The 144,179-nt window shown below is 37.0% G+C and overlaps 3 protein-coding genes and 1 long non-coding RNA gene across 4 annotated transcripts in view; 3 read left to right on the forward strand and 1 right to left on the reverse strand.

Moving 5' to 3' along the window:
• The first annotated feature begins 20,586 nt into the window (after positions 1-20,586).
• On the forward strand, positions 20,587-82,798 carry LOC113069720 (fibronectin type III domain-containing protein 3B-like). Its single transcript, XM_026242841.1, is given in 25 exon segments — positions 20,587-20,683; positions 33,807-33,883; positions 38,319-38,501; positions 38,504-38,549; positions 38,884-39,159; positions 49,753-49,811; positions 52,828-52,985; positions 53,920-53,979; positions 54,971-55,109; positions 56,312-56,365; positions 56,667-56,791; positions 57,998-58,172; positions 58,719-58,805; positions 60,713-60,851; positions 61,905-61,976; positions 62,184-62,302; positions 63,165-63,270; positions 64,497-64,669; positions 65,456-65,569; positions 65,718-65,867; positions 66,858-67,138; positions 70,969-71,184; positions 73,650-73,816; positions 73,920-74,047; positions 79,223-82,798. Coding segments are annotated over 25 exon segments (3,513 nt in total). The 3' UTR covers positions 79,535-82,798.
• A 1,799-nt stretch (positions 82,799-84,597) lies between these two features.
• On the reverse strand, positions 84,598-87,917 carry LOC113069722 (growth hormone secretagogue receptor type 1). Its single transcript, XM_026242842.1, has 2 exons — positions 86,275-87,917; positions 84,598-85,635 (listed from the first exon to the last, which is right to left on the reverse strand). The coding sequence occupies exons 1-2, from the start codon at positions 87,050-87,052 to the stop codon at positions 85,331-85,333; spliced, it is 1,083 nt and encodes a 360-aa protein (XP_026098627.1). The 5' UTR covers positions 87,053-87,917; the 3' UTR covers positions 84,598-85,330.
• Positions 87,918-105,789: 17,872 nt separating this feature from the next.
• On the forward strand, positions 105,790-131,020 carry LOC113069723 (phospholipase D1-like). Its single transcript, XM_026242843.1, has 26 exons — positions 105,790-106,100; positions 113,184-113,363; positions 113,985-114,154; positions 114,230-114,372; positions 115,226-115,337; positions 116,334-116,399; positions 116,742-116,800; positions 117,244-117,336; positions 117,698-117,850; positions 118,661-118,810; positions 118,905-118,988; positions 120,137-120,218; positions 120,406-120,516; positions 120,595-120,786; positions 120,909-121,104; positions 122,773-122,901; positions 123,060-123,178; positions 123,340-123,453; positions 123,581-123,691; positions 124,086-124,174; positions 124,890-125,003; positions 127,167-127,216; positions 128,404-128,538; positions 129,516-129,669; positions 129,754-129,871; positions 130,494-131,020. Exons 2-26 carry the CDS (start codon positions 113,267-113,269, stop codon positions 130,716-130,718), a joined length of 3,066 nt encoding a protein of 1,021 aa, XP_026098628.1. The 5' UTR covers positions 105,790-106,100; positions 113,184-113,266; the 3' UTR covers positions 130,719-131,020.
• A 12,263-nt stretch (positions 131,021-143,283) lies between these two features.
• The window catches only part of LOC113069724 (uncharacterized), a 2,170-nt gene continuing 1,274 nt past the window's right edge, over positions 143,284-144,179 (forward strand). Inside the window, exons 1-2 of the long non-coding RNA XR_003279811.1 lie at positions 143,284-143,354; positions 143,537-143,599. This is a non-coding gene — a long non-coding RNA (uncharacterized LOC113069724). The remainder of the gene's footprint in view (positions 143,355-143,536; positions 143,600-144,179) is intronic.

The following is a 144,179-nucleotide window of genomic DNA, read 5'->3' on the forward strand; positions in this document are numbered from 1 at the left end:
TCAGACAACTGTAAATGTATTGACTACTGTGGTTTAATTATAAACGCTATAATAAACTCATATTTACCATAGTAAAATAATTTTCTTTGCCTCTTTATTATTTTATACTGTAAAAACGTCAACCACATTGGTTGAAAATGAATAAAGGTTGAGATATTATATTAGAAGTTGTATTTTTTTGTAAAGTTATCCAAAGGATTCATTAGCTAATCAAAAAAAGAACATTAGATTAATTATTTATTGTAATAAAAATAATCGTTAGATTAGTCGACAGAAAAAATAATCGTTAGTTGCAGCTCTACCAGTAATTAATTACAAAATGATTTATCTAGAAACAAAAGATTGAAAAGTGTATGTCAGATTGAAAGTATATGTCCCGCACATCCATGAACTTGGCACGGAGGAGGGCTGTTACAGGAGAGTATGGAGGGCTATTTCTTTTATTCTTTTATTCCAAGGTTGTGTTCTTATAAACCTGGGTTACTCTGGCTCATAAAGCTAATTATATAATTAATTCTAAGCTTGAATAATTATTTGTAGTAATATTTGACAACAATTCATGAGCTCACCTGTGCATCCAAAGCTTCCATCCATAGATGACTTTAAGTTAGTTTCACCTTCCTGCAAGCACAAGTGTGACAGTCAGTCAAACATCACGATCTAACATCACATTACACTGTATTTCAAGCTCCAATAGTATAATTTTAATTTAACTTCAATAATCAATACATTAAAGTATTTAACTTTGTGAAATAAGGCTAGATATTTTCATAATTTGACAGAAAAGGCCATTTCTAGTCTAGAAAACTGCATTACATTAGTTGAAAAATCTCTTGTATATTTTAAACATCATATTCATGTTTTTTGTGGGATAAAGTGATGAATCGCGCCTGTATCAGACAGACCCCCCACATGGCTCTGCACGTGCAGGCCGCTAATCAGCTGCCACACCTGAACATACATTAATGTTACCGAACATCAACTACACATATTGATAAAGATAATATTTTCACAATTGTGGTGAAATTATGTCCTTCAGAAATAGCATTAAGACAACATCATTTTAAAGTAAATGAATATTATACGCGGATTAACGCTAAAACGCACGTTAATCATGCGATTCTAAGTGGCCTTAAAACATGATCTTAAGACTTATAAGAGTCTACAGCACTAATTAATATATTATTGGTAAGATATCTTTGTTCCAATTTTGGTACATTAATGATCTAATCTACACTCTGGCAAGCTGCATTAAGTTTATGCTGATTGTGAAAGCCGTAAAGAAATGTAAAATAATGTAAAGAAATAAAAGGACGTGACTTTGTTACTAAATGTCTAAATAATAAGTAAGTTACACAAAATATCACATTATTACATCGAGCCATAAACTTACCTTCCGCTCGTCCATGTCGTTGTGGTCCTCGCCGTGTCTCGAGCTTGCGCATCTCGTCTTCGCTTCAGGTTGATGATGATCGGTAGAGTGGGGGAGGGGAGGGGATAGTCGCGTGGGGACGTCACATCTCCGCTTCTGTGCGACGCGCCGCTCATTACGACTACTGCTAATTATAATGCGCGGGACATATATGTTTGACCCTGACTTTCCTTTTGTTGTTCTTAGATTTCTGTTTTCTTTGCAAATCGGTAAATTATCATATTTGCTATCACAAAATAAATGCAATTTCTGCTCAAAGTTAGATTTAATGAGATTTTTTTTCCAAGTAAAAAAATGACAGAACGTTATATAAAAATACATTTAAAGCCAATTAAATTTTACATTTAAAAAATACACATGAATGAATGGATCCAATTTAGAACTCACTTTTTTATGATATTCATAAAAAGTAACTATTACTAGCCCTTTCAGAACTGATATTATTTACCCTCTGAGACTAGATAAAATAAATAAAATGGGGTTGAAAACAGGTGAAGCTTGTTCTTGAGACAAAACGGGATGAGGCCTTGTTCTCAGATGGTGCCTTGCATTTGAACTAAGTGACTTAGAGCAGTTCTAGACTGAGTTGTGATAGATCCATGAACCTGCTTGTTCTGCTTGTTCCAAACCATTTCAACACAACACTAGAAGCAGCTTGAGTTGTAGCTAAAGTTAATTACTTTCACGAATATCTTATCAAAAAAAGATTCTTAGAAGGGACTGAAGGGTCGCTACAAATCGCTAGGACACATTTCTCAATACTTAGGTCACTTTTTCAAAACTCTTCACACAGCGAGTCTATGTGGGCTATCATTTGTATCATTTGGCACAAAATGCATTTATTGACCACATCTGTCAAATTACATGAATTCCTTTATCACTTCGAGGTGAGCGTGATTTCACCAAGTACAACTCTTCTGGGTCAACATCGTTGTTGATCCAGGAACAGCATTCAACTCAACCAATCAGAATTGAGAAAATAACTTTTCAGGAAATGTCAGTTTTAGGTTTAACAATCAGGGTTGGGTGCTTCTACTCCTTGTTAATCAGCTATCATTTCCCTCTGATTTTAGGAATAAATTATGGGTAGGGGTGGGGATTGGGTTAAGTCTGTATTTTTGGACAGGGATGTTGATCCAGGAACATGTCTTTCTTGGCAAAATCACGGCAACCATCGTTTTGACACAAACACCACCAAAACTTTTGTGTACTATACAAGCCAATTCGCTCATGTTTTACATAATGTTTTCAAATCCTAGTACAAAAATGAATAAGACAGAAATGTGCAACATGATTCTACAGTAATATCATGGAGAAAATGTTGTGAATGTAAAACATCAAATATTATTAAAGCAGTTGCATGTAGCTGAAGATCTTCACAAGTGTTAGCCTTCACTTCATTACCATCTGTTCAGAAGGAGAAAACTTAGGAATAATTGTGTACTGTAATGTAAACATGGAGCATGTAACATACAACTGCAGTGAATTATAAACAGTAGAGAGTATCATTCTTGTTTTGTAAAAACATTTTACAAAAGAAAACGTTGTATAATGCTCCCTTGTGTTTAGTGTTTTTAGGTTGCTTGTTATCAGTGATAAAGTGTTTTAGGGGCATTCTGAAAGTGAAATGAACTGCTGTGTCAAGCTGAAAGATGGTTAGGAGAACGGTGTGAAGAGTTTTGAAGAAGTGACTTAAGTATTAAGAAATGTGTCCCACCGATTCGTAAGAAACTGTAATCTGAAGTGCTTTAACAGCATCTTCCTAAATATTTTACTATAAAAGCAAAATCTCTCTCTCTTTCACATCTCTTCCTCTCCTTGCTTGTAATGTTCTAGACAATGATTGAAACCATGTATTGCTAGCACTTCTCTGAAGTTGAATCGCTTGTTTTTCTCATTTGCAAGTCAAATTGGATGAAAAGTCTGCTAAATCAATAAATTAAAATAATAATACACTATGTATGGTAGAGGAGAATGAAAAAATAGACTATCTTTGCAAATTACATCAGATAATTGTCAATTCAGTTTACAAATACTATAACAAGATTTAATAAATGGTAAAACTATAATACAACGAATTATGGTACTGTTTTTCCACACTGGGAAACCCTTCTGGCTTAGCCACTGGTTATATCCTCCCACTTAGACAACTTAGAAATAAAACAGAGGTAAGAGTTTTGTGTACACTTACGTTTGTATATGAACTGTACTTATTAGACCACATTGATTATGAACTATTGTTGATCTAGATTTGGCCCCTGTGGTCACTCAGCAGTCGGAATCACAGAAGTCATTGTGCAGCTAGATTCAGAGCAGAAGCCCGTCATGTCCCTGGTATCTGCTGAGAGATACTGATGCTGTCTCTATGAACTGTTCTGCTAACAGGACTATTAGTGTTAAAGCCTCCCTCCTGTGATGACCAGTCCTCCACTATGGCCTTTAGCTGCTCCTTGTGTGACTGTGAACTGGAGGACATACGCTATCACATGCTTGCATGAGCAATGACGGGGCATTAGCAACCAATCATCAGCCCTCTACTTCACTAGGAGCACTAACACCTTGATACTGGACCAGCAGATGTTTATCTGTTTATCTCTCACTCTGTACTGTTCACATCATTTAGCATCATAAAGAGAGATGTAGTGTGTATGTACAATCAGCATTCTCCATTAGGTCATGCTAAAGCAGTATCACTCAGTCTCTGTTATCTGGTGGCATCACTACTAGCCCATGGAGTATTGGAAGACACTGATAAACTCTGAGATGTGGGGCTGAGAGTATAATGTGCAGCTCTGTTAGCTTAGCAGTTAGCATTTACAAAAGAATAAATTTCTGAAACATTTACATTAAAAGTAGTGTGTTAGCAGTTCACTTTTAATGCTCTGAGAGAGCACAGAGCTTTGTAGAATGTCTGTAGTTATCTAATACAACTTTTTTTTGTACAAGGAATTTAAAAAACAGATTACCACAATCTGGTGAATCCCAGCTGTGTGTAGTGAAATATCAAAAACATAATCCAGAAGACTTTAAATAACAGCAGCTGCCAATTTCAGGTACAGAGATTGTATATTATCAGAGACTGATTATTTTTAACATATATATATTGTTTTTCAAGTTTGTTCGCAATCGGTTGAAAGTAAACTCTTTGAATTCTGTTTAATGTATGCCGAAAGGCTCAGCCACAAGGGTATACCAGAGGGGAAAAAACGGTATTATCATTTACTGATCATGATTTAATACTATAATTAAATAATAATAATAGAATAGTAATAATAATAACAATAATAATATATTACCATTCAGAAAATCAGATTAAAGTATTTTTAACCTAAATGGAGAATTAATTGATGTAGATTCTCCTCCCAAACAACAGTCCATGCTTAAGAGAGACTGAATGACCTGGAGTTGGCCAAACTTTTTTTTATTTCTTTCCTACTGTCATCAGTAATCATTATTTGAACATAGATAGATACAAAATAAATTACATAAAGGGCATCAATGTTATTTGATTAATTATATTCTAATACTTTGATGCCTTTGATGTAATACTTTGAATACTTTGATGTAAAACAACAAAAAATTTGCTTAATCAAAATCATTTTTCTGTTTGTGGCTCAGGGGATCCAGAATTTTCATCCAGGTGCATCAACAGTACATTTACTAATTTCTGTTTATTTTATAAAGAAATAAAACATTATAAGTAAATATTCAAATAATATATTGAATACATATATAATTAAATTGTAGTTTTATTATTGACCAATAGTTGGCGCTAGAGAGTGTGGAAAAAGTGACGCACTTTTCCAGAACAATGTCACTCGTGGGGACTGCAATATTCAGTGTGACCACCAGGGTCGCATTAACACACAGTCACACAAATTGTTGTCTTGAAAACCGTCCTCATGAGGACTTTGAAAAAAACTCATGGGGCGTGTCCAAACACTGTTTAGGAGGGGCCTGTGGGGCTTTGCCCGTGGGGACCTCATTTTAGGTCCCCACGGTGACACGAGTCCCCATGAGTCTGTGTGTATTCAGGTCGAAGTCCTCACCAGGATAGAAAAACAAGAACACACACACACACACACACACACACACACACACACACACACACACACACACACACTCACTCTCTCTCTCTCTCTCTCTCTCTCTCTCTCTCTCTCTCTTATGTACAGTATATACTCCACCCTTTTCTTCTGTTTTCTCAAAGAAGCTTGAATACATTTTTTAGGTGCTCGAGAATGGCTGGATGGAGCTCCTGACCTGATTCTTGCTGTTTGCTCACAAATGTCTGGGATCGTAGTGCTGTGGTGGGGATTTGATGATGTATGAGACTGAATGAGATGAATGTGCTCTAGGGAACAGATCTGGATGCATGACTCTCTGAGATTTGAATGATAAGGAGCTTGTGTGAGTTTCCACAACAGCCCTTCGTCAGACGTGCATCCCTGGGGCTGAACCGCCTTACATGTGGTGAGAATAGGGTGAAGGAGGGATGATAAAAGAAACAATAGCTTCAGAGCACATGGTGTGCATTTACTCCAGCAAGAAAGCAGCATTCTGATGCAAGGGGTTCAGTTTTCTTAAACACTGCAATCTCTCAGCTGAGTTGAAGATATCTGTCCATAACAATGTTACAATAGACGGTATCTGCAGTTTAAGATTCTATAGTGATATTTCTATAAAAGTTCCTGTGGTGAGGTGTGGTGTATTAGATGTTCTGCTGTTGGCAGCTCCAATGGCAGTCAGCTTGTGAGAATATAAGTGCTTTATTAGGGAATAAATTAAAGAAGTAATTGCAGCAAATGCTGTTCTTTTGAACTTTGTTCATCAAAAATCCATTTTTTGCCTTCACAGGAATAATAACATATTAAATATATATTAAAATAGAAAATATTTATTATAAATATATAACATTTGGTGTTTTGCTTCATTTTTTTGTGAGGATTGAATCGAGAATTGAATGCAAGCTGTATTCAAATCCACAACTATCACAATAGCAACACTGATCAACTAATCGTTAGGCCATATGTCTGAAAATTTGAGGTACAATGCACTGAAAGCAGAAATCCACTGGTCTGCGGCCATTCTGGCCTTACTTCAGCATTAGACACAGAGTTTTCTGGCTGCAACGGCACATGAGCTTGTTTTCAATATTGGCTACATTTTTAAGGCCAGTCCTCAAGGCCAAAATTGACAAGAACCTTCCTGGACAATGTAGTTCTGTGTTGTTTACAGGATATTGGAGGAGGAACAGTATCCAGGGGAACTAATGAGGAGAAGTGTGAGAGCGGACTATTTTCAGAGAGCTTATCTGAAGGGCAGAGCAGGATAGAGTTTATTCTCAACCCCTGCATTCCTCTCACATGATTTCAGGCCACATCCCCTTCCTCTTAACACCTGGCCTTACTGAACACACTTACAGGAGACACCGAGAGGATGCAGCTTGTGCGTGTGTGATATTTACACGTCATCGCTGGCTCCAGGTGTGGAACTGGGGCGATGAATGTGTAAAGAGTGAGATGGCTACGGTAAACACAGCTGTTGAAACACAGCGCTAACTGCCCTTCCCGAAGTCCAATTCTCGCCATTCTGATGTGGACCTTTATAAGATAATCTTACAGTGCTTCCCTTGACCCATTTGCACACACACTAGGATTGGGAATCGATGATTCCAGTTCCTTGGCGATTCCTTTGACGCTTCTTTTATTGGTTATTTGGGAGAGAATAGACAATGATTTGAAAGTAATTCCGATAGCATTTATGGATCTTTAGCACAAGTGGTGTCGTTAATCAAGATTACAGCTTGAGGTGACACTCAGTCCCACCTGGGCTTCATCTGCAACCAGCAATATATCAAATGTACGTGATCACAATACATCCTTTAGCTTGATGCTAATTTTGCAGGCATTACACTTTCTCTTTTCGTTCATTGCAGTAGCAATTTCACAAGATTGACTGTATCTGTAAAGTTCGATATCAAATATTTCTCTATTTTTCATAATGTTGTGGTGATTTCACATGTAACTTAGCTTTTGTTGTTATTTGTTAGCTCGGGTTTGATTAGCTGGTTAAACGGCTACATTCCTAGAACAAATACTTTTGGCTAGCATGTCTATTAATGCCGTTCAACACTAGTGGAAAAGAATGTTGAAGACGTTGAAGGTGCTTAAGAATTTTACAGCCTTTCGGGGTCTAAATTGCCTTAAATAGCATTAGGAATAGAAGGTCATTGAGTTTGCCACACTGTAGTGTGTGGTGTTAATGGAGAGCAGAACAGCTTGCAGACTGCCAGTGGAGTAGTACAGTGCTGGCCAGTGGAGCTGGCTGCATGCTCTAGTCATCTGTAGACCATCTGACCCACACAAACTCACACCTGTGGGGCAGGTAATGTTTACAGATGTGCAAATGAGGGTGAGGTCATGTTCTCGTGAGTCGCTTTTCTTTGAAGCACATCAGAGATGCCAAACACACACTCTTATGCGTGCTGTATCCTCCTCCCTCTCATCACCCCAGTCCTCCTCCTCCTCCTCCTCGGAGCTATGAGCTTATAAAAACATTACACTTGCTAAAATTACTCCCAAAGGAGGCTTTGAAAGATATTTTTAAACAAGTGCTCCCTCTTCAACTTTGACGTGTGTTCTGCTCTGAACTTGACTTGTAAAAACACACTTTGGCTTTTAAAGTGGAGCTGCGGTGATCTGATCAGATGATGACCCAGTACAGGTGGTGAGTCACCATGGCGTGCTCCAGTACAGGCTCAACAGTTTGGATTTATTTTGGCCTGCCAACATATTACTCATGGCTCCATCACAAAACAGTGTTATTTATTTATTTATCATACATGAATTTAACGAAAAACTCTTTGTAATCCTTTTCATTTGTAATATTAGCTAATAATAACAACACTAGCTATGTTTCCACCGAAAAATGTGAATTTAACTTATGCACAAAACTTAAATATTGCATAAAACATTTGCGAATAAAGGACCGTTTCTATCCAAAAAGTCAAAGAGAAGAAAAACGTCACTTCCTGATAAACTGGCACTAAATATGTCTAAGAAAACTAGGAGAAGCCACTAAATATAATAATTTTTATATGTAATACATTACTTGCGCTTTAAAGAATAAATGTGGTCATTGCTTTTAGAGGTGGATGCCTGCTGTTTGGGAACACAGTCATGTACTGTACAGAAATACTTTGATGACAGACTTTTCTCAGGCATTTCAGAACGAGATCGGTCCTCTGGTCAGTCAAGTTTTGCCGTGTCATAGTGCAAGTAACGTGACTTTTTCAATGCGCATTGTGGAATTTATTCGGTAAATGTGTTTCCATCATAGTTTATGCACATTTTTTCTTATCGGATAAAAAGTTTATCCTACTCAGTTGTGCGCGTAAGTTTTTTAGTGGCATTTTTAGAATTAATGCTTATCTTTGCGTTTTCATCCAGTGTCTTTTTTTATGCGGTAATCCAAAATGCACATAAAAATAGGTGGATGAAAACATAGCTACTGTCACATTAAATATCATTTTATTTTTAAGGAATGTTTTTATTCCACAGGAAATTATTATAATTTACAATATTAAAAATGCATATTTATTTAAGTTTTGCTAAAATTCACTTTTCACAGTGTTATTCAATAATTAGTGTTCTCAAAGCAAAGGTAATCTAAATGTAAAAATGAAGTAAAAAATTTTATATGTGGAAAAAATATTTATATTTTCAATTAAATGTTACGTTTTTCCAAGTTTTTTTTATTTATTTTTTTACTAAAAATACTAAAACTAGGTTTTGAATTTGGAAAAAATAGTCATTCTGGCTCACAAACAAGTTTATTTTAAAACTAACTCACAAACTAGATTATTTAAATCAAATAAAAAAAAAAAAACGTTTAGCAAGGTACAGTAAATGCTCTTAATATTAGGTTTTCACAGGTTTACAACAGCTTACTACAGGACTTCCCAATGTTTAAACAGACTGCTTTTTCCTTTTCCACCTCCCTTTGATTGTAGGAGAGATGAAAGGCTGCATTGAGGAAGGAAGGAAGGAAGGAAAGAGGTAGGGAAAGAGGGAAAAACATTTATTTGAACTCAACTTATCAAAAAATAGACAATGGTGATGGTTGACACAAACAGTTGAAGAACAGTTCATTGGCTCAAAACAGACACACACACACACACACATATTGAGGAGAGTTTAAATTGTCTCTACTGTAGTGTTAATTTTGTCACCTATTTTTAATTTAGTCTTAGTCTTGTGCCAAATGTCCTTGTTAGTTTTGTCATATTTAGTCATTCACATTTGTTTTTTTGTTAGTCAAGTTTTAGTCAACTAAAAGTCTTTTAATTTTAGTCTAGTTTTAGTCAGAAAATGTTAGTACTTTTTTTTAAATAACACATTATTACTGAGATTATTACAGATAAACATTTCAGTAAAAAAAAAAAAAAGTGTTTCACATATCTCAGACATTGGCTAAATGGCATAATTACCTGAGAAAATAAACTTGTTGAATGATTTTGTTGAATGTTAAACGTGTCTGGTTTTCAATTTCTGATTTAGAAAACACATCCACAAATGATTAACCTGATCAAATGTTTACTTTATTGATACTGCTTTTAATCATAATGCAAAGACCAGTCACCTGGATATAAGCTGTCATGTACAATACATTTTTTTTTTTTTGAGCAGCGTGTGGATGAATTCTTTCTACGCACTTATTATTTTATTTCTTGATAACAGACTGCAGCTAACTATAACACACAAATATCGAGCCTCTTCCTTCGACCTAGAATGTCGTCATCGCTTGTCACTCGTGTTCGCTTTGAGTGTTGTGTATTCAGCAGTTTCGCGTAAAAAAAAGGTAGTTGACCGACATATTTCGTCTCGTCTGACGAAATGAATACTACTCTACTGGTGGGCACGATGTGGCAGCCGTCCTCCCTGTCTCATAGTGTGTTGGTAAAACAGAGACATTTTATGCTGGAAACCTTCCTCAGGTTGGCCTATATTGAAGTGGATCGCTTTCTGTCTGCCATGTTTAGGTCTGTTAGACTCAGGAATTTGTTGTCTGCCTGAGAGATGTGGTGTGAAGCTGTTTTCTTTGTTTCCTTTGACCCATGAAGAGTTGTGTGTAAGACTTTGTGGTATCGTGAGCTAACTTTATTAACTGTTATCTGCTCACCCTGTCCTGATCTTGTTTTCTGGTATGTTAAATATTTGCCGCAGTGAATGAGGGTTTGAAGGTGCTGCCAATATTTTACAGGAAGTCAGCTCACAGATAAAGGTGAAAGCGAGGTTTTGTGTATTGCAATGAGGTGCGAGATGCTAATCGTCGGAGGCTGTGTTTACACACACTGTCTGTTCTTCTTCCTTAATTCTTGTGTGTGTTTTGTCTCTCCCTTTCTTTCTCTTTCTATGTCAATTGAACAAATGTGTTTGGTTTTGTTTTGCTTTTGTGTTTTTTTTTTGTTGTTTTTTTTCTAGTTGCAGTTGTTTTGTGTTCAGACAATGAATGAAATAGTGAAGTTGAGAACAGTGGTTGATTCCTGATGGTGTGGAGTTCAAATATAGATTTCCCTGTGACAGATGCATTACTGCCCCAACCAGTAACACCTTGATCTCTTTTACAGAGTTCTCTCTTCACCAGTGCTTTCTCTTTCCCTCTTTCATTTCTCTCAGAGTATCCGAATCAGCAAAGCATTCTTGACATGACTGTAAAGGATGGCTATATTAACAAAAAGCTTTCAGGTGCTTACAAAGTCCAGGTGTTGTGCATAAAGGAAATAAAGCACCATAAATAGAATAACACGGCATGTTGACAAAGTATTTAAAATCACAGTGGGGACATGGAACTGTAATATTCTTACAAAGTGGCAAGGAAGAAAGGAGAATGTCAGTAATAGCATTTTGAGAAGGGAAATGTCAACCCCCATTATTTTGTTTGGAAAATTGTAGGAAAGTGAAATTGGGCATCGAAACAGTTTAGTACTAATTAAAAACTGCCATTAGAAGAAAAAGACTATATTGTTCTAATCTGAAATAGAACTTCTTATATTAGTCTAGCTAGATGCAGGGTTGATTTGAAAACAAATAAATAAAGATCTGCATCCCTGCTGTGTGCACGTGTACACTTGCACAATTACTTCTAGCTCTAGGCCAACTCGCTCTCTTTCTTTTCTATAAGGAAACCTTTTTTTGGACGAGACTATAGCCAATAACAACAATGCATTTCAATCATAACAACTCTCGGAACATTTTAGCATGGTGATGAATATGACTTTCGTTTGGTTTTGGCGGAACAGATCTGTTGCACTGCTGCTGAATTGCTGCTGCTGTTGGTTATTGCTGTAGTTGTAGATTATTGCTGCTGCTGCTGCAAACAAGTACAGGAACTTGCTACTGCCTATGCATATGGCGATACGGTGCCATGAGTATTTAAGACATGCTGCTGCACAAATAGCATATAAAATAAACCCTTAGCAGATCTATACAGGTGGAGCTAGGGAAGGTGGAGGGTTTCGGAGAGCTCTAAAAGTGAATACTAGCCAGCCATTTAAATGCAAAGCAGTAAGCTCATTGGCTGCATATCTGAAATCTGCTTATGTCAAGTCGTTTAACTCTCTGAATATCATCAGTTAAGATAACACCCCGTCAGCCAGCGCCATCTAGAGTTTCATGACTGAGCTATATATTTAAACAAAGAAAGAAGAAGAAGAATTATTAGATATGTAAACTCTAAATGATGAAAGGCAAAGTCCTCAATACGTAGATGAAGAGAATTATGAGAGAAACTGAGAGAAACTCTTTCCATCTTTTTGTCACTTGATGATAGAGGCGTAGAGTTTGTTTCTTAAAGGGTCTGCCAAATGGAAGGAGAGAGAAGAGTATTACGTTTGTTTACACCTGGAATTATGATCCATCTCTGGTAATGTGATCACAAATGCTCACTCGAGACGTGTTGTTTACATCTGGTATTAATGTGTGTCTCAAATGTGTCTTTGGTGACATATTTTTTCACTCTTCACATGTCAGTGTGTTACTGCATGTTGCACCCCATTTAACCTGTATTTAATGTTGACCATTTGTGACTGGATTAATACCAGGTGTAAAAAGGTTCTCAGCTGGTCTCCAGCACACTCTTCACATCTGAGATCCTGAGCCTTGTTCATGTGCTGTTTTTGACAATGGGTGAGTTAATCCAGGTGTTTGTGGAGGCATCATATGAAACATTTGTGTGTGTGTGTGTGCGTGGTTCAGCCTAAGCAATAAACCCCAGAACGCAGACTGGCCTCACTTTCACTTTGAAACAGGAAGTCGTCTGCTGTCAGCCCTATTTTTCATTTCCATGGGCCTGTTTACACACTTCCAGCTGTGACACCTCTCTATGAGAAAGAAATGTGTGTGTGTGTGTGTGTGCGGGGCCGCTGGGAACAATGAGTCACCAGGATCAGGGTTAATAGAATGCAACAAAATGCCTTGCCATAATTAAAACCAATCATGCTACACTTAACTCTCCTTGTCTATCTTCCCAAAGGTGTGTGTTTGTGTTCATCTGTTCACATACATCAGAGAAATGTCATAGTCTGTCTGGGGCCAGTAAGGATTTTTTTTTTTTTTAAGTAATTAATGCAAGGACGCGTTCAATTGATAAAAAAGCTAGAAACAGGATTCCTAATTCCAAAACATGCAGTTTTTTATGCTTTCTATTCACCAAAGAATCCTAAAAATAATTATCATGGCATCCACAAAAACATTAAGCAGCACAAGTGTTTTCTTATATTTTTGATCTGTGCTAGATTTAAATCCTGCAGGAAAGAAAAAATGTGATCTTGAATGTTTCTCATGAATAGCAATATGCTACTTTTTAAAACATAGTGGCTAGTCAGCCAAGTAATGACCAGCTTGGACCTGCTAGAATCCAGCTGCCATATTTCAAAAACACGGATGCCAATTTAAACAGGATTTTCTAGCAGGGTTGCATTTCTATTTTTCTCTCAAGAAATTGTAGGAGGAGCATCTGAAGCAGTGATACTTCAATAAAACTGAGACCTCCATTTAGTCTCCAGATGTGTTGGGTTCCTTCATAGCCCAGATACTGAATACACACACCTCACACACTCATCTTGCTGATTTTCTTTTAGTTGCTGCTTGTTTTGTATGTCTTCCTCTTTCCACTCTCCACCCTTCAACATGGAGAGCATGAAACAAAGGCAGGTCTGCCAGCCTAGGAGACGTGACGTTAGCCCTGGCTCTCTGGAACTCCTCTGGACTCAGAAATAGGTCAGGTTAGTAAAAATGGTCCCTAACAAAGGAGGGTCTGCTCTCCCTTCTCCATACTTTTTGTCCAGTGGCCCTAAAAAAATCCTCTAAGTGTACACATTCCTGTATGGAAATGGAGGTGGTTACTATGGAGGTACCTCTAGAGCGCTTGCTAAGCATTGTTATTTTGTTCTTGGAAGGAAAGTGTCTGTTAAGAGGCCCACAACTTTCCTCTCGGAAGTTTATGTATTGTTTACTGTGGCCATAAAGACCATTTCCCTCTGATAACGACAGTATTCACATAGTCAATGTTTATTGTTTATCCTGCACCCCACCCCCATCAAGTGAGAAAATAAATCTTGACTTAGCATTGTTTTCCGCTCCAGTCCTTTCATTACTCCCAGAGGAAATGATCATTGCTCAGATGACTTCATGTAGTTCTCCCTTTCATTGAAGTGTACAAGTTTGCTATAGATGTTTCCCCAAAGTTCCTTAGTAATAAAAATAGATATTACTATTGCAGACTGAGTGGGAATGGATGACATGTTATTGTTGCATTATGCACTTTGCACTGTAATGTTTTCTCATTGGTTAAGGAGATATGAGGTAATCTGACAGTGTTGCATTCAACCCTCCAACAACACCATCTGTCATCGTGTCGCTGGTTTGTCTCTGGTCTGCCTGTTCATGTGTTTTGGAGAAGGCCTGGCTTTGGAGAGTGATTTGCAGGGAGGATGGGATCCTGCTTTCAAAGCTAGCTTGCTATCTCTAGCCTCTCTGAAATCTACCCTGGTCAAAATAGTAAATCAGAAATGTAACGGTTGGTTTCCTATAGTGTGTGGAGTACTGCATTGTAAAAAAAAAAAAAAAAAAAACAGCACACCACACACAAACTGATTTCATTCACAAACTACTGAGTCCCATTCGAACAGGGGAAACTTGGTGGATGACGGGCAAGATATAATAGTGTTCGGACTCCTTTTAACAGAAAATTTGATGTTCATCCGAGCAGATTCAGTCACTCTTAACACACCCCACACCACAGGAAAATCTGATAAGATAATCTGTAGAACCATCAAGATAACCTGCACTTTAACTTGTTAGAAGAGGGTAATTCTTTTAGAACTCTTGTAAATTCGTAATTTAATGTAAGGTATTCGTTGTAGTATATATGTGTAGGTATTGAGTAGGGTGATCTACATTATTTTCAGAATAAGGCATCAACATGCGCTTTTTAAGTACTAATAAACATCCAATATGCTAGTAATATGCATGCTAATAAGCAGCTAGCTAATTGTGAGTAGTTTTCCATAATCTACAGTTTTACCTAAAAATGTAATCGAATGAGATCATTGTTTCCTACAGTGAGAATATAGAGCAATTATTTGAGCTTAACTTGATCTTGGAATAATTTTTATGTGAAATGTTTAAGAAACCTCTGGCTTTTGATTGCACACTTTGGTATGTTAATATGTTGACATATCTCAACACATTGCATGATTTTAATATCTCATCTAAAAAAATGTGTAAGAATTCTCGGTAACACTTCAGTATAGGGTCCAATTCACACTAATAAGTAGTTGCTTATTAGCATGTCTATTATTAACATATCGGCTTTTTTATTAGTGCTTATAAAGTACATATAATGCATGACATCTATAATCCTACCCAATACCCTAAACTTTACAACTACCTTATAAACTATTAATAAGCAGCAAATAAGGAGTTAATTGAGGCAAAAGTCATAGTTAATGGTTAGTTAATAGCGAGAATTGGACCCTAAAATAAAGTGTGACCGAATTCTAATTTATGATTTAATTAAAAAAACTTTTTACCTCCTATATTTGCTTTTCATCTACCATCATTGCTGTCTAAAAGAAATACAAATATTAAAAAGTTCTGTTTGTTTATTTAACCTCCTTTCATAAGGAAGTCTCTGTTTACTCATTTTACCATCATTAATGCCTAGAAACAATTTTGATATTAAAGAAAAAAAGGTTATTTATCTACTCCCTCAACACCCCCACCCCTTTAAGTCTTTATTTAATAATAATTTTTATTTATAATTAATTAGTTTATTACCATAATTTCTGCAAACAACCGAGAAAATATAATTTGTGTGTGTATATATATATATATATATATATATATATATATATATATATATATATATATATATATATATATATATATATCATGGTTATGCAACTGCATTCTGTTCTTTTGTCTTTTAACAGACAACAGGTCTGTTTCTAGATACAGATCCATCCTGTTGCATGGGTTTCTCAGCACTGTGAAACTGCTGTCTTTCTATTACAAAACACCTCCATCCACCTCACTAACTTATCAGACTCAGGCAGAACAAGATAAGAGCAGGAACTGTTGCTAAGTAACTGTGGTTATGATAAAAAAGACAACGTTTAGCAGCAACGACTCCTGACACACTGAAAAGCTTCTTTCACAGACTTTCACATCCGTTTAGTCTGCTGGAGAAGAGATGACCAAAAAAAAAAAAAACACAAACCAAACAAACAAACACTGTTGATTTGCTCGGAATTATCTGTTACAAGTTTGAAGGAAGATGTCTTTATTGCTGTACATAATAAAATGACCTCACTTATATCAAAATTTTGTAAAATAATAATTGCCCATTGGTTCTTTAATAGCTCTGGAGGTAATTTCATTTAATTTCATTATTTTATTTTAATTAGGCACCAGATGGATCATTGTGAATTGTTTGGATACAGGCTAATGCGATCATGAACAGCCAGGCCAGGCAGAACAGAAAGGCTATGAGCAAATGTCCCAGAGGTCTGAGCGCAGGACCAGAACAGGATGACTGGGAGTTAGATCAGTGGTAAAGGAAGGTGAGGGTGAGCTTTAGGAGTGTCTGGCACTGGGACAGATGCAGAACCACAGAGCCACAGTATAGCACATCTTCTGAATAGTGACTGACCTAAAGTCATAAACTCCACTAAAGCCTGCACAGTGATGCAGAACTCCGCTCAGAGCCTGTCTGTTTTCATCTTGAATTTCAAATGTTTCTCAGCTCTTTCTCTTAAAACCTCTTGCTGAAGAAATTTGCTCAGTTGTTACTTAAGAAAAAATATTTTGTAATCATGTGTCTTCTCTTGGAGTATAAGAAGAGATCTTGATAATAATTCAAGCTTGCCAAGATACAGAAGTCTGCAATTAAAAGTCTGAGCTTTCATGAACTCAAACATTTCATATCAAATTATTCTAAGGCTGAATTTTTATTTTGCTCTATGTCCAAAGTCTATTTTATTTCTCCTCAAGTATTGTAGAAGAAGATTACTTACAGTATATTTAACATAACTGAGAACTAAGGAGTCTGTGATATTATTGTTTTTTGCTGTATCCAGTTCTATACTATTTTGTCTAATTGATTTAGTCATAAAAAATTTAAATCAGTCATTTAAAATGCTGCAAGTAAATTTAGGCATCCAAGATTATAATATACAGTGTGAAAAATGGAAAATGGATTTCAACAATTTACATTTCTAAAAATTACTTTTAAAGTATACGTGTTTCAGTATATGTTAATATATAGTAGGTTAACTTTAAGAGCGTGTTAGATTATGGCAAATGTAATCTAAATATAAAAACAGAAGAAATGAACATGCACAAATAAAAAATCCAGTATGGTCAAATACCAGTAAATGAAATATTTATATTATTTTCTGATACCCAGCTATATTGTATATCCCTACTTGGAACTCCTGAACTAAAGTGCTTAAGCTCTTACAATGTCAACGTTCCTCTGGGCTAGTAAATAACAGTTGTCTGCCGATTCTTGTTATTTGCTCCTCTCTTTCTTTGAGGAAACATTGATAGATCACCCGTGTCTGCATTGCCTGGAAACATTCAAGAAACCCAAATGAGGTTGGCAGTTGATATTGTGCATTTTGTGTCAGTATGTCTGTGTGTTGTTGTATGCAGCAGTAAATCTGGCCCAGGCTTTACTCTGTCTGCCTCGCTGCTATTTCAGTGGTGTGTCCTGTCTCGGTTAGTTCCTGCTGTCTCCCTCTCTCATTTTCAGTGTTTTTAAGTAGAATTATGCTGGGCATGCAATAGCAACAACAACAGAATAACAACAATAACGGACCCGAGTACACATCTGCATCATCATTCAACACACTTTTGATGTGCACTTCCTTCCTTCTCTCTCTTGGTCTAAAGCTCCTCAAGCCCCTTTTTCACCAATAGGGTGCATAAAGATGCTCAATCAAATTACTTTAAATGTCAAAATAAATTCTCAAAACTTATAACACTTGTAAACAAAAACCACAGTGTGTTGCGTTTATTTGTCTTCATTTTGCAACACAGTTATGTCGTAATTTGACTTTTAAGACCAGAAACAAGCTCCAGTTGTGATGCAATAATTTTGATTTGGGTTAAAAAAAAGGGGTGTATGATTGGCTGAGCACCAGTTTCAACCCAACATCAACCCTTTCCCTCTCTCCTAATGGTGACTAGGGTGTTTTATCCAGTACGCCCTTGTATGTAGGTCAGCTCCCACAACAAAGTGCCAGTGATGTGATCTAGCTCCGCTGCACTAGAGCTTTGCCGTTTCCTCTCAATGTGGTCACCACATGTGTGGCTTTTCTTGAGAATCAAAGGAGAGGGAGTGAGAGTGGCACAAAGCAAGTGCTAAATCCACATGCGGTTCTCAGGCTGTTGTTTTCTTATTGTAATTAGGTTTGTCTGTTCTTTCCTATTCGTCTTTATCTCCACCCTAAAAGAATGACAACAAAAAGAGGTGGGTTTCCAAAGCACTCGTTCAGGTTTCAGCAAAGAACATGACACAGCTCAGCATGTCATAATCTTGTGTTGTGATGTGCATGCGTTGAGGAGAGGCTCTGAGATATGGTTATTGTGAGGAAGGGGACTGCAGGCATGGAGAGGAGATGGAACTGTAACTCTAGAGGTGGATTAGACATCTGATCTCTACATATTGCCCCACTGAGAGATGGTCACATGGAAGTTTTTAGGAAGAAGAAGATGCACTTGGCATGATATTGTTGAGAGAAGTGTCTATCAGCCCCTGCTTATAAGATCATCAGCTGGTCACCAGTAGTGAATAGACCATTATATCAGCCAATATTTAGTATTTTTCAGTATAGTATCGCATACTGTAACCAATTGTGCAATAAGTCATTAGGCCTTCAGTCATCATACCAATTATTTCCAGATGTACAAGTGATTTGTTCAAATTAAGGTACATTTTCTGTCATTAGCTTTTGTAATAATGATTATTGATGATGATGATAATTTATAATAATAAGAAATATTATTGACGTGCTCTGGAAACCCATCTTTGTTTGTTTATTTACTTTCACTTCTTTTTCTTTTCTTTTTTTTATATAAACCTATTTCATTTTATCTTTTGTTTTGTTTTATTTATACTACTTTTATTTGATTTGATTTTATTTTTTTTATGTGTGTGCTCTTAGTTTTTTCTTGTTATTGTGTTTTTCGTTTTTGGTTTAGTATTTTTTGTTTTGTTTTTCTTGTTAGTTTTGTTTTGTTGGTTGCACTTTATTTTACAGTACGTGTACTAACATGTACTTATAGTGTACTTACAGTGTATTTATCTAAGAAAGTTCTGGTAATACAAGGTAACTACAATGGGGTAGGGTTAGGTTTAGGTTCAGGGTTAGTACCTAGTTATTACATTTACATTTACATGTTATTGTAATTACCTTAATAAGTACATAGTATGTACATGAGGAACAGGACTGTAAAATAAAGTGCTACCGTTTTGTTTTATTTTGAGCTGGTAGTTGCTGGTGAACAACATGATCATCCTTCAGCACGTTTGACCAGAACTCACCAGCATTAACAAGTCTGGATCAGCATGGAAATTCAACCTGGTGTACGCTGGTCTCTTCAGCAGGGAGCTGCCACCGAGCATCGTTTTAAGAGACAGATATTAAGGCTTCTCGAGATTAATGCTTCTCCCCTCTAAGTGCCTGTTTTTTCCTGGCGGCCGATATAAATCTCTAAATTGCTCTTGATTTGGTTGTCTGCCTCAGCTGGGCTGCCTGCTGCCTCTGCAGTGTTTACAGGACATGAAGTGTGTGTCTCCGTGGCCCTGCTGAGGTTCATATATCACCCCCGAACACTCTGTTGGAGATCTTGCGCTTTTGGTGTGGAGCATGTACCAGGCTGATGGATGGAGGATGAGCATGGCCCTGGAGGTCCTGTCGGTTTACGTTGTGTTGGAGGAGAAGCACTAGAAGGGTGAAGGACCACCCATGTGCAGGCCTCTCTCTTTTGGTCCTCCCTGCTCATCCGCACATAGACAGGAATATACACAGACTTCTGCTCAAACACACTCACTGACACAGGCATCCCAGAGAGATCCTGGGTCTCTGTGCTCAGAACCCTTTATACGCACATACAACAAATAAAAAGCACTGACCTTTGAGTATACACACATGCAATTTATGATTAGAAGACAGATCATCCAAGATGAAGGCAGTGTGGTTGTTGGCCTTTGTTGTTTTTCTGTACATGTCGTGCTATCAATGTGTATGTGTGCTCAAGTAATCAGTTCTTTGCTTTCCTATGATCGTCAAACCCTTCTTGATATACACAAATGTCCAGTGTCACAAATTTGTGTGCTCGAAATTCTTCTACACCTGGTTTTCCCCACCATTTCCAGAGGACGCTTGCCACGTTAATATGTTTGCTTCCCTTCCAATCCATTGGTTAGGGACTTTGTTCAGCTCATTGATTCTTTTAATCTTACACAACATATTTCTGGTGTTACTTGTGAACACATTTGATCTTGTCCTATCCTTTGGCATTCCTATATACAAATGAGATTTTTTTGTATTTGACCGTAAGCCTGTTCTTTTTAATGTCACGATGTCTGGTGTAGTGCAGAAACCATATTCCACAGGATCTGTTTCTTGTGTTGCTACTCAAGATACAGCCAGCAAGGTTTTTTCTACACTGACTGAAAGTGTGCTAAAATTACCTATCTCAGAATTGGTAATAGGAGAGATGATTACTCTTTTTAATAATGCCTTATCCTGTGTTTTAGATTCTGATGCTCCACTTAAAGTTTTAAAACCTATACGCAGGTCTGAAACTTGGATGAATATTAATATACGAGCTTTCAGACATGAATGCAGGAAAGCTGAGTGGAAATGGAGGAAAGACAAATTGCAAATGTTCTGATTACCAGCATTCAGTAAAAGATGCAAACCCCAAATATCTTTCTGAAGTAATATGTGAACCTGGACCAGAAAACCATTCTTAAGTCACTGGGGTATACTGTATTTTTAGCCATAGCCAAAAAGCATTGAATTGATCCCATTATCGTAAGGATATTCAGTAAAGATATGAAGATATTTTTTCCATGAACCGAGCACAAGGTTCTTTGCTAATCCCATTCCCCTATCTCTGTCCCATGCTTTCTTGTCTAAACTGCACAGTCCAATCCAATAAAGTAGTTATGTTTTGTAACATTTCATCTCTACGTTGACACTTTTGATCAGTTTAATACATCCTTGCTAATTGAAAAGTACTCATTATAAATAACTGACCCCAAATTTTTGTATGTAGACTGTATTATATTAATGCAATTATCATGCAACTTCTTAGTATTATTCATTAAGAAAAAAAACTTTGATCAGATATGTGTAATTCAGTTAAATTACTGTCACCTAAACCTGTCCATAGTCTAAACCTGCTCAGAAACAAATGTCCAGGACTGAGCTGTTTGAAGCAGTCATCATTTCATGATCTAACTTCACATCAATTCATGAAAAACATTTAGATGAATGGCCCATGACAGAATGGTGTACAGCAGGAAAACACTAAGCTGTAATGTTTAGCTGTGATTGCCTGCTATTGTGTTTTCAAGTCCTATAAACGAATGCCTGTCATAAACAGATGTTTCTATAATAGAGGCCAAGTCATTTCAAACATTTCGATTGATCCAGTTTCCTATCCATAACTTTCCAATCTGTCAGTTTGGGTATTTACATTCCATTTACACTTGGCCACGTATCAGTAAAAAAAACACATGAAGCACATGACCTATTTTAAATACCCCTTAAATTAATCACTGTTTTGTCCATGTGCATATGCTTTACAATTTTTTTCCATGGAGCATTTTTTTTGGGGGGGATAAAGCATGAGCTGTCTGTGTAAATATAGAGAAAGTCTGAGTAAGTCGGGAGGGGTGTGTATTCTCAGGGGGGAATCAATTTCGGTTCAGGGGTTTTCCTTTCCCACACAGGCCTACTATACAGGGGAGCGATCCCAGGGGAAGGGTAATAGAAAACTGAGCTGCCAGGGACCCGGAGCTTGGCCTCGCTGAGAGAACAAGTCCTCCTCAGGGCACATGCTCTCAAAGGTTTACATGCTCCCAAGGTTTCAGTTTATGAGGCCTAATACTACATGATTTATCATTTCTCAATGAAGTATAGCATTATTTACAAACCAGTTATTTAGGAGTTGCCAGTGATTCATAAGATCACAAGAAATGTAGTAAATTCAGGTAGTTTAGTAAAAAATATAATTTAGTAGTGGTCAGTTAACTATTTATGTGAGGACTAGTTATGCCTTGTAAAGCATTTATAAAGGATATTTAAAGGCTCAGTTATCTTCTAAACAAAAAACAGAAACTAACACAACACAGTAATACAGAACATAGAAATATTAACAGCCTTTAAATCTCATTTGTAAAAGCTTTACAAGGCATAAATAGTCCTCACTTTAGATGAGCTCACAAAAATAGTTAACTAACAACTACACATGTTTTATAACTACCTGAATTAACCCTGAATTACAGTAGAATTACATGTTAATAAACCATTTATTAACACTATAAGTAACTATTACTATATGTCTGAATAATAAGATGTATGAATGCACATTTAAATAGTTTATTAATCATTTGCTTACAATTTCTAAGTGATCTTATGAACCATTGACTACTCCTTAATAACTGGTGTGTAAATAATGCTATACTTAATTTAGAAATGATAAGTTGATCATTAATAAAGTATGAAAAAACAATTATTAAATACATTAAAGATATGCTTTTAAATCAGGTATAAAGCATTTATATCTGTATTTATAAACTGCTTATGTCTATTAATGATTTATAAATTATTAATTAACTGTTTCCTAATGCTTAACTAATGATTAATAGCATGCAGTTATTATAAAGTGTTACCGATGATTGTTACAAAAGATTTATATTTTCTGTTTATCAGAGGATCCTGAAAAAAACTGTATCAGTTTAAACAAAATCATTGAGCAGCACAACTATTTTCAACACTGATAATGAGAAGAAATGTTTCTTGAGCACTAAATCAGCTTTTTAGATTGATTCCTAAAAGATCATTGTGACACTTAAGTAATGCCTGTTGAAAATTCAGCTTTGCCATCACAAGAATAACTTGCATTTTAAAATATATTACAATAGAAAATAGTTTTATTAAAAGAGTTAATACTATTTAACATTATTACAGTTTTTTCTGTGTTGAGCAAATAAATGCAGCCTTTGTAAGCATAAAGGTCTCTTTTAAAAACAAATTAAATGACGTTTTTCAGCTGCACCGTTTGAGGTATTAATTTATATAGCATAAATGTTGTTGTAATTCCTAACCCGGAATATGACCAATAATAATGATGCTTGCTTTAGTTAAAGTAAAGCTTTATCAGACATGTGAGATAGAATAATAAGTGTCCTTATTATGGTATAAGGGACTTGGCTACCAAGAAGGGTGGAGTTTAAAAGGACAGAGGTGTAGAAGCACACACAGCACACGGCCCAAGCTGCACACACTCTGCATGACTGGGAGCCATGTTTGACAGAGCTTTAAGGAAACATAGCGTTTTCTTGTTTCTATGGTGGGAGCACGCAGCTGCACAGCGTTTGCTCCTGCAGGGCATGTGTGCATTTGAGATAGACTGAGAGAAGAAAAAAATTTGGCAAATGAAAACTCCATACGAAGGGGGCGGAGGTTACGTCATCTCAGTATGGCCCCTTAAATGTACTGGAGTAAACATGTTTATGTTGACTTAAGTTTGCTGTGATCCTGTCATACAATCTTTTTTTCTCTATTAATGTGTCATTGTGCTGTAGGTTACTAGTAGGCCTCCACGATTTGGTTGGGGAGTTAATTGTGATTTATTTATTTATTTATTTGTTTGCATGTTTGTTTGTGTGTGTGTGTGTTTGGATTTTTTTTTTTACTTCAGGTTTGAGTGATCAATATGACTATTATTATTATTATTATTATTATTATCATTATTATTATTTAATAAACATTTCATATAAATGCATTTACTCATATTTTAAATAATTTAAAGCCATCTTGTGGTTCCCTTCTAACTATGGTTAGGCATCCTAAAGGCCCCGGACCCCTGGTTGAGAATTTAAGGACTAAGCATGCTAAAACCCTGTCTAATGTTGAATCTCTAAATTCATCCCTTTGAAGGACCACTGCTAAACAAAGAAATCTAGATAAACTGGTCAGTCAGTCGTCATCCAACAACCAATTATCTGACCATCCTTTCATATCCCTAATTCTAGTGCCGTCTCTGTTTCTCAGGCTCACTCAGGTGGTTGAGTGATATCAAACTATGACCTCTAGGCCGAAGGTCAAACCCTTTTGTCTTTGGTAGATTGATATAACTGTTCTGTATTTGGGACTGTTTGATGTGTTAAGCGTTTGCAAGTAGAGAAGTGTCTCAAGCAAGCTTAGACATGCACAGTCAGATGTGATGGATACCATGCAGTCTGTCTCGACCCTGCCCTGCCTTGTAGCGGTGTGCACGTCTGCCATTCATTAAACGGATATATGTGTGCAGTATGACCGAGTAGCTTTCATCTCTGTTTCAACCACTTTGCTACTTTAGCTTTTATAATAAAGCCTCCGGACCACCAAAAATGCATTATTATAAATCATCTGATGTGTTCTGTTCTTGCACTTTATTCCACGTTTTCAGAAAGTAGCTTGGTAGATAAGGCCTTAAATCCAACTGAATCTGCAAAAGAAACTGGGATAGTGAGCTCTGATTGGTTTTAGAAATCTGACAGCACCTAATCCCAAATCATGCTTGGTTTAGTTTAATTAGGACCAGATACTCATCAATTGGTCTAATAATGCACTTGATGAGACTCTAATGGAGCTGGTGATGAATTGAGCCTGAGATCCTGCCAGGAAGAGATGATGAGCGTAGCTCTTTACTGGATTTCTAAATCATACTCTTTTATGGGCCCATTTCTCTCTTTAAAGAGTCTGACTACAGTTGTTCTCCTCTAATGTGACAGATGAGCGTCTTTTAAAGCACCATGTGGTATGCAAATGGAGTTTTCTAATGATGGTGTAAGTAAAAGAGTGTGTTTATATGTCTGTGTGTGTGAAGATATTCCCTACAGACTGCAGCTGTTCTGAAGCGTGACTTCAGCTCCCTTTACCGTCAACCACAGCTGTAAACACGACACTTTGAGTGTGTCTGAAACTCTCCATCTGCATTGTGCAACAGCAAATACATGTCATCAAGCTTTTGATTAAAGCAGCATCATGCTAACACATCCAGTTTGATCCACACTCTGGATTAGTGCATGGAATATAACAATTCAAGAAAAGCATCTGCTGTGTGCAAACATCTAATAGACATCTTTTAGACGTCAGTTTTACGTACATTTTAAATCATAAAGACATTTTCTAAATGTCTATTTGACATCTGATAGGAAACGTCCTATAGACGTATTGCAGATGAGCAAACACTGATGTAAGTGCAGATGTCAGATAGACGTCTCCATGATGCACATGTGCTATCAGAGTTTACAAACAAGCTAACGTAGCTTAGAAGTCTGTTTTCAATTAAAAGTGCATACTTTCAGATTGACTGAAATTGTGTTTTTGACTTTGATGAAGATATTACATTTTTTTTAGGTTGGAAACTCCGAGCTCTAAGTTGTAGCTCAAAGCATAAGATAACTGCATTTTAGCGGTAATTAGGTACATCAACACTTATTTCTGTCTGAACAAAAAAGGTGCATTAATGTGATTTAGAACTGTATTTTGCTGCCATGAACAACAAAGCCACACATGGATCCATTTTGGTGTTATGAATGCTGCCATAGAAACAAATAATTTCAGAGCGTCAGAGTGTGAGCGGGTCCGGTAAAATCTTCGAGTTGACATCTGGTAATTGCGATAATCCTGACATGAGGCGAACACGGCATTAAACTCTGACATTCATCTATCTGTCAAAATAAACATGCCTCAGAAAAACCAAAGCTCTATTCGCACACGCATGTCGCAGATTCATCTGAAAGTTATCAGAGAGTGTTTTTTGTCCGATATTTTGTCAGATTTGAAAACAATACATATAGTGATTGTACGTGAATTCACTGAAAATGATTGTTATTGTTTGTGCAGCCCAATGGTTTCTTTCATAGACGTCTCACCTACATGTTTTTACAAACAGTGATTATTACACAAGACTGGTTCTCACTTACACTCATTATATGTGTAAATTTTATGTGCAGACTGGAATACAAACTCTATTGTCTCTGCTGTATAAAAACCTGTCAATGACTGCCGGCCAATTGTAGTTGGTCAGACTCATTAAACTCTTATCCAGTCACAACAAAGAGCATCAGACTGCACAAACATTATTTGTAGTTATTGGCACGGATCAAATTTATCTTCCAAATTTAGATTAGGTTATTTGGCTTTTTAGGCCCTTTTTAGCAAGTCAGATTCCAAGATTAAAATATCAAGGTTTTTTGGATTATGTTAAGCCATCTCATCATCATAAAGCCCTTTGAGTCGTCATAATACTGTCGTCTGACTAACAAACTATAAATATAACACTGATGACTCATTGAATGACTGAATATGTCACTGACCAATTAACTGACTGACTTACTCAATATAATACTGAATGACTGACTGAATTTAGCAGTGACCCATCGACTGATTAACTGAAATATTGTTGCCTGATGGGATACATTTCTGGCTAATTTGAGCCTGCTGAGTGACAAACTGCATAATTTTGGCGCCAAATTCAATCCAGGGATGGATGGTTAAGGATAGGATCTGCTCCCGCATGGATTTCTACAGCCTCTCGTCTAGGCTGGGAGTCCGTGGCAGGAATTTCAGTTTTTGTATGCCAGATCAAATATGATTTTATAGATTCTATCTCCAACATGGGCTCATTGAAATGTCATAAAAATGACATCAGCCTCCTCAGGGCTGCTGTGAAAGTAAACAAATATCCACCAAATCTCTTTATTGTTGGAAAATTGATGCATTCGCTCAGTTAATAACAAATGTTTCAATTTTATTGGCTGGGTGAAAGTTTTGGATGGAAACTATTCTCATTCCATATATAAGGAAGAAAGTTGACAGTGTTCCCATTTTCTAGAGCTGCCTCTCTCTCTCTTTCTCTCTCTCACTCTAATTATAGTCTGGTTTGACTGAATTAATTGAATATATCGCAAGACCCAGTAACAAGGTTGATACGTTCCATTCTCTAAAACAAGCATACACATTTTAATATTTATAATCAAAGGCTTGATTTCAGTGGAAGGATTGGTAGAATGAAAGGGACGCCTTTTTACATATGACACATTTCAGGGTTTAATTTAGGAAAAACTCGTTGTGCAGTACAGTACAGTTTTTCTGGTCATTCTTATGTGTACAATACCATTAAAATAATAATAATACCCCATTTATACCACCATTTTTAGAATGTTTTTTTGGTTTTCAAAGCTTGGCAGCCTTAAGTCACTAAGAACTGTTGTTGGCAATGTGACAGTTCTTCAAAAATGTCTTTAAGAGTCGGAATCACATAGACGTTATTAGAATGTTGTACATTATACCAAGCATGCACAAGGATATATATTGATAAGGCTTGTTGTTTGAGAATTCATGTCACAACAGGCCCAGGTGCTTTCATGAAGGTCAGGCTGAGGGACGTGGTCTCATTGGATTCTTGTTGTGCCGTGAGGGTTTGTACAGTACGTGTGTCCATTGGCTGAAGAGCTGCAGGAATGCTGGTGTTTGCTAAGCGGAGAGAACTACAGAGACTGTCCAAACACACGTCTGTTTGCCAACTGGGAGCATATTACTGTCTCTATGCTGGGAGCCTCAGTGGCTGGCCTCTGAATGGAGCCTCTTGTGTGGAGAGAGAGGAGAACTGGCCACTAAGATTGAAAAGACAACAGAGCTTAGTGCCACTGCCCTCTCTAGTACTCCGGAAGCACTACAAGAAGACCCTGTTACCCCGTTTGAAAACCTAGAAACCTGTTATCAGTGCTGCAGCCTTCCAATGCTGCTCAGATTCATGTAGATTTGTCATTTGGGTTACAGCTGTCTGTTTTAGAATGAGGATACGCTGATTTCCCATTTCTAACAGACCTGATAAACTGGATGGTGTGATATATTGGCTTATGTTTAAAGACGTTCCTTTCCAGATGACCCCACCTGACATCCGTGAATTTCTAATCAGATCGCCTGCTTTTCGTGTACCCATAACCTTGCCTCATGCGGACTGTAACTTACCATTCCATCCTGATGTACATGTACTTTTCTACCCGTCATTCATTCATTCGTTTGTTTGTTCTCTCTGTCTATCAATCACTGTTTGTCCTATAACTCATTCCATCATTCATTCTATAATTCGGCCTATCGCTTGTTCTAAAATCTTGTTCCGTAGTTAATTTGTTTCCTAATGCATTATATAATTTGTTTTATAACCATCTATTTATTGTTCATTCATTCTGCATAATGTTTGTTCTACCTGTCATTCGTTAGTTTCTGTCTTTCTGTCATTATAATTTGTTTATTCTTTAGTTCTATCTATTGTTCACTTGGTCTATCTTATCTCTTTTTGTAAGGGATTCTGTCAGATGAAAACAGGTGATTTATAGTTATTGTATAGTTTTTAGATAATTTGATCTGTGTTTATGTGGCAAAAAACTGTGAGATTAGAGTGACTGCATAAACATAAACATATATAAACTTGACCAAATAAAAAATTATAAGAATTGTCTGAACAAATCAATTTTCTATTAATGTATTGGACTTCCCAATCACTTCACATTGTTACTATATTATTACTTTTAAGAGATTTGTTAGAGTAGCTTCACCACATTGGTGTAAGGCCTAGATTAAGCACAGAAAGCCCTATACTTTGATGGACCCTTATGCCCTCTTGAAGATCCCATATGAAAACTTAATGTGACATCTATCATTCAGTGTACTTCGACATGGAACATACTTCAAAGGCACTGAATGCTTTAGATATGATAATACATAAATGGAGAATATGGTTCAGTTGTTTGGCATGCTTCAGGACACTCATGCTGGAGAGGAGATGAGTTTGGTTGCATTGCTGTGGAGTGGCTGAAAGAAAGCTACCAGTGTGGGCTCAGCGTAGACTTCACATGAGTGCACTCTGTGTATGTACAGTACGCCACCAGGGAGAGCAGGGCTGAAAAGGGTCCTCTTTGTGCTCGGCACGCACACGGGCTCACACTCCACCAGGCCTGACCGTGGCTCCAGGAAGCTCTCTGCCTCAAACTGAACGCTTCATTAAAGCATATCAACTCCACTAGGCCCACATGTGTCTGTATGTAAGTGCTTCACTGTGGAAGAAAGAAGGGATGAATAATGTATTTCACATTGAAGGACAGAGGCTTTCTATTCCTTCTGCATAGTGATGTGCTGGACACTCATACACTTCAGAGCACATGTACTTACTATTATACACTGTTACAAAAAAACAAAACAAAAAATCAGTAAAATGTATGGTAAAAAACTGCCTGTTTTTATGGTAATATGTTAGCAACATTTTAGGTTTTACGGATTTATCTTAAATTTACATTTAAAACTGGTTAGTACCTTTGTAATACACTGATATCCAACAACAGTAGGTGGTGATGAGAAAATCACATAATGAACCAAAGCTCATCACAAGCAGCTTTTCCACAAGCTGAGAATTAATATGCTAATATATCAAAGGTGCACAGTGTCATTCACATAAATACTAAACAACTTCTTGACACAAGACACTAACATAATGACAATAAACATTTATTTAACAACATTAAATGTAACATACAACCCCAATGAGCATAACTGATGAGAAAAAAACTAAGAAGAAAGTTATTTCAGCAAAAAGCATCAAATGTGTAATTTCAATTGACGTTTTTTTGTTTTTGTTTATTTTTTTTTTACCGTAAATTATGTTCTTTTTCACTTAAAAAAACAAACAAAAACACTGTATTTTGCCATAAATTTACATTGAATTTCAATTACAATTAACCAATTAATAGTTATTTTTCTGTAGCATTTTTACTGTCTTTTACCATTAAAATCACAATCATTTTTTACAGTGTACATACTTCCTGTTTCCAGTATTAGGGATGCACGGATACCATTTTTTCAGAACTGATCCGATTCAATAACTAATTTAATCTTCCCTTTTTGTGACTTGAACATATAACTTCATTATAAAGAAAAATAAAAAATGAAAAAAAAAAGACAAAAATACTGTTATAAAAAACTTGATTAATGGATAATTCAGCAAAAAGAAATTTACTTAAGAAAACAACAGCAACATATGATAGGACAGAACAAGAAATGCTTTCATTGCACCAAAGTATTATAATATTATAGTTATATATTGTTTTTTAATTAATTTTAGTTTTTATTATACTTATTTATTTATTGTAATAGAATAGTATGGGATTAGCAGCATATTCATATATTTTTGTGTTCCGAAGTACTTCAAAGAATGCCATGATAATTTTTAGTTAGAATAATTTTCTGTGGTGATACCGCAGCACATACAACTCTCATGTCAAATGTCCACTGTCTTTTGACAGTTTTGACATTACCGCTTTGGGTATGGTTTATTGCCAAGCATGGAGAAATATAACCTCATCAGCATTTTTTGATTTTTTTCCACCACTAGGTGCCTAATTTTCCTTTGCCTTGTCTTACAAATAGAGAAAATTACATAATATATTACAACTTTCACAGACATCATTTATTTATTGGTTCAAGATGTTCAAGATCCCCACATGGGGGAAGTCGTGGCCTAATGGTTAGAGGGTTGGACTCCCAATCGAAGGGTTGTGGGTTCTAGTCTCGGGCCGGACGGAATTGTGGGTGGGGGGAGTGCATGTACAGTTCTCTCTCCACCTTCAATACCATGACTTAGGTGCCCTTGAGCAAGGCATCGAACCCCCAACTGCTCCCCGGGCGCCGCAGCATAAATGGCTGCCCACTGCTCCGGGTGTGTGCTCACAGTGTGTGTGTTTGTGTTCACTGCTCTGTGTGTGTGCATTTCGGATGGGTTAAATGCAGAGCACAAATTCTGAGTATGGGTCACCATACTTGGCTGAATGTCACTTCACATGGTTGGATTGAGCATAAAATCAGTCTCCTTTACATCAACAGGAATAATCTTAAGAAGCCACAGTTCTTCCTGTCCGTCTGCTCTTTCTCTGAGTCAATTACTTCACATATTATGATTATCCTAGTACATTTGGGTGAGCTGTGTTTGTGTAAATAATTCTATGTGGGTGGATGTACACAGAACAGACCTTGATTTATTGTACTAGTTTAGTAAAGATGTATAAACACACAACTTTCATCTACTGCAAATCCACTCATGTGCACACTTTCATATACTTGCCTACACACTGAGAACCAGCAAACACCCACTCATTCGACTTTGCTCTTACTGACAGGCCGTTCGTGTTTATCATCAAAGACTAATTTGTTCTACAAGGATTTGTTCTACTTGCAAGGTCACAGTCTAGGGCCACACACCCAGGGCCCCTGGTGTGTAGCACTTGTACACGTACACACACACTTTCAGTAAGGACTCCTCCTCTGTTCTCACCAGTTAACCAAAAAGGGCCCTTTGAAGTTAGCTGGAGTCTAGCTGCTCCTGGAAAAACAGCTCCTGAAAAACACTTTTTACCCTCTTGATATGATGTTGCCCTGTGAATATTTGTCTTTTTTATTTTTTTTTACCTTAAAACTTTGCCTCGCCAAGTCTCCTAATAGCATTAAGTGTCTCGCTACAGTCAGACTACTACATTATATGTATGTATACTACATGTATATACTATCATTTGTGTTTATTTCAAAATATGCATATATTTGCAAATGTTTAAGTAGTTTGAGAGCATGGGAAATTGACTGAACTTTATTCACAGTGCTTTATGTGAGTTGGCGGGCACTTAAGAAATCATTTGGTGTCATTTTGGTAAAGATGTTTTTCAGAATCATCGATAACGTAGCATTTGCTGTTAAATACAATTATTTAAAAATAAGTTGAAATAATGTAGGCTGATGGCTTTAGCGAAGCATTCGGAAAACCATTGATTAACAGCCTGGTGGCTCACAGTGGATCCTTCAATAAGTAATTCTTAATAATCAACTACAATATAAACTATAATTAATGATAATATTAATAGACTTAAATAGTTAGCTGCAAGTTAAGAGCAGTACATAGCTAGTAATTTATTTGTATATATAATCTATTTAACTGATCTTTTTTATTTTATTTTTTTTTAGAACTAAAACATCCAAACAAACTGATCCACTGACTTTTGATGGTAATTTTTGATGTGAAACTTGGTCAAAGAATGATTCATCCATCTTTTCACTTTTATTCTAGCGCTTATTCAAGTGGTTCTGGAATGTTCCTTCAGGATATAACATAGTAGTGACTAGCAATGTTGTTGTGAACAGGCTTTGACAGCTATGAAGAATAAACTGTAGAGTCCATCCTGTGATTTAGACTGGCCAAAGCCTTGCAGAGCTGACTGCTGCTGTCTCAGGAGGGGACGATGTCTTTACCAGATTTAGTCAGACCTCCACAACTGTAAGCAGAGCCAGACCACATTGGAAAAGTCAACAGCACTACTTGGATTTGCCTTGCATTTGAATATATTTGTTCCAGTCAATCTAAAAATGGCTGATGGGGGATTAGTATCTGGTTTACTTTAGACTAACTAGTGGATGATTTTATCCTAGGTGGTTTAAGCTCAAGCTGCTGACTCCGTGTTCCAAAACCTCTGTGCAGTGTATTTGGAAGCAACTTTATTTTTGTAATTCCATTATGCTTTTAAAATGATACACTTCCTATTTTATACATCCATTTCTTAATTTCAAATTGAATGTTTCTGCAATATATATATGAGAAATGATACTGCTAGCAAACAGTTTAACCAAGGAAAACGAGGTGAATATTTATTTAGAGAAAAGTCTCATGGGTATTGAGTTTGATGCAAGTTTTCAGACAGGTGCGTGACTTGTCATGAACGGTGATCCCATCAGTCATAGTCAAAGCGAGTGAGGGATCTGGAGAATGGATGTGCAATAAATCAGGCCTGATGAGAGGCACTCAGAGCGACAGGAGAGTTTCCATGCTGCTTGAGTCCTTTCCAGTCCTGCATAACGGTCTGTCTGGACTGCTCCAGTTCCATTACCCACAACCCTCTGTGTCGTGCCAAGTGGGGCGGCATTAACTGTCCAGTTTGCTTTGTTTGTTTGTATGCTTTATTCATTTCTGGTTAGGATCCAGCAGTCAGGCCACTTTCCAATGAGGACGGAATGATATCTATTTCTAATAATTTTCACCAATGCATAGTTGGGTGCTTATCAGCAGGCCCAGACAGAATCTGCAGATATTTGTATTTAAACAGAGAGGAATGTGTTAAATGGAATTAAGAATGCTGCACTCTTAAAACATAATCGGCCAAACTATTTCATAACTGCACACACATGGGGAAGTTCTGTGGAAATGTCTGCAGTTTTCTGCAGAAGTCTTGGCCTGCTTACCAGATGCCAAACGTCTTCTTGCGATAAATCAGAATCAATGTAGCAGACAAAAACTATAATACAGTAATTCACAAATGAATTGTGGTAACCATGTTAACTCATTATGAGTGTACATTACTTGTTTACACAGATTCTACCTGTTTGTTCTTAATTGATTTTAATGCATGGATGTTTATCATAGATTATAAGATACTGAGGTGAATATGAATATTTGACTGTATGTTTCTTTTCTTGTATTCACAGGGCCCGCAGAAGTTCCGATGATGTCACCCAATGGATCCATCCCACCCATCCATGTGCCTCCCGGCTACATCTCCCAGGTTAGTGCAAAATGTCAATATCATAATTTTAGGATAGTATCATTAATAAATATTACTTATAAATTCAGCTTGAACATGACCTGGAGAAAAAAAAAAAGTATTTATATATATATAGAGAACTAGAATATAACATAAGGTAGAATATTTTCTGCTTCATTTAAATGACATTGCACATTATAAATGAGAGTTGCCTGTGCCAAAACCTTATTTGAAAATGTGTTTCCAATTGTGCATGTCAGCTTTCATCTTTAAAAAATAAAATTAAATTAAAAAATAATGTCCTCAGGACTGACTACCTCTCATCATGTCACCTCTGTAAGTGAGACTTGTGGTCTGTCCAGGGCTCTTACATCTCTATAATGATCCATTAGGCATTATATAAGAATCTGTCATCGTTCTAAATCACATCGTGATTCCTATCTAACAGATGGAATAAGTAATCAATATGTAGCAAGTACTCATTTGGAATGAGCTCTCCAAACCATAGTCTTTATCTCGCTTATGATCAGCCAGACATGAAAGCAGACCCCTGACTAGTAGCTGTTGGAGAGATACAATCAGCAGGCAACAGCTCTGGGCCTGGAGCCTAGTGGTTACATTACATATTCATTTAGAGTTCAACAGACCTCACCTCAGCTTCTACCCACAAGCTGACAAAAACCATTTTTGACTCTATGCTGAAAAGGACTTTTAAGAATATTAGTATTTTGTGATTCAAGAAAAGTTGATTTTCTGATTCACTAGGGTATTTTTTATACCTGTGGATCTTAACTAGTAGTTTCAGACACAAAAATGGGTTGCAGTGGTTTTTTTTTTTTTTTTTTTGTGACTTTCATGCAATGTTGCTATTGATTTCGCCATGAACTTTTTACTGGGACTTTCTTCCTCAAGGACACAGTGGTGATGGTTCATGGCACCACGGCCTTAACCACTTATGTAAAAGATGCAAATACCTGCTAGAATGTCATGGAGGACCAAGCAGAGAGTAAATACAGCGGAGACAGAAAGTTGGGGTGACATATGACCCTGTGACCAATGTTGAGTAAAGGTTTTTATCTGGTGATGCTTTTTCCAAGAAAGGTAGATTAGAAAAACAAACAGATTAGACTTCTGTTTACTTCTAGTGGGTTTCTGTACCCTTTATTCTCAATAGGAAAACAGAAAGACGTTGTGCACCTATTTTCTTTTTGAGAGGTTGCCAGTGGCAGTCCTAGGTCATTTGATGGGCTAGGTAAGATAAGACACGATAAAAAAAAAAAATATATATATATATATATATATATTGTAGCAGAAATGAGTCAAATCAGACAAATCAAAGAGTCTATCAGAGCTGTGTGCATTGAAACATGAGCTGAATTCCTCAGGAAGTCATAAATCAGTTCTAGTGCCACAGGAACCAAGCAAGATAACCAACCAACCAACTTGTTCACACAACAGCTTTCAACATTAACACCAATAGAACAATTATTGACAATTTTAATTCAAAGAAGAGATTGTCAAATTTATTGTTCGTGATTGGAATGCAACGCTGGACATCACATGTAAACCCAGGAGATCAAGTTAAATACTTGCATTGACTTCCCCCCCCCAGCCAGTGAAACCAGACTGAAATTCCTAAGGGGGAAGGGCTTTAAACCTTTGTCTTCACAGAAAAGTCCTTTGCCAGAGAATGGCAAAGAAACCCTTTTTATACATTATATATGGACCAGAATGAACTCAAAAAAGACTTATGAATGAATCATTCTATTGCTTAACTCCATATTCATTTACGTGTAACCCACACATTTGACTATCATGTATAATCACTTATTGTGTATGTCTTTTGATAACTATAGGATACCTAGTCATGTCTAGTATTCAAATAATCGCATTTTCTTGCTTGATATTGTCCTGACAATCATTTATTTGTAAAATATATCATAATCATGTTATAGGAATCATGTCCAAAATTAGACCCTGTGAGGCAAGAACCACATGCTTGGTAAGATAAACAATGATTTATGATACCCCAGACCCCAGGACCATATCTGATTGGTCAAGGCAACATTTGAGGGGTGGCCAACAAGGAAGTTTAAAAACTTTGGACACGATTAAATCTGGCTTTTTTTAGTCATGCCTTGCTTTTAGTCGGCTTTTAGTTCTAGTCTGCCTGCTGCTATTAGCCATGTCGGCTTTTAGTCTGCTTTTAGTTCCAGCCTTGCTCGTGCTATCAGTCATGCCTGCTCTTAGCTTGTAGCTTTGCTACCTAGCTTTAGCTTGTAGCATCTAGCCATGTGGTTAGTCATCATGGTTCTTCGAGCGCGGTTCCAGCGTGCCTGCCTGCTGCTACTTATGCCACAATGAGAAGGAATACAACCTAGTCTCGTCAAACTTTATTTCTTTTCTTTTCCGTTTGAGAGTTTCGTGTTCTGAGTTAAGTTTTGTAACGTCCATTCAACTTCAACCAGCGAACACGACTCTGCACTTTCAGCCAACGCCCAACAACCACGGGCTTCCCAAGACGTCACTTCAGAGACTGAACTTCCAACCAATCAACGACCTCGGGATAGCCCTTTCACCGAGGCTCCTTCACAGGAGATGCAAGTAACTTTACCTCCAGACTGTGACCTTTACTGGTGTATCTAATATAATTTTAACCTCATTGAGGAACTCGATGCGAGCGCTAATTACGTGATTGATGGTTGTTCATGTTTATGCAATTTAACGTATTGCTGTTAACTTGGGATTCCATATTTCCATTCTCTTAAACTCATCTTTCCCTAACTTTCGACCTTCCTGCAACTTGTGTGAATGTGTGTGTGCGTGCGTTTATGTGTTAGATTAGTTTATATGTCTTAGATTTATCTAATAAAGCCTTATTCATATTGAAAAGAGAAGTATCTTGTGTTTTGTGCTTACAAGTTAATGTCTTAAACTGCCGATCTTGTTACTGTGCTAATTGATAGTGTTTTCACTATAGTTTGGATATTAGTATCCAGCGCAGATTTTATGTTAAACGGCTCGTTCACTGAATCGCAGGCGCGTCTCCGTGAACAGCCGTGAAACAGTGATTCTGTTCAAATTCCCTTTAAAATCTTAAATGATTCCCTTTGAGCTAAATTGACCTGTTTCCCTTACAATATATATATATATTTTTTTTTTATACTTAAAATAACTTAAGTGTATATTACATTATAATACTATCAATATTCAAACTATGACCAGGACATTTTTTTTTAGTCAAGTGGATTTAAATGCAACAAATATTCATTTATAGTACAAATATCAAATATTCATTCATTTGTTTTAAAAGCATTTAAATCCTCTTAATTTAAATGGGCATGACTCTTCACCCCTCCTGTGGCTGTTGAAGGAATCTGCTAATTGTCAGAAGTCAGAAAGAGCTTTATTGCCAAGTGTGTTTGCACTTACAGGGAATTTGTGTGAAAATGTGTCTGGATACTGGTCTCCTGTAGTTAAATGCCCACAGTTCTGACTGTGCTTCCCGCTACTAGCTGGCACTGACCTAAATTAAACAAAAATACAATGACCTTTGGATGTTGGTGTAAAGGGAGAAGAACAGTGGGGAGAGGACGCAACCCTGAGGGGCGCAAGTGCTGGTGGTGCGGCTGTTGGATGTGAATTTACCAATTCTAACTAGATGTTGCTAGTTATCCAAAGGTCATTGTATTTGTGTTTAATTTAGGTCAGTGCCACCTAAGAGCGGGAAGCAGATTCAGAACTGTTTGCATTTAACTACAGGAGACAAATGTCCAGACACTTTTAGTAGCAGCTTTTTCTTTTCAGTCTAATTCAAGCTTATTGTACAGTACAACTGAGATAACCTCAGTTAACTATTATGAAATCAAACATAACAAAATGTAATTTAAAACAAAAATAAAAATAATAAAAAATGCATGAAACTGTAATAGATAATAAAATAGCACTTAGCCAGAGACCCATCTCCACTCTTAGTTCATATTCCTCATTCTCAGTCAGTCTGATGTCTCTCATAGACATGCATAATGAAACAATGTTTCTCAGTGTGCTCAACATCTGAATGCATAGCAAGTCTGAACCTGATCTATGCTTCGCTGATCACTCTTAACACCTTATTTCACACTGCTGTCTGCTTATTGATAGGCCTGTCAAACATGCTGTCATGTACACACACACACATGTAAACACACTCTAAGGGTCAGCAGGTCAGACACGTGGAGTAGTGCTCAGCTACTGAAGAGGATTTCACAATATTATGCAGTGTTGTCCCGAGACTTAGTTTTATGAAATAATAATACTTGTTGCATTGATATTTCAGGGCCTTGCATCAATATTGGCAACATTTGTGTTTTTATTTGTACATTCATTGGATTTTAAGCTGGAAATGTTAGGGAATTTCAAGTCTTTAATTCTGAAAATTCATTCAAATGAGTTATATCTTATGTTCTCACTATAGGTGCTGGAGGATAACACAGGGGTCCGGAGAGTGGTGGTCACCCCTCAGTCACCAGAATGTTATCCTCCCAGCTATTCCCCAGCCATCTCTCCAACTCATCACTTGCCTCCGTACATGGCCCCACCACCCTTTATTCCCAACTCACACACGGCCTTCTACCCACCCGTCAGCCCTGGAGACATCCCCCCCACCAGTACTACCAGCATCATATCCCACCCATGTACAATGAAGGTAAGAGTGTGTATGATCACTGACTTATTCTTCTTTCTACTTACCTCTTACCACGTCAAGTGAAATCTCATGATTCACCATCCCTTTTTTAATACCACAGCCAAAACTGTTACAATATTGTACATACTAATATAAGAAAATATGAATATAGAAATGAACATGTTCTGTATAATCCTACTTAAGTGTTGATACAAGTAGTAGTACATTTGTAAGAGAACCAAAATCACAAAATTATGTGCTCCATACCTTTTCAATGGTTTTGAAAGCATACTTTTTTTACTATTTTCAACTTAAATAGCAGTTTCATAGTTCAGTGATTGTTTTGTTGTCACAGAGATAATTCCTTTGTATGGGATGAACTACATTGGGCGAGATGAGCAGTACAAACCACCACCAAAGAAGATGAAGGACAGACTGGAGCGTCAGAATCGGCTCAACAGCCCGCCCTCCATCTATAAGAGCAACATGGGATGCAACAACATGTACAATGGCTATGGCAAGGTCCATGGAAATCTTGGTGGTGGCGGAGGAGGAGGAAGTAGTCCTGGAGCTAAAAAAAACACCCGTGGAGCTCGGAGTAGCCCCAGGTCCAGTGAACCAGACTTACAAGGTAAGAACTTTTAAAGGTCTTGTATTCTTGTAAACTTGTTTTCTAAGTTTTCTAAGTTTCTACTTTTGCAGGCTTTTCTTTCTCAGTTTGAAAAGTATCATTTAAAAGTTTGGGGTCAGTAGGAACCCTTTTTTTTTTTAAGAACAAATTGACACTTTGAATCAACAAGGATGTATTCAGTTGATCAGAAGTGACAATGAAGATATTTGTAATGTTACAATATATATATTTTTTTAATTCTGTTCTTATGCATCAAAGAATCCTGAATAAAATGTAACACTTCCACTAAAATGTTAAATAACACAGCGGTTTTCAACATTGATAATAAAAAAAATTTGAGCACTAAATCAGAATGATTTCAGAAGAATAATGTGACACTAAATAGTGGAGTAATGACTGCCTTGCCATCATCGCGAAAAACTCATATTTTAAAATGTATAGAAAAGGAAAAAATATATATTTTTAATTCTAAATATTTAATAAATTCAACATTTTAAATATTTCAAAATATAACTGTTTTTTGTCTCTATTTTTAATCAAATAACTTCTTCAGCCTTAAGAGACTTTTTAAAAGCATAGAAAAAATCGTACTGACTTTGAACGGTAGTGTATAAGTGTATACAATAAATATAAAAATACTGTTATATTAAATTATATTTTTAGTTTTAATATAATTTTAAAAAAATGTTGTAATATTATTTGTTTAATAAAAATAAATCAGTGTGAAGTCCTGTTCATAGTGAGATTTATGCCAAAAATTCTCTGCAACGTTTACACAAGGCATAGATGTTATTGTGGTTGCATTAATCAACTTGTACATCACTAGAATATTTAGCCTCTGATGTTTCATGGCTTCCATTAGACATCTGTAATGTGTTTTTCCCTCAGTTTTCTCCTCTAAAAAAAAAGATAAGTACATTGATGGAGGTAAAGGGGGGTCATCATACCGCGGAAACTGCATAGCTGGGAATTGCCAAGGTGCTATCGTTTTTCCAGCACCCACAATGTGGCCCTTGTGTCTCAGATTGAGCCTCTGCTGAAAGGCAGCCCACATACCTGTGGAGTCACATTCTCTCAATGAAGGAGTCCTTTGAGCTTGGGCACCGATCCTCACCAATTCCACATGTGCTTTATCAGGCCCCCTGCAGTGTCGTCTGGAGAAGAGCTCCATTTAAGATGCTGTTCACATGCTGTTTTCCGCTCTCAAGAACATTTTCTTAACATAATCTTATTCTAGAGTATACATCCAAAACTGCGCTAAATTGTTTAAGTACACGCCTGTACTCCAGAAGGTCATTTTTCCTGCACTTCTGCCAATGCCAAATCTTTTCTTTTTTTCTTTTTTGTCCTCTCAGCCTTTGATGTCCTTGAAGTTTTAGCTTTAAATGATGTAAGTGCCACTGATCCCAGGTGTTCCATCAATGCATGCACATTTGCAGGTGCTGACAAATGCTGCAAAGGGAAGGACCCCTTCGTTTATTTAGCAGATTTAGCCCTCAAAAAAAAAAAAAAAGCATCCACGTTCAATGATGTATGATGTACTATGCATGTTTTATGTTAAAGTCAGAACATTTATATGCAGGTGTTGTAAGATTTGACACAGTGACTGACATTGTGTAAACATGATTTGTCTGTTGCAAGCACAAGTCTAACAAGCAAAACAAGGATTGATCATACAGTACATCCATATGGTGTTTCTATCAGAGGATCTTCAGGATCAAAGGCAAATACTGGCTGTGGCAGAGTTCCCAGGAGATAAGACTGTCTTTGAAGCTATTACTCAATATTCTTGGCTGTTGTACACTTTATACATGCTTGTTAAATTATTTTCTGTTGATGGTTTTTTTTGTCTTGCATATTGAATAACTCATAAAAACATCTTTATGTCTTATTTTAAACCCATCTTTTTTATTCAGTTTTGATGTCAACATTTGAGTATTATGAGTCTATAAATTTTAAATTATAGTTCACCCAAAAATGATCATTTAAGTCATCCCCGTGTTGTTCCAAACCTGTATGAAATTACTTCTGATCTTAAGTCACTGGTATCCAATTTAGTTTTGGACCCCGTAGATGTTCACTGTACGAACAAAAAGGTTTCACATTCTTCAGAATATCTTCCTTTCCCTCCACAGAAAAACATAAGTCATACTGGTTTGGAATTACAAGAGTGTCAGTTAATGATGACTTTTTTCATTTTCTGGTGAGCTGTCACTTTAAAGCTGAGGGCAAGACACCGCATATGGCTCTCCTCTTGTGGAATTGAGTGAATGGTTGATGAAGGATAGAAAACAAACTTGAGGCTTATCAGTCCCTCCAGAAAAACGCGGATTATTTTTGTGATTGTTGCGGGCAAAAATCCTTGATTTTGCGGCAGGTTTTCTTAAAAAATGCGATGGAATATGCGGGATATTTTTGCAATCTTATGCGATGAAATTGTGGGAACTTGCAAAAACTGCGGTTTGATGAAAAAGATAAAAAAAGGTGACACCCCCCCCCCAACACCCTGTTCTCACTAGGCTACTACCTTACTGTAAAGAGTCATTTCTTATGACTTCATATGATAAGCATACTAAATCACATAATATTTAAGTTCTCATTCTGTTTTATTTCAGACCTTAATTAACACATAGCTCAAACTTACAAAACATTGAGTCAAACAAGTTCTCCAGCTTTACAAAAGGAATATTCAACAACTTCTGTAAAAGTGCAAATTTCTTACTGCAACATAAATTATTTTACATACTACTAATATACTTACAACTGTAAGGTTTTGGTACTATTCTGTAACAAAAAAGGTGCATCAACTTCTGAATGAAACTACAACAGTCCACTGTGAAAATGAAAGCTAACTGCGTAGCCTTTAACACTGGCCTATCATTCGCCGTCTTCATCCTCATCCTCATCCCTCTCTCAAAATAATTTGCCCCCACTGTCATGTAACACACCGGGTAACTGCTTCGCGCTGTCTTTTGCTCTTATTTTTGTTGGCAGATGAGAATGATTTGCGTCCTTCACCCTGGTTTCACCGCGGGGTTCGCAGATGATGTTCACGTCGCGCAATTACGTCACTTCATAAGGTTCCCATTGGGAAATAATGGCGATTTACTTGTGTGAAGTAAACGCAACATTTTTCAACTTTCTGCTAAGATATATGTGACTTTTTTGCAACGAAAATTATTATTATTATGAAATCATGCTACCTCCGCATATTTTGCTTCCTGAAATCACCAATTTATGCGGCGAAAGTGCGGCGTATTTGAAAAAATGCGACCCCCGCATAAATATGCGGCCCTTGGCTGATTATGCATTAAATCACGCGATCGCATAATCGCGTTTTTCTGGAGGGACTGGATTATTGCTTGCATTACTTACTGAGGGCTACAGCCATTTGGGCCTCATTGCAGCCTTGCTTCTAGGCATAAATCATCACAAACCACATATGCAGAATACTTGGTTCCCTAGGTCACACTGGAGATCAGGTTAAGATTTTTTTTCTTTCTGAGAGGAAGATGCAATAATGTGATCAAACTTATGACTGTAGAACAAAAAAAAAAAAAAAAAAAATAGAGGGAATGAGAAACAAAAGGGTAGAGATTCCAGCTGTCGAAAATACTTTGTTGTTGGCATAGCAGCTTGAAGATCCAGGCCTGGCTACCAGTCAAAACTAGAGCTGTGAAAACAACTCGACTTGTCTGCTTTCAGCACTTTGGCTGGATGGTCTTTGCTCAGATCACCCCATGGGCACAAACACGCTCACCTCAGCTCAAGAAGCTCAGTTAACATCCATCTTCATTAACTAGATTAGGCTGGGGCTAAGCCTGTGTGCAGAGCAAGACTGGCCACTAGATTAACCTTCTCATGGTCTCAGGCTTGCAGCACTTCAACCTTAACTCCTTTCTATCTCCAGCTTGCCTTGTGTGTTTGCATGGACTCAAGCTGAAACAGATGTTCACTTCTGCTCCTCTTTGGCGCTGTGCATTTCCTCCAGCCACGTGCTTTCACTCCGTCATTGCCATCCAGAAGCAGCAGATGTTCCTTAATCTTGACTTTGTGTCTTTGCCACAGTGGTAATAGTTTCCCACATTCACTCTCTCACAACATATGAGTAACTGAGAAAGGTTGTGCCCCGAGGCTACTTTGATAACAACATGCGATGGAACAATAATGGGTGACGCAACTTGGGGAAACCTAATCATATGAGAAGGTCAAGGGCAGATAAGACCTGGTAACCAGATGCTAGCTTTCCACTTAGTTAAACATGACCTTTCAATTATCTGCTGGTGCTTATTTGGTCTTTTATAGTCGGCACGCCAGAACTCTCACCTACCTTAAGAGTCTAGGTTTTTTATGAAGGTGCTGTAGAAACTAGGCCACGATGTGTGTGTTTATCTGGGAAGTCCCTCTTACAGCTCTTACAGTAAAACAATGCACAAACTGCATCTGTTTCAGTGGAAGTGTTTGTCTGGGCCAGGATTATCAATGGTGGTTTCTGCTAAATGTGCTTGTGAAGACAAGCCTCTAGATAGCTGAAGTTCTATTAAATCGAATCATGTACATGGATAAAATTATATGCAAATATAAACAGTAATGCAAAGATGTGAATATCAAAGTCATCTAATTTTCACTGCCCTCCCCCCAAATAATATCTGTAATAACTGTATGTGCTAGAAATATTTGTAATTTCATTGCTTCCTTGCTTTTTTTCCTTCACAATATACTTTTTTTTTCACTTATAGAAAAATTATATACTGTATATTTTTCTATATAAAGCAGAGTAATTATTCAAATATAAATCATACAGATGTAATTTAAAATATTAATTTAGCTGGAAACAGTGGCATGTAAGGCAAAAAAAAAGCAAGTTTTGTCAACTAACCTAAAACTTTCTCACATGTTCCAAGATCATATGGTCATTCTTGTTAAACATGATGCACATTTAACAGCAGAAGTATTTGAGACATTTATATTACATTGTAATATAAAATGTGTGTAAGCTACTGACTAAATAAAAATAAGAGCATTTATAGGAATTATGATTCAGTATTCAATAAAATTAGGAGACAAAAAGTAAACACAGAAATAGAGTGGAACCTGTGGAGATTGTGCCTCTGAGCATCTAGTCCAGCCTCTGCAAACTTTTTCCATTCTTTCCAGTTCCCTTCCAGGATGCACTGGCATATTCCTGTGTCCCTTGGCAGTAGTGAGGCCATGCATCTCTGCTGTGAGCGAATGCCACTGAGTGTCCCTCTGGAGATAGTAAGAAGCATGGTGCTAGCACACTAAAGGCGAGAGACTGATGCTTGGCAGTTGTGGAGAAACAAGAATCCGTTCTGCTGAGAGGGCTGGCAGTCTCTGATGCTAAAACGAAAGCAATCAATTGTTTATCACACACCTCAAACTGTCTATCCTACCACATGTGTTGAACATCAATTTGATCACATGGCTACTTTAAACAGCTCCATTAAACCTATTAGCCCAAAAGAGTGCACATTTAGAAAGATAATGATAAATTCTCATATGTGCATGACTCATGTCTGTAGCGAGGATGATTCTATATTATATTAATGCTCCACTAAATTATGCCATCTGAAGAGTTTTGGGTTTTGAGTTTTGTCTCCCTGCCATCCCATACGAAAAGAAAATATATTTACCAATATATTTCTTAAAATATATTGTCATATGTGGTAATATATTATTTTCCCTTTTTATTTTCTAATATATTATATATTTGAATACATTTAATAATATATTAATGATACATATATTATATAATATATTGCAAAATTTACAAATGATTGCCACTTTCAATATATTGCAATATATTGGAAAAAAATAAATATAAGAATATATGCCTACTATATTACATGATATTTTCCAATATACTGCAATATATTTTTGTTTCATAAGGGATTACACATAGTGGGGCAGGAATGACATCAAAATGATTTAAAAAAAGAAAATGGCCATTTAATACATTTCTATTTCTATAAAATATGCCTATGATATAAGAATTAGCCTATCACACAAACAACATTCTTGTTTGTTCTTTTCTTGTTTTGAATATCTGCAGGATGCGCAAATGTACAAGAAGTTAATGAGTAACTTTCAGACAAAAAATTCAGTTTTGCTCCTTCAAAAAGAAAATAGAGCATACAGCAGAACCACTGCGTCTCCGAGCAATACACCGTTTTGTTCCTCAGCGTTACAGTATGGTTACATGGCCCAGTAAATGATTCATTCAGGATGTAAGTAAACTTTTTAAATGACTCTGCTGATTTAAGGATTCATTAAGACCTAATTTCTCACCTGTTGCAGTTTCATAATTAAAAACAAAGTAGCTTATTGTTTTTATTTCTGCAATAATTTTATATTTCTAGAATTAAATTATTAGATTTAAACATCATAATTGATGCAAAATCCATCTATGGCGCCCAAAGTCCTGCCCTGGTTGGATGCTTGTGTGAGTGTGAGTGTGAGAGCGAGTGTCCTGGGGCAGTGGTTCTCAGGGAGGCACAGGTTTGTGTGAGAGAGGGATTAGACAGCCAGCTGTTGAGCAGATGGAATTTGTGCTATGCAGAGATGAGAACGATTGGGATCCTGCAAGTCTTTCTCTCTCTTACTCTCACACACCCTCCCTCTCTCACTAACCCGTTAATAGAGATATTTTCTGCAAAAATGCGTAATTTTTCTTTTTTTTTGGATCACCTGGCAATTTACTCTTTCCTGCAGTGCCTTAAAAATCAATATCGGTTTTAAAATAATGCCTTGTGTACTGAAAAGTATTTGTGTAATAAAACTAAAATCCCAAATATAATTTGATTTCCAGGCAGACTAGTCATCCTGAACATGTTCTGTTAGTATAGCCACAACCTCAGTTTGTCTTTCCTAATGATCGTCTGGTTGCGCAGTCATTTTTCACAGTTTTGTATGGACTCACAGCACCTTTCCAGTCCTGTAGTCTGTTTGTGTGTGTGTGTGTGTGTGTGTGTGTGTGTGTGTGTGTGTGTGTGTGTGTGTGTGTGTGTGTGTGTGTGTGTGTTTGTGTAAAAGGACCGTCACTAATCAAGAATGTGCTGTTTCGTCTCGTTTCACAAGGGGGCATACATGAGCAGAGTGTGCATGCCTCTATGCAAACATGAATGAGTCTACAAAAGAACTCTTTATTTTCGGGGTGAAGTGCATGAAAAATTCCAGGAGGCTTTCTTCTAAAAGCAAACAAACAAATTGGTCTCCCTAACAGAATCAGGGACTGTGAAACATGTTTATGTCTGACTGATCGTCCCTTCTGATAGCGGCGGCCTAATTTAAATCTGCAACCCCTTTTCAGGATCCCAGCTAGAGGATGTGAGCTGTTTTTAAGCACTTGTAGCAGTTCTATGGTGCTCCAGCGCTCAAACGCATTTATAAGCGCACACAGACACGTGGGTGTAGTTACTGGCCTGACTGTTTGGCGTCTGCTGCTCTGTGGGTGTTCTTGGAGACGTTTTTTTCTGATAGTCTGCAAATTCAGTTTGGGATGTTTACCTAGCACCTCCTTATATATGCATGCACGCTCTCATTCACATAGTGCTCAACATCCAAACACTTCACACAAATCTGACGTCCAAAGAGAGATTTCCATGTTGGCTTAAGAGTGTTGTAGGGTTAAGTGTGAGCTCTCTCTCATGACTCATTTATAGCAAGACTTTTATAACCTTTGACTTTTAGGTTATTAACTATGCAAGCTGTCTAAGGGCTTTTGCTATACAGTTGCAAAGGTGTTCAGAGTGTTTTAGGATGTTGCTATGTGGTTGCTAGGGTATTAGGATTGATTGTTAGCAAGGGTTCAAGGTTTCGCTGGATAGCATGGTCTAATCAGCACCTGCTGGTAGATCCTGTTACTACACCCTATGGGGACAGTTAGATTATGTTCTTCATTGACAGCTGTTTTATATATATATATATATATTCAACCCCCCCCCCCCTTCTGTTTCACTTTCCTCCCTTTCTGTCATTTATTCACTTTAGTCTTAGTCCCTTTTTCACAGTCCTTATTTCCCCCACCCTTTTCCCTCTCTCCTGTCTTTGACCTTAACCTATAATTGAAGGCAGAAATTCCCTTCCACCCTAGATATCCAGTGAGAAACAGGAAAGAAGGAAATTCGATTGGAATTAGACCGCTCTATTTTTAAAAAGAGATGTTTGCTTCTTTCTTCCTCTTCTGTCGTATTCTGTTCCTGTATTTATTTTCATTTATACATTGTGAAGCAGCAGTTATTCAGAACGTGGCAGGAGGGCGAGACAGAGAGTAAGCAGCTCGCCTCGACTGTACAGCTCCCTGTAGAGACTGCATGCATGAAAAACAGACGTGAAGCTTTGGAAAGTCAAGTGCTGTGCTTGGAAGCAGCGAAACTTAAAGAGGTTCCCTCTGAGGGCAGGAACAGAAGGAGAGGAGGCGATGGACACACAGGAAGTGAACCTAATGACTAGTTTGAGTGTGGAGGTGAAGAACAGGTAGTGATTCCCCTGATCACTTACAGACCCTATGAAAACTACATAATGAGAATGTTCTTTCCTGTTTTTTTTTTAAAATAGGAAGTTTTAGAAGGACATAAAATCCTCGTCTTTTTTTTAAATGTATATATAAATGGAATGTAGTTATGTTACAGCCATGCACTATGATTTGCTACTTGCTAGTTAGTGGCAGGTTGTATTGGGGGAGAGACATTGTCATTCAGGAGACATTTGATTAGAGAAAAAACAGTGTAGTGAAGGATAAATTTGCTGTGAGAACATATAGATGATCTCAAAGCTAACGCAAATGGACTAAAAGCTAAACAACTCCAATTTTGCATATATACTGTGACTCTACAAAGATGACTCCATCTTTCATGTTGGGGTGGATTTAAATGAGTGCTCTGTTAATGGCAAGTGTAAGGCGACCTCATATTCATCCACATCTGCAGTTACTCATCATTTCTGAGTAATAACTTAATTTGTCATCCCTAACCTACATACAGTAAGCCCCCCCCCCCAACACACACACACACACACACACACACACACACACATATAGACACAGCATTAGTAAGGTTTCTGTCTCGAAGAAGAAAGCTTTCCCTGTGCCTACCTCCCAGGGTCATGTTAAGGTCACCGTGTATGACATCACTGTTGCCATGACTCTTGAAGGCCCAGAGGCGCTGTGAACTCCCAGTGTGCTCTCTACTCTAGAAATAAATACACACATTAATCATACACATGTAGTCTATTTGGTCGGATGAAAATTTTTTTTTCCCAGTTTGTTTATGACTGTGTATATGGATTATATTATCATTGCTTTGACTGGATAAATTTCCACCATTATTTCAGTAGTTCCTACAGTTAATATGAAGACTAAAAATTCTGAAATGTAAAAAAAAATCTGTAAAAAAAATAAAAATAAAATAAAAAAGATTGTTATTTTTTATCCAGTACCAGTAATGACCAAAGCTCAACACCCCTGATCCAGAAGTGTGGGAACCCTAAAGGATAAAAGATTCAGTAAAATGCTCTTTAAAAATAGTTTTAGATGAAAACTGCAGGGGTCTGTTGGTGTCAACTGCCCATTTACACACATACTGTATACACTTTTCTTTATGATTTAACTACTTATGCTGACACTCTGGAAAAAGATACTTGTCAGTACTTTCTCACCAGGTCAATTACATCAACTCTAAGTGCTTTATAATCCACTCTCACTTCAGTAAGCCTTTTATCAAAAGAAGATAATTTTTATGGATTCCAAGGGGAGGCCACACACACAAACTCCTCCGTATGCACTGATTTACAGCACTAACATCCAGAAACCGAAATCAAGCAAGAGTTTACTTCCCAGAGGAGAAAAGTCTTCTCTTATGGAGGTTTATGTGTGTTTGGGCCCACTGTGGAAATTATAAATCAGGGGTTAGTGGTCATTTGTGCTTGTGTGTGTGTGTGTATAACCACAGGAGGCAGTAAAGATTTAAAGGTATTCTGTCAGACTGTCTGTCGCTGATGATCTGGTAGCTTAAGTGAGTTAATCAGGCCTTGGGAACATGAGGTAATTGAGCATTTTTTCCAAGTTCAGATTTCAATTTGGAATGGGAGTTGCATACAAGTTATGGACATTATTCAGTATTGAGCCGGCTGCTCATGTGCCAGCATTTTGCTAGCACTCTTTCAGTGGGATCTGCAGGATCCTCTGCAGTTCTGGAAAGTTTTCCAATGCCTTGTGCAAAAAGTATTGACGCAATGCAAAAAAGCCTTCTGTTTCGTCTCAAATCCATAATGTTTTCAAACACATTACTGTTTTCTCATCAAATGTGTCTAATTCTTCTTCAGAGAAATGGTTAGTAGTGGTTACAGGAATACAGTAGTTCACCCTAAAAAGAAAAAAAAAGTTGTCATTTGGGTTGGGAGCAACATAATGACAGAATATTCTTTATTTTTGGGTAAACTATCGCTTTAAGACTTTATACTTTAATCTCCTGTTCAGTTTCTGACGAAAACATGACCTCTGTTGATTCAAAATGGAATAACACCCTTTTGTTTTTCTGTTTTTCCTCTCTATTCTCCACTATCTCTTGCCTGCAGATCATGATTCAGAAGCAAAGAGAGTTCAGGATGTTCTCTCGGGAATGGAAAAACCACAGGTGGGTCAGAAATATGAATAAGAAGTGGAAAATACTAATGGTTTAATGTTATCAGATAAACATGATGTCCTTCATTGGCCAAAGGAAAGTGCAGGCTGTAAATGTAAGCATACAAAAAAACAACATGACATGATTAATTGTTTTAATATGTCATAAGGAGGACATTTGGTAAAAGTCACAGAAATCATTCCAGATTTGTTTACAATTCCAAACTATTCCCATTGCTGCCACAGAGAGGCAGCATTTTATTTTGTTTTTTTATGGTCCACTGTCAAGCAGTGGTTGACTGGATGAACATTTCCATCAAAACAATGTTTTCTGAACAATATGTTTTCCTCCATTCTTTTTTCATCTGTTCACTAAGGCTTCTGTTCTTCCTGTTGTTCAGTTCAGGATTATCTAAGGACACTTCCGTCACTTCAAGTGATATTCCATAAGTGAAACTAACCCAAGTAGTCTAGATTGACAGAGTTTATATTTTTATTATATTTAATAATGAAAAAAAATTAATTCAGGCATCTCTTACCCTGTCTGCCTGTCTGTTTCTGAAAACTACACCATTGTCTGTCTGTCAGTATATTACATTTTAGGAATACTTGACATCTGACATTGAGTAGTAGCAGTACTTTCTACAACATATTGCCTCTCCTACTATATGTTGTTTAAATTAGATGGAAATGTCATTATATGCACTACAGTTCCAAAAATTTTGAATAGTAAGATTTTTTTCTGAATGATATTCATACTTGTATTCAGCAAGTAAAATTTTAATTGATAAAAAAAATTACAGTAAAGAATTTTGCATTGTTACAAAACAAAACAAAATAATAAATGTTGTTTTTTTTGTGTGTTTTTTTTTTTCTTCTAAATCCCAGTTTAAGCAGTGCAGCTGTTTTAAGAATTGTTTCTTGAGCAGCAGATCAGCATATTAGAATGATTTCTGAAAGATCATGTGACACTGAAGACTGGAGTAATGATGCTGAAAAAATTAAATAGCTTTGCCATCACAGGAATAAATTACATTTTACAATTTATTAAGACAGTAAACAGTTATTTTAAATGGCTATTTCTTTTTTTTTTATCAAATCAATGATACCTTTGTGAGCAAAAGATGCATTTTCCTTACATTTAACAATCATACTGACCCCATACTTTTGAAAGGTAATGTACTAACTACATGCAAAATAAATAAATAAATAAAAAATACAAGTCGTTCCATTAATGGGAGAAAATGTGGGGTAAAATGCAGGAGCAGGATGCTGAAAAACATCTGGGGCTTAATGTGTCTCGAGTTGAGGCATTCTTGTGGGCTGTGTGGGATTTGTAATGGTCTTCAGTTTGCCCTTTTTCTCATCTCTGGTTCAGTTTCTTTAGGAACTTGAATTTATCTGGTGTAGCTCTCCCAGCAAATCACAAATCAGAAATTTGGGCCAATTCCTTTGTATGTCTGATGTTCACTGGCAGGTGTTGTTTGTTGTCATGCATTCCACTTCTCATTATAGTTGATGCAATTCAGGATTGATTCAAGATCCAAAAAAATAAAGCAAGATTGTATTTATGAAAATTATAAGCAGATGCAATCATAATTTAAAACTTGTGAACTTAACAGCAGGAGGGGTTACTGTCACTAAACATGTTAACCTAGGGAAATGTTGAGGGCCACTGTCCTGCAGAGTTTAGCTCCAACCTTAATCAAACACTCCTGAACAAGCTATCAGTGTCTTAAAGATCACTAGAAAGGTAGGTAGGCGTGTTTTATTAGTGTTGGAGCTAGACTCTGCAGGACAGTGGCCCTCTAGAACCGCAGTTGCCCAGCCCTGCCCTAAGGGCTTCTAAGGTCATATACTAAATTTAATTTCAATTTGTCAAACAAACAATGTGTCAATGTGTTTCCACAAAATATTAAACTATTATATCATTATTATATAATTATATTGTTGCATTTAAAGTATATTTGATCAAATAAATGCAGCTTTGGTGTGCATCAGTGACATCTTTCGAAAACATCAAAAAATCTTTCCAACCTCAAACTTCTCTGAGCTTTTCACTTTGGTGAAAGTGTTAAAGTGTCTCTGTGAGAAAGCTGGATCTGTGACAGCCGGTTTATTGGGAACATATTACTGTAGCTTCAGAAGTGCCCGTGGAAATGCTAACTGTGCGCATCCGAGAGGCAGCAATCATAGCTTATCCACAGACATTCGTTCACCTGCAGTTACTCTTGCCTCAGGACAGATAGTGTTTGAGAGCTGTTTGGTTTTAGCCTTTGATTGCTTCTGCCCGACTGAAGCTAGTGTGAGACGTTTGCAGCTCATTCATGCCAGTGTTATACCCTCGTACACCATGTTACGTTGAATTACCTTTTAACAGAGTTAAAGCTGTTCTGTCTCTTTTCATTTAGATCTTCAGTTCTGTGTTTAACACATAAAAAGCTGGCCTTGTAGAGGTATAAAGCTGTGCAGATTGCAGGCCTAAAACTAGTTAGCGTCAGCCTGTGGTAAAAAGACTGTGGTTAAAAGTTGAGGAATGTTCATGTTTTGTTTAATGCTTGTGCAACATAAATTGCATACAGTCACCCTAAACCTTTTTAAAAGCATAGACATTTGAGTAATTTCTTGCATGACTCAGTGGAGGTTTTATTTATTTATTTTTTTATACTTGTTTATTGATCCATATTTATTTGTAGCCTGCTCCTTTTTATCTGCAGGTCTATAATCCTGGTAGATTTTGCAAATGAATGGTTTTACAGCTGGGTTAGCTGTGTGTTAACCTCATAATGAAATTACAAACTCTTCAAAATGGCTTGCTCCTTGCAATTTTTGTCTTGTTTAATGGAGCTCTTTGCAGCAACCATCTGAAAGCTCAATTTGAGAAAATCACTGCGTTTCTGGATTGTTTTTAAAATGTCATTCCCTATTGTTGAATTCAGAGTCTTGGATTATAACAGTGATTTGTTTGTTGTTTGCTTAGTAATAGTGTTTCAGGCTCTTGATGCTGTTTCTTCTGTGTTTATCAATAGGTTGTTAATATCCAGGCCAGGACAGCGCGACTGACCTGGGCTCCACCAGCAGGCCTCCAGAACAGAGACAGGCACAGTAACGGACACCCGTTAACCTGCAGCTACGAGCTCACTCTCTCAGACAAGGGTCGTAACGGCCAGTATCGCGTAATCTATAGGTAAGATATACGTGTCGTCTGCTCGGGATCCTTGAGAAATATTTATGTTCTCATAAATTAAAAGGATCACCACAAGGAAGAAAGTTAGACATGAATATATCATCCATCGAGCAGAAAGAATCATTGGATGCAGCTTGTTCTCCCATCAGGACGTGTATGATTCAATATCCAGAGAGGAGACAGGAAAGATACGTAATCAGACCCGTAAAACCCTGTCATCACTGCTTTGAAGCATGAGTCTCAAAGCATGACTCAAAGCTTAAGACTTCAAATTTGTAACAGTCGTGCTGGTGAAATTTGATTTGGTTTCCACAAAAATATCATGGCAAATGATAAAGTGATATTACAAAACATCTTATTTACCCCAAGCATTTTATATAAATATGGAACATTGCTGCAAAAATACCCTTGTTAATACTGTTTCTAATTTGTATTTGGGCATAAATACTTTTTAATAATTAATAAATACTTTTAAATAATTTTAAATTTGTAACTGTTCTCTTCACTGCTGTTTATAACATTGTGGATGTTTAATATGGTTTTAACTTGCATATTAAAATAATTTGCTGACTACTTACACACTACTCATGTTACGTTTAAAACTGATTTGTGCATTGCCTTTCAATTTGGTCTCACAGTTTTCCTTTTTTGTTTGCCACACTCGAAAAGAAAATGACTGGCGATAATTTAAAAGAATGGGGTAATTTTGGAGTTGCACAAATTCATCCTCTAACAAAATATAGTCACACCGCAAGGAAAAATGGTTGCTGGAAACCCTAAAATCTCTTAAGGCAAAAACAATCACAGTTTTTCCCTTAAGCAGTTGTGCTCAATAACTGAACAACATCTCTTACGAATGTCAATTCTGTGCTTTGAACACCACAGCTGTATTGCTGGCATCCATTAGGATCATGTATGTGTGCTTTTTTTTCAGTGGGGAGGAGTTGGAATGCAATTTAAAAGATCTCAGACCAGCAACAGACTACCATGTAAGGTAAGTGTAGTTGTCAACTTTATTTCTTGCAATCTGTCATGTTCAAGATTGTGTGCTTGAAGTAGCTTAACTCTTACTGTGATCAGAGCCCATTGTCACCAAAATGTTTTGCTTCCACATTTCTTTAATGACTTCAGCTCTCTCTAATGGTCTGCCTGTTACTTGTGATTAATTGAGCCGAGAATGCCGTGCATCAAAGCACTGGAAAGGTCAAGATTAAATTTGATGCATGTACTGTATCTCAAAGAACCTTTCAAGCCCACATTTGATATAATCTTTGCAGCTGCAAATAGGCGCTGTTAGTCTATTTTATCATTGGGAGCTCTTGTTAGTGGAGAATCCAGTGCTGGAGGTGGGTTTGCTTGGATCCTCATTAAAACACATTGAAATTGTCGGCTGAATTTTCTGTCAACCTTTGATACCTGGCAACAGTTGAACTAGTAACTAAATATATGTTCTGATTAAGGGATGGTGGGAGACACTGTGTCTCTGCAGTTAGATGTGACATTGACTGCACTTCTTGTCCCAAAGAGTTATTATTTTTTGCTCTTTATAAATCCGAGCAACCTGTTGGGAAATGTCATGCGGGTCTAGATGATTTTTGTCCCACCTTTTTCTAGCACCAGAATAAGGAATGAGTGTAGTGTAGTTTTAGCTCAACTTTTTTTAAAGCAATTTCCCAGCATTGTAAAAGCAATGTGCACTTAATCAGAAAATACATTGACCTTCTGATCATAGTGTATTAAAGTATTAAACAAGCCACAGCTGTGCTTTTGTTCCTGTAACTCAAATGGCACTAGAAGTGCCAAAGTCATGAGTTCAGTTAGTGTTAAAATGCACCTTGAATGCACTATTAGTTTTCTCCTTAAAGCAATCTTCTGTGGAACACACAAAAGTGTTTTCCCTCCCTCACTGTTTCTGCTATAAATGCAGTATAATTGACTTTGAATGAACTATGCCTTCTAAATTTATGTGTGTTTGTCTTTCTCAGAGTGAACGCAGTGTGCAATTCTGTGAAGGGTTCGTGCTCTGAGGTGGGGGCTTTCACCACCCACAGCAGTACCCCAGACTGCCCGCTGCCCCCTAAACTATCCCATCGCACTAAGAGCACGCTCACCCTGCAGTGGAAGGTGAGATCACTGTTTATCACATACTAGTATGGAAGTTACAGCCATAGCCAGATAGTTTCCTAGGCATCAGAGATCAGGTATCAGTTCTTCACTGAAAGGACATTTTAGCTATAAGTGTCACGATGCGTACTGTGTTGGAGTGAGGAGCGCAGAGACATAGGAGTCACAAGAATAACCAAAGGTAACACAGGGTAGGCAGAAGACACACAGAGTCAGAGTCCAGGGATGAGACGACGGAGGGAGGATCAAGGAAGGAGACAGCAAGAGCCAAGGTGGACCAGATGGAGGGAGGAGACAGGAGGGACTTGGAGTAGGTGGAGCCAGGCGGGACCTAGACCACAGACATGAAGTCGACCCATGGTGGAGCCAACGGAGGGAGGAGCCATGGTGGAGGAAGGGCTGATGATTCCAGGGGTCCGACCGACAGCTCTGGAGGAGGTGGAGGAAGCCAAAGGAAGCCAAGGGAGAGAGCTGATAAGCCAGGGCATACAAGGAACACAGAGATGTAGGAGTCGCAGAAATAATTGTTGTTAATAGACGAACCAAAAGGTAACACAGGGTAGGCAGGAGACACACATAACATCATCAGGAGAAGAAAAATACCAGACAGGGAACATAGGGCAAACAACACTTTAAATACAGGCTGAAACAAGGGTGTTTGGTTCCAAGATTTTTGTAGTCGACTCTGACTCTCGCTGTAGGAGTCAACAGAATCGACTCCTTGACTCCATTTACTTTAAATCCAAACAGGTCAGGAAGAGAATAGAAGATTATTATCTTATTATTATTATTTTTTTTTTTCTCTTGACACAAAGCCTTAAATTTCCATTATGAAAACAAGACACTTTTGGAATGACTGTCCAAATTGGGTAATGGCATTACCCTGAAATTAGTAGCCTGTTAACACTGTTGCTTAACATAAATATGTCAGTGTCTGAATTCATTGCTTTTGTTCTGTCCTTGCTGATAAAGTGCTCTCAACTGCCATGCACTAGGGACTGGAGAAAGTGAGTGATATATCGGACTCAACAACATAGTTGACTCCCTATCACTGCTATAAGATTTTCATGGTTCAGTTCACAGACAGTACTTCCTGTTACTTAACTCATTTTTATCAGGAAATAAGATTTTCATTCAGTTTTCCTTCTTTTTTTTTTTGTACAGTTCTAATTAGTTTTGTGTTTTTATATCTCTCCTCTCAGGCACCAGTCGATAATGGATCAAAAATCACCAGTTACCTTTTAGAGTGGGATGAGGTATTGCTATATATGTATATGATTTGTATTTATTTTTTGATTCTCAAGAAAGATTTTATAAAGTTCTTTTTACATTTTTAGAAAAAGGCCTTCTGGATGAAATGCATTTCAACATTTCGAACACTAATGACATCTTTTTGACATCAGTCCTCTCACATTCACTCTATTTAAAGTTTCATATCTGAGTGATGTCTCTGCACTGTTGCTACTCATACATTTCTCACCCAGCTGTATGGCTTCAGTGATGTTATGCAATGTAGTGACTAAAATCTATGTGTTAATCATCTACTTCATCTATTAGGGCAAAAAGAATAACATTTTCAGAGAATGTTACTTCGGAAGCCAAAGGCACTACAAACTCACTCACCTGTGTCCAGCCATGGCCTACACGTTTCGAGTGGCGGCACGCAACGATATAGGAATGAGGTATGCCTGCCGAATCAAATGCATAACCTTTTTCTATACTTACACAATGTATTTACATGCTTCTGCTACATGCTAAAACACATTAATCTTAATGTTACTTCCTGTTTAGTATGGATTGTGTGCAAGTTGGGATACAGCCAAATATTTAAACATTGTTTAATAATATGTAATATGAGGATAATAAGACTCTTTCTTTGGGTTGCTGTACAGGATGCATATAATTAAACCCTGTGTGTGAAAACAATCCCATTATCTCTCTGTAATCTGATCATATCACCAATCACCATCCCTCAAGTCTTAATGGAGATGGAGAGCCATAAAGTCACCTTGATTCAGGGGAACAGACGGCTGCATTTCACCTGCTATATATATTTTTTTCACAAGTCAAAATATAATTATGGCAAAATAAAAAAAGGTAAATAATTTATAGTGATATAATAAAATATTATAATTTATTCCATTATATAATTTTAGTTAAAAAAGACAAATTGATTAAGAAGAAAAGCTGGTTGACCCTCACACAAATCTACAGAATAGATCTATAAAATATGTAATGTTGGGTCCAGTGGGTGGAAATGTAGTTGTTGAGGGAAGATGGTCATCACTCTGAATGCAGCTCCATCCCTCTTCTCCTCCATCTCCTGACATTAATACCAGAGACACATTCAGAGAGTTAAGCAATATGCTGAAATATGAGACTCCACCTCCAGCAAACCACCCATTTGCCCAGTCTGAAGAGGACATATTTTATTACTTCCTTAACTGAGAGAAGCTCATTTAACATCTCCTGTTTCCCAGTGGCAGTTATAGACACACTCCTACACACAGTAAATTCTAAGGGCTCTAGTAAACTTGTCCGTGAACCAGTTAATTGGAAGAAACCAGATTTAAAGCCACCATCACGAGGAGAGGAAAACTATTCAAATTCCTCATATCAGCCTGGAAGTTATTCATATTGGAGCTGCGTTTAAAAATAAACTCAGTTAAAGTGTCCAACCTGAGAGGGATGCACAAGCCTTGCAATGAGATGTTGAAACTGTTTCAAACTTTATGCAAAACACATTCATACATTCTTCCTTACGGATAACCGAAAAACTGAAAACACTATTCCTGGCTGTTTTATGGATTCTTGTATGTGTCTATATGTTTGTGTGTGCATGTTTTTATGTAATTCTGAATATTTTCTTTCTCCTTTTTGTTTGTCAGTGGCTTTAGTCCTGAGGTGGTGGTCTACACGACTGGAAGTCTGCCCCACCTGCCCCACGCCCCTCGGCTGGTGCGTGCGGGCATCACATGGATCACGCTGGAGTGGAGCCGACCAGATGGCTGCACCGCGGAGGAACCCGTCACATACACGCTGGAGATCCAGGAGGAGAACATTGTATGTCATTTAGATGACAGTGTCATCAGTTATAACATGAAAACAACCTACTGCAATACTGCAACAACATACTTGAACCCAATGGCATGTGCTTGCTTTTGGAATTTAGAAACTGGTCATTAATTAGGATGGGAATCTTTTTTTTTTTTTAGAAAATACTTGAATCAATTCATTTTCAAAACATTCTACTCCAGTTCGTGTTTGGACATCTGCATTGTTCCACCAAGACAACAAATGGTCAAATGTCTTTCTTTTGCATTCATACTGCTCATTAGAATTACTGTATATCAGTGTCATTTAAAAAAACGACAACACAAAAAAAATATTCAGATGTTACTGAAAAGTAGTAATATTTTGGTTTATTATATAGTTACTGTGGACCAGTTATTGATGGGTTACTCTCAGATCATATAAATTGTGACGTGGAACCATAATTCGAATAATAATAAATAAGGAAATTCCTTACTATTCCCAATGCTACTTGGCATAGTGTTAATGATAACATAAGGTCACATAATATGCTGTTTTATGATCATTTCTTTGCAGGGAACAGAGTTTTACCCAAAGTACACTGGAGAAAACTTGACATGTACTGTAGAGGGCCTGAAAAGAAGCACGCAGTATAAATTCAGGGTGAGTGAATCCAATTTTTCTTTCTTATAGCTTAGAATATCCCAAAATGTGTGCGAAATGTCATTATTGTGTGATTAGCGGAGCTCATAAGATTGTACACCACTAGTTATAATCACAATGCATATCATTTAAATAAAGAGTACCTTGTTTATCCTGTGGGGCAAATATAGATCACAACGTGATTTGGGAATTTTGAGAGTAACACAAATGTGCAGAGCATGCTGGGAACTGTGGGCTACTTCACTGCTAAGGACAAGCCAAGGACAAGATACAGAAGTATCACAAAAAGTTACAAACAGGCCTACAGTGAATTCACACTGGTTCAAACTTTATGGATATACATCAGACATCAGATATTCAATGTTAGCGTTGACAGACACATGTTGTATCAAACCTGTTTTTTTAACTCATGTTTACTACATGTTGATTTGTTTTGATCTGTGAGGTAGTACAGTAGATGGTTTGACACAAAAGAAAAAGTACACATTAAAGACACTTAAAGCGATTTGAAAGCGCACATTTTACACATATGCAAATTAATTGCAATTGACATGCTCAGAAATACCAAAGAGGTGCATTTGTCTGTTTTGAAGAAAATAATTTTGTATATTCTCTAAAGTGCTGGTCAAATATTAATTGCAAAGTTGTAGTGACCTCATGTTTTGGTCAAGCGTAGTGTAATAATTATTATCCAGAAGTGTGCAGCTTTTAACACCTGCTCTTTAAAGGCACAAAGTGTTTTGTTTACCTGTGTCAGTGAGTAACTGTATGTGCAAGAAGTGTGCGAGTGTTACAGGGACATCTGAAAAATTAAGCCTAGAGTCGTACATTGTTAATTACAGTGTTAACCAACTGCTTTAACCTCTCTGTGTGCTCCACTGACTCATACCACAGTTGTTTTTTATTCTCATCACATATATTTTCTTCTGTCACATTCATATAGTGTACTCTCCTATCCAATTATGAGTGAACCGCAGCCCACGTCAAGTGCTGCTGTAATGCAGTGAGTGGGTCTGGCTTAAGTGCTTTCATAATTAACTGTAATTCCTTTGAATGGTGCACACACCTCTTGGGTTTTTGGCATTTTATTTTTTTAGTGGAGATGCCCATTACAGTTGCAGGTGCAAATAATAGGAGTGTGTAAATGTGTTATGTCTCTACATTTGTGGTGGTTTGTTTGCGTACAGAAGCTCTTTATTAGGCTGTGTGTAAAGGTTTCTATTTTTGTTATAATCTTACGTTTTATATGCATGAAGATGAGTCTCAAAAAGCGGTCAGATTTGTGTTTCACACGTGTCAATTTTTTCCCGCTTTGACATTTGTAAATATATTTTTCAGCAATATGTCAAATATTGCTATGGCTCATAGTTAGACATAGGGTATGGAAGCTATTTGGCCTCTTTTTCCTGGATTTGTCCCTGGCCGGGATTTCTAAATGACCTAAAACATACAGGTTTTATTTTCCATAAAGTCATCATACATTATATGTGTATTTGCATTACTTTCACTGTTCTCTTTCTCGCACCTGACAATTCCTCGATTATGTATGATACCTGCATGCTATTGTTCAAACTACTTTTCATTCATTACCTTAAGCAACTATGAAAACAACAGGGGAGAAAGGCAAAACTTTGAAATTTAGGCAATTTAGAAATCCCAGCCAGGACAAATCTGGGATCAAGAGAACTTATAGTCACCATAACATAGGGATTTAAACAAAACCCATATGAATGAATGATATCTCAAAGCATGCAATTCAACAAGATTTGCGCTAGTGGTGCTTTTCTAAGCAGACTTGCAAAGTTCACTCTGGTGGCAAAACAAAGGCACACACACACACACAAAAATATTTATGTACATAATTAAGCCTGTTCTGAGTTTAAACAATCATGTTTTGTGTCTTGCAGCTCATAGCCTCGAACTTGGAGGGCAGGAGCAGTCCCAGTGAGGTACTGGTGTGTAAAACCAGTCCAGACAAACCTGGACCCCCCTCCAGACCCTGCATCAAGGGCCCTATCAGACCGTACAGCTTCAGTGTCAAATGGGGTATGGCTTTTTGTGCAGCTGAAATGTTCATTTTGAGTTGCTGTATTTGTTGAATTGGTTTCTGACTGAGGGAAATTGTAAATCTCATTTATGTTTGGGAAAAGATGCAATCTGTTTTGCATTGGAGCTTGACCTTTTGAATCTTGGAAATCGAGAAGAAATATCTGCAAATGTAATATTAATATTAAAAATAAAGTTGTAAAGTTTGTATTTACAAACTTGCAAGAAATGTAATGTAGTATAGTGCTGGTATTGCTCTCTCTCTGTCTGACGTGTGCGTCATCCATCCGCACACCATCTCACCTTGACATCTTCTTTTGTGATGCACTGCTTGGCTCCTGCCACTTTCCAGTTCAGTTCCTTGTTTGCAAACACAAGTAGGACGAGGTCTGCAATTGTATTGTGTCCTCAGTGTGATAATTCCCTCTTTATTTCCCCACAGTAATAAACCAAACACTTGATTTCATACAGCTGCAATAAACTTCAAGGGCAAATGTCTGAAATGCAGTTTAGGCTGAGAGTTTTTGCACAGTCAATGCAAAGGGAAACAACAGTTGTCAGGTCTAAATAGCTAAAGGGTGAAATCAAATGTCCCTCAATCTTTTAAAATTAGTTCATTAATACAATAAAAACATACTGTAGATTTCAGTGCTTACAGTAGCAAATAAAATACTTAATTCCGTCTTAATGAATGCATATTAAACTGTAAATGACCAAATTACAATGTTTTTGGAAAAACAACATAACTATATTCTATCTTGTTTTTTATTTTATTTTTATTGTCCCCGTTTGTAATTTTATTTGGATAAAACTGTCTGCTAAATGAATAAATGTAACTAACAATAGAAGCGGACCTAAGGGAAGAAATTACATGAAAAATATGTGCTCTGACCCATTTAATTTTATACAGCTTTATTTCTTTTGTACCCTTAAATAAAAACTAGTTAAGCTGTTGTTTAAATAATTTTCTAAGGAACTGTATGTATTTTATGCTAAACATATCGGTGTGTGTGTGTATATTTCTAATATCCTGTCTGTATTGTCATGCAACAGATCCTCCACAAGACAATGGAGGTTCAGAAATCTTGAAATACCTCTTAGAGATTTCCGAAGGAAATTCTGATGGTATGTATTAATGCATGCAACACCGATATATCACGTTGACATGCTTTGTGATGATCTGTCTGCATGTTAAAGTATATTTTTGTCCTTGGTTAATTACATCTCAATTTTATTTGGGAACAGTTGCATGAATAACTGACTCCCTGGTATCCAGCGTGGCCAGCTGTTTGTCCTGCGAATGCTTAACTCTTTGATTTCTGTATTCTGTAGCCAATCAGTGGGACATTGCGTATAGTGGGCCTGCCACAGAGTGTGAGTGTGAGGACTTGAAACCTTGCACGTTGTACAGACTGCGCACCTGCAGCATCAGCACGGGCGGCCACAGCCAGGTAACAGCTTACGTCACCTCTGTTCAAACGGGATCCCAAAAGAAATGCATTCAGAAAGAATAGAGAATTGTTTTCATACAAAAATGGCTCTATATTTGCAGGAATGAGTATGTGTATTGCAATTCACAACAACAAAACACACCATATAAATATTTATTTAAAGAGTTCAGGAAGTTTTTTTTTTTCAGTTCAGCAATATTTTTGAGGTGTCTGGTGTTGGCAATAAAAAAGAAGAAGAAAAATCAAAACATCACTTCTGTTATTTTCAGAATACTGTATAAAGAATGGGATTCAGTTTTATGATCTTTTTATAGAAACCCAGTCCAATATGCATCATACTGTATGCTGTACATTACCACTCAAATGTTTGGTTAGTAATATATTTTTTTTAATTTTGAAAGAAGCCACGTATGATCACCAAGGCTGCATTTATTTTATGAAGCATAATATACAGTATAAAACAACTATTTTAATTTAGTCTCTAATATATATTTGAATGTACTTTATTCCTGTTATGGTGAAGCTGAATTTTCAGCAGCCATTCAGCGTCCACTCTTCAATGTCATATGATCCTTCAGAAATCATTCTAATACGCTGATTTGCTGCACAAAAAACTTTTCCTATTATTACCAATGTTAGAAGCAGATGTGCTGCTTAATATTTCCGTGGACCATAACCTTAACTGCATTTATTTGACATGGACGTCCTTTGAATGTTGTTACCATCACTTTTGATTACTTTCATGTTTCCTTACAAAAAAAATAAAATAATAATAGCCTTTTGAACAGTAGTGTAAATCACATACCTATTTGTACAGTTATATAGATATAAAAACATAATTGTTATGCTTGTGTCCCTGCAGTGCTCTGAGAGTCTGCCTGTGCGTACGCTATCTGTTGCTCCAGGACGTTGCCAGCCTCCAAGAATCGTGGGTAAAGCGAAACACAAAGAAGTGAACTTACAGTGGGGTAAGATTCTCTGCATACAGTACAAAAACCCACAACATAATTTGTTTCTCTTTTTCTCTATCCTTCTTTGTCCTTCCTGTACAGTACATCACACTTCTGAGAGTTTTTCATTCCTTAGCCTCTTTTATTTCATGTTTAGTATTATATAAGTAACATGTAAGTGTCATTGCATTTTAATGCTTTTGTTAGCCTGTCCAGTTGAACCTACTAGATGCGGCACTGCTACATTGTTCATTCAATATATTGCGGAAAACATGAGTATCAGTGTGGAGAAGACGTTGTTTATGTCAAGACTGAAACCAAGCCATTCACACAGAACACATATTTATCACATTTTCTAGAGGGACATCTATCAGCATTGCACTTGCTTCTTGCACAAGTTTTTCACCAACCCTCTCTAGCTCATCTTTTTAAATGAAGAAAGTAGTCTGCTCTTTGTTATTGGTTTTCGGTCCTTTGTATTAAACTATTCATAAATGCATGGTGCATGGTGCATGTTTTTTTTCCCTAATATTTAAGCAACTTTATTCATTATATAGGGTTTGTAAACATTATGCACTTTTTTTTTTCAAAGATAGTCGTGTTATTTTATTGCGCTTTGAAGAAACGTGCATAATATTTTGCGCCATACGCCCTCTTGTGGCCGAAAGCTTTTTCCCCCAACTGAAATTATGCCTTTTAAATTCAAATTTAGTTTTTCAGTCATTTTGACAGCCCTACTCTGCAGTTTCGGATTCATTTCTGATAATGTGAAAGACTCTCTGTAGCATTTACCCAATGCCACAAAACCCCTTTGTCATGTCCAGGAATAGCTTAATATCAATATTTCCACCATTTTTGCTACATTTCCTCAACGTAACATTATCAGCTTGCACATATTTTCCAGTACTAGACTAGAATGATGCTCTTGTAGTGCACTTGACTCGCTGACTCCCTGTGCCAGAGCTATCGGTTTGGAGTTAATAGCCAAACCCCCTCACCGGGGAGTGAATTCTGGGTCTAATGGGAGCACTATTGTTGAGCTGCTGATTCCAGACTTTTTAAGTAAACACTTTGGATTCAGGATTTGGACAAGAAACTTTGATGATCTGAAGTTGTAAAGCTGTAGTTCGCTCTTCCTTAAAATAACCACTTACTTTTAATATCAAATATTAAATGAACCTGTAATTCCTACCATTTTAATTCTTTGTTGTACTTAAGTGCTTTGTCTCTGTCCTTCTTTTCAGACTGTCCCTCCTCTGAGGGGGCATGTGAGGTGAGTGAGTACAGTTTGGAAATGAGGGAGGGAGAGTCTGAGCCTGCCGAGGTCTATCACGGCTCTGATCTTGAGTGCACTGTGGGCAGTCTGCTCCCCGGCGCCACCTACAGCTTCCGCCTACGTGCTGCCAATGAGGCAGGGGTGAGTGACAAATCAAGAATCTAATATCAAGAGATTCACTGACATCCAGTGCTTAGCAATGATGGGTTGTTATAACTAGTTGACTAGACTGTCCAAAGGACTACTGCCAGGTTAGCATATCAGGCTAACAGCATGCTAAAACTTTCTCAGAGCTTATGTGATTCTGTATCTTCAGTGATTATGCACTGTATTTTATGCATGTCTTAAATTCATTTTAAATCAATTTTAAATCATTTTCAAAGTTTTTTTATTCCTTGTTTTATTTTTTTATGATTATTTTACTTTCTTTTAATGTGGCAGAAATGGGCTTCCATAGATATCTCTCCATATATCTCTTTTCCAAGGATTTCTCTTTCTCTATAATCCATCACTGTTCAGGAAGACAGAGATCAGCTCTGGCTGTCTAACTTTATCTTTTTTGAAGTACTGTTCCCTGTCTTATTTCCAGGAGTGTTAATACTGCATTCAGTGTGAACACTAGAACCTGAGGAGTGAATTCTATCCTCTTCTCTGTTTACTTTACATTGTTTGTATGAGACAAATTCCCACAAGTGAAGCTTCGATGTGTCTCGCATCAGATTGCAGTACTTGAGACATGCTTTGCTTTCAAAAGGATGTAATGCAGGATTTGGGGTCTTACTTGTTTTTTTGGTCTTTTTTTTTTTTTTTTTACATTTTATCCAGATATAAATAAACATATTTACATATAAAATGTTTTATATGATGTATTAGTTAATCATTTGCACTTCTATTTTTCTTTTTCTGTCTCTTTTCATTTGCTCATAGTATGGGCAATATTCTGAACCAACAGAAATAACAACCGCAGCTGGTCCTCCTAGCCAGTGTGCAGCACCAGCCCTCACCTTACTGTCCAATACCTGTGTGCGGGTCAGCTGGGAGGTAATTTATAATATTTAGCGCAGACCCATCATTAATAGGACATGGGTTTTTACTTTAACACACTCAACAGTACTGTCAGTATTGAGGTTCAGATGAGCTGAAGTACTTGTTAGATTCAAAAAACTATTTTATGCCCTGCCTCTCTCAGAGTCCAGAGAGCTCAGGGGCCGACATCTCTGAGTACCGTCTGGAGTGGGGCCGCGGGGGGGAGCCCATGGAGCTGATCTACTGTGGCCCTGACACGCAGTGTGAGATCTCAGACCTGACACCTGCTATTCATTACTACTGCAGACTACAGGTATTAATATTTCACCCTCCTTTCACTTTCATAATGCCTTTTAATTATATTAGAAATGCCCTGTGTTTTATTTGTAATTAATAATATATAGCTATAGTCTTTTGTTACTTTATTTTATAAGGTAAAGTTGCCCTTGGGAGTAGGAAAGTGTACTGTAAATAACTGATTAGTGCATGATGTGGTTTTATTCTATTTTACAATTTACAGTGAGTCGTTCTATCTTTGGATAGATTTTTGTGCCATATTTATCATATTTAGCTAAAATGAGCAGAGTAGTAAAACTATGACAGGAAAAGTTGAAAAGAAAAAAAAGTGAAAGTTGCCGCTTCATTAACTGCATCATCTTGCACAGTGAGGCTGTAAAAATGTTTGATTCATTATGCTTTAAATAAATGAGCAGGTCACAGTCATGTCCAGATGATGTCATATGGTAACTACAATTCAATAAGAGGATTAATTATTTAATTAATTAACCTAATTATTTATTAGGAAATGTAGTCATGCAGCTCAAAATGTTTTACAGAATCGGATTAAGATTGTAAAGTATGTATTTATAAATATATATTTTTAAAAATGTAAGCTGATGAGCTAAAACAGATTAAGTTTCTGTTAACAAATATGTCAGTTTGATCAGGAATATTTTTTTAGGTGACATTTATCATTGTTGCACAACACATTAGGGTTGTCAGTGAATTAAAGTATTGAATTGTGATTAATACAATCGTTTTTCATGGTGCATTAACACATTTAGTTCATTTTAAGAGAAAGGACACTAAACAACTGGTGGATGTGTAATTACTAATTTTGGCAATTCGTGCAGATGCCACTATATAGTTTAATTTGTCATTTACTGACATTTTTTTAGAAATCCCACAGAACTGATTGAACCAGTCATAACTATGGATTAAATGAATGTGAAAAACCTTTTAACAGCTAACTTTTAAAATGTTACATTTTTGACCTTTATTGAACTTTGCCCCCTCTATCAAGGCGGCGAATCAGGCAGGTGCAGGACCATACAGTGATCATGTGTGCTGTCAGACCCCCGCCACCGCACCTGACCCGGTCTCAGTGATGTGTGTACTTGAGCACGACCCCACAGAAAGTGGCGTCTACACACCTTCCACTTGCCTGGCTTTGAAATGGGACGAGCCCTGCAACAATGGAGCGGAGATCACATCCTACACACTTAAACTGGGAGAGCAGCTCATCAGCCTGGGCACCTGCACCTGCTATGTGCTACAGAACCTACAGCCTGACAGTGAATACAGGTATGTATATATATATGCACATTGTGACACCACCATTCTGTCCACCAGATCACATTCATCTGGTGATTTACATAAGCACTTCTGCGATATGAGAAAACAGTCTTAACTAATAACTGCTTAGCTTTCCCATTCCCTCTGAGCCCAAACTGTGTCCTGCGGGGAGCGGTTGCACTCCATCTCAGGTCTCATCTGCATTCTGCAAAGTTGTCCATTTCAGCGAAGCGTGACGCCACGGCCGCGTTACCCCTGCTGTCTGTTTCCTCCCCCTGCCCAGGATAGCAGTGGGTAAACAGCAGCGTGGTAATGACGCTAATCGGACGCTAATGAAAAGAGAAGGCCAGAGGGCAGAGTTTGTGTGTGTATCTATGAAGTGGCATCCATAACAGGACATCTATCCCTGCATGGGGCCTCCACAGTGCACATATAAGTGCCTCCATCAGCCAGCTTATGCAACCCATGTTTTTGTCTGAGAGCTTTGATTATGGGCTTTATATTAGAGATCTAAGTGGGACTGATTTTTCCAGGTTCATCCCACTTTCCTCTGGCTCATACAGATTTATACTCGCCATCCACCTGCTCCCCTCTTGACGATTTTTTTTCTGTCTACTCCCATTCATTTATACTACCGTTTAAAAATATGGGGTCAGTAAGATGTTTTTTTTTTTTTTACTAAAAGAAAATAATACTTTTATTCAGCAAGGATTAATTAAATTGAGGGAAAGACTTTTATTTTACAGAGTATTTCTATTTGAAATAAATGTTGATCTTTTGAACTTTATTTCCATTAAAGAATCAATGCAGCTGTTTTTAACACTGATAATAATAAGAAGTGTTCTTGAGCACCATACCAGGATCGTTTGAGACTGGAAACTGGAGCATGAAGAAGGAATTACATTTGAATGTTTATTAACATAGAAAATTGCAGTATAGACTGAAATTGTAATAATATTTCACAATATTATAGTTTATACTGTAATTTAGATTTTAAAAAAGCTGTCATGAGCATAAGAGACTTTCAAAAACATTAAAACAATAAAAAAAATCTTACCGACCCTAAACTTTTTAGCTGTAGTGTAGGTCTTTTCACTATATTTTCCCCTGGTGTCACAAATTCTCAATATTCTCATTAAAACCATGGATGCATTTACACTGTTTAAGCACAATTAATTGAACTACTTCTTATATTTACATTAAATGCCAAATTTTACATTTTTTTTTTCACTTCTTTTCCAATCTAAAATTTTAAATATAAATTTGAACTGCTACTACTCTGTATATGGTGGAATATTAAAGTGTTTAATAACTGACTATTAAATAATCCTACTCTGGAAATCTGGGTTGTAAATAATCTTTCAGAAAGAGATTGAAAAAAAAATTAATGTGTGTTATATATTTTTTAGTTATGGTATACCTCTCCATTTCCATCAGTTTTTTTTTTTTTTTTGTTCTGTTGGACTTTTGGTTAACATTCTCAGCCACACATCATTCCCCACAGGGTCTAGTTTTTCAGATTTTCTGTATTTACCATGCTCATACAAGGAAGCTGGGTTTCTGTATGTTTAGTATATTTATTAAATTTTATTCAGACAAAATATCCTGAAATATAAATAAAAAAACCGCTGCAAATCCTTCACAACACATATAAATTAAGAAACGCTGCAAATCCTCACAGCACATACACATTAAAAAACAATTAATGAAGCATTGCTAATTTCTTTTCATTAACCTTGAAATTATATATATATTTAGAATATTAAAGTTACCCATCTTAAGTTACGTTTTACATTTAATCATGTAATTATTCAGCTTATTTAGGCCAATAATATCCAAAAGATAAAGGAATCATAATGTTTTTATGACACCATAAAAAAAAAATTACGATAAACAAATCCATGTCGGGTCTGACACTTTTTGAGGTCTCCTTGAAACATTTCCATTGTGGTCACAGCGCTATTTGCAGCGTGTTTGTTAATTGCATGTGTTCTGAGGGTTTTCAATGTTTCTTTATATGTTTCGTTTATGCATGTGTTGTGATGATTTGCAGCGCGTTTCGTTACATGCATGTGTTGGGATGATTGAATTGGGAACTGATGAAGATCTTCATTTGCTGATGTTTTTTCAATTTGCATGTGTATTCTTAAGTTGCAGCATGTTGAGCTGTCTTGGCCACCGTACAAATGGGTTAAGTTAGTAATGTCACAAATTTGTATTGTGATCAGTGAATTTAAATACTGAGAATCTTAAATGTGTCAATTTACAGCATTATGTTAATTTAGTTCCAGGTTGAAGTAAAAATAAACAATTTTAACTCCACTGTATGTGAATCAGGACTAGATCTTTGAGCCGGCTCTGTTGTGAAGCAGACTGTATGGTCATTTGATCTCTCCTAGATCGATTATGTCTTTTGTTATTAGGGGCGTACAGACTAATGCAATCTCTTGAAAGGTTAAAGTATGTATTGTTTTCAGTTAAATGTCAACCAAACAGTCTGGTATTGTGGAAGAGCTGCTGTTAATTCCAGTCCAGACTCCCCAACCCTCCAATTTTTTAAAACCCAGAAATTGATTTTGGTTCTATTTGACTGAACAATATGACAAGGCATAATCCATGAATGATGGGCTTCTACACAAAGCACTTTCAGTCGACAAATACAAATTTGATCAAGGTTAGCTAGGTGAAAGTTAAGGAAGTTATTTGGGTCCTCAAGTGAGCAAAACTCAGCCTGACGTGGTTTATTACTTAGAGTAGGAGTAAGTGAAGAGATCGACCACATCTCATTTCACATCTAGGCTGAGTTGTGTTGTGGAAAGGCTGTGATTTTTTTTTTTTTTTTGGTTACCAGCAAAGCTAGGACACATCTGTTGGCCTGTTGTTAAACATGTGAAACCCCCTGCTCTCCAATGATACATGCACATTCATATGAAGCTGCTCATATGTGTGTCATCTGCTCACCTCCTGCATGTACGGCAGCTTTAAGCCATACTCGGTTTTTAAAACATGAACATGAATGAGTCTAGTATACGTAGTGAGTCACCATTAGCTCTGTTATTGATGATACCAGGTGTCTCTGTTGACATTTGTTGTGTTTTGAAAAGAAATGAAATCCACTTGCTGTAATGTTGCAGTGCAGTTGCTTTATGAACATGAAGTAAACAAGTTGCTTGGCTTTCTCTCTTTTGGAAGCGACATAAGTGTGTTGCATAGAATATGTTGTTGAAAGGATTTGTTGAAGGAGCAAGTTTATCAGGAATTATGTTCTTAATGAGTTATTGATTTAAGCCTCAAAGCTACTTTGTCTCAGTCAGGAGGTCTTGTGGTAAAGGTCAGGTAAAGTCTTTCATACTGATCCTTAAAGCTTGGGAAAAAATAGAAAGCACTTTTGCTTTGCTTCTAACTCTTTTGATACCACAACAATATATATATATTTTTTTTTTGGTGACACATGTGCAAATATGTCATTTTATAGTCCTTTTCAAACTGAAACAGTACTATTTATTTTGAGGAATAAGGAAGCATTTCATACTAAGCCCATCAGTCACACTGCTCTGTGTTATCACTCGCTGTCTGATGGTAGTCAAAGGTTTTTGGTGTTAGGTTTTTCTTTATATATATATATATATATATATATATATATATATATATATATATATATATATATATATATATATATATATATATATATAAATAAATACTTCCATAATGGAAGACAGTCCTGCTCACTGATAGCAGCACAAACATAAACGCTGTATCTATAGCTCTGCACCATATACAGATCAAATCACCCAGACCTAAGGATCAAGGTTTAAATGTGACTCTCTGTGCTGTGTCAGTCTGCAGATTCAGGCAGTGAATGAGATTGGTGCTGGTCCCCTCTGCCCTCCCCTGTTGGCCCGCACCAGGCCGCTGCCCCCTGTCCCGCCCCGACTGGAGTGCACTGCCGCTGGACCCCAGAGCCTCAAACTCAAGTGGGGAGACAGCAGCAGTGCCAAGAGCCTGCTTGGAGAAGAGATGGTGTACAACTTGCAGATGGAGGACAAGAACAGAAGGTCACTTCATCTCAATTACACCTCATAAATGGCCGTAGATGCACCGCTAAAAAGGAAATTGAATTCATTTTGAAAGCGCACTGAGCAATGATTTTATTTAGTCAAGGTGAACTGTCATTAGATTACAGAATTTTTTTTGGCATTATATACTTTTATTTTTAAACATTTTAGCTAGTATTGTGTTTTTTTTAGCTCAACCACTGAAAGCTTTCAAAGTTTAATGTTAAAGGTCTGTAGGTCTTACTATTATAGACATGCCTGTAGATCGGCCAGGCCACTACATTTTTAACCTCTCCAAATTTCAGTTTGCCTCATATCCTAATTTAATTGTAACTGTTGATTGTTTTCCTTGGCAGAGTGGAATTTTGGCAGCATTTGTGAGCGGGCAACAGGCCTGACAGATGGGCATTTAATAGAAAATATAATAAATTCCCCAATTCCCAGACAAATTTTTTTAGTGTTAGACTGGTTAATTTTCTAATTATTCTAATGATTCTCTTTAGCCAGTTACAGCTTTTCAAATAGAGGAGAAGTGCTAAAAATATTGATCTTTACCAAACCTGCCCCAGGGGTATATACAGTTTATATATATACACGCTAATTCTAACTTTATACATACTCTTTCTAAAGTTTGGAGTCTGCATGATTTTTTACAGTTATGTTTTAATATTTGAAAAAAAATATCTTATGCTCACCAAGGCTGTATTTATTTGTTTAAAAATGCATAAAACTGTATTATTGTGAAATATTATTACAGTTTAAAAGAACTGTTTTCTATTTAATTATATTTTAAAATATTATTTATTCTTGTGAAGACAAAGCTGAATCTCAGCATTATTGCTCTAGTCTTTAGTGTCCTTCAGAAATCATTCTAATATGCTGGTTTGCTGCTCAAGAAAGATTTCTTATTTTTATTTAGACTGAAAACAGTTGTGCTGCTTAATGTATAGCTTATTTCAGGATTTTAAATAATTTAATGCATCCTTTCTGAATAAAACTATTATTATTTTTTTTTTTTTACTTTTGATGGTGTTAAAAAAAGCCTTTGATGGCGTAGTGTTCAGTCAAACTATTATGATTTCAAAATGCTGTTCAGATACTTGTTGGTGCCACTGTATTTTCATACCAAATGATAACTTTTATTATGTTATTAAGGCTTTTCTTGCATCTTATTCAAGACTGGAAGTTACAAAATGAAACATCATAATCATAAACAGGGGCTATCAACTAATAGCATAATGTTAGTCCTGATCAAATTACAGCAATAAGCACATTTACTAAAGGCATAAGATCCAATTGCCATCTTTGGTGTGCATTACAGTGAATTTTTTATTATTATATATTTTTTAAATTAGCATTTATGATCTTAACAATGATTGATTCAGCTGCTTAATCAAAATTAAATTCCATCTGCACAATCAAGCGAGACTAGATTCAGCATGGCTCTGAAACAGACTCGTAATTGTTCTGCTATTACACATTTTATTTCTGGTCAGATTGCCATGGTAACCGCAAATGTACAGTACTATTCATCAAACCAACAATAACAGCTATTGTATTAAAACACTCTTCTGTAAACTCCTCCTCTTGTTCTTGTTGTCTTACTTTTTGAAAAGACTTTTTTTCTGGAGTTCATTTTGTAATTCAGTAAGTGGTGTGCTTAGTACATACAGTATGCACAGAAAAGAAAAGAAGTATGAATCCAAGCCAGGATTCCGACACAACCTTGAATGAAAAAAACATGAAGAGAATAGTTTGACAGGCTATAGTGAGAATATAAAGTATGAACTGTAGGTCAGTGGTCTGTTGCCTTCATCTCATTAGCCGAGCTGGCAGGGTTGTAATATATATATATTTTTTAGATTGGCAAAATATCATGGAAGCAGTCATTAAATAGCAGCTGCTGCTTTGTTCTCTGTTCTGACCTGATTGGTTTGTGTATAGACCGATGGTGTTGTGCTAGGATGGGACATGGCATGAGGAAACCAAGAGCCCACTGCCAACATCAGAAATATGCTCCTAATTTATTGTAATTGAGACCAAGATAAGTTAAATCCTGGGAAGTCTGGGGCTGCTTTACAATGTCATTATGTCCTTTGTTTGTGTTAGAAACACACAAATGGGCATAAAAGAGCATTAACATAAAATATTAAACAGCACAGCTGCCTTCAACACTGATGATAATAATAATAAAAAAAAATCAGCATTAGAATGATTTCTGAAGGATCACGTGACACTGAAGATAGAGTAATGATGCTGAAAATTCAGCTTTGCTATCAGAGGAATAAACTATATATATACTTTGTTTTTACTGGTTTACTGTTTTAACAAATAAATGGTGCCTATTGGGCACAAGACAATTCTTTCAAGAACAGTAAAAAAAAAGAAAACAAGTCATCACCCTTAAACTTTTAATTAGTGCCCGGTTACACACCAATAACAGAAATGAAATGTTTATGGTTTAGGTTTGTGACAATCTACAGAGGCCCAAGCCACACATATAAGGTACAGAGACTAAATGAGTCGAGCAGCTACTGTCTCAGGATTCAAGCAGTGAGCGAGGCAGGAGAGGGCCTTTTCTCTGAAGTCCACACCTTCCATACCACCAAGTCTGTTCCTCCTGCTCTCAAAGGTAGAGTACATCTGTACAAGTATATTGGCACATTTGTGTTCGTGTACTGGATGATGGGCACTATTTGATGCTTGTACAGCTAAACCTGTATATTATCTTTTAGCTCCTAAAGCGGTACAGATGGAAGGGAATGTGTGTGAGGTGAGCTGGGAGAGCATTCCACCAATGAGAGGAGACCCCATCTTCTACGTCCTACAGGTGCTGGTGGGCCGAGAGTCTGATTACAAACAGGTAAGATTGCACATTTCATTTCTGAATTGTCTGTACTGTAGATTATGACTATCAATCCGGCAGTGATTAATCTCATAACTTTTATAATTTATCTAAACACTTTAACACATGCAGTTCATTTCTACAGAAAAAAAACCCTATTCTGCATTTTATTCATAGTTAAATTTATATATAACGAAACAGAACACAGTGCTGTTTAGTCATCCAATTTGCATAAAAAAACATATGCTATATATTTCTATGAAAATGTCATTAGAATTTTTTCTTTCATGTAATTCAGTAGTCAAATTGAATATTAAAGGAATAGTTCACCTAAAATTTCAAATCTGAAAATGTACTCCCCCTCAGGCCATACAAGATGGAGATGAGTTTGTTTCTTCATCGGAACAGATTTGGAGAAATTTAGCATGACTTGTACACCAATGAATCCTCTGCAGTGAATGGGTGCCGTCAGAATGAGAGGTCAAACTGCTGATAAAAACACCACAATAATCCACAAGTTATCCAGATGACTTCAGTCCATTAATTAATGTCTTATAAAGTGAAAAGCTGTGTGTTAGTAAGAAACATAACCATCATTAAGACATTTTACCCTTCAAATAATTGCATCAAGCTAAAGCACAAGTCTCGTACACATAATATTGCTTCTTTAAGTGAAAAAGTTATCTTCTTAATTTAGGAGAGAAAAATGCACTGAATCGTATACTCGCCAATAGAGCATGATGCTAAATTTCTCAAAATCTGTTCCCATGAAGAAACAAATGAATCTACAGTATATTCTGATTGGCCTGAGGGTGAGTAAATTATCAGCAAATTTTGGGGGAACTATTCCTTTAATGATCTTGGGTCATTTGTGATTAACATTATTATTATTATTTTAATTTAATTTCACTTAACTTACATTTGTATTAATATATCCACAACTGTAGGCGGAACAGAAAGGCAGGAAGTTTCTTGCTAGTCTTTGCAGTGCATTGTTATTCAAGGAAAGGGAAAAGATCGAGATGTCATCCGCACAGACTAAGTCTGAGATAGAATCAGGATGATAGGTCTGTGTCCTCTGCCTGGGGATATTAGTATTCTGCAACTGATGTTGATGCCACTGCTGATGGCTTGATAGAGACCACCACCCAGCTCATCTATCATACTTCATACAATGGAAGGAAACAACAGCATGCATTTAAAAATGTTCTTTTATTTTACATTCATGGTTGTTACACAGTTAAAACCGCACACAGTTCTACTCATCATTAGTTTAGCCTGATGTACCGAGCTTAACAGATAGTTATACATATTTGGTTTACACAAAAATGTAATAAAAGTTTACATACCATTGTCCTTAATATTGTGACCTGGCTTTTTAAGAATCAGTGACTTTTGTGGCAGTTGTGTGTGTCCCTGGTTTTTCACAGAGAGAGGATTATTATCATTCACTGCACAAGTGACATTATTGCACACATTTTTGTCAGTGCGGTTACAAATGTGCCATCATTTTGCATTTAATGACCACATTAGTACATCAGGCTGTGAATCATAAATTCACTTACTGGCTGTGAAGGCCTCGAAATCTCTCTAGGGATCTGTCCAGAGTAAGCCAATCAGATCCCTTCCTCCACAAAGATATTTTTCTTTAAGGGCACGACTGCTGCTGCTCTGATGTCTAATGTAGCTGGCATGGTTCCTATTACTATGTTAATGTGTTCCTTGTCCTGTGAGCTGTTAAAATGGATGTGAGAAGTGATGAGTGTGTTGTTTGCATTTAAAGAGAAGCAAGGGTTTAATGGCAGCAGATGCCAGCTTCTGTTTGCTCTGCTTCTAGGGTGTCTGTGAGAACTCGTAACTAGTGTGCATCTCCATTTTGACATAAAAGTAAAAGCACAAATCCTCTGCATCTCAAATCGTTTTCACCCAGGTAATGCATGTTAAACATACATTAATGAATAATAATTGTTTATGTATGCAGATGCAGATATTAAGCGTCATTTAATATTTAATATGCAATTTTGGACTATGGTTAATTCTTTAAAAAAAATATCCATCAAAATTCCACACTCCCTTTTTTTTCTAAATAAAAAATAAAACACAAAACACTTAAATCAACATTGTAATGTACAGGATGAAAAATGTATATTCAGTTTGAGATATGCTGAATTAACGGTTTTATTAGTTTTTATAATAATTGCAATTTTAATCTATTAAAATAGATCAATTTTATATGAATAGCAATTTAACGGTTATAGTAAAATAAATGTACACATAAAGGAAATGAGCAGGAATAATTAAACATTCAATATCGACTGATGTATATCCAGCACTGTACTGAAAACATAGAAGCTAAGTGATACAAATAGTGAAGCCTTCCTACGCTGTTATAAATGTTATCTTTCATGCAGCTGAATAAACTGTTTTGCTTTATTTTATTTTTAATTGTGTTCTATTAGATTCAGCTTGTTTTAAGTTGTGTTTTGTCTGCTCAAAAGAAATTGTCTCAGTTTTACATGCTCTTCTGAACTCAGATGGCATCTCCCCGCAAATGGAAAAATGAAATAGTAGCTGTCAAAAAGGGGTTGCCAGAAACAACTTATATTAAGTTTATCCTTTTTAATGCATTATACTGCTGGAAGGGACAGTTTCCAAATGTATTTGCTTAGCTTATGTATTTGGTACATTAGTGTTTTTTCTTTGGACATAAAAAATAGCAGTAGATATTTGGAGGGGAAAGAAATTGACTAAAAAAATTCTCAGTTCAACTTTTCTAAATCTATTGTGTCAATGCAATTTAATCCATGCATCTGGAATAAACAAGGAAGGTCTTAATGTTTAACTCCTGGCTTCGCAGTGCTTTTAAAGCTGCATGGTGATATGAATTTTCTGTTCGGTTTTCTTATCTTGACTCATTTTCCTTCCATTTGTCAACACTGCAGGATAGGAAAGCTCTGGCTTAATACACCCTACTGACCACTATCTGTGATATTGAGATATAGCAGGACAGTAAATAATCCATCCAAAGCCTTTCCTATGCTCTGCTTTAATAAATGTTGAGGTGTCCTTATCCTAATATACTATTTTGAACTACACTTTAACCTGGTAGATTGAATTACATTTGAAAGCAATTACATTTATTTGTATTAAATCCTAATAGTAGTTATAATAATAGTAATTATACTATTAACAATAATATTTATTATCATTAATTGCAAATACTTTGCCAAAAATGTTATATTCGTATTCAAATGAATTTATTACATGTATTTTAATAATATTTTTTACAATTGCATTTGCTTATTATTAGTATTATTGTTATTGGTGTTAATAACATTATATTAATTATTTGTAACATTATAATAATTATTTGTTGTTATACTGTATATATTATTTAAATAAGTGACATGACATACAGCCAAGTATGGTGACCCATACTCAGAATTAGTGCTCTGCATTTAAACCATCCAAAGTGTACACACACAGCAGTGAACACAAACGTACAAACACACACACACACACACACACACACACACACATGGAGCAGTGGGCAGCCTTTTATGCTGTACCCGGGGAGCAGTTGGGGGTTCAGTGCCTTGCTCAAGGGCACCTCAGTCATGGTATTGCCAGCCCGAGACTAGACTTGTGCTGGTATTCGGTAATGGGATATATCATGGTAATGAATATACATGGTATTGTTATCGTGGGCACTTCTTAATACAGCATTTTAAGAATACTATTCCCATCAACTGATCAAAATGCACAACAACGCTGTATGATGCTTGAAAGAGCATGTGCTCTATGATGTAAACAAGCAAGCAGGAGAAGCACATGAGGAACGCTTGAGAGACGCGCTGAATGAAATCACATTCACTCATTGACAGCAGATGGCGCTAAACTGCAGGAAAAAAAAAGCAGCCTTTACCCGGAAACTGCATAAACAAAGCAGCTGTGCTACTTTCTAAAACATATTTAAACAATTTAAAATAGCAATTCAGATCTGTGTATTTGCTATGATGTTCATCACAGTGCCAAATACTTAAGTATTAAGACTTAATAGGCTATTTTAATCTGGACTACAACATGCCATAGATGTTATTTGAAAGTGTTTTGATATTTTATTGTTAATTCACACTTTACATTAGGGCTTCATTTTTTAACATTAGTTAACATAATCTGCCAATGAAAAATTCATCTTAACATTCATCCACGTTGTTCAAATCTAAAGTTGCAACTGTGTTCTTTAATGAGCTAACATGAACTAAGACTAAGATTTTTTTTTTTTAACAAAGATAACTTCTGTAGCAAATGTAGCTATTGCTCATTGAGAATGTTAATGGTTAACTAATGAGAACTTATTGTAAAGTGATACCTATGGGTCTTTATAGTTCTTTTGCGCTTTAATCTGTGCAAAACTTTTAAATTTATATATTTTATATATTTATTGTATTTAAATGTTCAGTTATTTTTGTTATAAGAAAAAAGTTATTTAACCTGTTATACTGTATTATGAGCACTTTTTAAAAAAATAATTTCAATACAGTGATAAAAGCATGAACAATTAATTGCAACAGGAAAATCTGATACCTGCAAATCCCTACCTGGGACTCAAACCCACCTTAGGGTTAGGAGTCAAACTCTCTAACCATTAGGCCACGACTTCCCCCTATAGTCATCACCATTATTAAACAATAGGCAGTGCTATTTTAGTTACTGAGAAACTATTATAGTTTATTTAAACTATAATTTGTTTTTATATTTTCATTTTAATTTCAGTTAAAGTTTTTGTAATTTTACTGTTTGTTCATTTTTATTACTTTGTATCTATGTAGTTTCCTGGTGATAAACTGACTTTTTATGTTTCATTTTATTGCCTTAACATTTATTCAAGGAACCTTTTTCTATTTTTTTTTATTTTAGTTAAATATAATTACTTTGATAACAAGAGCTTCTCATTTTTGCTTTTAACCCACAGAAACAGTGGCCTTCGTAGTTTACATCATTTGGAAATGTTGAAATTACTGAAATTTTTTTCTGTGGTCGACATACCGCCATAGATGCAATGAGCTTTAGTTGTATTGACCACAGAACACAAACAATTCCTGATGGTGTCCAGTTGGACATTGTAGAATGTTTTACTTAGTTTGATAATGTAAAGCTATGTTTTTCACAGATGTTCTCTCTCTCTTTTAGTTATATAAGGGAGAAGACACAACCTTCCAGATATCTGGCCTGCAGAACAACACAGACTATCGCTTCCGTGTGTACGTGTGTCGCCGGTGTCAGGACAGCACGCAGGAGCTGTGCGGCCCACTCAGCCCATCCTCGCTCTTCACCCTGCGGCGTACGGAGCTCGCGCTGCCCGGAGAGCTCAACTCAGCCGAGACCCTGAAGCCCAGCGGCATGTTCACGACAGACGAACGATTCGCGGCGGCCTTAGTTGTGGCTTTCGCGGCCCTGTCTTTCTTCCTCGCTTATGTGGTGGAATACTTCTTCATGAAGTGAAAATCAAAAGGAACTCCGAACCAGCAGCCAGCCAAGGAAAAAAAAACATTTTGAGAAACACGAACACTTAAAGTAAACATCTGAAGCGATGTACTGTAGGCCGAGTATGTTATACAGGCTCTCTTCTTATCTTTCATCCCCTATCCTCTCTCGCTCTCTGATGCCTTTGAGCCTGCCTGTGCATCGCTGTGTCACTTATTCTTTTACAGCATGTGGATTTGCTCTGAACTCCTGGGGGAAGCAAAACCACGACATCAAGCCTTACGAAGAGTTGCGCGACGGCCTGTTTTTGCATGCTTCGTTTTTGTATCCCTTTAAGTGTACGTATATGTGGGAGAAAAATGTATAGTTTTTTTTCTCCACATTCATGGCCTTACTTTATCCAAGTGTGCTTCACTGCATTTATTTCACAGCCATAGCTTTATGATTATGTATTACCGACGATCACAGTTCACCCAGTGCCGATTTTTATACATAATCACGCGATGTTCACAGTTTGTACGTCACAGTACGCATCACCACGATCCTTCTCAGAAACACGAAATACTGTTACCATAGTAAGGCTGTTGTAAAGCCCCCTGCGTTTCAGCTGCCAAAGCAAATTGCAATCCAAGTGTGGTTTAAGTGATGCTGCTATTGTGTTTATTTTTCCTACAAACGGAATCAGTTATCTAATATATAGAAATATAAATCTAAATCTATAAGATTCTATAGAGCTATTGTAATATAAGTTTGAAGTAGATCTCTCTTTTGGAGTGTGTCAGTTCACAATCTATGGTGCTTTACCTGTGGTCAGTAGTGGTGGCGGTCGAGGGTGAGGGAAGTTAGACATGCCATACGTTCGGTAACGACGCCCTTTGCCACCACACACCCTCTTTCTCTGGCCATCTAGTCCTAAGGTGCAGTGACACAGGGCTACTTCCTCGCCTTCCTGCCCCACGAATGACTTGGGCTAGGCTAACGTCGCCCTCTCAGACTGACTTGGGGCTCTGTGTGGTGCCTGTAGATGCAGGGACCAGCTGATGGCTGGAGTCACAATAGCCAGTGCGTAGCCCTGAAACCGAAATAGCCTGTTCCGTCACTCTGTGAATGGCGTTGGTCTTCGGGACTTCGCCCGTCTCGTTCTGTCTTTGGCCCTTACGTGTCAACACGTTGAATGTTTCATCATCTTTGAATCCGTGAAAGCCAGTTGGACATTTCTAAGGTGCTCTTTCAAGTTTTTTGTCAAAAGCAGCAGTGGACTCCTCCACCCGCTGCACAATGCCAAAACAGCCTGATGTGCTTGCAGTGCATCTTTAGCCAAGTAAAAGGTACAAACCAGCAGTTCCCATCAATCCAAAGAGTTCCTCCCACCTTACACTTGCAGAACAGTTAAGAGGTGTCTAAAAATGAGAACTACATGGGGAAGGATTTATTCCCCTTTACTGACAGCCTGTATTGTACCTCAGGGACATGGACTTTTCAGAGGTGAAGAAGTAGATACTATGTTTCTGAGAGGGTGCTGCGAAAACACTAAACGTTGCCGAATGATTCTGATACTGCAGTCATCAGTAGCGTCATTCCGTTGTATCTGCCTCTGCAGTTTTAAATGCGTTGTTTTCTCACCTAAGCGGTGCCTTGCTCCAGTTGTTCGTAAGCAAATCGTTTACTAGCTCAGAATACCTTTGCCAAAGTTAATGGGAAATTAAGGTATCACTCTTTAGAGTTATTTATACTATCTATTGCATACAGTACTTTAAATGGCAACTAAAGTGCAATCTTCATTTATTTATTTTTCAAGAAATTAAGAGATGTAGTTATTTACTATTCTCTCTCTCTCTCTCTCTCTCTCTCTCTCTCTTTCTTTGTCGTAGCATGTTTTTTTCCAGTTAATTTTTTTTTAAATGTATTGTAGATTAACGATTAAGGCCAGCATTCCTTTCATTCATAATTGTGGTTATGTTTATGTCTTTCATTAATTGGGAACATGTAGCATGTACCATGCTGAAACATTTCTGTATAACCAAACGCCTGCTCATCTCCTATCAGAACTCCAGCTAATTGACTTAATAGAGAACTGTAGTAAACGTTTAATCTGTTGTATTTTTTAATTGTGTGTTTGTAGCTACATTTGGCATTGCTAAAAAGACTGTTAATCTTACTGTTCGCCAAAGCGGAGGCTTGTCCAATTTTATGTCACTTTTTATTGTTATTTAAAGGGTTACTTGAGCAATCCTTTGTGACACTAGAACATCATTTCTTGAAAAGGAAAAACATACATTTAAATTAAATTTCATCTGTGACTACACTTTTTTTGGTAGTGAAAATGGTGCCATTTGTTTGAGTAATCTTTCTGAGGTGAAATCTTACATGCGGTTTCAGACCGAAAGGAAAGCAAAACAAACTGTTTTGAGGCAAGTGACATTATATATAGAGATATATAGATACATATTATGACAACAACTAACAGAAATGAAGCACTTTTTAAAGCGAAATATTAATCTTTATTAGATTTATCTTGCTAAACTGTATTTCCTTGTCATTGTTGATATTGCTTTCAAATAGAGAGTATCATGCAGTCAGAAATGTCTATAGAACTGGCCCACATATGTTTTGTAAAAAGTTTGGAAGTCCTTTGGCGTCCTTTTAAAGTGAGTGCATTATTATATATATATATAAAAAAAATGCCCATTGTATAAATATAGTGTTTGGTCTTAACTGGCAATATCATTTTTTTTTTGTTTTCTTTAAGTATTTTTTGTTTGTTTTCATACTGGTCCTTGTTAAATTGAAAAAAAATAATAATAATTTTTGTGTGGCCCAAGTACAATTTTGTATTTTTATATTGCATTTTATTTTGTTTTATTTCCATTCTGTTTCAAATATGAAAATGAATTTGAACATGATGTTTGGAGATCGATCCGCTCTCAGTCATCCCAGAGAAATGTATAGAACCGTAAGTGTATTCAACCATTTTCCAAAAAAAGTATTTTTACCTCACTGTTATTAAAAAAAAAGAAAAGAAAAAAAAAAAAAAGAAAAGACAAGGAAAAATATATGAAACATTCCAGGCTTGTCATGATCTACACTTTTTAAAGTCATAATTTTTTTCTCGTATTGTAAATGTTAGACAATTTCATATGCATAAATATAAAAGAAACTGCCATATCAATGTTAATGTATAGATTTTTTGCAAATACTACCCTATGTATGTAAGACTTAACTGTATCTTTAGCGTGTATGTAATATATTTATACCCAATAAATGTTTTAATTTTTTCTGACAGACTGTATTTTGTACTGGAGATATAAATCTTTCATATATATAAGTTAGAGCTTATGATTGAAGTCACTTGGTTCTTGTCTTTTGCATGACATGAATATTACAGCACCTTGCAGTGAGTACAAATACTGATAATCTAGTACAACATTTGACATTATTAACTTCATATCATGTCCTTATTCTCAAAAACCAACCAAGTAGGAATTACTGAAATGCTGTCCTGCTGAGGTGTCTGATGTAGAAAGATGTTGTTCATCGAAGCTGCTAGTCCAATTTCATCCACCAGCAAAAGTGCTTCATATGAACCAGTTGAAGCAGATACTCATTCATACAGAAAGGTTAACAAGCCAGTGTAAAGTGAAATTATGAATTGCTTTATAATGAATAATAAATCATACATACGGAATATCTTAAACACTTAATCAGACTGCCTCAATTGCAGAGTGCTTATTTTTATGGCATGACCAATAATGCTACATTTGTGTTACCAAAGCAGTTGCAGTTTACAAATAGACCGTTTTGTATGTGCAACTGGTGTCAGTGTGTGACTTTCTTACCAAGTGAAGATTGTTTGTGGAAACTGACTGCGGTCACTACTTCAAATCTGACTTTTATTAACCTGTACTTTTAATGCAAGAGTCTCTTAATTGAAGTCGATTGTTTGTCCAACTGTGGTGCACATTTATTTGAAACTGACCTGTAATTGACACTTTGAAGAGCGTTTACACTCCCCCTCTCCATCAGGGCTGTGGTATGTTCTTCTTTATATATTTTATGGTGAGGGAAGGCAGGAGTGGCAAGTGTGAACAGACAATCTCATTTTGCAGCATCACCTTCTGCCTCATAAGGTGATCCGACTGATTTATGAAACTGCTCTCCTCTTTTATTCTCTTTCTCTTCGGTCTGGAGGCCCTGACCTTCATTTGACATCAATAAAACACCAACAGTCAGACTTTGCACATGGACACAGGATTGGATTTGTAACAAGATTTCATGAAACCCAAAATCCACTGACCCTGATGAAGAATGGGAGCATCTCAAATGAGCATTGCATTGCTTTTCACTTATTATTTATTTAAAGGCCATTATAGTTTGTAATTGACCACATAGTCCTAGATTTAATTATTATTCCAGCTGTCTGTCCATCTGTTTGTGATATTTCAGACTTAAAGGACAGCCATTAAAACATAATAGAGAAAAACTCAAATGTAGTCTTTTAAAACTTTTCACACATTTAATTCACTGTTACTTGACGTTTCTTTGTTATTGTGAAATGTACTAGCACTTTTGGTAGTGTACCACATCAAAACCAACATTCACAAAAGAAACCTCCAACACAACAGATATCCAATGGAATACGGGTATATTTACATATTTTACAATGTACAGATATTAAAGTTTCTATACTGTACATCATTTAGAGCACAAGACACATGCAGTTTCTACAACAGATACTCGGGATGTAAGGTATGGAGCCCCGCACATGACATGCAAGAAAAAATAAATAAATTGTGCACACTATTTACTAATTCATTCCATCAATTTACTAAAACGTGCACATGATTACTATTGCGTTCCCTCAATATACTAATGCATTCCCTCGATTTACTATTGTGTTTGCTCGATTTGCTAAATTGTGCGCAAGATTTAGAAAATTCGAGGGAACGAATTAGTAAATTGTGCGCACAATTTATAAATCGAGTGAACGCAATAGTAAATCGAGGGAATGCTATAGTAATCGTGTGCACGTTTAAGTACATTGAGGGAACGAATTAATAAATCATGCACACGATTTAGCCTTATATTTTTTCCTGTGTGTCATGTGCGGGGCTCCGTAGTAAGAGGACCTGCTAACATACAAATATACTGTTACAACATTTATTGCAGTGGTTTTAAATTAAACTTCTGTATAACTGGCTAATTTGGTACCTGTAGTTTAGCACATGAAACACTGAGAACAAAAAAGCCAGCTTTTATGATGTTTGAGTACTTAAATGGACGAATGCATTTTGACTTACATTTCTTTGTTTTTAATTAACTTTCTTCAAAGTGTTTGAATTCTCTGTATTGCTTCAGTTCTGTAGCAGAGGCTTATGAACACAGACATAAAAAAAAAGAGGAAGCACTTGCTAAGGGAGCATGACATGCATTCAGGCACAATGCAAATGAACGGCATCACCTCTGCAGTCCCTGTCATCAGGTGCAAAAGGTTGCTGTATCTACAGTGATCATTTTGTCTTCCAGATTTCATTTAGATTTAAGGCAGCTGAAGTTAACTTTTTATCCTCTCCCTTTTTATATCTCTTATTTTTTTTTATAAAACTTCAAGGTATGTAATGAAATGTTGAGCCTGGAGGGACGAATGGCTGTTAAAGAATTGTATCTCTCCAATCTACTCCCTGATCTGTCAGACACTGTATGATATATGGATGTGGATCTTAAGTCTAATTAGGGAACTATATCATCTTGCAAACACGGTGGCAGCAGTAGATGAGGTCTGAAATGGCTGTTCATGGTGAAGACAGTCTTTCACAGTCACAGGCTGGCAGTGGATTCCGTCCAGCACGGGGAAGTCTCTCCTTTGACCGCTGATGTGCTTATTCGTGGGCTATGATGCAGTACGAAAAGTTTGCAAGCTGCCATCCTGTATTTCTTGGACATGATGTTGTACAGAATAGGGTTGATTGCTGCACTCAGGTAAAAGAGTACAAAGGAGATGAGATTACAGTACTGACTGATGACAGACATGACAGGAGAGCCCATCTCTGTGGATTTGGAGATCAGGTAACGTCCAACATGAAAGGGAAGCCAGCAGAGCACGAAGGCAAACACCACCACAGCTGTTAGAGAGAGGGAATAAAAGTAACCGAATGGTGAAATAGCAGTTTCCTCACCTTGTTGCAGCAAGAATAAACATTATTAATCATGCACAAATGCTATCAAAAGAGCCTCTTTAACACGCGTGTGTACTATAACTGAAAGCTCACATAAGCATTTTTCTTAACATACAATTATGTACATTTAAATAGAATTTTATTTTAATGAATGTTTAAATAATAAAAAAATATGTATTTTTGTAGATTTTAGTTGACATAATATTTTATAAAAGTTTTGTGTCAACTGTTTCTTCCTTACTAAAATGATGAACATTTTCATTAATAATAATAAAAAACATAACATCTTTTAGAACACAGAAGTATATTTGTGTCTCCATTTTTTATCTATCTTTATTCTTAATGTACAATTATAATTATTGACTCCTGCTCCCTTAAATTTGTACAATAAAGAACTATTTTACGAAAATTGGATGTATCAGCATTCTATTCTCCCTCACTTATCTTTTTCTTAGCTTCGCTACAAACACAATTTTTTGTGCCAAGCGCATCCCCTGCGTAACAGGTGCGCTTGTGCGTAAAGTGCGCAAATGATAAACAATTGAATCGCGGCTACGTGATGTTGCTGTGAAACCGGGCACTTACCCAGCATTTTCACTGTCTGTCTATTGTTTTTTTCCCGACTCGAAGCGTTTTGCCCAATCGTCTCCCTCTTTCTCTTCCAGAGCTTTCGCCCGATGAGACTATACAGAACAGTTAAGCAGAACACAGGCAAAAAGAAAAAGATGCTGGAGACCCAAACCATAATTGTTAAGAGCCCAGACCTAATGGCATATTCCGTCGCTTTGCATTCGTTAGTATCCCACGAGTTTGTCCCGTTTTCGTGCTCAACCCCGACGAGCACAAACACAGGTCCTGCACTAAAGAAGGATACTATCCAGAGGACCAATATGACCCCGCGCACGCGACCCCTGGTCACGACTACCTTTGCCCTAAGAGGAAAACAAATAGCAAAGTATCTCTCCACACTGAGAGCAGTGATGCTCAGAATGGTCGAGTACGTGCAACACTCGCTCACAAACTGAAAGAGTTTACAAAGTATGTTGCCGAGATTCCAAGGTCGGTACCTCCAGATTCTGTACAAGTCCAGGGGCATGCAGAGAAAAATAAATAAATCCGAAAAGGCCATGCTTGACAGGTACAAGTTGGTGGTGGTTCGCATGTCCTTGTATTTGGTCACCACCAAAATGGTCATGAGATTCCCCGTTACACCAACAAAGAAGAAGAGCACGCAGGTGACGGTGACCCCGGTTAGCACTGGGACGGGGAAGATGTTGACCGGGTGCTCGAATCCCCAGTATGTCGCGTTCTCATCCCAACTGCAGTTGAAGGAACAGTTGGACCGGTTCGTCCAGGTAGGCATGCTGAGAGATCATGGAGCGTCTAGATTCTCCTGTGAGAGAGAGCTCGGGGAGGACAGTCTCCCCACCGACTCCCCATCGTGCTGCGCGAAGGGCTGCTCAACATTTATCATTGAACTTATCCAGCCTGTACCGCAGGATGCGAATTGTGGTAGTTTTGGAGGGACTGACCTTCCTAATACGACTTGAAGACCCCTAAAAGTCGCCAAAATTATAATGTATCTTCAAAGTAGACCTATGTTCTTTTATATATAGTTTTCTAACAACTTTTCTGAAACCACAAAAGGCAAATTAGCGCTCGAAATAAAAGTTCGCTAACAGTCGCGTCCTCCTGTGAAAAGTAACCATGCAACATTACGCCGCTCTCTCCATTCAGCATTGCGCGTGAACAATTGCGACAAAACTGCCGTTGTTTACTCTAGGGTTACCTATAACAAATATACTCACACAAATGCAATTGTTTTTAAAAGTCTTTTTGACATTTGACGGCTAACTTTCAGAGGTGCAATTTTAGTAGCGCGCAAGCGTTACGCGCACTGACAGAGAATTGCCGACAGAAATTCCTTTAAAAAGTCGACTCCTCTGAAGGTCGTTCAGTGTGTCGCACCATGTTGTACTCTACAGAATTGTAGTTGTCAGATGAATGTCCTCATGACACATCCTTACCATCCGTTCCACGTCTAATTTTAAAAATGGTTCCAGCTGATAGGAAAACTCAGAAGATTTAAGGACGGCAATCCAGCTTTTACTGCCCAGTTATCTGTCCACATTGGACAGAAAATCGTTAGTCTTGAAGTTATTTAAGACATCATTGGTCTAGGAAGAAAGATAAGTGTACAAGGTGAGAGATGAAGTCACCTCGCGGAGGATGAGAGACGCGCGTAATGCGCGATGCCTGTCAGCTGCGAATGCTGACTCTTTCATTAATGATGCTGTTGAGTCATCATTCAAACGTGGATAGAGCGTGAGCTGGGAAAGCGTAATTTAAAAGACAAAAGTAGAAAATGTAATGAAGATGAATACTTGTTGAACACTGCCATCATGGGGTGACAGGATAGAATGCAGTCTAAAACATTCTACATTTCTAATAGACGACAGACCAACAGTCTAACTAAAATATATATCTCTGGAATAAGGGGTTATCATAAAAATGAAAAAGAAGGCAAGTGTGCTTTAAATTGGAGGGGGGGGGGGGGGGGGGGGGGTGAATTCTACGTCAGAAGCATGTCACGTTTCTCACAGCTGATTGGTGCAATATCTGTTTGGTTTCCGTTAATCTGTGTAGCATGTGGCCCCAAAACGATTTACGATATTCAAGCAGTTGCCATCTGTAGGTAACGTTTCCGTCTAGCCAGTTCATTTTATTGAGCTCTTTTATATATTTAATGAAAAGTTATCATTTGCAAAGTGACCTTTGAACAAGATTTGTATGACTTCATATCTTTAATTTCTTTATATGTAGCCTATTTGTAGGACTTCATATCATTAAAATGTTTAATCCTTTTCCCCTCCTGCTGGTAAATAAAGACACGTACACTTTGACCAAAGCTGAAATGCATCTAATCCAAATGTGATTTTGATGTTGACTGAATATTGTGAGGAAGGTAAATAAGGCAGAGATCATTAACCAGATTTATGACTGGAATGGACTGAGCAGCTGCTATTGAGCTGATTTTAAGCATTCAGTAAACTGCCAGCATCAGTGTGTACAAGAACTAACTTGCATCAACTGAACTATTGGCTGGATAACAGGTAATTTCTTTCTTTCTTTCTTTTCTTTCTTTACCCTCTCTTTTTTCTAATGAAAGATGCAAGCAAGGTATTCATTGTCACAGTTTGTGTATTTTCTGTATGTAATTTGTAAATGGGTGTTGTTGTTACTTTAAGGTGGGGTGTTTCAGTGGCCTCTGGTCAAAGTCTCCATTATATTTGTTTTCTTCCCCAATGTCAGTACATATCAACAGTTGTGTCATTTGCAGTAATATTGCACCCAGTTATCAAGTTATCACAATCAGAATACAAATCCTTATAGCACAGGGCAATGAAAGGCTTGAGAGGAAGTGTAGTTAGCATAGGATGGAATGAGGTTTCAAAAGGACAAATACATTTTTAGTAGTATTTATAATACTGTCCACTAGAGGGCAACAGCACTGTGTGTAGTACTGTTCTGACCCTTCAAGATTCAGTAAAAATATGTAGTTGCAGGTAATATCATGTCATTTATTACGATATTAAAACTACAGTTTGAAGTTTATGAAATATATATATAAAAAAACTATATTTTAATGAGCTATATATCTATAAATCTAGCTAGCTATGTACAGGTGAATCTCAATAAATTATAATGTTGTGGAAAAGTTAATTTATTACAGGAATTCAACTCAAATTGTGAAACTTGTGTATTAAATAAATTCAATGCACACAGACTGAAGTAGTTTAAGTCTTTGGTTTGTATTTTGGCTCACATTTCACAAATTCCCACCAATTCACAACAAATTAGAATATTTCATAAAACCTATATATTTATATAACATTTTTTTATTTATTTACTGTACATGTAGTCAATACTTGGTAGGGGCTCCTTTTGCTTTAATTACTGCCTCAATTCGGCGTGGCATGGAGGTGATCAGTTTGTGGCACTGCTGAGGTGGTATGGAAGCCAAGGTTTCTTTAACAGTGGCTTTCAGCTCATCTGCATTTTTTGGTCTCTTGTTTCTTATTTTCCATTTATTCTTTATGGGGTTCAGGTCTGGTGAGTTTGCTGGCCAGTCAAAGCACACCAACACCATGGTCATTTTACCAACTTTTGTTCCTTTTGGCAGTGTGAGCAGGTGCCAAATCCTGCTGGAAAATTAGATCAGCATCTTCAAAGAGTTGGTCAGCAGAAGGAAGCATGAAGGGCTCCAAAATTTCTTGGTAAACGGGAGCAGTGACTTTGGTTTTCAAAAAACACAATGGACAAAAACCAGAAGATGACATTGCACCCCAAATCATCACAGACTGTGGAAACTTAACACTGGACTTCAAGCAACTTGGGCTATGAGCTTCTCCAACCTTCCTCCAGACTAGGACCTTGGTTTCAAAAGGAAATACAAAACTTGCTTTGATCTGAAAAGAAGACTTTGGGCCACTGGGCAACAGTCCAGTTCTTCCTCTCCTTATACCAGGTAAGACGCCTCTGACATTGTCTGTGGTTCAGCAAATCCCTTGACACATCTGTGTGTGATGCCTTGACCCCAGCATCAGTCCACTCCTTGTAAAGTTCACTTTAATTCTTGAATCGATTTTGTTTGACAATCCTATTATGGCTGCGGTTCTCTTAGTTGGTTGTGCATCTTTTTCTTCTACAATTTTTCCTCCCACTCAATTTTCTGTTAAAATGCTTGGATACAGCACTCTGTGAACAGCCAGCTTCTTTGGCTATGAATGTTTGTGGCTTACCCTCCTTTTACGGGGAGTCGATGATTGTCTTCTGGACAACTGTCAGATCAGCAGTCATCCACCAACCTGCGTGTATTTGGGCTGTGGGCCGTATTGCTGTAATCAGCTGAAGGGAAGGGTATATGAATGGATGTTGGGATGAAAGGATGTTTGTGAGTGGGGTTTTACGAGCAAACTGTGAGCATAGAGAAGAGAACATTTTTGGAAGAGATCAGATTGAGCGAGTGCAGGTGGAATTACGTCTTGCCTGCCACTAGGGGGAACTGCTGTCTGATGCTGTGCAGGATAATTTCCCCATGATTGTGTAGCTTAGTGAACCAAACTGAGAGCCCATTTTCAAGGCTCCTGAAACCTTTGCAGGTGTTTTGAGTTGATTAGCTGACTGTCACCATATTATAATTAGTTGAGATAGTGAATTGATGGGTTTTTGTTAAATGTGAGCCAAAATCATCACAGTTAAAAGAACCAAATACTTAAACTACTTCTGTCTGTGTGCATTGAGTTTATTTAAACAAGTTTCACAATTTGAGTTGAATTACTGAAATAAATGAACTTTTTCATGGCATTCTAATTTAATGAGATGCACCTGTTTTTTTCTCTCTCTTTTTTTAAGTGAGTGCTATGGACCACTATTGTCTATATTTTTACATTTTTGTAGCCTTGTAAACATTTAGCCTCATTGTAATGACAACCCTAAGTTATCAGTGTGTTGTCAAATAGGTCTAGAGTTAGATCTGTGTTGTTAGATAATGTTACAGTAATAAGCTAGCTTACATTAAGGGAGTTAACTAGTTAACAGTAAAGAATAAATTATTTATTTATTAATAATACGTTACGAAGCTGACTTTGTTGCATACATTCGACCAAATTGTTTACTTTTGTCTTTATTTCCTATTACACAATAGGGCTGTCAAAATAGCTGAACAACTTAATTTGAATTTTTTAAAATTCGATTCGAAAATATGATTAAAATGCATAATTTCAGTTATGGCAAAGAAAACGTTTTGCTTCTCTTCTGAGGCCTCAAGAGAGCGCATCGAGCAAAATATTACTAATACACATTTATTCAAAGCATTAGAATACATGACTGTGAAAAAACAACAACATTAATATATAAAAAAAAAATGTTTATGAACCAATTATGATTAAGTTGCTTAAAGAACTATAAAAAAAACAGCGTCATGCATGCATAGTTAAATAAAAAGGGCGGAAAGCCAGTCACACAGAATACATTTTTTCATTTAAAAACCTGACATCCAGTGGGATTGGGGAACAAAAACCCACCATAAAGTCTCGAGATATTTAAAAAGAAAGTTTTTTTGGAATTTTACATGTCTTTCTAAACATGCGGCTCTCTTGTGCGAGACGCGAGTCCAACAGTGTCCCTCTAGAAAATGTGTGTTTCTGCGTGAATGGCTTGGTTTCAGTTTTGACGTAAAGAAGATCTTCTCCACATTGATGTTCTCTTTTTCTTTTTTTTGTAGTGTCTTCAACTGGATAGGCTAACATAAACCTTATAATGCACGGCACTTCGTAATCGCATCTTGTGCGCCACTTATAAAGGTCAAGTATATAGAATAGCATTCTATGAATGGACTGATGCGACTTATAGTCCGAAAAATACTGTAGAAATCGCTGCAAATATAGTGAAACAGCTGTCTGTCCCACAAACTAGTTAGCTGTCTGTTAACTAGTTAACTCCCTTAATGTAAGCTAGTTTATTACTGTCACATTAATAGCTCCATGAACCACCTGACCGCGCGGTGCTGAGTTCAAAGCATTTCACAACTGTTTGTTAGTGGCTCTAGTAGAGCGATATTACTCCGCAATATGCAATAGGATATTTATATGAAATGTTGCATTATTTGTCATACAGCGTATACTTGCGTATGGCCCCACTAACTGGTGTAGAAGTACCTAACAATGACTGTAACCCTAAAACAGATATATCCCGAAAAGTTAGATTTCAATTCTGATTGGTTGATTGGGATGTTGTTCCAGGATCAACAAGGATGTTGATCCAGGAACATGTTGTACTTGGTAAAATCACACTCACCATAGACTGTATAAAAACATGGACATTTTTAAAGCTCAAAGTGGGCGGGGCTGGTCATCACCATCTTGGCAGCAAGTCGGCGCATGTTACTAGCGACTAATCAAAAATGGGCAAAAAGGTAGGAGCTGGTTGCTTAAACCACACCCACTTAGCTTTACTGCGGTGATAGTGGCAGCAATTCACCTGTCACTCAAGTGTCCATGGCCTAAATTATGCAAAACTTTAAGGCTTAATATAATTTAAACGGATGAGTTCAAAAAAATTTATCCCCCTCACAGTTGTCACGAAGGGCAAAAATATATAGATATATAGATATATAGACCAAAACTATGTTTTATACCATGCTGTAAACATGTTTGTTTTTTTTCTGCTGTAAAGTTGGGCATTTTAACTTGGGGAGACTATGAGACTGACTCCCTTTCGGAGCCAGCCTCTAGCGGCCAGACGATGAATTACAATTTTAGTCACTTGAGCGTAGTCTTCGCGAGAGAGAGCGGGACTCAGACTTGCGAAGATCGAACTATGCGTACTTGGTATTGAGAAACGGTCACTCTCCGTCACACTTGACGTCATGAGAAATTATCCTCCACAGCATCAGACAGCAGCTCCCCCTAGTGGCAGGGAAGCAAAGTAATTCCACCTGCACTCGCTCAGTCTGATCTCTCCCAAAATTCTTCTCTTCTCTATGCTCACAGTTTGCTCATAAAACCCCACTCACAAACATCCTTTCATTTCAACATCCATTCCTATACCCTTCCCTTCAGCTGATTTCAGCTGATTACAGCAGTACGGCCAACAGCCCAAAGACGGTTGAAGATGGTTAAATTGAACATTCAAAAAATTTCCTCCACCTCGTATGTATAACAGACTTGTGTACGGATTGATTTATGTATTAACTGGTCCTCGCTTTGAAATATAGCCACATATGCTGGAATGGCTTAATAAGTAAATAAACAACAAACAATCAGCAATACGGCTCCTTGTTTTCTAATAATTATCCGTAGCTACTTCTAAATTCAATACGCCCATTCAGTGTCCCTTGGGACCTTATCTCACACATGCCAGCCTTGTCTCCTTCAACCTCCAATTCTATTTCCAAAAGGTCATCCCTCTGTCCATCCCTCCTCCCCTCCCTCACTCTACCCCTTCCCTTCACCAATACCCTCTCATCCTCAATACTTCCCCACTCAAAAACATCCTTTCATCCTAACATCCATTTTTCCACCCTTCCTTTAGCCATTTACAGCAATATGGCCCTTGTGTCTCTAATAATTCTCAATAGCTACTTAGAAAGTTGTAGAATTTTTAAGAGGTTTTATTCTATTTGTTATGCTTGTATTTTAATTGTTTGCCATGAAAATAGCATAAGATGGAATTAAATTGAAATATACTACTATTCAATAGCTTCATATTCTCCACCCCTCTCCATACTTTGCTGCTCTCTCACTCTCTCTCTACCTCACTTTCTCACTGTCTCCCTCCTTCCTTCCCTCCCTCATTATACCTCCTCCCTCCACCAATACCCTCTCATCCTCAACCCCCCCCCCCATTCAAAAACATCCTAACATCCATTCTTCCACCCTGCCTTCAGCCATTTTACAGCAATAAGGCTCTCATGTTTCATAATAATTCTCAAAAACTCCTCAAAAACATAAAACTCCTTCAACCTACAATTATTTTCCAACAGGTCTATATATATATATTTTTCACCTCCTTCCATCAACACCCTTTCATCCTGCCATCTACACTGCTCTACAAAGGCAAAGTGAAGTAACTACACAAACACTGAAACTGAGAAAAATGCTTTTAAAGTTTTTACATCAGCCAGTCAAACATGTTGTGGGCAAATTAGTGGCAATGCATTAATTTAAATGCTTTTTATGATTAATTTTTTTTATAAATAAAAACCATGACCATTGATGTGACCTTATACAACTGAAACACTATTCCAAAAGAAATGTGCAGTATCTACAAAATAAATCAGACTAGTTATTTTTGTGTTTCTTAATACTTTTGTTTTTAATAACTTTAATAGTTTTATTGGTGTTTGCATGTTGTGAATGTTAAAATTACTCCGTAGTAAGCCTTAAGATCTCTTATCGTAATGTTCCTTTCACCAGAAAGAGTTAAGCTCATTTTATTTAAAAAGTAATCAATTACAGACCAAGAAGCTAAAATCCACACAATTTCAACTTTTCCTAGCAATAACACTAGGGATGCCATAAAGGAAAATAAGGGATCATTGTGATTCTTTATAGGAAAATAAAGGACAGAATAAGGGATGCTCAAAACATGTGTACTGTACCACGTCCATATCTGCAGTTATACAATATACAAGGTGTATAACATTTTCTCAGGAAAAAAAAAAAAAAAGATTATTATAACATTGTCAGAGTGTATATGAAGCAATGCAGGTAGGCTGTTTAGTTTGCTAGCGGCTGGCTAGTTAATGTTAACTGATTATAAAGCTGTAATCTGCCTTGCTAAGAGTTAATATTTTGGTATCTACACGTCTTTGGATATTTGCATTTAAATGCAACCATTTTAACCATTATTTACCACGGGATACCAAGGCAGACCACATAGTATCTGTGGTGTCTAACAGGAAAACAAAGCCAGAACACAGTAACTTCACTTACTGTGGTTTGCCTTGGTATTAGTTTGGATTTTGTAGTTACTGCAATTTTGACACTCTCGTTTCTCTGAAATGGGACAAAATTGAACCAGGAGACACAAGATGTCACAAAACCCATTTTAGGACTTAATTCAATTTTGACCAGATGTGTAGTTACTGCGCTTTGCCTTTGGATGGCAGTAGAGGCCATATACTTAGCCAGCTACACCACCTACTCGGGCAGCCTCAGTAGCTCATTGCCCTCCTCCCACCTCAGCAGCTCTATGCTCAAAAATTTTAGCCACAGGTTGTCTACTGCAGTTCAGCCAGGAGACATAATGGGGCACTCTCGACTTACTCTTTATCTTAAGCATGCTCAATTATTATAACCTCAACCATCCCTCTCAAGCAAAACTACAGTTTCAACTGGTTATCCGCTGCAGCTCCACCCTCTTCAGTTATTCCTAAGCACCCTCAAACTAATTTATCTAGAAGTCCATTGAGCTCAGCCTGCTAAGGCTGATATCACCAATGCCTTCAAAGTCTTGCCCATCCATCCAGATTTTTTGCGATCCTTCTGAGTCTTCTGGAAAGGGCCCTATTACTGCACTGTATGCCTCACCTTCGGCTGCAGAAGCAGACCCGGGAATTTCGACTTTCTCTCCAAAACACAAAACTGGATTTCACCAACAACCACATATTCCCTTTAGTCCTTCACCTTCTGGGCGACTTCCTAACATAACACTTCCATTGCACCTACCGGGATAAGGATTTCCACACTAATCAAGGTTTTCATCAAACTCAGAATTCCATTTTCAGAGCAGAAAACCTCAGGGTGAGGATGAGGTATACCACCATCGAGTTTTAGGCATCATCCTTAATTCTTTAAAGAAAATCCTTCTTGTCCAACCTTCTGTCTAAAGCAGCAGCCATTTTATCTCTCCACAACAGTCATATTAGATGATGTATGCAAATGGAAATGCACCTCCAGCAGCAATTCCTCCCATCCCAGAGCAGCATCTTCTATCTCTACAGTATATCAACTATATCTCTCATCTCGATGCCTTCCAACTATACTGATGCAGCACACTCAATAGGCTTTGATGGCTATTACGGTGGGCGATGGTTTCCCTCTGAACAACCTTCAAGTTCAGTTACCTTAGTCCGCAGTCAATCGCTTTCTCCATTCGGACAGTGCAGTGAACGTTAGAATTATAAGCAAGGTAAATTGTGTTCTGCTGTTATGCAACATGTGCAGGCTCACCTAATATCTGCCTGACCGCTATTCCTACTCTGAGCAATTCCTACTCTCATAGCCAACTCATTGTCTCACTTAATTTCTTAAAATATCTGAATGTGCTCTTTTCAAGCCTACTTATCAGGAATATACTTTTTCTATAAACTAACCACAGGCAACAATTGCTCTGCTATCTCTTATTCTCACACATCCAAGCCTGTTAAAGGCTTATGAAACAAGAACCTATGCCAAACCACCAAACGCCTACCACTAACCTACTTCTTTTCTGCATAATCTCATAGGATCATGCTATCCAAATTCAGAGACTGATCAAACTTTAGACTTCATGTTCTCATTAGCATTCTTCGGCATCCTACGATGCTCAGAACTCACTCCAACTCCTCTAGATTCAATCCTTCTATCCACTTCCTGTACATCTTCACACTTCAAAGAAGCAAACTCACCAATTAGGAACCCCCATCCCGAGTTTCTCTGAGCCATCAATTCAAGATGCCCAGAGCAACCTGACCATCATCCTATCCTACATTTTCATCCTCTTCCAACTCATCCCTAACATTCTGAACAATAAATGATGTATTTACATATTTGGTTGTGTTGTGGTCTTTGCTCCTGAAAATGCTATTAAACTGTCACTTTTCTCTTAATCTCAGTTCTTACATTGCACTGTCTCTCTTTTTATTTCTTACTTTTACACATACACTCAAGGGTCTACAGTTGAGCTGGTATTGTTTTGTGTTTGAGAGAGACAGAGATGTTTGCTTGTGTCTGTGATAAATGGCAGTGCCTGCCATTTTAGCAAAGATATGGCCGCTCTGTTACACCCTGCTGTGGTAATTATTACAGATTCCATAGACCAGAGGTAGAAAATTGAAAATATAAATGATTTATGGTGCACAGAGGTCTGTCTTCTCTGTCTTTGTTGGCCACAAAGCATCAGATATACTGGGATGTCCTTTAGTGTGGTGTCTTGCTCTTGTTCTTCAGTGATTAACCCATTTAGACACAGTGGAGTGGAACTCTCCTCAACATGGAACATAGATGGATTTTTGGAGAGGAAGGGTTTCAGGAAAGTGCTTGCAGTTTGTTTGTAGAGCAGAACAATCTGCTCCAAGTGTAAACTATGGCCCTGACTGCTGAGCAGCCTGGAGATAAGTTGGTTTGACCTTTTCAACTCCAAGTCGTGGAGATGTTGCTTGTCATTTTAGCATTGTCAGACGTCAGAGCTCTTGCATGAGACTTTGTAAACAGTACTTTACACAGCTTGTACTGTAAAAATACTGATTGCCTTACATGTCATTTTATTAATAATATATGAAGAGTTTGTTTCCAAAACGCAATAAATCCATTTAGAATAATTTGTGTAAAAATTTGTTTTATTTACCAAGAAAGTGGCAAGATGAAAACGTCTTAGGTTACGAATGTAACCATGGTTCTCTGAGTAGGGAACGAGACACTGCGTCCTCTAGGGGTTGCTATGGGGATCACCTCGTTGTGACCCATGTCTGAAGCATACATTGAAAAAACACCCAACGAGTTGGCCGGTGACAGCATCTGACATCACTACCAGCATGACTATAAACAGGCATATAGACTATAAACAGGAGAACACGTCATTCACTTCTTCATCTGAAGCTTGCGTCCGCACCACGGGAGGGAGATTTCAAGGGAACATCCTTTCAAGGGAGATCCTTTCAAGGGAACTTTGAACTGCGTCCTCTAGGGGTCGCTATGGGAAACAGTATACCTGTGCCGCCATGCTGAGGGGAGTGCAGGCCAGAATCATGGCGAACACTAAGTACCAACTCTACCATTTCAATGGGAGTTGCCCCTGGGACATATAGATGGCTGTCTGTGACAGTACCCCTTATGGCCAAAGGCCTAAGCTACATTCCCAAATTAATTGTTAGGGCCTCAGCCTGGGGTACAGCTGAAGGCTTGGAATCAGCAGTGTTAATTTCGTTGACTAAATATTTTCGTCATTAATTTCGTCACGAATATATTTTTGCGGACGAAAACGAAACGAAAACTAAAATAGAAGGCACTGATGGAGACTAAAACTATGACTAAATTGATTGACATTATCGTCAACGAATAAGGGACGAGACGAAAATAGACTGTGACGAAAATCAAATCAGCAGATGGGAGAGATGCGAGGAATGAGCAAAAGAACCGGCAAAACGGAACAGGCGAGACTGCATGAGAGAAGAGAACCAATCCGAGCCTGACTTATTGAGACGTGAAGCGAAGGTTTTCAGTTTTTAAATGAGCTCGCGGGAAGTCGGCATTCGAAGAGGTGATGTCTAAAAGAGCGACATAATGTCCACAGCTAACTTCACGTTTGACGACGAACAAAACAAAACAAAGCGTAAAGCACGCGGAGCGCTCATTCGTGGCAAGAACACAACCAATTTGAAAAGACATTTACAGACGAGCCACCTGGACATTTTCTCAAATGTAATTTCACAACGATGTTCTTTTGTTTATTGAGCTAAGCAAAATTGGAAGACTGCAGTGCGTAGATGTTGTAGCATTAAATATTACGAACTGAAAAGTAATGTAAAATAGCCCCTTCTTCAAGTTAGATGAGAGCACAATACTAATACGTAATATTATGATACATACATTTGATTAATACCAATGTTTAGTATATTTTATAATGTTCTACTTGTTGACAATATCACAAATATTTCTATATTAGTCATGTGAAACGTGAATGTTCAAATCCTATCATTATACATACTAATCTAGCAATATTGTAGTATTTAAAACATACAATATTGCTAGACAAATGAATACCTTATAAAATCTTGTTACTTTTTTTATCCACCTAATTTACTTTAAATGTATGCACTTATTGTTCAGCTCAGCTGTAAGCTTTAAGGTCCTGGACCTAACTTTTATTTTTCTTTTATTGATGGTCAATTGGCAGCTAGTTATTGTTTATATTATCATGACAGTGTTTGTTGCTGCATAAAAGCTTTTGAATCGAAATAAAGACACAGTTGTGTTGAAATAAAGTTGAATTTGTGTTTTATATATTTTGGTTAAGTTTGTTTCCTATACCAGCTGTAAAAAATTGTCTAGTAAATCTGTTATTGATTTTAGTCTTATTTTAGTCGACTAAAATACCAAGCAATTTTAGTCGACTAAAATACCAAGCAATTTTAGTCGACTAAAATAAGACTAAAATTAAAACAAATCAGATGACTAAAACTTGACTAAAACTAAAAAGAATTATAGTCAAAAGACTAAGACTAAAACTAAATTAAAATTTCGTGTCAAAATTAACACTGGGAATCAGGAAAGATTCCTTTAAAGGGATACGGCTAAGAATCTAGCATTTTATACTAAGTCTTGCCTGTCACACAGGGGCTACTGCTTGGTTTCACATAAGCTTGCTGAAAGAACTGTCTCAACAGATCTCTAATAGCAACACTATGTTTAAATGGTTATCCTCGGATACATACAGTATTGTTCAAAATAATAGCAGTACAATGTGACTAACCAGAATAATCAAGGTTTTTAGTATATTTTTTATTGCTACGTGGCAAACAAGTTACCAGTAGGTTCAGTAGATTGTCAGAAAACAAACAAGACCCAGCATTCATGATATGCACGCTCTTAAGGCTGTGCAATTGGGCAATTAGTTGAAAGGGGTGTGTTCAAAAAAATAGCAGTGTCTACCTTTGACTGTACAAACTCAAAACTATTTTGTACAAACATTTTTTTTTTCTGGCATTTAGCAATCCTGTGAATCACTAAACTAATATTTAGTTGTATGACCACAGTTTTTTAAAACTGCTTGACATCTGTGTGGCATGGAGTCAACCAACTTGTGGCACCTCTCAGCTGTTATTCCACTCCATGATTCTTTAACAACATTCCACAATTCATTCACATTTCTTGGTTTTGCTTCAGAAACAGCATTTTTGATATCACCCCACAAGTTCTCAATTGGATTAAGGTCTGGAGATTGGGCTGGCCACTCCATAACATTAATTTTGTTGGTTTGGAACCAAGACTTGCCCGTTTACTAGTGTGTTTTGGGTCATTGTCTTGTTGAAACAACCATTTCAAGGGCATGTCCTCTTCAGCATAGGGCAACATGACCTCTTCAAGTATTTTAACATATGCAAACTGATCCATGATCCCTGGTATGCGATAAATAGGCCCAACACCATAGTAGGAGAAACATGCCCATATCATGATGCTTGCACCTCCATGCTTCACTGTCTTCACTGTGTACTGTGGCTTGAATTCAGAGTTTGGGGGTCGTCTCACAAACTGCCTGTGGCCCTTGGACCCAAAAAGAACAATTTTACTCTCATCAGTCCACAAAATGTTCCTCCATTTCTCTTTAGGCCAGTTGATGTGTTCTTTGGCAAATTGTAACCTCTTCTGCACATGCCTTTTTTTTAACAGAGGGACTTTGCGGGGGATTCTTGAAAATAGATTAGCTTCACACAGACGTCTTCTAACTGTCACAGTACTTACAGGTAACTCCAGACTGTCTTTGATCATCCTGGAGGTGATCATTGGCTGAGCCTTTGCCATTCTGGTTATTCTTCTATCCATTTTGATGGTTGTCTTCCGTTTTCTTCCACGTCTCTCTGGTTTTGCTCTCCATTTTAAGGCATTGGAGATCATTTTAGCTGAACAGCCTATCATTTTTTGCACCTCTTTATAGGTTTTCCCCTCTCTAATCAACTTTTTAATCAAAGTACGCTGTTCTTCTGAACAATGTCTTGAACGACCCATTTTCCTCAGCTTTCAAATGCATGTTCAACAAGTGTTGGCTTCATCCTTAAATAGGGGCCACCTGATTCACACCTGTTTCTTCACAAAATTGATGACCTCAGTGATTGAATGCCACACTGCTATTTTTTTGAACACATCCCTTTCAACTAATTCAACTAATTGCCCAATTGCACAGCCTTAAGAGCGTGCATATCATGAATGCTGGGTCTCATTTGTTTTCTGAGAATCTACTGAACCTACTGGTAACTTGTTTGCCACGTAGCAATAAAAAAATATACGAAAAACCTTGATTATTCTGGTTAGTCACATTGTACTGCTATTATTTTGAACAATACTGTAGGTGGAGTGGCACCCAAAATGCAATGGATGCGAGAAGAAAATGGCCTCTTTCATTTCTTTTATATCTATGTATGGAGATCAAACAGAAATGGAAGGCTCACCTGAGATGGAGGGCTATGGTCAGATAACGCTCATCAAGGCGGCCTCACGGCGTCACTTTGTTCGCACACATTCATGGCAAGTCCAACTTTGCTGTGGCGTGATCCATAACCTCCGAAAGCTCTTTATACTCACTTACAGATGACTTGCTTCTTGCGTCAGATCAAGGCTGCATCTCATTGCTAGTTTTACTTGATCTTACGCCCGTTTCACACATACTCCGTCTGCAGTGCGTATGCGTTGCATATTCTTTTACGAACCCATTTTAACGGATTCCAGCATTCACACTGCACACGGTTGCAGTCCGTCAGTGCATTCCAGGAGCAGTGCGTCTGCAGCAGTGCAGCGATCGTTTACGTACCAAGTCTATTTTTGCTGTGCTGCATGTGCTGAATTAAAGTGACAGCACATTGTTCGCGGTAAAAATTAACATGGATTGACAGGGAAATGCAGTGGGAAGGTGGAGGTGGTAGTTACAGAAGTCTTTCTGTATGTACTGCCTCAGGTGATGCTCCCCTCGCTTAAGGTTTGGAAAATTGGAACTGGCCTCTCCTGTGCGATCCAGCGCCTCTGCGATGCTTAGGAACCTTTCAGTACACACGCTAAGCCTGTGTACTTTCTCAAAACCACATGGTGGTTAGTGTGCATGTGAACACTTTGCGCACTGTCTGAAATCCACGTAAGTGGTTAGTGTGCACGCAAGACTGCGCACTTTCTAAAATCCACGTAAGTGGTAAGTGTGCTTTCTGAAATCCTGTACGGTAGGATTTCCGCGCTCCACTTTGTTTCCTTTCTTAAGATGATTAGCCCTGGGTTCCTTGGGCTTCATTCAACCAGTGTGTATTTGTTATACACCTCAAGCATCGCTTCCCTCAACATAAGGGGCTGTGTGGACAATTCTCGTGGTAGTTTTGCAGCGCTCCCCTTTTCCAAAGGAAAATGAGCGTGCTACTCTGAGCTCGGAGTCCTCCTCTCATAGGAGACTGAATTCTAGTTTTTTTCAACAGAACGCTCCAGTATTACATACTGTTTTTGAGACGCACTGTGAGAGCAGACATCCTGCTGAGGCAGGGGCTGAGGCTCGGGGAATGGCACCTTCGTATCAAGGTGATGAAGCAGAGTTGGAGAGGTTGGCCAGACTTGGGTGGATCGGTTTTGCGGCTTGAGAGAGCATCGCACTATCCCCTCTGGCTTCCTCTGACTCATCCAGCTCCACTGGGGCTGGACGCCATGGTACAGGCGTGGCCGAGGCTTCATCTGTACATCTCTTTCTCCAATTGCTCTGCTCCCGGGCCATTCCATCTACGAGCTGCTCTATCAGAGTGCCACGAGAGCCCCTCCTTAGAACCGTATTTGTAAATCCATGCTATGGTAAGTGTGCACGTGAAGTCTTTGCGCATTTTCTGAAATCCACATTGTGGTAAGTTTGCACGCTAGTACTCTGCGTTCTTTCTAAAATCCTATATGGTGAGGGCTTCGCGCAGCTGCTTCGTGCCCTTTCTTGAGTCGGTTAAAGCCCCGTTCATCTTGGGCGTCACTCCACCCAGGTATCCTCTGATACCTATCTAGAAATGGGCGTTGCTACTAACTGTTGGGACAGCTCTTTGGGCAAGTTTTTGTGAAAACTAGTGGTAGCCCCTGTGTGACAGGCAAGATTTTGATAAAGAACATGCTAGGTTCTTAGCCGTATCCCTTTAAAGGAATCTTTCATGATTCCAAGCCTTCAGCTCTACCCTGGGCCGAGGCCCTAAAGGTAAGTTGGGTATGTAGCTTAGGCCTTTGGCCTTAAGGGATAATGTCATGGACAGCCGTCGAACCGTCCCAGGGGCGACTCCCAGTGAAATGGTAGAGTTGGTACTTAGTATTTGCCATGATTCTGGCCTGCACTCCCCTCAGCATGGCGGCGTGGGTATACTGTTCCCCATAGTGTCACCTAAGAGGACGCAGTTCGAAGTTCCCTTGACAGGGAACGTCTCTGGTTACGAATGTAACCATTGTTCCCTGAGAGGGAATGAAACACTGCATCCTCAATATCATGCTTCGGACGCAAGCTTCACGACGAAAATAAGTGACGGGTCCTACAAAAGGCACGAGAGTCGACTGTTTCTGTTACTGGCGAGTTTTAATTTTGAATGTTTGTGATAGCCTAACAAGAAAAGAAGGCCAAATGCTGTTTTTAAATGTCTTGCAGCTTGTTTCAGCAACTTATTTAAAAACCTAGCAGTCAAATGCATGAGTAATACGTTGTTTATATTTGAATTTAAATATGTCTATGAAAGATTGTTACTGTACTGTGATGAAAGAGTATCACAATGCTGAAAATGCTTCTTTTTTTATACACGATTTGATATCAAAATAATGGACATGTTGTGTTTTGTGGCTTAAACAGCTGCAAATCAGTAGCGGACTGCAAATGTGTCCTGTGTGAAAGCACAATGAGTCTGTGCTGCTTCACACCACATACGTTACGTTCATGCATTTATGACCTCTAGACTAGACTATTGTAATGCACTTCTAGGCGGTCATCTTCTAGGCGGATATCCTTTAATAAACAAGCTACAGGTAGTCCAAAATGCAGCGGCTAGAGTCCTTACCAGGTCAAGAAAATTTGATCATATTACCCCAATTGTACAGTCTCTGCACTGGCTACCTATTAAGTTCCGTATTAGTTATAAATAATTATTACTTACCTATAATTTCCTTAATGGTTTAGCTCCTACGTACCTAAGTAGCCTTATACCACGCTACAATCCATCACGCTCCCTATGGTCACAAAACACTGGTCTTTTGGTAGTTCCTAGGATAGCAAAGTCCACTAAAGGAGGTAGAGCTTTTTCACATTTGGCTCCCAAACTTTGGAATAGCATTCCTGATAATGTTCAGTTTCTCTCACTGTTTAAATCTAGATTAAAAACACATCTCTTTCACCAAGCATTCAAATAATGCATCTCATAATATATGAATGCAGTTGTATCTGATCAAATGCACATTCTTATTCTTTAGCTTGGGTTAAACTAATTCATTTTACTTTGTAGGAACAGCAGCTACGCTAATGATGTCTCTATATGTTTCTCTGTTTTGTTTGATTTACACAAACTCCAGTCTGGATCCAGAACACCTGAGAAGAGATGATGCCAACCCCTCAGAGGACCTCAGATGATGCTAACCCTGAAACAACATACAGAACTAACAAATATAGCTACTTACTATGCAATCACATTATAATTGTTGTTAATAGTGTTCATCCTCTGGTTGACTATGTCTTGTATACATTTTTCATAAACTAATCACCACTAAATATTGTAGAAACTTAATTTTCTGTAAAGTTGCTTTGCAATGATTTGTATCGTAAAAAGCGAATTGAATCTTTCAGATTAATCCAGTCAGAGTTATATAAAAAATTGTCTTTGATCTTTCAAGCTCTATCATTGCAGTCAGTGTGTTGCATTGCTTCAGTCCAAAAGAAGTTAAATAAAAAAGTGCCCATCCATAAGAAAAAAAGTATTTTATGGATGGACGCCTTTTATTTTACTTCTTTTTATACACCTAGGATGCTTCGGGGGTGAGTAAAACAGCATTAAAATTATTGGGTGAACTAACCCTTTAAGCAGCAAAACTATTTTCAACATTAATTATATTATCATTTATATATATATATATATATATATATATATATATTACATCAAATCAGCATATTAGAAAGATTTATGAAGGATCCGTGAAGACTGGAGTAATGGCTGCTGAAAATTTAGCTTTGACATCACAGGAATAAATTGAATTTTAAAATATATTCAAATATAATTATAATAAATATGATTATTTTAAATTGTAATATTTTGTAACTGTATTTTGATTTTGAAAAACATTTAATAAATCTTACAGACCTCAAACTGTTGAATGGAAGTGTGTTTGTGTGTGTATTTATAAATATATCTATCCATTTTCCAGTCTGTTTGAAGTATTATTTTGTGTTTTGGCAGGCCTGAGCACAGTGCAGATGTTGAGATCTCCTCTGGTACTCTAGAAGAGACGTATCTGAGATAACTGTATATTATCAGAAGAAAAATCTAAGCAAGATATTTAAACAAAAGTGTCTGTTTGGTCTTTGTTTAATCTCATTAATATCTGGGAGAAACAAACTGACCCATTCCAGACATCTAACTTGTGCTGCTTCTATCCCATGAGAAGATATCAGTCAGTCTAAATGCATGCTGACTAAATGTACAGCTGACTAGAAGAGGAGCATGTTGTGACTTGCGACACTAGACTGGCTGAGCGACTCTGACAGACACTACAGAACCCAGGAAAGGCCCCACCCCCTTCAGACACTTTGTCCTATGTCTGATCTCTCCACTGCCCTCTTGTTTTTTATGAAGTCACAACAGGAGAGAGACTCTTAACGCTACGAAACTATAAGTTAGTCTTTCATTGTTGTGGGAGTCAAACAGCTGAATTATCATGTGGGAATCATGTCTACTGAGGCAGGTCAGTAAAACTTTGTACTGTTTGTTGTTTCTTGCTCTTCTCCAAACTTTTCCCAGCTTGCAGAGTTAAAAGGAGGGAAGACTTGGAAAATTCTAGCAACAGGTCTAGATGTGTGTGTGTGTGTGTGTATGTGTGTGTGTATGTGTTAATTGAGAAATGTGAAAGTCTTTCTGGTGTGAATATGTCTTGGCTCCTGTCTTATCCCAGTGCGAGAGGCTTTTGTATCCGTGGTGGAATGTGTGACCAGTGCACAAGAGAGGAAAGTCAACTTGGTGTTGCTGCTCCAAAATACCTCCTTTTTTTTCTTTACAGCTGTACTCAAGGGCAGGAATACAGTACACTACAATTGAATAAATCATATTTTAGTTTAATTTACTATAAACAATAATGTAGTACACCCTTTATTCAGGCAATCTCTCAGTTTTGGCTAATTGTCTTTTTACTAGCTTGTGTTTTAAATGGCCCTCTGTGTTGAATGTTTATCCCTTATACTATAATTGTGTTATTCATTAATCACAATGCAAGAGACTTCTGACCCTGAGCTATTGAAAAAATCATGCTATCACTAACACGCCTCACAGACAGACGTGTAAAAAGGTACATGATAGAACAACTGTATTGCTGTTTTGTTTGGTGAACAACATCCTGTCATAAATTCCCTTCAGGTACAAAGTCCAGTCGCTCTGAAAACGGATCATAATGATAATCAGGCTTTTTCAACAAATAACAGTCTTTCTAAACTTCACAACAGCTTGGCAAAGACTTTTTAAACTTACATGGAGACTTTTTCTTTCTTTTCTAGAAAGACCTACAACACCCGTCTTAATATTAAAGATGAATTAACTAATTTTGTCTGTGGCTGCCTCACTAAGTCATCTGTTTATAATGTTAACATGAACCTATGATGATATCTGCTTTTAGAGTGAGCTCCATGTCTTACAATGGCAATGTAAAAAATTCCCACAGTTCTTTTGTTGCATGGTGGCATAATATTTTTTTTTTGTCTCCTTCCAAAAGCAATGAGCCTTGTCTCAATGATGAATTACAATGAGCAGGAACTTGTTGGCAGGAAGCAGCAACTGATATCCCATCCACAGCGTGCAAAAGAAAAGAACATTCACCCCCCCCCCCCCCCCCCCCCCCCCCGCCCTTATTTTCTGTGTATTGCTGTAGTTTAGTACGCAAAATAGAACTGCTGTTAAACAGGTCATTTCAGAATGAAGGAAACTAGTACATTGCAAATAGGTTGATAAATTACCAAAATCTTATATCACAATTTGAGTAATTTTACTTCACTGTAATGATATGTATCACAATATAGTTATTTTTGCTTTAAATAAGGTCTTTATTTCTTTTCACGAGTGTCAATAAAACAAAAAAACTAATAGTTTAAATTAAAAAAGAATAAAAGTCAAAGAAACTACAGCTCACTGAAGGGCAAGTCACCCGTCAACGATTAAATAACAAAAAGAAACCAATTACAAGCAATAGGACAACAACAAAAACTACAGTAGAACAAATTAAAAAAAAAGAATGCTGCATATTGTATAAAGTAATGAAATGTATGAAACACTGCAAATTCTTTACTGTGTAAATTAAATATATTTAGTTTACATTTAGTCAAGACCAGTGAGAGTGTTTTTCTTGTTTGTTGTTTGATTAACATGAACAACAGACAGTGGGAATAGACTGCTGTCACTTTAAGAGCTGCCTGGATCCAATGTACTGTTACTGTGCATGTGTTTTCTTTCTCAGCTGTCTACTTTCATTTAACACCTTAAATTAATGTGCGTTTACAAGGATACTTGCAAAGAAGGGCATTTTGACTCATACTAGTGTTTATTTAACCATTCAAGGCTTATAAAGCAGAAAAAATAAATCTATACACTAATAGTTCAATATGAACACCGTCTTCATGTCATCATATAGCCAAAAAGTTCTCTTTCACTGCTGAATGTGTTTCAATGGCTTATGTCTACCGGTATATCGCCCACCCCTTAATGAAAACTGTTTTTTTTTTTTTGTTGTTGTCTTGTTTTCAAATAAAAAAAGTCTTATCGTATATGGACAATGTTACCTCTCAAGTACATTTTTTATTTATTTTTTATCTTGTTTAAAAAAAAAATCCTGGCAATCAGCACAAAAATACTGAAAATGACAAAAGTGTTTATTAGTTAATTGGCTTGTCTAACCGACAGAGCTCTTAAAAGTCTCACTGTACTGCAGTTATTTTCTACAGTGCACACTGACTGTCCTGCTTTGGATCATTTACATCAAGATTTGTTTATTAAGAGGAGCAGAGAGCCAACAAGCCTAAAAATGAAGACTTCAGTTCAAACACATCTCTGAGACTATGGTTTTACAAACATATTGCATATCGATGGACAAACTGAAATCAAGTCACTTTTTTTTCTATAGTGCTTTATACAATACAGTATACTATAGTGACTTTTAGAGCTTTTATCCTGTTTTTCTGCAAAGGCAGATACACCTTAGTGTCATCTGCATAACAATGAAAATATACTTCATGCTTATGAAATATAGAACCTAAGGGTAACATATAAAATGAAAACAAGACTGGGTCGAGAATGGATCCTTGTGGAACTCCACTAGACAATGGGGCCATTTTAGAGTAATGTTGACCAAAATGGACAGAAAATGTCCAATTAAAAAGAAAAGATTTGAACCACTTTTCTAGATGAGAGACAAATATTGTGATCAATGGTATCAATTCTGCAGTGACACATAGTTAAACTAAAACCACTGAGCTGCCTGAATCAATCTGTACAATGGCATAATTAAAATTCATTGGAACTACTGCTGTTTTGAAGCTTCTATTAGTATACTGGGACCAATAATATCCAAAATTTTCTTAACTGATCTTGAGGGAATAATATCACAACCAAAACCATATGTGTAATTAGAGCTTTGTCTGTAAAGTCACACGTATATATCAGTAAACAGGGAATACGGTATATGCACCCTTACACAGGAATGCTCCATTCTGAGATTGTAGTGGTTGGGCATGATGATATCTAAAAAATCATAAACATTCAGTATTGTGCCAATGGTGTGATAACTGACTTGTTTGATTCCCTGTCTCTCTTTGATGTGTGGACCTTTTTAAAGCTGGGTCTAAAGGTCAGTGCACATGTGGGAGACAGTCATAAATGTTCAGTCACCCACACTGACAGAATGAATGAGTCCCTCCATTAGAAACCTCTCCCTGTTGTTTAAACTAACTAGACTGTCCTGTATATTTATAGTAAATACTGCCACCATAAACATTGAATTAAAGTCAAACCATTTCATTACCATTTGGTGATGTAATTTTGAGTGAAATGTAGGGCTGCATTAGATTAAACTGAAGAAAATTAGAGCTCAATGCCAGAATGGAGAGAGATTGTAATAGTTTTTGTAAATTTGCTAGAAAAATATTATTTTAAAATAATGCTTATGGGTCAAAGATTACATTTTGGTGTCTGCATCAAATAAAATTTACAAAAGATTTCACATAAGAAACGTTCATTTCTTGGGGGAAAATAAAATGTGAAAATATAGGTGAAATAATTTTCCATCGTCATTTAGCGTAACATATATATTTATGTGAAAATGGATCTACATACTTTTCTGACCTGTACTTATTAAAATATGTAAAATAAAAAATTGCCATACTAATGATTACCAATGGGTAAAATCTAGTTTAAATGATAATTTTTAAAATAGAGTTTAGTTTTTGGCGGCTGTACTTTGATTCTTATATAGTGATCTAATGTCATTTAATGATTCTTGCTGTAATTATGCCTGACAAGATTAGTTTTTTAGGTATATGAACTATTTATACACTAGAACAAAATTTTTTATCAAACTGGATACATCCTAATGTATGGTGTGGGGACTTTTTTTATTTTGACAACTACATTTAATGGCATTTTAGACTTTATTGTTTTGATGCTCAAAAACACCTTTTTTCTCTTTTATTTAAACTGAGTGGCCAAGTGATATCACTGGAAAAGGGAGGTCATTCCAGAGCATTAGTTAGGTATTATATTTAGATTTGATATTACAAACTTTTCTCTTTAGAACAGTATCCATCGATCAGACATTCACAGAAAGATCAGGAACATTGAGCAAAGTAAACAGAATTCCAATTTCATGTTGGCTTTGAGAAAAAAAAGAATGTCCAGATCGATATCTCTGGTGAACAATGAAAAGAATTTGCAATATAAATATTGTGAGATTATTTGAAACATGCCAGTCTCTTTGTATGTGAAAAGATTTAAGATTTTCAGTCTCCTATGATTGAGGATTGAATGACTAAGTTTGTTTCTCTGAAACTTCCAAATGGTAACTGGCCTGGAAAAGTTGATGTCATTTCGAGTTTAGATTATAGAGTTGCCAAAGAGCCACACCTCACCGTTAGACTTGTCTTACGTAATATGGGGAATTCAAATGTTTTAGCTTCTCTCTAGCACACATTATTCCTCTTTCACACATTTTAAATGGTCATTAAGCGATCAAACTGAATAGAGCAGCTAGTATCTACATGCTGCTGCCCACCGCCAGCAGCTAATGGCAGCAGAAAATGTTCCATTATGTTTAATAGAAGGTTTTGTGGGGTAGTTACAGAGCGAACATGCACTTGGCAGCTAAATTACTACAGTCTAAAGGAAAGCAACTTGAGTCTTTGTGAGAGAAATCAAGAGAGCAGCCATGTGTTTCCTCTTATTTGCTCTAATAACATCGACAAATATTGACTTTGTGTTGCGTGAAAGGCTTGAAAATAGAGTTAATGATTATATTTAGTTTTACTGAACTTACGTCAATGTGAGTTGTGTTGTTGTAGCAACAACTGGTGACTCAACATTATTCTATAATTTCTTCCATTGTCATTCTTTTTCCTTTGTACTTTATGCTCTATTTTGTTTCCTCCCCATACTGTGCTAAACATTCTACTTTATACCTAAAGCCCACATCTGTGATTATCGAGCTATGAAAGCACTCCTCTATTCTGCTGCACATCCATTATTAACTGTGTTGCTGATGATTTTGCAATATGTTTAATGGCTTCAGTGGCTTATGATCACTTTGTTGTTGCATCATCTCCCATTCAACTTTGTTTTACCTGTATCTATAGTTTCAGATGGGTCACCGTTACTGTCATTTACCCTTCACAGATCTGAACCTTTATTCAACATTTCAATCATGTCACCAACTGACAAATTAATATTAGAGGAATATGAAGGCATGAACAGTGAACAGCTTCTTGGATTTTTGTATTTCTATGAAAATAAAGATATCAGTCTGATTCCTGTACTATTTTGGAGTTTGGGAATTGTCTTGGATTTGTTCCCAGAGATATTGAAGAAAACTGGATGGATGTCCTTTTTTTCATTTTAAATAGAAATGAGCAATCTAAGGGGTCAATGTTTGGTCTAGTAAGTCCCTGTTGAAAAATGCCATGACTGCACTGCAAAATGCATTACCCGTTTAACTATTTTTTTTTTCATATTCTGACTAAATCTTTTTAAGACATGACATGATATTTAATATACGCGTTTACTTTTTTGTATATATATATATATATTACAATACTAATATATATATATATATATATATATATATATATATATATATATATATATATATTAGTATTGTAATATAATTACAAAGCTTTTTAAGATAAAAATATTTGATTTATGATGCTACACAAATGTAGCACAATGCAAACAAGGCACACACTAGATTTAATTGAGACAGTGTGTCTGCCTCCCCAAAAAATGTTAGGTAGGTTATTCCAGCATTTGGGCGCTAAATAGGAAAAGGATCTGCCACCCGGAGTTGATTTTGATATTCTAGATATTATCAAATTGCCAGAGTTTTGAGAACACAGCTGACATGGAGGACTATAGTGCAATAAGAGCTCATTCAAATACTGAGGTGCTAAACATTTAGGGCTTTATAAATAATAAGCAAGATTCTGAAAATCTATACATTGTTTAATAGTGAGCCAATACAGTGTTGACAGAAACAAGCTTATATGTTCATACTTCCTGGTTCTAGGAAGAACTCTAGCTGCTGCATTTTGGACTAGATAGAGGTTGTTTATTAAGCGTGCAATAGAACCACCCAATAAAGCATTACAATAATCTAACCTTGATGTCATTAACATTTCTGCATTTGGCATTGAGAGCATAGTTTGTAATATAGATATATTTTTGAGATGGAAAAATGTAGTTTTACAAATGCTAGAAATGTGGCTTTCAAAGGAAAGATTGCTATCATGTAACACATCTAGGTTCCTAACTGATGACGAAGAATTTACAGAGCAGCTATCTCGTCTTAGACAGTGTTCTAGGTTATTACAAGCAGAGTTTTTAGGTTCTATAATTAACACCTGTGGGTTTTTTTTTTAGAGAATTTAGCAGGTTTTTATATTGATTTATATTCTGTAAATTTTTCAAATTGGTATGTTTCTTCTGAAGAACTATAGAGTTGTGTTTCATCAGCATAATAGTAAAAGCTAACACTGTTTCCTGATGATATCTCCCAAGGGTAACATGTAAAGCATGAAAATAACGGCCCTAGTACTGATCCTTGAGGTACTCCATACTGCACTTGTGATCGATATGATACCTCTTCATTCACTGCAGCGAATTGATGGTGGTCAGATAAGTACGATTTGAACCATGCTAATGCACTTCCATTAATGCCAGCAAAGTTTTCTAGTCTATTCAAGAAAATGTTGTGGTCAGTAGTGTTGAACGCAGCACTAGGATCCAAGAGCACTAATAGAGATATACAACCACGATCAGATGATAAGATCAGGTCATTTGTAACTCTAAGGAGAGCAGTCTCAGTGATATGGTCTAAATCCTGACTGTAAATCCTCACAGATGCAATTTTTCTCTAAGAAGGAATATCATTGTGAGGATACTTTTCTAGTAAGGTAGTATTTTGGACAGAAAATGAAGATTCAAGATCGGTCTGTTATTAACTAGTTCTTTGGGGTCTAGTTGTGGTTTTTGACTCTAGTTGTGTCTTTAGGATTTTGACTCAATGTGTGTTTGTGTGTTCAAACAGGCAATGCTGCAAACTTCAGACTGAATTGTGTGGGAGAGCTTCAATGGGCTCATAAGAAGTAACTAAATCTGATAAAAGCAGACATGAGTGACACAGTGGAGAATCTGGACACCAGGGACCTGGGGTTCTCAGATGCTGAGGATGAACCTGAAGAGGTGGACTGTGAGTTAAATCCTTCAGGTAAGTGATCATTAATAATACAAATCATCCGTTTGTTTTAGTAGTATTCAGTATTCAAATTTTACTTGATCAGATAAAAAACATAAAAAAATAATAATAATTGATAAATTTTGCCACATCTATGCAGTTATTGAAATGATCTGATTCAAGCTGAATAACAAGACTTTTGTCTTCTGTAGAGCTGCTTGTAGTTGAAATTAACCTGTTTCATAATTGATGGACCGAGTGGAACCAACAGTGAAATGACTTAAGATGAATAATGACAATGTTGTCTTTTTAGAGCTCCTTTAAAGTAAAATCCAAATTTGTCTCATTTTTGATGATTTTATTGTATATTACTGTGAATCTGCTTTGAAACAGTCTGTGTCATATAAAGCACTATTTAAATGAAGGCGACTTGACTAGTTTCAGAATGACTGATACAAGTTAGTCTTGAGGAACAGGATTTATAGGCGATAAGAGGTAATATAGCAGGTCTGTCTTATCAGATATCTCGACTTTATGGGACGTGTGTTAAAGGGAGTGATGTGAGGACAACTGTGTAACATGATGCAGCATGTCACAAACTAGAACACAGATTCCCCGAAGGCATTACTCAGTCCTCCCTGTCTTTTCTTACAGGGGTATCCCGTATCCCATTCTCTGCTGTGTATAGGACAGTTGGCTTTAAAGAGACAGCGGCACAGGTCTATCTCACTTCTGCCCCCATAATTGCCAAGATCCTAGAGGTGGAACGTTTCACCAGTGCCCCGGACCGCTTCAACATGTCCAAACACAGGAGCGTGTCCAAGGTGTGTGGAGCACATGCTATTTCAAAGCAAAGACTGAAAGATATCACAGATCTCAAATCACGTCTGTGTTCACAGGCAATGCCAGCCGTGTTTAAGATAGAGCTCAAACATGGGAACTTCACCTGGATAGTCAAGAGAAAAGAGAAGCACTTCATGGAGCTACACAGAGAGCTTCTGCGATACAAGACCCTCATTAGGATCCCGCTGCCCACTCGGAGGTCAGACCTCTGCCCTATAGATAAACTTACTCATTTTCACAGAACATTATAAGTGTACAGCGACGCTTTATCCTTCAGATCAAAGTGCCTTGATGAGTAAAATTAAATTAAATGAATGTTAGAATAAAAGGAATGTCTTTGCTTTTTTTATTGTTTGTGTTTCATCATCATAAAGTTTCACAATGTAAATTGATAAATTATATTTATATATTTTTTAAAGGAACAAAAACTTTTTTCTGCAAGGGCGTATTAAATTGATCAAATATGGTAAAGACTTATTACAAAAAAAGTAATTTTTCAAATAAATGCTGTTATTTTGAACTTTATATTCATCAAAGATTCCTGAAAAAATGTATCAGGTTTTCCAAAAAATTAAGCACCACAACTGTATTCCTCCAAAGCATAAATACCATAATGCTTATTCTTCTTTTGGAACATCCCTTTGAGTAGCATTCTCTTCTCACTGTGCCTTTCAAGTGCTGTTTGAAATCCACTCCTGTTCACAAGTGGTCACAGGAGATCCATTAGAGATGCATGTCACTGCTTAGTTTAAGCGGTAATGTGTCTCAACTGACACACTTGTGATTCAGTGGCCCTAGATAGATCTATATACCAGATGTAAAGGAACACTTACTACTCTTTTCTTTCTTAAAGAAGCTTTAATAATTCTCACTTCCTCTAGACGCCTTTTCCTTATTTTTGTCCTCCAAATTTTAATTTATTACAATTTTTCTCCTTTCTATCTCTTCTTTTCCCCTTTCTTTTTTGTTCCTTTTTCCCTCCATGAACTGTTTGCCTTTTTTATTCCTCTCATTTTCTGTCACAGACACTTATATCTTTGTCTTTCTTTCAGCCATACAGAGAGAAGAAAGAGCATAAAGAGGAGCGAGGTGAGGCAGATGCCTGCACTGCCTCGGGGAGGTAGCGATGAGATGGCACGAGAGGAGCAAGTTTCTAGTCGGAAAGTGAGTCATTCCAACATGTTTCCTAGAGTACTAGCCCTCGATCACATGACAGGAAGTGATCACAAACACTTTTGAGCATGACCTGATCTTGATTGTCCCAAGGCTTGTGAGTCTGTGGGAAGGTCTTTCCTGCACATCACTGACAGGCTTTAGTGATCTCTGAGTGTGTAATAACAGCACTCTGCTTCTCATATCATTGTGAGAACATGACATCATCACTAGGTTCTCATAATTTTGAAGATTCGAGCTGATGAATAGAGCTTAATACTGACTGATGACTTTTTCAATGGTTTGACATTTTGGAAGTATATTTCCTGGTCATTTTCTATGTGGATATTTAAGGTAACTCTTTAGAAAAAATAATGGATAAATAACCTATCAAGTGATTAGCATACAGCTCTAATACATTAGGACCAATAGGCAAACATCACTTTTCATAATTAATGTTTTAGAGTTTATAAATATTTTGAAGGATTATGTACTGCTATATTTCTGTTTTGCTATATTGATCAGATATTTAAAGTACATTTACATAGGTAACATAATATAAATTGATACTGTTCTTTATGTGATGAAGTATATGTCCATTATATGATAAATATAATCAAACATTACATTACAGCATAACTAACACTGGTAGCTAGATAGCAAATAAACTTAATTTAAATGGAAAACATGACTGACATTTTGACTTTTTTTTGCTGTTTTAATCAAAAAGACTTCATTTTGGTGCATTTCTCAGAAAACAAGACTTGTCTAGTAAATGTATATTGATTTAAGAATATTTAGATATTTTTACTGGAAAACAACACAAAAGTACTGAAGAACATAATTTTTGTTACCAAGGACAACTTTGCATTGTTGGTAACTGCAACTTTTCAGCAATTTAAAACAATTGTTAAAAAATGAAGTTGAAATCGTGATATATTGAGAGGTTTAAAACTCATCAGCGAAAATATATTTTGGAATATTAACAGGCGTATTTTCCTTTTGCAGAAACAACTGGAAGACTACCTAAACAAGCTGCTGAGGATGGCAATGTACCGAAACTACTATGCAACCGTAAGCACACTCTAGATTTTGGATGTTTAGGCCCAGATAGAGCTCACATTGAGTTATCTTTAATGAAGCTGCAGCCTGAGGATCGATATTGCAGCTGGAGACTGTGTGTCTTGAGTGTGTTAATGTGCAGCTCTCTCTCTCATCTCAGTGCTATACAAGCAGCTTTAATCAAGGACATCTGTAATTCTCTCTCTTTCTCCTTCACATTCCTTTTTTCCTTCTCTCTCTTCAGCTTTAATACCCTGCAGGGGTCAATATAGCAGAGGATTTAGTGTAACTTCTTTTAATTGAAGCTGTGTTTCTGTCTCGCTGGTTTTAAGCAGAATTGTTTCTCTTTTATAGATGGAGTTTATTGATGTGAGCCAGTTGTCCTTCATTCAGGACTTGGGCCCCAAAGGCTTGTAAGAATACATTCTATTTGCTTTACTTATATAATCAATATATCGATCGTAACTTGAAACAAGCATTTTTCATGCATAAATTCTCATCAATTCAATAATGTGTGCGGATGTTTTCATAATTTTGAACTATTTGTGCAGTTTTGTTTAAAATCTAAATTATAGCAGTTTTTTTGGACTAGTTATATATATATCATTAAACTGTGATGCATTTTTTTTTTTCAATTCAGTGTTATGGCAGTATGACAAATGTTTCCAGAATGTGTAAATACCTTAAAGGTCATTTGGATTTTGGAGGGGATGTGTTTGTCTTGAAACTGTCATGATGGAAAAAAAATGTCATGATCCTAAAATGTTCTTAATTTTCAGTGACATATTGCATGATATATGATCTAATTTCTTATCAGACAAATGATACAGAAATGATTTTAACCTGTATCTTTCAGAGAAGGCATTGTTTATAAAAGGTCAGGAGGTCACCGTATCCCAGGCATGAACTGCTGTGGCCACAATGAAGTCTGCTACCGCTGGTCCAAGAGGTAATTATCCATAAAACACAAAATGTATTGCAGAAATTCTCTAGTAAACCATAAGAGCTGATTAAATGCATTCATGCAGTGAGGCTGTGCTCTTCACTTTGATCTTTAACATATGTGAGATACTCTTGAAAGCAGTATTATCTGAGAAAATACACAGTTCAGATAGAGCACACATACCGTACAGTCTCTTTGAGTCTAGCGAGCTGTTTATCTCTGGTCCACTGATACCATGCTACTTTCATTCTCTGATTAAACTGAGACTGTATTATTGCCTTTCACTACTCTCTGTATAATAAAGCACATGTTGACCTTATGGTTGTGATGGAGTCTAACGATGAAGTCTTTTGTGCTCTTTGTTAAGGTGGCTTGTTGTGAAGGACTCTTTTCTGCTGTACATGAAGCCAGACACGGGTGCCATTGCATGTGTCCTGCTGGTGGACAATGAGTTCACTATCAATATGGACTCCAAATACACAGAGACCAAGCATGGAGTGAGCATAGAGAACTTGTCCAGGTGTGTTCTCCACAAAATGAACGTTTTTGAAAATGTCCTCACCCTCAGGTCATCCTAGAAGTAGATGAGCTTGTTTCTTATTTGGAACAGATTTAGAGAAATAACGTCACTTGCTCAATGCACACCGATGGATCCTCTGCAGTGAATGGGTGCCATCAGAATGAGACCCCAAACAGCTGATAAAAACATCACAGTTATCCACAACTAATCCACAATGGACTCCAGTCCATTAATTAACGTCTTGTGAAGTGAAAAGCTTGTTTGTAAGAAACAAATTCATCATGAGGCATTTCAAACCTTATGTCTTCCTAATATATGAGTCCTCTCTCCATTATATTGCTTTCTACTGTGAAAAAGTTGTCTTGTCTAAATCGGGGAAGAAAGTGAAAACAGTCCGGAACAGCTTTAAACAAACATGTTGGTGGATTTTTAAGAATAGGGATGGACTTTTTCACTGGAGGAAAACATATTATGGATTATGTACTCTTATTTTGGCCAGAAGAAACAGTTTAAAGTTAAAAAACCATGATTGGTTTCTTACAAGCTTTGTGCTTCACAAGACTTTAATGGATGGACTGGAGTCATGTGGATTACTTGTTGGTTATAGAGATGCTTTTATTAGATATTTGAACTCTCTTTCTGACGGCACCCATTCACAGGAGAATATGCATTGGTGAACAAGTGATGTAATGCTAAATTTCTCAAAATCTCTTTTCATTTTGGTTAAACTATTCCTTTAATCTCAACCGCAATGTCACTAATGAATGTCTCCCTCAGTTTGTAGACAATTTGTGTTTATGTCTTTTGAAGGAAACTAGTGCTGAAATTCATTAGTTATAGACATGCACGGTGGTGGGGTCAGTCCATTGAAAACTTTGTCCGGAAACATGGCAAGGCCTTTTTAAGGGCCCACCGCTTTGGATCTTTCGCCAGGGAGGAGGAGAACATACCCTCTAAATGGTATATTTAATCTAAGAGTTCTCCTTATTTAATCTTCGATCTAAGTGATCTTCTACCCTGTGATTTCTGACAATTAAAAGCAATGAATGTTCAGGTATGTTAATGGAAAAACCTACATGGAGGATGTTGCAAATGCACTGGAGGAGGCCAAAGAGGAGATCTTCATCACAGACTGGTGGTATGTACTCACTGTTTCCCTTACAAAAAGAAAACATGTTCAGACAGAGAGAGAATATTGGCCCAGCCCACACTATTCCACACTGTTCCAGTGTTGCTATCACTGGGCAGATTTCTTCAACAAACATAGCAATGTTTTGATACTGTAGCTCCACAGTGTTACATTTTTCTGTGAAATCAACCTATAAATACATTTTATATAGTGGGCATTATAGCTGTGTAAAGAAAATAAAAAAATTTAAAAGTCTTGTTTAATTAAAGACAAAACATGGCAAGAGAAAAAAAAAACATTTTAACCATCATTTTTACTACTCAACTAGTTTTAAGTACTTTGAACTAGTTATTTGTTGAATGTGAACAGTGTAGTGAACCAATGTAGTGGTTCCCTTTTTGTTTAGGGGATGCACAACAAAACCTACTGGTAGTACAACAAAGAGCTAATAATCTGTCAAACATCGACGGAAAGACAGCCTGGATTGATTCAGGTCTTCCTTAAATAGAAAATGTAATCTTAAGCCTGATATAAAATGTTGTTTTGTGTTCATTTGTCATTGTTTGGTAATGTGCTGTAGTAGAGTTGCTGTAGACATTATTATATGCACACATGCAGAATGTTTGGCAGTGGATCATCGGCTCTGAGTGAGAGGTGTATACAGCAAGAGCAGTATCTCTCACTTCACAGGTGTAGTGTTTCAGCCCTCCTTATTTCAGAAATATCTCTCCTGGAGTAGAATCAATGGTCTGATCCTCTGTGTGTAAGGGAAGTGATTATACGAGAAATCACTGCCTATCTTAATGTGTATTGTATATAGGACTTAGTTGTACATGTAGAATATGATTTGTTTTTATTTATTTTTTTATGAACACATTTTTTAGTTGCGTTTAATATCAAAATAGAGCCAGATCTGAATGTATGTTTGCAATCAGTTATGGGCAAATATTCCTTTCCTATACTTAAAATTGTTTTATTAAAATGTGATTAATTATATTAACATATATATATATATATATATATGTAATGTGCACTATAAGACCAGGAACGTGTATTAAGAAATTAAGTCATGTCTATTTTAATCTAATTTCGACTGTACTGATGGTGTGCTTGTGTCATGCTGTATCTGCTGCATGATTGTGTTTTGTAATGTGCAGGCTGAGCCCTGAGATCTTTCTGAAGAGGCCTGTAGTGGAAGGAAATCACTGGAGGCTCGACTGCACTTTGAAACGCAAGGCTGTAAGTCCCCTTAAGTGCACTGTTCCTGGTGCCATGCTTAACGTTTCAAATGAATGTTAAGTTGAAAACACAGACACATATTCAGTTTCAAAGTAAAATTATGTATTTATTTAATTGACTTTTTTTTTACCTTTTTATTTATATATTTGTATTTAAATTCTTTACTATTTATTTACTGATATTTTAGCAACAAGGAGTGCGGATCTTTGTTATGCTGTATAAGGAAGTGGAGTTGGCGCTCGGCATCAACAGTGAATACAGCAAAAGAACACTAATGCGCCTTCACCCAAATATTAAGGTAAGCTGTGATGTGATCTTCTTTTGCATATGTTAAGTGAAATCATATGCGATTGTACCTGTTCCTCTCTCTTAACAGGTGATGAGGCACCCTGATCATGTGTCCTCCTCTGTCTACTTATGGGCTCACCACGAAAAAATTGTAGTCATCGACCAATCAGTTGCTTTTGTTGGGGGAATTGACCTTGCGTATGGCCGCTGGGATGACCATGAGCACCGACTGACAGACGTGGGAAGTGTAACACGATCTGTTGCTCAGGCCATGGAGCAGGTTCGAGACATCATCATGTCCATAAAAACATGCTACATTCGGCTACATTAATTGTACCACACCCATGGGATGATTTTCTGCCGGTTATAATGAAGTGGAATTATGTCTGTTTTTGGACTCAGGGACTGGATTCATCCAAGCCCAGGAAAAAAGTGTCTAGCAGTGGAAACAGCAGTCAGTCGATGGTCGGTGACTCAGTGGACCCGCCCAAACTAAAAGGCATTGGTCGCACTCGCAAAACACGTTTCAGTCTGTACCATCACATCCAACGTGGCCTTCACCATGCTGACAGCGTCAGTAGCATCGACAGCACAAACAGTACGTGACTCTTTCCTGACCAAACTTACATTCATTCCACAATACAATCTGTGTTTTTCTCTGCTGATGACTAATTCCTCTGTGACCTTAACTGAAAAAAGGATTCTTAAAGGGACAGTTCACTGCTAAATGAAAAGTGCCATTGCTCACACTCCCTCATGTCGACTGACGTTCTGCATGTACTAGTCACATTTTTTCCCATTTACAGTAGTTGTAATACATAGGAATAGACTGGACTCCCATTTTGCTTATACAGTCGGTGTTAAGATCCACACCACATTTTTTGGCAGCCACCTTATTTCACCTGTAAATTACTTGAATGTTTTTGGAACCAAAGACAGATGATATCATAGCAGCATATTAGCTGGCCTCATAAGAATGCATATGTATATATGTAACATGAATATGAATACAAAATGTATACTGTATATGTATACATGTATGTATATATTTAAATTATCTATCTATCTATCTATCTATCTATCTATCTATCTATCTATCTATCTTTAATATTTAGATTTCTCTCTCTCTCTCTCTATATATATATATACACCCACACACACACACACACACACACACACACACACAAACATACAAGTATATATAATTGTAATTATATTTTTCACTATTCTTATGTATTTTTTTATTTTCAGAGGAGCTTACATGGGGGATGCAAATTTTTTTGCAAATAATGTAATCCAGTTATCACAAAATACTGAAACCCTGTTATAATTATGACTATCTGTAACAGTAAATGGGGCAAAAAGGTCAAACATTTTCTGTTGCTTGTCAGTGTCAGTCAGTCTGTGGATTTTATCTGCATTTTTCTTCTCTGTTGGATGTGCAGTGATGCTTATCCTTTCAGGCTGATATTAGGTGTAGCTTTAGACACCCTTCCTTGCCCCGAGCGATTGCCCTATCCTTTTCTTTCTTTAGCTTTTATGTTTGTTTTCCGTGCCATATAAGACAGACATATAGATCGGTTTGCAGTCTGTCTGAGAGAGGACTAAGTGTATTTAAGACTAGCTTAAAGACTAATAAGGAGATATATGCTTTAATGAAATGACTTTGACCTTAGGGTGGATTTCATTTGTCGCTGATTCTTACACTAAATTCACATTAATTTACTATTAGGATAACCAATCCTTTGTTTCCAACTAATTCTTCAGTTTTATATTCTGGTTTGATGCTGTGGATAAATCTAAAATATTACTAAACATGCAGTAGCTATCAATGTCATGGAAAATGATGGTCCAAATGTATCAGTAATTTGATATTTGTTTGTTTGGTCCGATGTCAGTTATTTAATTATTGCTGAACTGTTACAATTTTTTTTTTTTTTTTTTTTTTTTGCAACATGTACATACATACTAAAAATTATAAGCATTAAGCAAATAAGCAAGTCTTTTATTTGTAAATATGTCTATGGTATGCCTGTGGTTACACCCTTCATGAAAAAAAGAAGTTAATAAATAAAATAAATAAATAAATAAATAAATAAATGTATGCATTTAGCAGACGCTTTTACCCAAAGCGACATACAGTGCATTCAGGCTAACATTTTTTACCTAACAGTTAAATGAATAGATCTGAAAGTAACTCATAAGTTGTTTTCTTTGAAAGGATCCTTTAAGTTTTATAGCTGTTTTGTATGTGTTGTGTGTTCAGAGAGTGGCTCATTGCACAGTCTTCAGAGAGAAGTGGGAGAGCTGAGTGGAAACACTCGCTTTTGGCACGGCAAAGACTACTGCAACTTTGTGTACAAAGACTGGGTTCAGCTGGACAAGCCTTTTGATGGTGAGCTACACGTTTAACTGCCTGGCCGCTTTTTGCTTTCTTCATTTCAGTGATCATTAAACCGGGTAGTCCAAGGCTAATTGTGTTATTAAACGCACTCTTTTCAGTGCATTTCAGATGTTTACAATCCTGCTTTTTAACACTATGCTCGACTATAGATTTTATTGACAGATACACAACCCCCAGAATGCCCTGGCATGATATCTCCTCAGTGGTGCATGGGAAAGCAGCCAGAGATGTGGCCAGGCACTTTATACAACGCTGGAACTTCACCAAAGTGAGATATTTACCACCACTTTGCCTGGGCCATGACCCGCACGCTTTAGACAAGCTTCTGAATTTTCTTCTGTTTGTTTCTTGAATTTTACTTTGAGCTGTAACATTTTGAGGAAACATTATTTGGTTCTGTTATAGTAAACTGACTTTTCTCACCTTTAGATAATGAAGCCAAAGTACAGGTCGCTCTCCTACCCATTTCTCCTGCCCAAATCTCACAGCACAGCCAATGATCTAAAGTACCAAGTGCCAGACTGTGTCCAGACCAAAGTCCAGGTGAGAACGCATTAATGGCTGTGAAAACTGAATGCTGATTAAAAAAAAAACTATACCTTGCATGCACAATAAGTAACTTTGCCATAAATGCCCATAAAAATGGCCATAAATGTAAATGGTCTCTCAGGTTCTGCGGTCAGCTGCAGACTGGTCGGCGGGAATCAAGCACCATGAGGAGTCCATTCATAATGCCTATATTCAGGTCATTGCCAAGAGCAAACACTTCATCTACATTGAGGTACACAATCCCTCACTTTCACTTTGTCTGTCAGCATTCAGTGATATAATATAAATGTGTTCAGACTGTAGTAGTTTAAATGCAAAATATGTATTAAGCTGTAAAAAACATTGACATTTCATTTGCTTCATATTATTAACAAATGCCATGCAGCAGTAGTTATCAGAGCATATCGGGGGGAGATGGCAAGAAATATTCAGTTGAAATTCTACAAGAACCATGACTTGGATATTCACCAAGTTAAAACAAACTAATAAAATCTATATAATTGGAAAGAACTGATACGAGATAATACGAGAGAATACAAGATAATAAGAGAACTTAATCATATTTTACTATGGCCCAGTAACTTGCCTGATGAGTTGAAACTGATTGTTTGATTGTTTTGTTTCAGAACCAGTTCTTCATCAGCTGTGCCGATAACAAACATGTTTACAACAAGATTGGTGACGCCATTATTGAGCGAATCATAAGAGCTCACAAGTAAGTGTGAGAGTCCTGATGCTTTAACACTGATTGTCGACCATTACCATTAATTGGACCAGAGGAGCTTAGTAGGGATATGCAAGTACAGGAGCATCATGTACATTTATTGTAACTAAACTGAAAAGTGGTTAGCTAATTTCGGACACAGCATTTTAAAGATCATTCATGATTGATAAAACTTACAAAAACCCATCCTAAAGTACCATCTTCTCCAATACTAATGGAGTCCTGGCAAGTGCAGATCCCTGTGAAGTATGTGATTTGCAGGAGACAGGAGTCTCTATGCTGCTGTCATACACACAGGCTCAGCTGGAGAGACAGGCGTGTCTTTAACACACACTGACGACTAATGAGAAGCCAGCTTCTGCCACAGCACTGATGTGTGCCAGACATGGGCTGTGGATGTGCCGCTCTTCATTTAGTCATTCTAGGCATCAGCCTCAACACTGAAATACTGCACTGTTGTTTGTGCTCTAACAATGTTGGCATGTGCTAAAAGAGCTCTCTGGGGAGAAAAGCCATTCGTAATGACTTAATGATCATGGAGGCTGCACACAGATAAAACAAGAAATGCTGCTGAAGTGAAATGGGTTGGAAAGGATGTTTTACCATTTAATGGCAAAGGACATGAGGGTATTTTATTTAAGAATAAGCATAAGTATATATTTACATGGATGTATATCGGATTGATGTTTACTATAATGTGTCACAGGGAGAAGAAGTTGTTCCGTGTGTATGTGGTGACTCCCCTGGTGCCTGGATTCGAGGGAGACATTTCCACAGGAGGAGGAAGTGCACTCCAGGCTGTTATGCATTTTAACTACAGGTAAGAATGAAATGATTGCTATGCATATGTCTTTGAGCAAAAAAAGGGGCAGCTCAGGTCAGATAGTAAAAATCAGACCACCTGAGTCTCAAACAGAGTTTGGCACTCACAAAAAAGGAATGGGATTGCGATCCCAGATTAATGTTTTTATTATTATTTTGCATGATAGAGTGTATAAAAACAGTTGATTTTAGGCAAGATGATGCATGTTTAAATAGTTCATTTCATGCACAGATTAATTTGGTTTCAATGCAGGAGATTGATGTTTTTGGAAGTACAACCTGCATTACTTTTGCTCCGATGTCCTCATTGGTTGTCATGATAATGGTTCAAACTTGCATAGGTTTGCCATGTACCGTACGAGACTTTAGCAATGGATATTTTGCTATTAATGATTATTTTTGCAGTAACAGGTCAGTTTCAAAATCTTTATTCAGACAACAGCATAACAATCCGGAAAAGGTGAATGACAAAGCAAAAAATGGCAACTACAAAAGAACAAACAAATATGAAATCTGATCTGATGCAACTATCCATCTGATCTCAGTAACAAAAGTCTGGGTGTTCAGTGTTATCATATTTAAATATTTAATATTTAAAACCATTTTTGAAGGTGGTCTTGGTATGGTGTTTTTTTCTGTACATTTTTGAAAATGCTTATTTTCTTTCTTTCCTTTTTTTGAGGGAAATTAATACTTTTATTCAGTGACATCAACAGTTACAGTAAAGACTATAATGTCTAAAAATCTGTTTGAAATAAATGCTGTACTTTGGAGCTTTCTATTCATCAAAGAATCCTGAAAAAAATAATAATATCAGGTTTAACATTGATAATAATAAGCACTGTTGCTTATCTGTTGGGCATCAATGATTTCTGAAGGATTATGTGACACTGAAGACTGGAGTAATGATGCTGAAAATTCAGCTTGGCAGTTACAAGATTACATAATTATTAAGATTACATACATACAAGATTACATAATATATTCATATATTAAAATTGAAAACAGTTATCTGAAATATAACGCAAATACATGTAGCCTTGGTGAGCATAAGAAACTTTCAGAAAAACTAATTATATATATATTTCATGTTTAAATGTAATGTGTCTTTATTGTAACTTGTAATGTAACAGAACTTTTTTCCCCACTTCAGTTTATAGTTTAAGACAAAATGAAACAGAATTTGTATTTGTATTTTTCATCCTGTTGCATTTCATAGTTAGAAAGGTAATCTATGGAAAATGATTGAGCATGAACTGTAGAACTGAAATGTTATACTATAATTCTTTTGCCTAACATTATTTTCCCATTAGCATAAAAATAGTTTCGGAGACTGGAAATGATGCATTACATTGACATTTTACCTTTTCAGTGTCATTTATTGACAAATTATTCACATTTATTATTTATTAGAGCAGTGAATGTGGTTGGTGTTATTTTCAAGTTGTCTTGAAAACCATAGCGTGTCATGTGCACTGAGCAGACTTGACTGCCTGTTTCTACATTGTCATTCATGAGTTAACAGTAGTAGCTGGTTTCCCAGTGACGCAGTTAGTGCGTCCTCCTTCCCTGATTAAGCTTTAATGAGTCTTACAACACGCTAAACAGCTTCTTTCAACTCTATCAGAGATGAAGCGCTAGCAGCCCTGATCTTCCAGACAAGCTTGATTTCATCCTGCAGTCAGGCATATACATCCTCATCTTCACAATAACCTTCCAAGCATGCTCTCTGTATATCATTTGGATGAAAGCAGGAATTTGTCTAAGAAAATTGTAAATGTCGCTCATGTGAGGATAATGACCCATGTTAGACAGAGCTCCTTTGTTTTCCAATGCCAGATTACCAATTCATTCCATTACACACGTAAGAGGCACAGCCAAGTGTTAAATGCTTGGTCCACTCATCTGGAAAACGAATGGAAATCGGCAGTGCTTTAGTGTCACATTAAACATGGAAAACTGCCGCAAAGCTTACTTATTTATTTATTGAGGGATTTGTATTTATTTATTTATTTTCAGCTCCCTCTCACATTGAGGGGTTGGGGGGGGTTGGGGGTGACTTTAAGATTAATGTGAAGTTATTGAGGGAACACTGTGATAACTTTGTGCTAACATTTTTAACAAAAACATCTAATCATGGCCTGAATGTCTATTTCTGTAGGACCATGAATAGAGGAGAGCACTCCATAATTGCTCAACTTAAGAAAGAAAGTAAGTCTGATTATTCCCATCCCTCTTCTCTCTCTTTCTCTGAGCATGTTGTTTATTGCGAAAGGAACGATAAGCTGACATGATTGTGACATAATTTACTGTGAACCTGACTCTGTGGCGAGTGAGTTCTCTTTTGTGGTCTACCTCAGCAGTGCAACATATATGACTAATAAGCATAATTTGCAAAATGTAAATACGTTTCAAAATGTGCTAAACATTACATACAGTGGATGGTTGTCTGCTTGCAGCATTAATGAGTTGAGGTGAAATTTATGAAGCTGTCGCACTAAACTCTGTCCTCTGAACTGCTTATGGAGGATTCATAATGGAAAAACAACCAGCCTGTTTAGTGTTGGCCTTCATCTTTCTTTCTTTCTTTCTTTCTTTCTTTCCCCGTCGGTTCTGATTTTCCATGCACTTCTGCAAGTTCAGCATTTCAGTGATCAAGTCTCTCAACCTTCTCCACACACGAGTTGTCTTAAATCCAATCAGTGTGGGCAAGTGTGTGGGATTCTTTTGGTTCTGAACCAGCTGTTGCTCCAAATAGAATCTGCTGTGTTATTCTCCCCACCTAAACATTCTTTTCCACATCGCCCGCTAAGATTAAAAAAAAAAGGCCAACAGCTGCTGCCAGCCACAGTTTGCCTGCTATGAAGGTTAATTGTGGTCAGCTTAAAGTTCAAACACTGCTTTAAACGCTTGGCTGGGAATATCGTCCCATACTCTGATTTCATTGTTCAATGGTGATCCGCATGATACCGGAAGTCAACTATAATTCAAGATAGAAATGATAAATTATTAAAATAAGTCATTTCAACTTCAATTATACAACTTAGTTGAAATGACTTATACAGCCGATTTGATTATACTTCATTTTAGGGCCGCAAGTTTTAAGTTGTAGTAGGTGCAAGTAAAAATGTTTTTACAGTGCATGTTATTTGACCGTTTATCGAAATAGGAGAACAGTGAACATGCAAATGTGTTGTTAAATTATTGAACTATTTACTTAAATACTGAGAGTTAAATATTGTTCAATGGGTTCAATTAAGAAAAAGGGTTTGCCGATCCTTGACTTAGGAAATATTGTCTTTCTAGGAAGGTCTAAATGGCGAGAGACATCTTTTTTTTTTTCTGGGCAGTGATATTTTGTCTGTGTTTCACCCGATTCTCTCTTTACACCCCCACAGTGGATGACCAATGGATGAACTACATCTCTATTTGTGGACTGAGGACTCATGCGGATCTGGAAGGCAGACTTGTGACTGAACTCATCTATGTTCATAGCAAGTTGCTCATTGCTGATGACAACACTGTCATTATTGGTGAGTTAACCATGTTACGATTGGCCAAAACAAATAATTAGGGTGTTACTGAGACATTTTCATGCCTGCGTTCCTCTGTAATTATTGAGCAACTCGCTGAGCAAGTGCATCATTTCTTTATGGTTGGAGTTTTATACTCCCCCTTGTGGAAGACTGTGGTACACCATTTGATTTTTGGAGGATAGACAGTGAGACAACACATAATCATTGACCTGGCATATCAATAGATAGTTTCACATCTGTCAACTCATTTTCCTAAAATAGTGTATTTTTTGCCCAAAATGTGTGATTTTTTTTAATGAAGAAAATATTAGTCTGTGTAGTTTACACATGATTGCTGTGCCAGATGTGCAGTAGAGGCATGTGTTCTGCAATTTGTTTGGCAAGCCTTGTCACCATGCTTCTGTTTTCTTATCATGACTGAAAAGACATCTGAGAAAAATCACATCTATAAAAAAAAGACAAGTTCAAACAATACTTTGTACAAAGATCAGAAGAAACTCATAAAAGATAAGCAAGTGTCATTTCAGATAAAGCTTTAGGTTTCTGCAGAAGATACAATAAATCAAATGAAGAAACCCATAGATCAGACGGAGGCAGAGGGGAACATTTAGCCGCATACTAAAATTGAGTTTTCTCTGATTCTGTAGGTGGAGGATTCGTGTGTACTATTGAATTAAATGTCTCAAGATCCAATCACTTCTAAAACAATGAATAAAACTGAATCATAGATTATTAAAAAATCCTTGTTTTGTGGTCTGTGATTATTATTTGCCTTGATATTTTAGATTAAGCAAGTCATGATCAGTTTGTGTTTCCTTATAACAAAACAACTAATGTCTTTTTTATAGTTATTGTAATTTATGAAACAGCTCAGACTTGTTTTGCTTTAAATGCCACTAGATGCCATTTTTAATACTTATATATATACATATGTATAAACTTGTCTGTTTTTAATTGATTTGTTTATTGTACAGGCTCTGCCAACATCAACGACCGCAGCATGTTGGGGAAGAGGGACAGCGAGGTAGCTGTGATTTTTGAAGATTCAGAAACAACGCCATCAGTGATGGATGGTCAAGAGTACCAGGCTGGCAAGTTTGCTCTGCAGCTCAGACTGGAGTGCTTCAAGTAAGATCTGGTGGAAAGCCAACCATCCTAGTGTTAGCAAAACACTGAATCACAGCTGGAACTCTTTATTTTTTCATAAACCAGAACCATTCTTGGTGCCTTTGACGATCCAACCATTGATGTTAGTGACCCCATCAGCAACGCATTCTACAAAGACATCTGGATGAGTATTTCTGGTAGGAACGCCACCATCTATGAGAAGGTGAGTGTGATTCCTTGTGTGTTTCCCCACCCGCTCCTGGGTAAGCGGTGGAATTTATGATGGCTACTTTCCATCTTCCTCTTACGTGGAGCATTTGAATGATGATTTAAAGGTGTTGCTTGGTCGTTTGTCAGATAGGTATTGCTCTCAATCACCACTGAAGCTCTCAGACTCGGTTGGCAGCCTCATGGCAGGCCAGTAATAATGAGCCTTAATGGAATGACAGATTCTTATTCTGAGCCACCATTGTAGGCTGGCAATTTCAGTAAATACCTCATACACATCAGCCACACAACCAAATGTTTCACACAAATACAGATACAATTAGGAGGCATTAGTTCCCACCTAAAAGATGCAACGCTTCTGTCCTATACCTTTAGATAAAATAAAAGAATTAAAGAAAAATGTTTTATTATTTAGAAAATTATTTTATTAAATGTAAAAAAAAAAAAATACTTTAGTGCACATACAGTATTTGCAGATTTTTTTTTTAATCATGGTGATAAATACACATGCATTTTTCCTTTTTAGCTTTAATTAAACTTTTATTTTAGTCCATGAGAATTTATCCTTTGTTCTGAGTGGTAGAAAACTGAGGACTGTTGATGCGGTTGCATTTCAGGTTTTCCGCTGTCTGCCCTCAAGCCTGGTGAGGAACAAACAGGAGCTCATGAACTTCCAGTCCAAACCAGGTCTTGATAAAGAGAGCCCTGGTAAAGCTCAGGAGCTTCTGAAGAAGATTAGGGGCTTCCTGGTCCAGTTCCCACTGGAGTTCCTCTGTGAAGAGAACCTCATGCCCTCGGTAGGCACCAAAGAAGCCATGGTGCCCACTGAGATCTGGACCTGATGGCACCAAATGAGAAGCACAGAAAAGACAATCAGCTTCCAATATGAGGAGAAAAACAAAGACTCCACTGTGGTGGACAAAACTTTAGTTGTGAAAGATAGGATAGGATATTTAAACAAGCTGTCCATCTCTCATCAGACATCTTCTTATTATTCTGTATCTTTTATCAAAGTTATAAATGTACATAATCATATTTTATAAGTGATTATCAGCACATATTGTGCTTTTACTATAATGCATGTAATGAAAGTCAAAGATGCCAAGCAAAAGCGCTTTTTAAATAAATAAATATAATTCTAATGTACATATAAAGAGGATTTAATTATTATTGCTAAAGCTGGTTTATTTTTAGAGGCAGCACTCAAAGTGAAGGGCAAGATGGAGGGTGGAAGGCCTGTGAGATATTATTTGTCAATAAGGCCCATTCTTTAGCATGGCGTCCCCAGTAGAAGTGCATAAGTGACTAGCTGAGTACAGTGTTTTCTGTCTGGTGAACCTGCTCTCAGACCGAGTCTGCAGAGGCTTTTACTGTCCAGCCTTAATGTGTGTCTAAGTGTCAGTGCTCTGGGGAGACCTGACAGTCTGTGAATTTAAATGCTGAGTAACTGAAGGAAATTAATGCCTGTCAACACCAACAAGTGACGTGTGACGTCCAACCTTGTATTTTCCTCTTCACAAATGTGGCACAGGTCGGATTTCACAAGTTTTCACAATGTCCCTTGGTTTATGAATATCAGCATGTCAACCATTTTGTCTAGTTTCCCACGCGGCTTATTTTTGCGGATATTTTTTAAGTTTTTAGTTCTTGTGATTTTATCTGTTCTTTTTTTCCCCCAAATAAAAAGTATTTTTTTTTTTTTATTATTAAGAAGTCTCTTATGTTCACCAAGGCTTCATTCGTTTAATTATAATTTCAGTAAAAACATCAATATTGTGAAATTCATTCTTGTGATGGCAAACCTGAAATTTCAAGCAGCTATTACTCCAGTCTCCAGTGTTTTTACTTTTGTAAAACTGTAAATGTCTTATAAATGCCACTTTTGATAAATGTAATGCATCCCGTCTGTATAAATGTATACATTTTCAAAACATGTATTACTGACCCCAAACTTTTGAACATTACTGTTTGAATATTTACAACTGATTTTTGTGCCATAATGCAACTCATTTATTACAGGATATTCAATGAGAATTTTATCCATCTATAATTGATTTGTGAGTGAAAATGTGCCTTATAAAACAAAATGGAGCCAAATGAAATGGCACACTAAAAAATGCCTAAATAGTTTTTTGGATTAATTATTATTATTTTTTTTAAGATGCACAAATCAAATATTCACAATAAGCATTGAGAAAGAAAATTATTTTATTTTTTACAAAATTAACTAAATGATCCATCATAGCATCTGGATTTGTTTTAAATGAAAGAGATAAAAATTATTTAAATGTCTTTCCTTTTTTTTCAACATGGATGACTGTCTTTGAAGATTCAAACTTGCTGCATCTTCCCTCAATTAGCAACAGCAAAGCCAAACCCAACTGAATAACATGGAGCTCACAAGGAGATACAACTCCTGTGCCACCTTTTCTAGCACATTTCGTAAGCAGCATGTTGTCTGTAGTTACATTAACTGTGAATTTGAAAGACAAGGTGTATTTTAGCCCTGACTCCATTTTGATTTGTGTTAATGCATTTGTCCTGAAATTTGCACTAAATAAGTTTCCAATATATTTCAAATAAAGTTTTTTTTGGGAATGGTACCCTGGGTTGTTTTACAGCAATAGCTGATCTTAAATCATATTCTAATGTTTTCTTACTTTCCATTTACCTCCAAAATCCAATCAAAACATGGCTTTTAGGCACTAGCGACTTGGACAGAGATTTAAAAAATATGAGTTGTATCCTCGTGAACATTAGTTTTAACACTGTCGTTTCACAGGGGAACCGGCTCTGATTGGTGCTCAAACCTGGAAGTCTTGAAACAGTCATTATGAAGCAATTTAAATGCAAATCTGACCAATGGCTCGTCCCCAGACGTGCCTCATTGGACAGGACACCTGATAGAGAGCGGCCAACGTTAATGACATCCTCTGAGTGGAATTATGTTCGGAGATATTGAAATCAAGATTGAAAAGAGTTGATAGATTATCGCTGTGACCTAAATGGCTTCTTATCATTGATGGACTAAAAGCCTCTAACCTACTCGACACCATCCAAACCTTGAGCATTTGGTTTCTTCAAGAGCTATCTGGTCAACTGCTGAGTTGTCATGACTCACTAACTACATGTGTCATTTGAAAACAGGATCACTGTCTCAATTCCTGTGTACTGTAGTTCTCGGGTATTGTGCAATGGGTCATTAAACAGGTTGTCCTCTTCTGAAATGAGAAAAGCAGTCTCTGGGAAATTTGCATTGATGTTCACAAGTATGCAGTATAATAATAATAATTATGCATTTTTGCACTGCTCATTATTCCCGTAATATAAACAGACACAGTATTGCTGCTGAAACATGCAATGCGATACAGTGCTTTGTCTAGTTTAGAAGCTTGCTAATTAAGCAAAATCATACAATCAAGAGTACTGATATTCAGACCAACAGCATGACTGTGACTATGATGTTGCTTTTAGAAAAAACAAAACAAAAACAAAAAACCTCTGAAACATTTTAAATGAAGCAACTTGATGTTCTCTTTCAAGCATTATTTTTGGTGTCTCAGTATAAACCCCTTCCACGTATTCCCCAGAAGCCTAGTTACACTACGCCAGCCACAGTTGGCTGGCAGACATGACGTTGTGTCTGGGAGTGGCTTCTTTCTCTTGGTATAAAATGAGCAATGAAATATCATTACAACATTCAAAACCCTCTTCTCACTTCACACCAGAATTCTATTAGTTGAATTGTTGGCAATCACACCGCTTTTGCCTGACTCCTACAATCAGCTCCCCAGCTTATTGTAGGATTACTCAGAATGGCTGTAACAAAGCAGACTACCTTGGCGAGTGAGGGTGACTCCTAACAGCGCTGCTCCTGCAGGAATAAGATCCAGCCTGATCTCACAGCAATTCATACATATTTTACGAGGTGGCTAATTCGTAGGAATTTGTACCACTTCATTCGCACAAATTCATATGATTTGTGCTAAATCTTACGCATTATGCGAGTTGCATAATATGAAATATGAATGACCTACACCTAACCTCACCCCTAAACCTGTGTAAAAGTGTTCCTGTGGCACAGCATTGCGTTAGGAGCATAAGGATGTGGGTTTAATTCCCAGGTTAGGTAAAAACTGTTAGCCTGAATGCACTGTGAGCTGCTTTGGATAAAAGTGTCTGCTAAATGCATACATTTAATTTAATTTAAATTTAATTTAAACCTACCCGTCACTGGGGTTTAGACATATCGTACAATTGAGGTCGTACGAATTCGTACGAATTAGCTACCTCGTAAAAAACGTACAAATATCAAATGAGATAGCATTGTAAGATCTCATGCAAAGACACACACCAGGTCTACTCTGCATGTCTTGGGTTAAAACATGCCCAAATGACAATTGAAAGTCTCAGCAAATCGAGCGCAGCGTTAGTTCAGTCAGGCCACGGAGGTAAGGCTGTAAACAGCTGATGCAATCAGCTGTCAAATCGCTCCAATCACTACCACTCTCCTATTAGACGTGGGACATATATACCTGGCACCACTGCTTGGTAAGTATGCTCAACGGCTCGCAACCCTCCCCCCCTCCCCATTATAAGCATGAGCACATTACTGTGCACCTTCTGGCTGCCGTCTTTGTTTCAGATCACTAAGGCTTCCAAAATCTTAGCTGGTATGGACCTCACTGCTGAGAGACACCCATCTTCATAACCAGGCTACAGGATAGACGTACCACTGCACTGCCACATACACATGATTATCACTGTATAAAGACTTATTAAAAGTCTTAATTGTTATGTATTTCTAAATTCATGGTTCCAGGGGGTTAATGTTAAAGCTCTTGTATGTTCAATTATTCTAGAAGCAAGAACCCCCATATGGAACCATTGCGCCAAATATAAATTGTGTTCAATAAACTCAAGTAAACTTGCCAAAGTGGTTCCTTTCTGAACTGAGAGCATTGCAAATGTTTCATCATAAAGAGACTTTGTCTAAGCCAAACATGTCAAGCTAGTCTATCAGGCCAGGATCCCTCATATCGGTTAACCCCGCTCCTGCTCCTGGCCCCACTGCCCAACGTGCTCAGCAGGGATGAGGAAGAGGAGGATATGTTGATTTTGAGGAAGAGGGACAATTGAACTTCCTTCTCTTTGAATAACAGGAAGATTTTGAGGATTCCCCTTTCCTCCCCCCTGCTCAACCGGCTCAACTCCTCACTGTGGAAGGTTCCACGGAGGAGGTGGGCAGGGCTTCTGCCACAGGGCAGATTTAGTGTTGATCTGCAAGACATGTGCAAACAAAGGGGAGCCTTTTCTGTATGCCTCCTATGGAAAATTTAGTCACTGTTCATCTACACTCAAAGTGCTTGCTGGATGCAAACCCAACGTTTGAGCAAGGCACATCACGAAACTGATTTACACTCGAGAAAAGGTCCACAAAATGTATATCAGTAAAAAGCAGCTCATCCAATTAGTTCTGAGGATCGCATCCAAATCTATTGTACACAAAATATGTGAAAATGTTCCTGAATATATTTTTAGTGAAAAGGGATTACTTAAAAAAAAAAAATTGGTCCTCAGGATAACTTAAAAGTACTTAAGATAATTAATTATCATTGATGCATTAAAATAATCTAACTAAACCTAGCACAAATTGAAATACTAAAATAAATATATAAATAAACTGAAATCGTATTTCTTTTTCATCCTTCAAAAACTGCTGAAGAACATATAATTCTTGAAACTTTTAGAATCATCAATTAATCATGGCTAATTCATTTTTTATATTGACACACCTAGTTTCAGTAGGATGCCTCTGACTGAGGAGAACTATATTGCTCTAGAAGTTCATATGATAATTCATCCTCTGATCATGTGCTCCACCGAGTGCAGGCATATGCACATTAATATGTCTGTTTATATTTCAGCTTTTCCTGTTTTCCATTCATTTTTATGTAAGAAACCAAAGGGGCCAATTTTATTTCAATTGGGTGAAACAGGCCAAGGATGCTTTTAGTTAATCTTCCCAATCAGCTAAATGAGTAATCATCCATGGTTTTCTCTCATATTTTCTGAAATTAAAAGCTCATTATCTTCAGATGAGACAAACGACAAAATTTTAAGTCCCACAAACTCAAGCCAGAGTTACAACTTGAATCTGCAAATCAAAAACTAGAAATCATTCTTTATTTGTTGGTTTCTCAATTTAACTTTACACATTTTGCAATGTCTCTCTTCTGTGATGTGTGGTAATTTACTGTAACATTACTATGCTGTATCTCAGTTCACGGTAATGGCCAGGGGGCAGAATGTTTCTTTTCGCAACTTGTTTTTACAAGGAAGTAACATACTACCAGCTAATCCACAGGTAGATTACCACCTGACTTGATGACAAATATTAAAAGCCATTAAACAGGAAGTATTTCTGAATTTGATGATACATGTCATTCATGATTATCTGCATGTACGTGGATGTACTGTACCATGAAATGTGTCTCTCTGACCTTAATAAGTTGAAACACAATTATGGGTGTTAAACAAAAAGCAAAAATATAACCTATAATTACAGTGACATTAGTTAAAATTGCTTAAAATAGTCAAGCTTATTTGAATGACTGTCTTATGTTGGTTTATTATGAAACTGTCCCAGACACTTCTTCTATTCCTATAGATTTTTTATTTTATTTTTTTGCATGATTTTTTACTTAGATTTAAAATTATTCTTAAAATAAACCCTCTTCTATTTAATCTTGGCTTGGTTTGTTAAAGGAATAGTTCACTCAAAATGTACATTTTGTCATGATATACTCACCAATGTTCTTCTAAAGCCTTTGGTTTCTTTTCGACCTAGAACATAAAAATGTAAATTTTCAGAATAAAAAGAAAAGGGGCAATCGAGCTAAAAAGACAAAAAGCAGAATTAATGTATCATGATAATATTAGAAACTAAGTCATTTACCTACTCTTCCCAGTAGCATTTTGAATACCACTGATCAAATCACTAACAGTGCCATCTGTTATACTGCAGTGCAAAAACAAACATGCCATATAAGCAGTTTATTGCAAATAATCTGGGCTTTGCTTTGAGTACTGCCATTATCCCAAAGCAGCAATACACTTTCTCCACAGAACTGCTAATATAGCAGCTTTCTTTACCCATGTATTTAATCTAAACAGGCTCTTTATGGACAGGAACTGATCCTTAGAGTTGAGCCTAAATCAGCTGCATTTTTTCTGTCATTAGTGGACAGTCTAAAAGGGCAAAAATAGACTGTTGGAGATTCTAGGGGCGGCACATGCTGCCTAAAGTAAATATCATCTATAGATGTGTCCCTGAGGGCCCACTGCCAAGAGCTAAGTGCGGCATACTGACACTGCTGAATACACAAGCTGACTGCAGTGTGCCACTGCAGCTAGAAATTTGGGTGAGAAAACAAGTTCACCTCTAATGGTTGTAATGCCTTGACACAAGCACCTCACAATGTGCATAGCAAAAGAAAACAAATGGTGGCAAATCTGTCTCTGCTCTTTTGTTATTTCATCATTCAGCTCTGTCAAGGAAAGTGATTGGGGTTTTGAATAGTGCATTATTTACAGGGACAAATTTTAGTGGAAGATAGAGTTGCCCTTGAATTATTGCTGCCAAATGTCATGACCGGGTCGGAAATAAGTAGGCTTGCTTAATAAGATAAATCTATGGTAGCATATTTAGGAAAGTTGCTTAAAAATTATTTAATTACTTAACAATTGATATATTACAGTTTGTAATGTCTTTGCTGTGCAGTGTGTAAGAATTCACTGTAAAAATACAATGCTATTTCATAGATCACAGTAACAGCCAAGGGGTAGAATGTGGTACCTCACAGCTTAACCATCAAGAATATTCCCTTTCATAACCTAAATAAGATAAATAAAACGGAGATTAAAAATACATTTAGTCTTATAAAATGATATTTTTGTATGTTGAGTCATATTTTTGCATGTTGAGTCACTTGAACAGGTGAGGATGTGTGACAATTGATATCTATTAGTCATATTTTGTTGTGCTAAAGCAATGGCAAGCCTGAATGTATGAATGCATCATGGAAATAATTTCAAAAGCAACAATTCATGAATTTCTTGGGAAAAAGAAAAAGTCCCTTAATGTATATAATAAGTGGGCTTGGTAACACTGCACTGAATACAGCTTTGAATTGAATGTTCATGAAGCATGCAAATATGTCACGCCACACTTACATGGAAACTCTTTCTTCACGGACCAGCACAAATCCTTCTTTTGTCTCTTCAGAGTACTCATTGTATGTTGGTTATATTATTGAAGGCTGAGGGATTATGCACATTTGGTTGTAAAAAGCTTTTTCAGCCCATCCCGTTGAGCTGAAATTGTTGTCCGCAGACTGACCAAATACTCTTTCTTTTCACACTCAATTCCTCTATATCAGACTCCTGATTTCTTTTTGTTCAATGACAGCCTTTGAATGATAGCAGTCTGCTGATTCAGCTATGAAGGAAGGAAAGTTTTTACTGAAGAAGTACTTCTGGGGCACCACATTTTGTGACATGCTTTAATGTAGACACAAACTATGCCAATAAAATACATTAAACTGAATAGAAAATCAGACTTAAAACCCACACATCATGCAACTGTGTATTAACCACAGCACCACAGTGGTCCAAATGACGATGCATTGCAATTGCTGTCCTCTCTGGCCGAATATAATCACACCAAGCATCACATGGATACAGGATTTAAATAAAAATAAAATACTTTCATGATCATTTTATTTGATGCTTGTGCATGACAGCATATTAATATAAATGATGTGCCCCCACTCTCTATTATAGATCAGTGTGTGTCCCATAGTAAACCAAATAAATATCACATGATAACGGTTAAATACTCTCTCTCTCTTTCTCTTTCTTTTCATATAAGGATTCTAAGTTTTTTTGTACCAAGAAAAATAATATAAAATTTAATAAAAATATATTTAAGTGCAGTTTAATGCACTTGACTGATTTTGTTTCATTCGCGTACAAAAAATTATTCTTGTCGCTTCATAACTATGGACTATTCTGACAATGCTTTTCATACTTTTCTGGACCTTGACAGTGTAACTTACTTGGCAGTATATGGGGCAGTCACAAGCCTCCCGGTTTTCATCCAAATTATCTTAAATTGTGTTCTGAAGACGAACAAAGCTTTTACGGGTTTGGAACGACATGGGTAAGTGAATAATGACAAACTTTTCATTTTGGGGTGGAGTATCCCTTTAATAAATGAGAATGCCTTTTTACAATATATCAGCGGTGTTTAGGCACTCTTACAATCAACATGCAAGTCTAAACACATTTTGTTCTTCATCATTTGAGAAATATGTTTTGACATGATTTATCTGCGTGACAGACCCTCTCCTCTAACTTCAGCCGGGAATGAATGTGACTTGTCTCTTGATAGGTGTGTTACCCTACTGCAACACAAAAAGGAAAGCAAATGCAAAAAAGAAAATGTATGAAGTTGAAGTGGAAGTTGAAGGAAGTGGGAAATGAAAGGAAACTGAGTTCCTAAGAAGTGGATAATACATATATTTAAGTAATGTTTCCAAGGAAGTGTAAATGTTAACCTGAATTACATGGTAGACTGCAGTAGCTTGGATGAAGATGAATAGGATGAGATGATAGTGCATTCCTTTAAATAGAAACAAAAACAGATTAAAATTAGAAAAATTAGGAGTGTAATTTCTAATATTACTTGCACACACACACACACACACACACACATCTATCTATCTATCTATCTATCTATCTATCTATCTATCTATCTATCTATCTATCTATCTATCTATCTATCTATCTATCTATCTATCTATCTATCTATCTATCTATCTAACATTTATTTATTTATTTATGGATATTTCATTTAAAACTCATATAACATTTGTTTATTGTTACACTTCTAAAACATAAAAAAACTAAATCTGCTTTTTTTTTTTTTTTTTTTGCTGGAAAACAGAGTTGTATAACATCACAGTTCTTTGGAAGCATGAAATGCATAGGTTTTTTTTTTCTTTTTTCCTCTTTATTGTTAAGACTGCTGATTATATCTCATACATTCCATATTTGCACGTCAGGGAAACTGTAATCTGCCATTGATGCAGATGTGTACCTAAAGGAATGTCAATTATATTTGGCGCACAGCCAAGGAGATGTGCAAGTGTTTTTAAAATCCTTTTATGGGTTCCTATGAACCACGTCAGATAGCTCCCTCCAGTTGGGCAGTCTAAAACAGAATTAATAGCTATAAAAGTGTATTCCCTGGGAATCATAAAAGTGAACCATAAAGTTAAGAATGAGGAAAGGGAATAGTGAAGGTGAAGGTGTAGCTTGTAAAAGAATTTGCCGTTTTTTTCTAACAGCATGAACTACAGTGGAACCAAATAAGTGGGCGGCACTATTGACGCCGGCCCCGCCCCGTCATGTAGCCACTCCCACAGATCTTATTGATGCTACTCTCAAGAAAAGCAGCATTGAGATTTCAGCGAACAGTGTTAAGAGACCAAAACATGTGTAGCTCCTATTGGAAAACATGCTGTCCCCAGTAAGCACGATGTGTCTGTTTGATGGGGTGACATCTAGCTGAGTTCTAGCAAAAGCATCGGTGGAATCCACAGCTTAAATACGGATAGTAGCCTACAATAAGCACGAGCGTTCAGCGAGACGAGATTTGAACGCGCTGCTGCAGAAGATCAGCGGACGGCTGTCTGAGATCTATTTAACAACACTTCTTTGTTTCTCCGTGTAATCACGGTTTGCTTTCGTCTTAAATATGGCGAGCGATTCTCCGGTTCGGACTCTGAATGAAATAGACCTCTCCGCGTTAAGGGTAAGTTATTTGTCCTTTATTGGATGCTCAATGATGTTGCGGTTGCGCCGTAATGGCAGGTGCTACAATCACTACAATAGTAGAAATGGCGTGAAATGTAAAATAACGGCTGAACGAACAGAGATGAGGCGTTTTGTTTCTTGTTTATCTTTCTTGTTCGGTCGAGATGGAGCTGGACGTTTGTATTTATCACATCAAGTAACTGGTTTTTAAAAACACATTACAGGTTATTGCAGAAAATGTCAATGAACCGACCCTGATAAAATAACATTCCGATTATCCTGAAAGTATAATAAGTAGCCTATACATTTGGCATTGTTTTAGGCTAGTAGTCTACCCTGTTAAAGTAGCCCTACGCTGCCTGCTTCTCTCATTACCATTCGTTTTATCATATAATAATTTTATGAATCACTGACAAATAAGGAAAACAGAAGGGAAAGGAGAAATCCTTGCTAGAAGTCTAGTTTAAAACGCCAGGTTTTTAAATTAAATGTTTGGGATCATACTGACATACTTGGCAAAAATTGATTGTAATTATCAATAAAAAGTGCTGGAATATTTTATATGCCCGCAAATACACACACATTTAATAATTTAATAAAATGTAATAACATTTTAATTATTATTTTCCCCAAAATTTCCCAAAACAGATTTTAATTAGTTTTTTGCTTTATGAATATTTTAGTTAATTACATCATCTAGAACGGGTGTCAGACTTGATTCCTTGATTCTGAACTTTAGATTGAACCCTAATTAAACAAACCCGATCCAACTAATCAAGTCTTTCAGGGTTATTTGAAAACTACATGGTATGTGTGTTGGAATAAAACGTTAAGCTCTCCGGCCCTCCAGGAATTGAGTTTGACACCCTTGCGTCTAGAATGTTTTGAACAAATATACACCAAAAAAAAAAAAAAAGATTCATTATTTGAAAACATTCATCACAGCAGGCGAATTGCATGTGGAATTTAATTGTGTTTTTATTGAATTTATAAAGGAACTAATAGATCTGGACCCATATAAAAATGAGCGTTACATAATTGACTTATATAAATTATTTTTATTCCACTGTTCGTTTAATAGAAACAAATTTGAACTAGCTGTGTGCTGCTGCTGGATCTATCCGTGTCCAATCGGGAAACAGTGTGCCATATGGCATGGCTTGATAAATCCTTCTATAGCCACCAAATCACTGGTAGCATGTTTTCCAGTGACTTCTGAGTGGATAAACTGGGTTACTTCCTAACAAGGCTCTGTTTTTCTCCTCGGATTATAAAAACTGTGTCAGTCTGTCTAATTAGTGCGAGCGCATATGTGCATTGTCCTGTAGCTCAACTGGCAGCGCATGACACTGGCATGGCCTAGGTTATTGGTTTGGTTCTCAGGGAACATAAACTGGATAAATGCATACATTTAAGTGTGAAAATATCTACATTTCATGATGAATGTGTGTTATAAGTAAATTAGACACAATATAACTGGATGGGCAGTTTAAGGATGCCCATATGGTGAGTCACAGTTTCACAGCAGCTGTAAACCAATTACCCTGTGTGCTGTAGGATCTAATGGGCTAAAGGGATGCACGTGAAGTGCTCTTCTTTCTCTGCTCGCGAGGCTAAATAGTGCGTGGGATGGAAAGATTACTGCAAATATCCCTTTGAGTGCTTTTGATTTGGCCATCCATTGTGTCTGGTGCATTAGCTTCACATTCTCTCACATGGATCTGTTTGCACATACATGCTTTAACACTACAGATCACATGGCGCCCAGATGTCGCTCACATTTTGAATGGGATGAAATATGGTATTTTATTGTGAATTTAAGTTAAGTCTGTAAAACCTAAAACGGTAGTACCACATTCTTTATGGTGAAGTTCTGGCAACCACAGCTGCCAGTATTTTACTGTAAATTCTAAATGTAATATATATATATATATATATATTATATATATATATATATATATATATTATATAATATATATATATATATATATTACGTTTAGAATGTTAACTGTAAACTATAAAAGTTTTTTTCACTGCCACAAACTACATGTAACAGTATTTACTGTAAAATGACAAGGTTAGATCTATTACAGTTTTTCACAGTAAGTCATAGTAAGGGAACTTACCAGTAACCAATTAACAGGTTTTAACTTGACCGCTATTGTTTTTTTGACAGCCTATGCTGATGCTTATATCTTGGAAAGCAGGGTGGCTGATAGCTGATATAAAGCCGTTATAATTACTTTTTTAATTATTATTAATATTTAAGAAGTTTGAAATAATTTGTCAATGGATTAAAGAATAAATACTCATACTTTAGATGACAAAGTATTTTTCACAAATAAATAAATATTGAATAAAAAATATAATTAAAAAGGAAGTAAACACTATCGGCCTTGGCGATTATATATCGGTCGACCACCAGTTTTTACTGTAGCAGTTTTAGTCTGTTATATTGCATACAATTTTTTTTACAGTGTATTGTCAGATGGATATTATTTTTTGTGTATTAAGTTTTATTAAGAATTAAGCTTTTTTTTATTCTTCAGCTAAACCACCACCTAAAGTGGACCCAGCAGGTGGTGCAGGAGGACCAGGTGAGAGTAACCATTGTTTGTTGTAATTCATAGCACTGTAATAAGCAGAGCAAATGTTAAGTGAGCCTTTCAAAATTAAATGATGCGATCAGTTATCACCTTATGACTTAAAATAACTATCAAAGGAACTGAATACTTTATTTAAAATAATCTGGAAAAAATGATCTTAATTTGTTCAACAGTGAAACCCATTCATAAACCTGCTAAGCCCACAGTCAAGGAACCAACAAAGCCCAAAGAAACAGGTAAGAGGCACTTAATGTTACCCAGATGCTTGTTTTGCGTGAGATGAGCATAAATCAAATCTCCCTACTAATCTTCTTCAATAACCACTGGACATCTTTGAGTGCTAAAACATATGTTTCTGTTTCTTGTGTTATGATGAGTCAGCAGGATTTAGTTCTTAAATAGAAAGCTCTTAGAGCTCATATATAGTTATCTGTGGTCAAATAATATTGTGTATGGTTTAGGTTGGGGAGTTGCCTATTTAGAGCACTGCAGAATATAAAAACCTCACAATCACAAATACTTAATACTATTCTGTATTTTGGTGCTTACTAATCAGTCTACATCATAGGTTTGAATACCCCGAATGTATGTAAAATGCTTTACAATGCTAACATATTAACTAACCTCCACTAACAGAAGAGACATTCACTGATTCGTTTGACGCCACCATTCGGCCAGACCTGTTGCCCCGAACACCCCTAGTCTTCTCCGAACCTCTGTTCCCCCTCGGAAAGCCCAGTCTGGTTTGTACCGTGCTGTCAGTTTCCCTGTAGAACCGTTCATCGCGTTTGTCTCCATGTCTGTTTGCATGTAGAT

This window comes from Carassius auratus, unplaced genomic scaffold (assembly GCF_003368295.1).
Source record: "Carassius auratus strain Wakin unplaced genomic scaffold, ASM336829v1 scaf_tig00002407, whole genome shotgun sequence".
NCBI classification, from domain to species: domain Eukaryota; kingdom Metazoa; phylum Chordata; class Actinopteri; order Cypriniformes; family Cyprinidae; genus Carassius; species Carassius auratus.

What these genes read in the sequence shown, in the direction of transcription:
- LOC113069722 (XM_026242842.1), bottom strand. Translation starts at nt 87,052, where the DNA reads ATGCCTACCTGGACGAACCGGTCCAACTGTTCCTTCAACTGCAGTTGG. An exon ending in ACAGACAGTGAAAATGCTGG is followed by an intron (nt 85,636 to 86,274) that starts GTAAGTGCCCGG and finishes TCTCTCTAACAG; the next exon opens with CTGTGGTGGTGTTTGCCTTC.
- LOC113069723 (XM_026242843.1), top strand. Translation starts at nt 113,267, where the DNA reads ATGAGTGACACAGTGGAGAATCTGGACACCAGGGACCTGGGGTTCTCA. An exon ending in CTGTGAGTTAAATCCTTCAG is followed by an intron (nt 113,364 to 113,984) that starts GTAAGTGATCAT and finishes CTTTTCTTACAG; the next exon opens with GGGTATCCCGTATCCCATTC. An exon ending in AACGCTGGAACTTCACCAAA is followed by an intron (nt 123,179 to 123,339) that starts GTGAGATATTTA and finishes TCTCACCTTTAG; the next exon opens with ATAATGAAGCCAAAGTACAG.